We start from the raw sequence: 128,125 nt of genomic DNA, 5'->3' as shown, positions 1-128,125 counted from the left end.
AGGTCCCCAGTTTAAACATTGAAAGTGATGCTGTTTCAGGCTGGGAGATAATCCACCCCAAAACAGCATCACTTTCAATGTTGTTTTAACTGGGGACCCCAGATTCTCCCTTTAAGGTGGATTTAAAAAGAGAATTTGGGCTCTCTAGTTTAAACACCATTGAAAGTTGTGCTGTTTGGAGGTGGATTCCAGCATCACAGCAGCCACCCATTGGGGGAGCACAAAACTCAGATTTTACACCAGGCTCCATTTTCCCTAGCTACGCCTGTCCAGAGGGGAAGGCAGAAGGGGGTGCCAGCTGCCAGCTGGGAGCCCAGCTGGTGGGGGGCGGGGGAGGGCAGGGCAGGGGAGTCTGCTGTCCCCAGCCTCGGGGAGCTGCTTTTACAAGCACTGGGGTGGGGGTGGGGCTTGGGGAGGCATGGCCATGCCCCGGGATGGGTGGGGGCATGGCCCTGCCTCTGAACCCCCCCATAAAAAATCTATACCTACATCCCTTGGCTGGGCATCTGCTTGGCGTGCAGAATGTCCCGAATTCAACCCTTGGCATCTTCAGTTAAAGGATTTGGTAGCAGGTAATGGGAAACCCCTAAGCCCAAGACCCTGGGGAGCTGCTACCAGTCTGAGTAGACAATGCCAGCCTTGATGGACAGATGAGTTAATTCAGTATAAGGCAGTTTCAGGTGTTCATTTATAACCCACCCAATTGTCCCTCCAAGGCTTCTGTAGCAGTGTTCAGAAGTTTGCTGTCTGCACGGAACTATGCTGCAGCAAGAACGCCTCCTTCTGGACTGCTGCCTAACCTGCCTTGCACCAATATGGTGCCTCTGTGACCATGTGGCTTAGAGGGAACGATGATCCCAACCTTCCTCCAAGTAGCTCAAGTCAGTGACATCATGATACTTTCCTTCTCACAACAACCCTGTGGAATAGGTTACATTGAGTTGGTTCCTAGCTATGCAGTGAGTATGTGCAGATTTGCCTCTCCTAGGCATCGTTCTAATCGCTATGATGCACTGCCATTCTTGTTTGGTGGCTGAAATGAGATTCAAGGCAAGGCTCACCTATATGATGGCCCATTCTGTTGCTGCTCTTGTGGGTCAGCCCATTCATACCCCACTGAGATGGTGCTCCTTCCAAGTGCCAAGTCACATGTTCCTAAGTCCTGATGTTCTTCCAATAGATTGTGTTGATCCAACGTTCTTTGGGAGGTTCGTACTCAGCACCACATAAGGGCCCAAGTTGGATTTGGGGAGAGGGAACTTAAGCCTTCCCCGTGTACTGTTTTCTCCACTAGAAATGATCCAGGGAGCCACTATTTGGCTGTCTGGGGACACTTGGATATCTTTCATCATCAAAAGTTTGATGTTAGGTAGATAGTGCAGAGCTGAAGCCCTCCCCGCTTGACTACTGTGAATGTAATCTGAATTGGTCCCCCTCCCAAAAAATGTTGGATCGACACAATCTATTGGAAGAACATCAGGACTTAGGAACATGTGACTTGGCACTTGGAAGGAGCACCATCTCAGTGGGGTATGAATGGGCTGACCCACAAGAGCAGCAACAGAATGGGCCATCATATAGGTGAGCCTTGCCTTGAATCTCATTTCAGCCACCAAACAAGAATGGCAGTGCATCATAGCGGTTAGAACGATGCCTAGGAGAGGCAAATCTGCACATACTCACTGCATAGCTAGGAACCAACTCAATGTAACCTATTCCACAGGGTTGTTGTGAGAAGGAAAGTATCATGATGTCACTGACTTGAGCTACTTGGAGGAAGGTTGGGATCATCGTTCTCTCTAAGCCACATGGTCACAGAGGCACCATATTGGTGCAAGGCAGGTTAGGCAGCAGTCCAGAAGGAGGCGTTCTTGCTGCAGCATAGTTCCGTGCAGACAGCAAACTTCTGAACACTGCTACAGAAGCCTTGGAGGGACAATTGGGTGGGTCCCCTGCACATTTTGGAATTAAGTTCAGAGTATGGATACAACTCCTTTGACCTGGATGGCTTGAACTAGTCCAGGGGTCTGCAACCTGCAGCTCTCCAGATGTTCATGGACTACAATTCCCATCAGCCCCTGCCAGCAGAGAATTGTAGTCCATGAACATCTGGAGAGCCACAGGTTGCAGACCCCTGCTTTAGAGCATTTGCAGACATTCATGGACTACAAATCCCATCAGCTGCTGCCAGCATGGTCAATTGGCCATGCTGGCAGGGGCTGATGGGATTTGTAGTCCATGAAACATCTGGAAAGCCGCAGATTGCAGATCCTTGAACTAGCCCAATCTCATCAGATCTCAGAACTTGGTTAGTATTTGTAGGGGAGACCACCAAGGAAGTCCAGGGTTGCTTCAAGGGGGCCAGCCATAGCAAAGCACATCTGTTAGTCTTTCCCCTTGAAAACCCTACAGGGTCACCATCAGTCAGCAGTCACTTGATGGCAAAATATTAATAACAACTCCCTGAAATATTAATAACAACTCCTTGAGTATTAGGATTACTTTGTAATGTGTGACTTGGGTCTGCTTATCTAATTTTAGAAAGTTAAGCTTCGCTTCCAAGGAGAAGAGAAAACATCTGATTTTCATTTCTTTTCCTGCTAGGTTTGGAATGTCTCATTTCAGATTCTTTTCATATTTCTCCCATTCTTTTGCCACGACCTCAGTTACCCTCTTGTGTTAAAGTGTGTCCAACTGAATCTTTTTCCCCCCTTGATATCTTTCAAGGGAAAGTGACAAGATGACCTTCCCCTGGTCGGTCTTTCTTTTCAAATTGAAAATGCACGAGTACCACCAGCAAGAGACGCCGTTAAGAAACCCAGTTTCATGGTGCAGGGATCAGACTCCTCAACATGTCAGCTGGTCTTACAAAGCAGGGGGCTGATAGGCCAGGCCGGTGGAGCTGAGCAAGGGAGCCCATGACCTCTTCCTCCTCAGTATTATTTCCTAGTTCCGTCATTGCTGCTGTAAGCCCTGCTAGGAAAAATAATCATTGTCTGCTGTCACAACTGTCACATGATGGCAAAAGGGAGCAGAGGTGGTTTGCCATTGCTTTCCTCTGCATAGCAGCCCCTTTCCTCCTTGATGGTCTCCCACCAAGTGCTAACCAGGGTTGAGGGCTGATCCTGCTTAGCTGCTTCCAAGATCCAATGAGCCCAGGTTAATTTGGGCTACAAGGGCAGCTAGTGATCACAATCCAGGGCCATCAAGTGGCAACCAATTTATGACATTGCCACAAGGGATTTTCAAGGCAAGAGATGAGCAGAACTGTTTTGTAGTTGCATGCCTCTGCATTATCATCCCTGCTGATCGTAGCCAACTGTGCTTGGCTTCCATGCTATGGAACAATCAGGGTGCGCTGGATTGGACTATTGGGCTGCTGTTGCTATGGGTGCAGGGGTGGGGGATGGGATGACATACAGTGGAACCTCGGTATATGTTGCCCTCGGTGTTCGCCAGTTTCGGTCTTCGCCGGTTGCCCCCGGCCATTTCCTTACCTCAGTGATCATTGGTCGCCTCGGCTTCCGTCGGCCTCCGAGGTGACTTTTTCAAAAATCCGATGCACCGTTTGCGTTGCGCATGCGCAAACAGCGTTGTGCATGCGCAAATGGCGTACCTACGCCAATTTTGGTGTTCACCATGCATTGCCGTTCACATTACCGGTGGACACCAAGGTTCCACTGTACTATTGATTTCTTGTCTTTTTTCCCCTACCAAGGCTTAAAGCAGTTGTGTGTATGTGGGGGTGTGTGTGTTTAATGCTGGTCCCAGTCTGGCAGCTCTGAAGCTGTTCAGCATCAGGAGCCGAATTATGCAGCAGGAATTTCAGTAAATGACACTCCAGAACAACTTGAAGAAGAGTTTGGATTTATGCCCTGCTTTTCTCTCCTGTAAGGAGACTCAAGGTGGCTTACAAACTCCTTTCCCTTCCTCTCCCCACAACAGACACTTTGTGAGGTAGGTGAGGCTGAGAGAGTTCAGAGAGAACTTTGACTAGCCCAAAGTTAGCTGGCTTCATTTCGAGGAGCGGGTAAACAAACCTAGTTCAACAGGTAAGATCCCGCTGCCTATTTGGAGGAGTGGGGAATCAAACCCAGTCCTCCAGATAAGAGTCCACTGCCCATGTGAAGGAGTAGGGAACCAAACCTGGTTCTCCAGATTAGCATCTGGTTCCAGAGACTGAGCTAAAGACTGACTGACTCACCTCTCAGCAGCCCCAGGACAGAGAAAAAAGAGATAAGCCCTGTTAAGCCCCACCTCTCAGTAGCTTTACCCTAACCCCTGCTAACCCCTGTTAAAATACACTGTTTAAAAATATGTGGCTTTGAGAAAAGCCTTCCAAAATGAAAACCAGAGCTCACTCTGCTCTTCCTAGCCCAGTCCTCGTCTCCACTGCTACTCCTCTCTGCTGGTTCCAGAGACTTATGTTCTTATGTTCATCTACCAGTCTTAACTGCTAGACCACGCTGGCTCTCCAGTATTCGACTCTTCAGTTTGAATTGAAATTAAGAAGACAAGTAGCTAGCTCTCCCTGGACATGTTGGAAGCATGAGTGGGAAGAGCCTCACAAATGACACTTTTGCTTACACGCTCCTCCATGTTGCACACAGAACCTGTAATGAGAACCAGAAGCTTGTCGCCAAAGAATTGTCTGGTTTCCTTACCCCTAACTAACTATGTGACATTCACACCATCCTGTCGTGGCGAAATTAACCCCTTTTTTGCAGGTATCTTTCTCTTCCACCCGCCCGTCTGTTGAGTTGCCATTTACCAGTCTGTTCCTTGCCCTGCCCTTTTGCTTTACCCGCCAACGGGGGCAGCTGCCTTGAGCTTGCCCTCCCCCCTCCCCAGCTGCCTCCAGCTCTGCCCAGTCAAAGAAGAAGGGAAAGAAGAGCAAACCCCCATGGCTGACTCCACCTCCCCATCTGGAGCTTCCAACAGTAGCTGTGGCTGCCGCTCATCTTGCACAGGTGGGAGACACTTTTACTTGGCCCTGTTGGGGGGATCAACGGGAAAGGGATGACGGGGCTCCATCCTAGACTTTACCCCGAGCCCTAAACTCACTCAGACTGCCCCACATAGTAGCCATCCTACTTTGTGGTTTCCTTGCTCCTCAGGCTCCCTGCCCCCTTGCCTGTGCTCCGCCCTTTTCTTAGGATTTGTGCAGATCACAATAATCTCACCTCCGTTTGGTGGAACTGGACAACCACCATTGCAACGGCTTTGTTCCCAGTGCGTGAACTCAAGTCGACTGGGGCCAGAGGCTTCAGTTCCACAAGCACAGTGCAGAACAGATTGGGGCCTGCACTCACAGTCTCTGCTCTGTTAAAATTATATCAAAGCAGCATGCGCTGCTGCAGCCGTTGCGCTGTTGCTTGGGACAGCAGAGCTGCTCTGAGTTCATGCTGGACCCAACCCATGCTGGTTGTGCCATGCTGGGGCCATGCTGGATGCTGGATCCAACCCATGGTGTATTGTGATGCCTGCCAGATCAGACCCATCTAGTTTGGTGTCTGGTCTCCATTGTGGCGGGCCAGGTGTTTCCAGGAAGCCCAGCCAGGCACAAAGGCAGTCAAGGCCTGCCTTCCCAGAATTGGCACCTAGAAGCCTACTAGGAGTCTTTTCCTGCATCCAGAAATAGTTACAAGTATTCTTTTTCTTAATTGCAATATGAGCAACAAGCTCCCAAGGGTGAATCCGGACATTAGCTGCGTGCATCAGAGTCTGCAGCGTTTGGATCATCTGATGTCAAGGGGGCCTGAAACCACCGCAGCGGATGCACCGAGCAAGTACCTTTCCATCCTGCCAGGACCCAAACCTTACCGAAAACCACTCTCCAAGCAGCAGTTTGCGCTATATTTTCGTTGGCAATTGTGCTGAATTTTATGTCCCATCTGCCACTTTGGGAGCTGTTTCTTAGGCTGAAAAGTGGGATACAATTATGCTCAGGAAGACCAAGAGGATTGGAAGCAAATGCACCAGAGACCGTCCACGCATGCGCCTGAATGTGTAGAAAGGAATCATGTGCACCAAAAAGTAAAGTCTGGCGCAGAGACTAGGAAGATAAAAGAACTTGCCTGCTGAGCTAGCAGCTGGGAGTTGGAAATATGTGCCAGGTGGTCATTATTTACAAAATATGATGCCTGGTGGTGAAACAGTACTTAGAAGGCGTCGTCTTGGTCTGAAAAAAATTAAATCCTTTATCATAGTTGGATCCCTGCTCAGCTACACAGCTGCTTATCAGAATTGCTGGGATTTCTTCCCGTACAGTCAAGTTCATTAAAAGATGATCATGCATTCAGTAATAGGCCTGGAGGCCAACGAAGCTGTGCTCCTATGGCCATGGTGTTTCTAACTGCCTTTGTTCTGTACCCAACACTACTATGTTTAGAGTGTCTGAAAAGGAGCTGGGACAGCCAGTTTCTAATGCCCCAAGCTGCTTTTAACTTAAGTAGGGGGAAAAAGACAGGTCATTGTCTTGTGCAGGTCTTTTTACCTTGCTGGTTATGAAAGATGCTGGGGTGGCTGTAGTTTTCATTGGGGAACTGGCATGATTGGGGAAACAGTGTCCCAATGCACGGTATACCTGCCCAGAAACTGCTATATCAGGGTCTCATGGCACATTTGAAGAACTGCTGTATCACATGTAATTTTGGTCCTCTCAAGTGAGTGAATTCCAAAGGCGTGGTGCTACAGCAGAGAAGGCCCTTCCAACCTAGAAGTGGGAGCACGCCTGGATCTCTGGAAGATCTTAACTGATGAGAAGGTACTATGGGAGCAGGCCATATTGTGTTTGAAAAGTGAATCCACACCACATTAACTGGAGCTCAGAATTGGTCATTGTGAGAATTGCCAGCACAATTTGTTTCTATGTGGTTCTTTGGACGTTTGGCACATGAACACATGAACTTGCCCTATAGCAAACCAGAACCTTGGTCCTTCAAGATCTGAATTGCCCACTCTCACTGACAGCTGTCCGCCAGAATCTCAGGCAGAAGATATCACCTGCTGCCTGGTCCTTTTTAACTGGAGATGCCAGGGATTGAACCTGGGGCCTTCTGCATGCTGCATAGATGCTCTATCACTGAGCCACAATTACACACTCCTTCCAATAATGAAGTATGGCAATTATCCTTAATCCAGCCTCTACCATCCTTACAGCAAGGGTACCCCTCCCATCCATAAATGTGAAGATGAACCACCACACCAGCTATACATGATCAAGGCAGTGCAACAGTTGTGCATAGGAAAATCTATTCTAAAAACATCCCCATGAGCACTCAAGAATTGAAAATCCTGCATGTTCAGTAGCCGGGAAAGCAAATTGGGCCGGTTGCCCATTGACACAAAGGCTCTGCACAATTTGGGATCAATCGGGAAATCAAATTTTACAGCGTGCAGTCAAAACAGAAGAGTCTCGTTGGCCAACATCCTAGACTATAAACCATTCTAGGTCAGCTTTACTGTTCCTTTGCAGGAAACACCGAAAGATATGGAAAGTCCATGGGGAGGCCGGCTTAGTCCGTGCTCTAGTTGTCCATCATGAATGTCAAGATGTGGAGGGAGGTGAGCAAGAGGTCCTCTGAGCACCCCCACCCCGCCAGCTAAGCAAGTTGACCGCCTGTGCATGTACACCTAAGCAAGTACACCTGTGCATGTACACCCATGACATCCTGGAGGCAGAAACAAGCATGCATCTTTCAAGCTCCTTTAAGGCCCATCAGTCCCACCAAGGCTAAAACTAACTGAAATGAGTCATAGTCTTCCTCCCAGCAAGAGATAAGAACTAACTCCCTGCAACATGGTTGCAATGTCTGGTTAACTGTGCATTTCCTCACTCCTCCGCATGAAGCCTGCTGGGTGCCCTTGGGCTAGTCACAGTTCTCTCAGAAAATTCTCAGCCCCACCTACCTCACAAGGTGCCTGTGAATGGGGGGCGGGGGGAGAAGCAATTGTAAGCTGCTTTGAGACTCCTTACAGGAGATAAAAGCAATGTTTAAAAACCAACCCTTCTTTTTCTTAGCTGCAGCTTCTCTTGTAACCCCAGTGCCGTAACCCCTGTACTGATCCGTTTCCTCCCTCTTCTGTGCCATTCTTTTCAAGGTCTGGCTTTGCGTTGCATCCTTTATATCAACTATTGGGGATCAATGAAGCCTCTTGCTATTTTTGTAAACTTTCCTTTCCATGCAATGCAACCTTTCCCGTGATCTTAAAGCACCAGAGAGAGAGAGAGAGAGAGAGAGAGATGTATGTGTGTGCGTGTTCTCTCCTTTCCTTTTCTCCGTGCTTGGCTGCAGGCCAAGGATAAGCCGTTCACTGTAGTTAGAGAACTTCTGCTCTCCAGCAGAGGCACACAAAGGGAATGGCGTTGGCAAAGAGCCTTGGTTTTGTTCACTCATCAAAGCGTTAGAATCAGTTTTGGAAGAGATCCAGGCCTGCTCTGGTTCAGCCCTTCTCCAAAATTGCAGAACAATTACATAACTTTTTCTTAGGTAGCCTGTAGTACAGTGTAGTGGCTAGAGTTTTGGACTGGGATCGGTGAGGCCCTGCTTAGAATCCCCACTCTGCCATGGAAGCATACTGGGCTACCATGGGGCAGTCACACACTCTCGCCCTAACCTAACTCACTGTAGTAGGTTAGAGAAGAAGAGTTTGGATTTACACTCTGCTTTTCTCTCCTGTAAGGAGACTCCAGGTAGCTTACAAACTCCTTTCCCTTCCTCTCCCCACGACAGACATCTTGTGAGGTAGGTGGGGCTGAGTGAGTTCTGTGAGAACTGTGACTAACCTAAGGTTGCCCTGAAGGTGTGTTGGAGTGGGGAAACAAATCTGGTTCTCTAGCTTAGAGTCTGCTGCCCATGTGGAGGAGTGGGGAATCAAATCCGGTTCTCCAGATTACTGTCCCACCTGCTTTTAACCACTGCACCACACTGGATCTTTTGTGTAAGCTGCTTTGGGCCCCCATTGGGAAGAAAGATGGGATGTAAAATAAATTAATTGCTAACTGGATCTTTTATTTAGGGAGCTGAGTATATAAGATGAGCCTCCTGAGCCATCCAATCCAGTACCTGTCCTCCATGAATATATCTAGTTCCTTCTTAAAGCCATCCAAGATAGTGACCCTCCCTACATCCTGTGGCAGTGTGTTCCACAAGCTATTTCTACACCATGTGAAGATATGGTTCTTTTGCCACAGAACCTGGGACTGTTCAAAGTTCACTGTACTCTTTCACTCAAATTTATCTGCCTGGGTAGCAGAAGGGCAAGAAGCAGGGCACCAAATGGGAGATGGAGTGGGTGGAAAGCAGCTAAGGCAAAGAGGCTAAAGAGAAAAGGGTGTGTGGTGGCTGGGATGGTCCAATTCTGTATACTCAACAAGCTTACCAATGAGCCTAGGCCAGCCATTTTCAGAATGCATGCAGGACAGTGATGGTGCCACTACTAAGCAGGCGGCTCTTGTGCGCCCATCTGCCAGATTTCAGAAAGGAAGGGAATGTGCAGAAGGGCCTCAAATGTTGACGTGAGCATTGGGATCAGTAGGAACAACGGGATTCTCTCCGGATAAACTGCCCAAGCCATTTCCCAGTTGGTCAGTATGCATCTCTGAGGCCCCTTCCACACATGCAGACTAAATCACTTTCAATCCACTTTGCAGCTGTGCGGCATAGCAAAATCCACTGGCAAACAATTGCGAAAGTGGACTGAAAGTCAGTCGCGTAGATATAATGGGGACATCCAGGGACAAACGCCCCAGGCGCCCCCTGATGAGCAACGTGTGGGGGTGGAAAATTGTCCCCCACACTTCTGACTCACCCACCACACACACACCTCTGGCTAGCCAATCTAGCACTTAATTAGGGTACGTTGGGAGTGGGTCGCTGATCTGCTGGTTTTGTTTCCAGATGTCTGACATGGGATCTTGAATCTCCTTCTTTTTTATTCCTGGAGCCATTAATGCTGAATTGGAGCTAGGTTTTTGTTGTGGGGGAGGAAGGGAAATGAGATGGTAAGCCCCCTTGAGTCTCCTTACAGGAGAGAAAGGGGAGGGGTATGAATCCAAACTCTTCTATAAATCCATCCATCCATCAATTCTACAACAACATATTAAAAATGAATCCATGCATGACAGCAGGGAGCTGAGGAAGCAGTCTGGAGAGCCAGTGTGGTGTAATGGTTAAGAATGGTATATTCTAATCTAATTAAGTAATTAGATTCTAATCTTGAAAACTGGGTTTGATTCCCCACTCCTTCACATGAGCAGTGGACTTTTATTTGGTGAACCAGGTTTATTTCCCCACTCTTACACATGAATCCTGCTGGGTGATCTTGGGCCCGTCCCGGTTTTCTGTGAACTCTCTCAGCCCCACCTACCTCCCAAGGTGCCTGTTGTAGGTGCCTCTTGTAGGAAAGCCACTTTGAGACTCCTTAAAAGGTAGAGGAAAAGGGGCATAAAAAAACCCAACTCTTTATTTTACAGGGCTCCAAAAAGATGCCCAATTGAAATGTATCTTCAGTTTTAATTCAAAAGAAATGCATTATTTGTCTGGGAGTTGGATCCAGACAGCTGTATGAAATATCTGCTGCTTCTCTCTTGGGCTTGGATTTCCCAGCCGCACAACTAGAAGTTCTGATTTACCTAATGAAGCCATTATGAAAATGAAGCATAATGGAAAATGTACCGAGGGAGGGAACAGGGTCTGAACATTCTGCAAAGCATTGCCTGCAAGTCGCAAAGAACATGAATGATACAACTTTTGAAGCGTCTCTCGTTCCAAGCATTTCAAATTAAGTTCTGTCAAAGGCACTTGCCGGAGTCACAGTTGGGCCCCCTAAATGGCCAGACCTCTCAAACACTCGAAGGGGAATGATCTACCTAAGTTACCATTTTCAAACAAAAGAATCAGATTGCTCCCTCTCTTGCTGCTTCCTCTGAAATTGTCACAACTTTTCCATTCCATTTTAACACAGAATGCAGATGATGGCCTCACACTCCAGTGTCTGCTTTTGTGCAGGTTTTGTGACTTTTCCCACCCACCCCGAATTTCAGCTCCTGGCACCAAGCACAGACACGCAAAGAGCCACTGAAGTATCTCGAGAGCATCAGTTCCTTGATATTTTCCACTTCTGGTTCTCTTTCCAGGCTAATTAGTTACTTCCTCCTCTCTGGAAGACAAACTAACTATCAAATTGTGAAACTTGTGAAAGACCCAGTCTTAAAGTCAAGAGACCTAGCTCAGGCCAAGGGGAGGAGCCACTGCTGGTTATATAGCATCAAGAACACTCTGCCCAAGTCACAGAACCAGCCGTGATTGGTAGGAAGGAAGGGCAGAACTACCATTACCATTCTCTTCTGTTTCAATTTGATGACTGGAAAGCTTCATTGTCAGTTCTTCTGATGTGTAATGAACTGAATGTGAGATGGACAAGTTCCCATTGCTAACTAGGTATATACAAATTTTAGTGACAAATCCATTCTGATGTTGAATCTTTCCAGTTCCTTGGTACAAAAGCCTTTCTCAAATGAAAATAGCCCAGCAAACTTCTGCTGGGAAACAGAGTTCTTGATGCTGGCCTTACTTATCGGTCTGTTCGTCTATTTCCCAGAGTTCCCTAAGGGACAGAACCCACCTTTTGACATGTTCACGGTTAAATAAACTCAAGCCACCATCAATCAGGCTAAATGCTTTAGTTTGTGCAGAGTGGAAACAAAACTAAAAATATCCAGCTTTGGAATCGTACCTCTTTCTGAGTTCAGACTTTCCCCACCCAGCCAAGCAACATATGCGATTTGGCAGGGGCAAACGTACTTTTCTCCCCGGAGAAGCTGATTAATTTGTTTTGCTTTCGTAAGCACTTCATTCTGGGGGCCAAGCTTGAGTTTGGTGCCACAAGAAATGAGAAGGTGACTGATGCACAGTCTGACATTGGCTTGCAGGGGTAGCCAAGCCTGGTCTGCGATGGACTCCTGTCGAAGGCCAAAGGAGGAGGCTGCATTCACACAAGTCCTTTCTGCCTTCTTTGGTGCCGCTCGAAAGTAAAAAAGCGGTAGTGGCAGAAAGTGCTATCAAATCACAGCTGACTTACAGTGGCCCTACGGGAATTTCAAGGTAAGAGGCAAACAAAGGTGGTTTGCTATGCTGGACTTCTATGATGGTCTCCCAAGTACTAACCATGGTCAACCCTGCTTAGTGTATTGTCGAAGGCTTTCACGGCCGAATTCAACTGGTTCCAGTGGGTTTTCCAGGCTGTGTGGCCGTGGTCTGGTGGACCTTTTCCTAACATTTCGCCTGCATCTGTGGCTGGCATCTTCAGAGGTGTATCATAGAGGGAAGTCTGTTACACACTGTGTCCCTCTGTGATACACCTCTGAAGATGCCAGCCACAGATGCAGGTGAAACGTTAGGAACAAGATCCACCAGACCATGGCCACACAGCCCGGAAAACCCACCAAAACCAACCCTGCTTAGCTTCCACAATCTGACAAGGTTGGACTAGCCTAAGCTACCCAAATCAGAGCAAGAGATGAACAGAAGTGGTTTGCTGTTGCCTGCCTCGGTGTACCAACCTTGAATTTCCTTGGTGACCTCCCACCGAAGTACTAACCAGAGCCAACCCTGCTTAGCTTCCAAAACAGGCTAGGCTGGGCCATCTAGCTCAGAAAGGAAAGTAGCCTCCATTTTAAAGGCAAAGACTCTGTGCCTTTCACAACTGCTTGATTGGCAAAAATCAATGGGATCAGAGAGGGTTTCTTTTTTTTTACTCTGCCTCGCCATGTTTGTTAAAGCTCCTGAAAGGTCCCACATTCAACTGAGTCTGAAGAGACCCAGGAAAATTGACCACCTTTGCAATTTTCAAAGGGTGGGAGAGAGAGTTGCTCATAACAAAGATGAGAAGGGAAGTTTGTCACCTTGGCATTAATGAAGGGGGCTTCGAAGTCCTAAAAAGCCCACCGAGAACATTATTTCCATACATAAACTCGTTCTATGAATAGGATGTGTGAGTCTTTCGTAGTCTTCTGAAGCATTGCTACCAGAGATCCTTTCCCGTTTTAACTGGAAGTACCAGGGATCAAATTTGAAACTTCATGCATGCAAAAATCATACTGTTTATCTCATGCTCACACAATAGCTACACAAGGACTCTCTGATGACAGAAAACTTCCTCTACAACTATGGCAAACCCTTTTTGGGTGTGAACTGATAGTTATCTGTGATGGAGAAATGGTTGAGGGCTGATCAGCTCTTTCATTTTTGCTTGTCTCTCCCGGCCCAGCCACTCTTAGCGGTCACCTGCCACCCTTGAGACAGCAGCAAAAATTACACAGTTGCTTTACTCCGCTTTCTCCAGAGTGGAGAAGCTCGGACCATCGTGGTTATTTTCAAAGGGCAGATCACTGTGGCATAGCTGGATTGTCCTGCATCTCTGCGTTCAGAGAGCAGTTGAAAAAACTACATAATAGTGCCTCTCAGATCTGAAAAGACATCACAGTATCTGTTTAGCAGATCCTGAACAAATTTTGCAACGAGCTCCCTCCACTGGTTTTGTAGGGAAAAACACTAAATTTGTAGAGTTCTTCGTCTAATACAGAAACAGGGATGCTGTACGCCTGTTCTGTGGCAAAGCAGACATGGGCAGTTCTGAGTATCAGAGTGGCCGCAACCTGATCAAGGGGAAAGGAGGTTAGAGTTGGAACCTCCAATGCAGGGGTGGCTCACGGGACTAGGATCCGTTGCTTTCAGGCAGAGATGCATATCAGGTAATGGATATGACAGTCTGACATGACTGTCTCATTTGCAGAGCTATCCCACAGTTAATCTTCTAGGCCACAGAAAAGGGGTGGTGTAGCGATAATCCCAAATCTTCTTAAATACTAGCAGTAGAGGCCATTTTATGAGCAAATAAAATGGGCCCTAGGCATGGGGGGGAGGGCAGGGCCGCCGGTTTTCCTGGCTGCCTGCCTTATCCCACCCCACCCCCCACTGGTTCTCCTGGCCACCCCAACTTGCTCTCTAATCTATCCTGACTCTGCTTCTTTCCTCCTTTTTCATCCCCCTCCCACTCCTGTCTTGCTGTCCCTCCCTCCTCCCAAAGTTGTCTCCTCCTGACAACCCTCCACCTGACCTGGGACCAGTGTGAAACCCAACTGGAACTGGGACTGCTTGCTCCTTTCTTTCCCCTGGTGGCCTGGTTGGTGCCACCAGCTTGCTGGCACCGGGCTTGGAGTGTGGGCTTTGATCAGAGGGCACTGCGGCCACAGAGTCACCCTCACCCACTACAGGCCTGTTTGGCTGCGCCTCCTTGCTCCATGGAGTCAGGCCTGCTGCACTGGCCTGCTACAGCTCACCTTCTTTACCTGCCTATGGTTTACGCTCAATTCTTTAAGCATCCTTAGACATAATTGTGAGGTGGACCTGGGACTCTGGTAAATGGAAGTGGGTTCGGGGGCATGCTTTGTCTTTGGTGGGGAGAGGACAAGGGGAGAACAGGAGACTTCTGGTGGGCCCAGCAGGGAGGGCAGCTTGGTGCCTTTGCCCTGGCAGGCTGAATGGGGGGTGGGGGAATGAGGATGGCTGGGGTGGGCTGGTGGGGCAGTGGGTGCAACCTGCTGCTGCCTCACTTGCTACTTGGAGGGTGGGAGACAGGGAAGGCTTGCCAGTGGGGCAGCAGCAAGCCCCCACTGCCCTGCTAGTTGTTAGGAATGTCAGGATAATGAACTTCACACCAATGGTGCACAGAATTCACTTTGGGAGTCCTATGTGCCAATTGGTGGGAGATTTGTCATCGTGACAGTCCAATTATGTCTAAAGATGCTTAAAGGATTGGGTGTAAACCATAGGCTGGCATTCTACCTCCCCTCCAAACCTTCCCTTTCATGCTAATTCCCCACACTGAATTTAATCATGGTTAGTTGGTGACTTCACTAAGCCAGTTGTTTCAGTGATTCCTCGCATACATGTATGTGGTTGCTCCCCCCCATTAACCCCCCCCCCCTTGTATTTGTCTGGTAATGGAATTTCCAAATCTCTTATACCCATGTAAAGAAACCAGTGGAGTGCACCCTCACTAGCCCTGTGGTTAAGATGGCTACAGATGTAACTAGCCATGGCCAATGCCAGCAGGAGGAGGATGGGATAATTTAACATGGAAAAGGAGGTGAGAGCAAGCAATCTCACAATCCAAGGGCCCACTTCAAACCATGCCCTGGACCACAGCCTTGACTACAGGCAAAAAGGAGAAACTGTAGATCGATACAGGGGTTTGTACCTACTCAACAGTGTGGAATGCTAATATTGTTGCCAAGAAACATCCCTTAACATAACATACAGACTTCTCAGAGGGTGCCCTGAGAAGCAGGTTCTGAGTGTATGCACATGCAGAGAACGTCTATGTGCAGTGACTTCTTTTTGGCTGCAAGAGGTAATAAAGCTGTCAAAATAGGCAATCTCGAGCCCCAACCTATGTGCAGTTTTGTAGAGCACTTTTAAAGCCAAATGCTGAAATTGTCACCATTTCACAACAATGTCGCAGGGAAGGTTGCTTTCCCTGCCATTTTATAGGGGCTTGTTGATACTTGCATCAGATATAACCCAAGCAACAAGGCTTTTGACCAAGCCAAGTTCATGGCTGAACAGAGAACTGAAACTGGGATCCTAAAATCATTCGACCCAGTAGTGAGGTTTACTTCAACTTCCAAAAATTATTAATCTTTTCCATGGGTGTTATCAACAAACCACTCTTTGAGCCCCCCTTTGTGCTTGCTTTCTTTGAGCCCCATTCGTTCTTGCTCAGCAGCTTCGAATGCACCGGCTGTGCTGGGAAAAAAAAGGAAAGTTCATAGACAAGCTGGATATGCTGTTTTTCTATTTGAAAATTTATTGAAAAAATGCAATACAAGTAGCAAGGTTGAACACTTATTTCTAAATGCTACATCCACTTTTCTTTTGACTACAAAAATCCAAAATAACAGCTACTTCAACTATAAAGATTATCTATTTGTTTTAACTCTGTTGCAATATTTCCTATTTTTAAAAGAAAGATGTAACTCCCTATTCTATACAATTCACCATTCCCTTAAAAAATTTACAAAGCTCCTTCATATGTGCAGTGAAAGTTTGTGATTGATTGTGCTAAAAAACAAAAAAACAAAAACAAACCCAATGTTCAGAACAGCAAGGGTTAATTTTCCTTTGTATGAAAATGGCAAACCACTATTAATGGGGGGGGGGGGGAACCCCCCAAATGACTAATAGTATTTTAATGGTTGGCCTCATGCTGGTGTCTGGCATGTGAAGATGTATTTTCTTTCTCCCAGTTTGATTAGTACAAGTCACTGTGCTCTTGGCTTCCGACTGTACAAACATTCACATAAATAGTTTCCATTTGCTATACAGTCAGGACAGCTTCCAGATGACCTTAAATGAGGCATTAACTGGGAGACATCGCTTATTAATAAATAAATAAATCACATTTCATTGACCCCTGCCAACAACAGAGGCGCTGGTCCCCAGCAGTTCTGAGGGGCACCAGAAGTCAAATTTATTCTGTGGACTTCAGCATCACGGTGGCATTTCTGAGGATGCAAGCAGCCTGCTCAGTTGCTGGCTTTGCACGCAATGGCAGTACTGCATGTTTGTTAGTGGGTAGACAGGAAGATGGTTTGCTTTCCTGCCGTCTTAACTGTGAGCTGTTTTCATAGCGCCTGATGTGAAAAGCTAAGCCAGCCTGGCAAATAAAGCCCAAAAGAAACCATGAAGCCTGCAACGTTTCCCCCACCCTCACCAGCCTGCTTACTCACATACCTATGTGAAATCACTTGTGGCACATCGACAGCCTGAAAGACCCCCACCAACTCCTGCTCAGTTAAGTAATGCTGCCCTCCAGCCTGGTTGCCAGGAAATAACCTTTACCTGTCCACAGGCAACTTGGCCAGGTGACTGTTTTTCAAGCTCCACAAACAGGCCAGCAGTTGAGCAAAGACACAGCACACGATTTCAGACAAGCATTTTTATAGCTGAGCCCTGGCGGCAATTCTGCACAAGGGCAGAAGAGCTTCAGAACTCTGCCCCAACCACAGATTCTAGCTTCTGCAGAAACTAAGCTTTCTTCTTTCATATATTTTTAAAAGCAAGTTTCCAGCCGAGCGTGCAGCTCTGCCTGGAGAATCTAGAACAGGGGCCTGCAACCTGCGGCTCTCCAGATGTTCATGGACTACAATTCCCATCAGACCCTGCTGACAGGGGCTGATGGGAATTGTAGTCCATGAACATCTGGAGAGCCGCAGGTTGCAGACCCCTGATCTAGAAGCCAGTGGGGCTGAATGAGATCTTTTCTGGATGGAGAGGCTTCTGCACCTTCTAAAGCTCTTTGGCTCTCTCTTAGGATTAGCAAAACAAAGTAACGTTAAATTGTTTCACTTGTATTAACTGCACACAGCAGAATTTTGTATTTGCCCCCCACAGAAACGGTGGCGCGGATGTAGCCCTTGAATGTCTCCAAGCATCCAATGCACAGGGAGTGGGGGAATCTTCTAGAAGAGATGAACATCTCACACTCAAAAGCAAGCCCCGTTTTTATTGCCTGGAACTTTTTCAGCTCTCCAAGAGTAACTTTTGCCCAAGTACAGCTGTGACAAACAAATCTAGTTATAAATCCACAAGAAACTAACTAATGAGCTGCACACTGGTAACTTTCTGTGAGCTGTTCCATGTCAAATGTCCCTTTGCTGTTTCACCTGTAGGGCTTTACCTCTCTCAAGACCTACCCATCCCAACCTGTATTTCTCTCTGCTTTGCTCTATACTTTCTTGTCTCAGTGCTGCTCTTCATAAGTTTCTCACAGCAATGTAACCCCTTTCCCTTGAGATCTGGAACTTTTAATGAGATTAGTTTAAATTTTTTAAAATATAGAACTGGGGGAAAGTCCTACGTGCACATGTGTAATCGAAGCTACAAACAGGGGGAAAGGCTTTTCAGGAGAAGAGAGTGCCTGCAGTTGTACCTGGTTAAACCCTACCACTATTATCAAAGGTGTGTGACTTTATGGCCTTTGCTGTATGGGAGGGACCTGGGATCTAAAAAGGAATGGAGAACTCTGAAAAAGAAACAGGAGGTTCAATGGCTAGGGAATCTCTCTTTACAGAAGGGCAAGTCCATGGCAAACAAAACCCCTGGAGGTAAGTAAGGGTGATCCTCAGAAGTTATTTGAGGCATACTGAAATAACAGCAGAAGAAAGGACAAGCCATACTCATAAAGAACAGATTGAACAGCAGCAGTGGAGGGGAGGGGGCGTGGCTCATCTGCTTGGCCTGCGGAAGGTTTCAGGTTCAACCGCTGGTATGTCCAGCTAAAACAACCAGGCAGTGGGTGATGTAGAAGATCTCTACCTGAGACCCAGGGAGTTGCTGCCAGTCTGACTAAACGATACTGACCTTGATTGACTGATGGTCTGATTCAGTACAAGGAAGCTTCATCTGTGTCCAAATGACAAATTGCTGAATTACCCCAGTAAGATTCTATGTTGTATCCTAGCAGATTTTTTTCCCCAACTGGTGACAGAGGAAGGGCCTCATTTTGACCACCGACAAACTAAGCCAGGGATCTGGGTATCGCATAGACAACAGCTACATTGAGTGGGGGCTGCAGTGAGGAAAGGAAATCAGATGAGTTTGAGCGGGGAAACTGGAAGGATTTGATCCTCTTTCCTTGAGGGAGAAGAGATTTTTGCAAGTCTGCTGCATTAAGCGTTGGAGATTGGAGGTGAAAAATCGACAAGAAGCACGAAGAGCCAGAAGGAGAGAAAGTGCAACACTCAAGATCTTCATCTTCCTCAATAATATAGTAAGTGCTATTACCGGATTTTAAAAAGTCAATCTAAAATTCTAGAAAATTCATGAACTGGAGTGGGGAAGATTAAAGAGAAGGACAGATAGAAACCCTCTAAGCAGCCTTACAGCCCAGCCCTAGGCATGTTGAATTGCCACTGTCATCTGTGGGGCTTCCTCGCAGGTAAGGATGCACAGGATCACAGACTCTGAGGGGCAATGGCCAGCTTTGGAAGCTGACTGAGGCTGCCAGTTGTCCACCACACATCAGAGCAAGGGTACTGAATTCCTCCCAACCAATCCTCTCAGATCCAATAAAGGCCTTGACTACTTCAATTAAATGAACTCAAAGTCAGGGGAGAACAAACTCAATTCAATATGACACTGTAGCCAGCAAAGTTACAGTCAGAAAGTATACCGGAGTTTTCAGTTCACTGAATTCAAATTCTTTTAACAATGTGCCTGGGTTTTTTAAAATAGATGGAACAGCAGAGAGCTTTTTGCTTCCACTTCTCGTAGCCTAGAATTAAGCTTACAAGCAGAGCCTGCCTCACCATGGCCTCTGCTATGTAGCACACTCAGTACAATTTCAACGTTACACTTCTCTCAGAAAATAATATTGCGCACAACTCTTACGGCATATAACTTATAGTTTCCAAATACTGCTATTAGGAAGAGTTGAGCATGCAATTTTAGTTTTGTCATGGGGGGGGAGGGGGGATGATGCCCAGCTCAGGAAAACAGAGCCAAATCAGAAAGGAGCGTGGCATCTCCCAATTCTGATTCCTCTCATTCATCACGCAAGTGACAGCGATACACACAGGAGCCGAACCTCGTGTCTAATTAGAATATTCATGTTTACTTTTTTTAAAATGTGATTCGTTTAGAAATACGTTAAAAGCTTCAATCGGAAGCAGAATGAATACAGAAGAATCTCCCGCCTCCTCCTTCTATTGCTGGTCTTGCTTTGATTCTGCATTGCTAGGAAAACAGATCCCCCCAGCAAATCCTGGACTCTGTTGTTTCATTACAGCATGATAGGGAAGGGGCCTGAGGGAGAAATCCACTGAGCCCTGCTGGTCTGCACCTTCTATTCATTTCAGCAAAGTTTATGTAAGGCTTTCCATGCAACCCCATTAAAATGAAGGAAGATCGCCCAACAGCAGCACGCTCCGCCGGCTGCGGCCCAAAAGAACTTCCAGATCACCTTGCAAAAGAACATTAAAATGACAGAATTACATATGCTTAACTGCTCTCCAAGTAGCCCGGGTTAAACATCAATTTGTGGAAATAACCTATCGTTTTTGATATCACACCTGTTTTGAGAATACAACCTTAGGAATACTGTCTCTCTGAGAGATGACCTGAACTGCAGCTAAAGATCACACACTCCTTGCACGGACGGCTGGCCGATGTGCTAAGTTTAAATAGTGCTTCTGAAGCCCAACAAAATTTTAAGCTTATCCTACCAAAAAATAAAACAAAACATAAATGACAAATGAGGGATCCCCAAAAACTACCACTGGAGGTACAGCTCTACTTCTTAGCATTCAGAGTCCATACTTCTTATAAACTCATTTTCTAACAGGCTTGATTTAATGGGGGAAACTGATAGATAAGATTAATGCCGTCTTCCAAAAAGTCCAAAATAATACAAGGGAGAAATGGGGGTGGGGTGGAGGTGTTGAAGGCAAAGGTTATTTGTCATCGTTCACTGAACAGCTCTAAAATTCACAGTATAAAAGGTGAAACAAATTCCATTCTCTCTTAACACGGACATCCTACTGAGATACTGGTGAATGTATTACGCCACAGCTTCCTGCTATATTGAAGCATCTAGAGGCTCACAAGTCCACAACGCAAGGGAAATCCAGAGGCAAAAGAGGGTAGACACACTTGTGCGTGTCTTATATAAATGTGTAAGCATCTGTATTAAAACTTCAGGACAAGTCATGAGAGGAGAGCAAAAATGCTGCACAAACCGGGCTCTGATTTGTTGACTTTCCTAGCAACAAGAGCCGCTTCTAGGTTATTGGCATTCCCACACCATAAGAAGAACGAGTGAGAATTCACTAAGTGAGAATGCAAAGGGGCAGGAGGATAACAACGCTGAGCGGAAAACGCAGCTACAGGGAAACCCTTTCAGCAAGCCTTAGGTTTCTGCCTGGCGGGTCTTCCATTTTCATGATGCAGGTTAAAAAAATAAGGTGTTGGGAAAAGGAATGCCAAAAAAAATGAAAACCTGTAAAAAAAACACTTCGGTACAGTGAAAAATATGTCATACTGTCGGTCACAATATATAAAAATGATAATCAAAAAAAAGGATCCACTGTATTGAGGAGAATCCCAAGTAAACATCAAAAAGCCCAACTCCAAGTAGTAAGTGATAGAATGTCTGATAAAATAACTCTGGCAAGTTTGAGGTCATGGTGCTCCAAGGTAGTTTCCTTGTAGTTTTGCTGGTATATTTCAGGTGGCCTTTCTCAGACTGAAATAGATATCGCCTGGGGAAGACACAAAATGTTATGGCATCAGTCGGCTGGGATATTCTGCAAGACCTGCTAAGCAACTGCCAGCGTGACCCTGTAAATGGGGCCCTGACATATATATGCAAATATATGCACATGTTCAATACAAGCACATGCACAGACACACCTATCCTCATGTTCTTGAGTGATTATGAAGTTAGTAAACTGGGCAAAGGGGGTCCAGAATATAAACACTTGAAAAGATATGGCTCTAATTTAACTACAAAAAAGTAGTAATGGACCAAACACTCTTAAGTTCTTTGTACATATAACATTTTGTGCAACGTAGAATGAGCCGTTAGTTTAAAACTTGATGTCTGATTGAAGGCAGCCTCCAGCACTGGTACCAAACCATCTAAGGATACTTCAGCTTCTGCCATCTAGAGTAAAACACTGGTTCAAAAATGGCAGATGCAGCCATGATTCTGTGTTTGCTTCCTTGGAAGTCAGTCCCACAGTGAGCACTAATCTAAATACAACTAATTTAGAGAGCGGGAGCGATGTGCTATAAATAATATCTCAGATTAGGTTCCTAGGCAGTGAGCCATTGCTTCCAGATCACAATATCAGCATAACACAGCACTACAAGAGCATAGATTTTGGAAGTTAAAATTCCTTCTGGCTTTATCCTGTGTAAGTTATCTGAATTCTGTAATAGGGTGTTCTTAAAAGAAGCGAGCATCTATGGCAGGAAGGTGCAACTCATACAATGTTGAGGATCACTTTATTACCATTAATAATTAATGCAGACTACACATTACTTGCAGCCCACGTTAACTATTAATGATAATAAAATGCAAGCTACATGCAGCGTCTTTAAAAGATTTACAGCAGGACATGTAAGCCCCAGGGATTCTTTAGCACAATTTCCTGCTCTCCCTAGCAGCCACTGGAGATTCGGGGATAGACTTCTCAGATATGAACTCCTCAAGGGTTCAGTGGAATACTTCATTTGGCTATTTTGTAGCTAGTGGGTCAGTATATCTACTAGGGATGGTGGGGATCATAGGCCAACTGTAAGAACTGAAAAAATTATTGTACCCTCACACTGTGCATTGTGCAAAGGGTAGATCCTTGAAATAAGTTTTCAAGGATCTATACTCTGCCTCGGAGTCTTTAAAATAGTAGAGGAAATGGAGTTTTCAGGCTGGCTTGAAAAGTCATGAGATCATCTGTTCTTCTTGAGGAAAGTTGCAATATAAAAGAAATGAATGAGATCTTAGAACCACCAAAATGGTCAAGCCATTACACCACAGCTCATTCTCCATCAAACTTGGGCTAGAAGGCCACAAGTGGCCCTTGTTCCACCATCTGCCCATCTGTGCTCTGCACAGTTTTTGCTATAACAGATTCACAATATTGTGATACTGAGAGGTGGTGTCACTGGAGATATGGGGACAGACTTCTCAGATATGAACTCAAGTGTTCAGTGGAATACTCCTTCCTGGTGAAACTCTTAGAAATAAATGGATTCAGGAAACTACTGAGCTTCAGAATGCATCACATCACAAAAAAAAGAACATTACCTTGATATACATATATATATAGTTATATATATAGCTGGTCTTGTTATTCTGCAATCTCTGTTTCCTGATGAACCACCACCTTTGTCACAGACATGTCTGGGTGTTGCTCCTTCGCTTCTTTGATGGCCTGAACCAGAACCTAAAGAATGATGTCATAAACAAACCAATCTGAATTGTTTTCAGGGGAATCTGCAGTCTTAATATCAATTGCATTTCTATCCTACTCAGCCTTCAAGGAATATATGGCAGCTTCTCCATTTTATCCTCACAACTCTCTGAAGGGAGGTTAGGCTGTCAGAGAGCAACTAACCTAATATTACCTTGCGTGACTCATGGCTGAATAGAAATCTGAACTCATGTCCAACCTACAGACACAGGCTCTGGACCATTACTCAATTCCAGCACCTATGTTCCACGTAACAATGCCAACAGCTTAAGTGTTCTAGATAAACAGGAGTATTATTCTGTGTAGCATCTCCAGTCAATAATATATTACCACCCCCAAAATAATACAAGATACCGTTGCAAAATTTTAATTTTGGTCATAAAATTCTCAAAATGAAACAAATGGAAACCCCTTCTTCACCTTCTGTCTGGCAAGGTATTCCTTCTGTCATTTAAGGGATTTTAATCACTTTTCTGAATCACTTGTGTGGCAACAAGGACTTTTATGGTTTTAAAATGAGTTCTAAATCTTGCTTTTAAAGTTCGGTCTTACTGCAGAGGAGCTCCAAATTGTTTCTGAGACTGAAAGGGCACGCAATATATCTTAGTTGATTCTCCAGCTGCTCCACTGATAAAGATTCCTGAAACAGTTTGCAAATATTCAAAACAGTCACTAAAATAACAATTTCTTACCTGATCGTGATCAATGTCTGCATCCCCGGTGATGACAATTCTTTTCTCAATTCGTGTTTCTGAAATTCCACCTTTCACGGTCTGTTATGAGAAAGTGAACATTAACCATGAAGATTACAACTGTGAAGACACAAGCTCAAGACCCTTAAAAGACAACCAGTCTTTCAAACATAGGGAGGGGGCATTAAAAATGTTGCTAGAGCATTAGAGGAGAGCATAACAGGAGATCTTTTGCAGTCCTGTTCCCCTATTTCTATTGCTGTTAGAATGAGTTTTGAATCTGGTTACTGTACTCAACAGAAACAAAAAGTCAAGAGTACAAAATCGTGTACAGAAGCTCTGGTATTTGTCCTATACTCTTGACTTCTTTTGAGAATAAATGCTCACATCTACAAAAAGGGCAGGTTGGAACTGGTTCTAAAAAGCAAGCATGGGAAAAGAAAACACTGGAAGCAGTCCTTGCTGTGGTTTGATTTTCTACCAAACTTGACACTAGCAGATATTTATATATTTATTTAGGAGATTTTTATTCCAGTTGCTGACAAATCTCTTAAATGTATTTTAATTTAATCTCTTACAGATGAGTGCACTCCTCATATGCCAAGAGATTTGTAGCTAATCCTCTTTATCCAAAATAAGACACAGGAAGAGATATATAAGCAGCTGGTAACTTATTTTACCGACATAAAAAAAATGGTTAACTGCACTAATATACTTCTATTTTTGCAGACTCCGGGGAGAGGGAGGGAATGGGGCAAAGAGGAACTGGTAGGGGAAAAGTACCAGCTTTAATGCACAAAACCACAGAAGTGTTGGTGCTACATGAGGATGGAACCAGCATCGAGCAACCTACCTGCTGCTCAATAAACCCATTCCCCTAGCCTGCATGCTAGAGAGGAAACTGTGCAGTTGCAAACCCCTGGGATCCCAAATGGATAACAGTCACTGCATAGTTCCCTGGCTACCTGGTGATGAGAGCCAGTTGAAAGCCTCTGCCTGGCATGCTGCTGAATGGCTCCACCCCCCCAAGGCGTGAGTCCCCAAAACAGGGAAAACAAGCTCATAGGCATAGCCTCCTCCCATCAGGATCTGTCCTGATGCCCAAACAACATGTCCTGGCTGTGACAGAAACATAAAAATAATGAAATGTAAAGCTGGAAAGTACCTCAAAGGTAATCTAGTCCAACCCCCTGCACCTGGCAAGACAACATTTACAACTACATTCACCCTACCGCGCCCCCCCCCCCCCAGTGACCCCTGTTCTAAGTCCAAAGGAAAGCAAAAAAACCAAAACCCTCCAGGATCCCTGGTCAATCTGATCTGAAGAAAAAATCCTTCCTGATCCCCAGCTGGTGGTCAGGTTTACCCCTGGTCAGATAAAAGAAGCAATAAACCAGAACACAACCCTCAATAAGCAAGACTCATTGGTAGGTGGGACAGCAGGAGCCAAGTGAAAGGAAGGATCCAGCTAAGTAACAAAGTGTACAGACCTATCTGGAAAGAACATGCACAGGTCCACCCGGGCTCCCATCTCCCTCCCAGGCCACCTGCTACCAGTGGGCTTAGGAGTCCCCTCCCTTACAGAATGCGCACCGCTGCTGCTGAGACTGCAGAAGCAGCTTCCATCCCTCAGTGCTCCCAGCTCAGGTTGCAAACATGGCCTCAGGTGAGTCAGGGCCATTACTACTGGAAAGACTAGCAAGACTAAGAGCATGTTACTCTCCTTCTGCAACAGAATATCCAGAACATAGGAAGCAATAAAATACTGGCAGTTCTACCAGCACAGCACATGGAAAGTGGTTTCTTGCTAATGTAGCCCCATTCCTTTACATCATACACTAGCATTTTGTGATTTGCAAAACGATAAGGGGAAATGTGATTTAGAAAAGCTTTACACTAGATGATTTTTGAATATAGATCTTAATTAAATCTCTTTAAAATATTCTTTTGTTTTCTGAAGTCCCCAGGTTTGGATCCTGCCTAGATTTCCATAGGAGAAAAAAGGGGTGTGTGGTTCCTCTCTCCAATGGCAGCAACAGAAAACACATAACAAAATGTTGCAAGGGGGGGAGAGAGAGGGAGTCCCCTCAATAAGCTTCAGAGAAATTAAAAGTGCTGGGGGCAGGGGGGGGGGTGGACTGGCAAAAAATCTCCCCCACCTTGCACCCACAGAAATCTAGGCAGAATCTAAGCTCATTTTCCAATACTATTACAGAGCAACTACTTGGACCAGTTGAAGCTTCTTGGAAACACTGAGTATTTGAGCTCTCTCACACACACATATATACCCGCAAATGTTTCAAGAATTGAAAATTACAGAAAATAAAATCACTGTGAACATTTACCATCTAGTCCATGCTCTCTTATTATATACAGAATTATTGGCCTCCAAACATGATTCATATTTCATAATATAACATAATTCTTCTTTCTGGAGGCTGTTAATTTTACCTTGGCTGCAGCCCACTATACTGAAGGCAGTAGGATATTTCAACAAAATATCTGCAGCTTTTATATACACCACAGAAAAACAAAGAAAAAATGCACAGGGGAAACCTTATTTTCATATGAGACGGGGGACACAAGGTGGACTTCCAGCTTCAGGACCCCCCAAATTAGATAAACAATCTGCTAAAGAAGTAAAGATATATTTTTTCTGAAGAAAGCAGATGGCAAAAATTATGGCAGAGAAAACAGACATAAGATTATGTGGCAGGAACTTGAGCGAGAGGAGATACAGAGAATGACTCTACTTATATTCATGCATTATATGTTTTCAGATGGTCAGATCCTATAAAAGAACTGTGTTCGTTTGGTTATTCCTGATACTTTCCTTCACATATCTAAGAGCAAATCTGAAGTTCAAACTGTTAATATCAACCACCAAGACACAGATCCTGATATTCTAGCAAAAACAACTAAGGGCTTTGGTGGACTAACAGATTCATTAAATTAAGTCAGACTGTTGCCATTTTCATCTTGGCTCCCAAATCCCAAGAATCTGAAGGCAATAAAAGGCAAAAAACTGAAGTGAATCACAGATGATGACTTCACATATTAAAGTTATCAAATGATAAATGTAGTTATTATAGGATGGGCAAAATTGGATCAAAGGGCAAAGGATTAAAGGTATCCAGTTACTAAACCCACTTACAAGTTGAGCCACAAGGACACAAAGAAAGCTGAGATCCCTAGATTGAGTCTCTTTATGGCAGTGGATTTGAGCAAAGACAATAGACCCCTTTCCCCAGACACTTTAAGTGGCAAAACTGAAGACTATGCTGTTATGAAGAATGACAACTCTTATTTCAGCCCCCATGTCAATCAAGCCTGCAAAGTGGAGGGATTCTACGAGCAGCTATAACATATGAAAGCATTTGTCAGTGTTCAGCTCAATTGCATGGAGATTATCTAACACAATGCAGTGAACCAGATTTGAAAGCCATCTTGTGGAGAACTGCCATACAGAAACAATTCTCAGTGGTTTCTGCATGGGGACCATAATGTCCGAACTGGCTCAGCACAGTGGATGTTTGTGCTCTGGAGTGACTTGGTACAAAAGATGGATTCTGTTCCACACTGCATACAGACTGATTGTAGTCCAACTCCAGATTGCGCTTTTTAACTATTTACTGCAGCCACACTAATTTTTGAAATACCTTTAGAAAGGTATTAAGCCCTTACAAAAAGGACTAAACGCATGCAGACACCATAGCTTTGGCAGTCATGTTGAAGAGAACCTACTATACTTGAGAGAACCTACTATACTAAGGTAAGAAGAAGGGAAGAAGAGTTTGGATTTATTACTCCTTTCCCTCCAATTACTCCAATCTCCTTTCCCTCCCCTCCACAACAAACACCCTATGAGATGGGTGGGGCTGATAGAGCTCTGAAGAGCTGTGACTAGCCCAAGGTCACCCAGCTGGCATATGTTGGAGTGCACAGGCTAATCTAGTTCCCCAGATAAGCCTCCACAGCTCAAGTGGCAGAGCAGGGAATCAGGCCTGGTTCTCCAGATTAGAGTGCACCTGCTCTTAACCACTACACAACTGTGGGTACCTGTTTTTGTAAAGTTTTAAATGAGACAGACAAGATTTTGTGAATTATCTGCCACACTGGAAAACATCTCTTCTGAAAGCTGCAAGAAAAATCTCACTTGCCAATATTTTGGGTGTTAGTTCAATCTGAACCCCACCGCCCATCAACCCCAGTGTCCTATCCAGAAAAAGGCAAACAAGCCCTCTGACAAATCACACTCAGTCAGGGCCAACGGAGGCCTGTTCATGTAATTAGTTCAATTAAAGGGGCCACCCAAACACAGACAGCAGCAGGACACAATTCATTCCTTGATATGGCAGATAGTTTATCAGTGAGGTCACACTTATTAGCAATGTCTTTTACCTTTGTGATCTGGGTAGTGGTAGTGCTGGTGGTGGTCTCTGAAGTGATGGTCTGAGCAGTTAGCAGAATTCCAGGGTCTAAATCCCCACTGCCATCATCAGTCTATGGCAGAGATACACAACAAGTATAAATCAAATCCTTGCTCACCTATGGCGAGTAGGCTGTTCAGCAAAGGAGGCCATACTGATAAGGTGAAACAAGCTACAGAATGCTGCTAATCTGCACATATTGTTTTTAAAAAATTAATAACATCTGCAATAATGTGGTGGATACCACTTCCGGAAAAGGCTCACATCTACGGCCTAAAGCGCAGGGCTATTCAGCCCCAGATTCTCTCCTTACACAAAAACAAATAATGTGCAGACTTCATACATTTTAAATACAGACTGGTTAGTATTATAAATAGAGCTTTGAGAACCACTGTGGTGTAGTGTTTAGATGTCAGACTACGATCTGGAGATCCAGGTTAGAATCTCCACTCTCAGAGGATCACAGAACGCATTGCACTCTGGCTGCCACACCAATTTAATATGTGAATACGTGCAAGTATTAAATGCTATAAACAATACATATACCCATCACCAAATGAATAATATGCACATACAATGTCAAGATCAAAGCACTACATAAATCAAACCCCGATAGCTCCGAGCTTGGCAGGCTGCCTGTCTCGTTAAGAGTCCTGTAACACAGTAATCATGGAGAAAATCCACATAACAAATCCAGGCAGTCTCAACACTGCAGCTACAAATACACAGTTCCAACCTTTCAGCATTGGATAGCAGTAGTAAGTGTAAATGCCAGACCGTTTTAGATACCTTAACGTACTGCGGTGATGTTAGATTCTATGTTCCATGTAGAATTACAATGTATTTCTTAAAGGGGAAATGCCTGATAGTAACATCGGAGGTCATATAAAGTCTTATAGGGTTTACAAAAGTGCTGAGTGCATATATGCAATATTTTGCAGTCCAGAATTATTTCAAGTGACCTGACTTCAGGTCTACATGACATATAGCCTTACTAGATGGAGTAATAGTCGGCTTACCCCAGAATACAAGAGCTTATTAGATGATGGGGCCACAAGCCATGCTTCGTAGAAACTCCGATATAAATTCCAGAATGCAGCACGAGCATGATTTGCGTTTTCGAAGAAAGTTCTTCATCAGTACATAATTTCATATAGCCGATGCATATTCAGGGGTTATATTTCTAAGTTAATGGTGACATTCCCTATAACGGCTAAAGGTGGTCTGCAACCTAATCTCCACTCTGCCATGAAACGTTGCTGGGTGACCTTGATCCAGTCACTGGTTATTATGAGAATAAAAAGGAGAAGGTAAGAATGCTGGAAGCCATTTTGGATCCCCACTGGGGAGAAAAGTGGGCTATAAGGGAAGTAAAATAAAATTTATTCAGACGACCAATATATGCAGACGCCAGATTTCAAAATTCAGGATTCCTACATTTTTCTTCTCAGCAGCTGGTTTTCAGATCCAGAGTTAGCTTGGTAACAGATCAATTTTATCATTACAATTAAGACAAATCCATGTGGGAAATTATATTCTCACATGAGAAGCTCTGTAAACAATTTTTTTTGAAAAATAAAACAGAAATGCAGTGGGACTTTAAAGAGTAATTTCAGCATGAGTTTTCATGAGTCACAACTTACTTCATCAGATGTATGGAATGTACATCCACATGAGGTAGTTACAAGCGACAGAAAGGTGGAAATGGGCTAGCAACAATAAAAAGTGTTTTGGAGGCTTGGTTTTGAAAAAAAAAACCCTACCATTCTGTTTTGCTGAATATCAGCATATTTTTGAAGTCAAGAATAGATGAGAAGAATACACAATGAGGATTGAAGGACAAACACAGCCAACTTCTGCACCGTCCAAATGGGATCCCAGGCTCAGACTATACAAATGTATAGGAAAAAACCAAATGATAGCCCCCTTTTTAAACTAATCTCTGCAACTAGGAAGACTAGAGAACTAGAATGTGCAGACGTAGCACAGGGCAGCATTTCAATCTTATTTTGACACAAAGAAACCATATGGTCAGCAAAATGCTCTAAAGCTTTCATGCTCCCATAGTTCAAAGGGCTTAAACATCACTCAAAGAATGATGTCACTGTATAGGGAAAGAATCACAAAGACATGCCTAAGTATACCTTAACCCAACATCTGGGCTTAACACACACTAAAACTGGAATACTTTGCTTCATCAGAATGAGATTAGAACATCAATGTGTGTTTGATAAATGAGTTTTGCAAGGCTGTGTACAGATGTAATGTTTCCTCTGGACAACAGTGGCTGAAGCCCAATCCCCCTTCAGACTGTCAACCATAATGAAGAAGAAGGAAAAGACTTGCTACCATAGGAGGAGAAAGGCTGGTTCTTAAAAAAAATGTTTTAAAAAACAAGAAGAAGCTGTAATGCTGGAGAACCGTAATGAATTAAGTTTCATCAAAACAAACTGAACTATAATTAGCACTGTTTATGTTCTTTAACTATCAGTTATTTATTGGCTTACAATTTCATATTGCCAGATAAATGCCAACTTTTCTAAAATTTAACACACATCTGTTACCCAACTTGCCTTGAACTGTTTGCTTGTGTGCCAGTTCATTATGAGATGAATGGATGATTTGTCTTGAAAGGGAAACTAAAAAGGAGGTATGAAAAACTGTGTGAGGTGCCAAATGTGATTCCTACAACGTAGCCACTAGGTGGTAGCAGCTTCCTTGGAAGTCAAAGTATTTCAAAGCTTTCCAAACGTTTAAAAGTGTAATTGTGGGTTCCCAGTCTAATAAGCCTGGAACGAGACAGAAATCTGGCCAGCAGGGCTTTACTGAACAGTGCTTAAACAGTGCTGGGGCAGTAACTGGTTACCCAACAGCAATTTGTTCAAGTTAATCTTTACAAAACTTCTCTGTCACTCAGTAAATCGCTAAGCAAGAGGTCACCAAGTCACACCCTGGAATTTTTAATATGTGAATCTACTTTAAATATACATACAAAGTGACAATAAAAACATTCAAATATACATTGCTGTAGACAGCGATGCTTTAATATGCTCTCTGCATCAGCCTGTGCATAACTCTGGACATGTGCCAGCTAAAACATGTGTACACCTCTTCCCAGCAGTCCCCCACCTCCAGCCATCCATGCATTATTGGTACCGGAGGCATTTATCATCTCTGGTCTCTATTAAAAGATATTTGAAACACTGTACAGTAGAAAAAAACTACTTGTCATGTCTGAGAATACTGATAATAAAAATGCTGCTCCATTAAAACAAAAACTGGCTAAAAATAGATGACTTTAAAAGGAGATTACACAAATTCAGAGGACAGCTCTACCAATGGTTATTAGCTGCAACAGCTGGATGGAACTGCTATGTTCAGAAATGACGTGCCGTCAAATACTAGCTACCAGAGGTTCGGGGGAAGCAACCATCAGAAGAACTATTAACTTCTTGCCCTGCTTGTGTGTTTTTCAGAAGCACTGTGGTGTAGTAGTTAAACTGTCAAACTGGGATCTGGGAGACCCAGGTTCGAATTCCCAATCTGCCATGAATATCTGATTGGTGACCTTAGACCAGTGGTTCTCAACCTGGGGGTCGGGACCCCTTTGGGGGTCGAACGACCCTTTCACAGGGGTCGCCTAAGACTCTCTGCATCAGTGTTCTCCATCTGTAAAATAGATAAATGTTAGGGTTAGGGGTCACCACAACATGAGGAACTGTATTAAGGGGTTGCAGCATTAGGAAGGTTGAGAACCACTGCCTTAGGCACTTATCTCATTGCATGGTTGTGGTTGTGAGAAGAAAACAGAGGAGGACAAAATTGTGTGACACTTTGGGTGCCCACTGGGGAGAAAGGTATGATCTAAATCAGGGGTCTGCAACCTGTGGCTCTCCAGATGTTCATGGACTACGAATCCCATCAGCCCCTGCCAGCATGGCCCCTGATCTAAATGAAATAATTACAAGGCAGACCTTTGGTCTGATCCACCATGGCTGTTATGGTTACTTTTAAAGCTATTTCTCTGTTAACGTATTTTTCACCTGCTGACAGAAAAGCATTAAAGAAACCAGGTATATCTCCCCCAAGTATTTGCATTTCATAGAGTGAGTTATTACTACTAAGAAAGCCTTGTCAACTTCAACTAAGGCCAGGATAGAATGCAGAGCAGGAAATCTCCTACTGATCTCAGGAACAAGGAAAGCAACAGCAAATTCTCCCTAAGGATTGCTTTAAAAGATCTGAACTGGGGACTGGACAGCAATTAGTTGAAGTGGACACTTGTTCAATTGTCCATGTCCTATCCTTCCACATCACATTTGGAAAGGCTTACAATGCAGAGCAAAAAGATTACTAGTATAAGAAACAATTCAACAGAAAAGCTCATAAAGCTCTTTGACAGGTCCCTGCAGTCAAGTCAGAAACATTATTTTTAAAAATGAATCTGGGAAAGCCCTGTAAAATAAGGAAGTTTTGCAAGTATTTCTAAAAACTGCCAAGCCCCACAGTGTGCCATTACAGAGGCTGGGGAAGCAGAGGGCTGCAAGTTCAAAGTAAGCTTGGAAAGCCCAAATGGGATTGGAACAGTGGCAAAGTGACAAGGATATGTGGAAGCTCTCTTCACTCCCCTCCAAGACATTTTATCATTCTAAAACACCTCCCTGAAAGTGTTATTTGTCACACAACACAGGTATAGCAGGTTGCAGCCGGGATAAAGTAACCTGCTCTCCTGTTTTTGCATATGCATACATCTCTGCAGGCAGCGACCAGAGCCTGCGGAAACAATGCGGGTTGCTGTCGTGTCTTCATACAGAGGCGCGTCTTTTTAAAAAAATTACCTTCCTCCCCTAAATAGCTACACGGGCAGGCACGAATGAACCCCCACAATCAGGCTGATGTCTCGCAATTCCACGAGATGTCACTGTGACCCTGCGTGGCTATGCAGCTGCGAGGCAGGAAATACTTTTTTAAAAAAGAAAGCATCGCCTCTGCCCAGCTGTTCACTCACAAGCGGCTGCAACCCAGGTTTTTTAAAAAGAATCACAGATAGTGCGATTCTCAAAAAACCCAGTTCAGGGGATTTAACACAGGACAGCCTCCCTTTAAGAGCAGGATCTGTGCAAAGTCCCCCCGCCCCATGGGTTTTTTTTACTGTCCGTAGCCCCGTTTATCAGCATACCCATCCAAAACACTGTTTTCAATACTAGTTGCCCACAGCTGTTCTGAAATTGTTTTTTAAAAGTTTGTAATACAGGAGATTTACTTCATGGACCTCTTATAAGTCTCACCTAGCTTGGCTCTAAGAAATAAGAGTGAAGCAGAGAATAACTGCTAAAGACAAACTTCCTTTACTTTTGATACGTTAGCTGGGGACAGATGAGACACTATGTGCCTCTACTGACCCTCCAAATGCAAGGCCTTTTATTAAGGGGACAGTCTTACTCTGGTTGGAGTTTATATTTTCAGGGAACATTTTGATTTAAACAAACTGCACTGATACAGCACCATCATATTAAAATCTTCTTACCTGTGCAGCTTCATAAGTTATAGTCTTGGTCTCTGTGTGAACAATAGGAACTTCTTTAGTTGGAATTTCACTTTTCACAGTACTTGACACGTCAGAGATAGTAACAGTCTGAGTCTTCACAAGGGGTGGCTACAAAAAAAAGATTTTACAAACAAAATGCAATTAGCATTATTATATACGACGACTGTTATTGAGAAGCATTCTGATGCTGATCTAACAAAAGCACAATAGACTCACTTGCCAAATCTCAACGTTAATCTCAGTTGCACTCAAATTACACATCAAAAGTGGTCAGTTGTTCCAATTGTTAAGATAAAAGCTGAGTGACAAAATGCAAATGTTACTGCATTTTTTTCTCTCACTTCCTAGCCAGACATAACCACTTCAGCACACTAAGCCCAGGAAAATTGATTCAGGGTTAAAGAATAAGCCAAACAAAATATGTAGGGTATGAACATCTGTCAACTGGGAAAGCTCAACTTGGCCTACATGCCAACATATTAATTTTCTCAGAAGACAAACAGATTTAAGTTACACAGAAGAGAAAATACTTGAGTGCAAAAAGACCTCCATTGTGGAAAATGTGAAGCCCACTAGGCTTTTCTTAAATCAGTGTCAGATCATAATTCATGATATAAATATCTCAGGAGTAACAGAAAAAGGAAGATCAGTTGTGCCACCACCTGATAATTAGCCAAAAAGAGAATGTAATGTTAGCAAGAATACCACAAGCCTTCACCCATTCAGTCAAGTCCCATTCACCTTTTCAAAATCTAAGGTAACCTTGATGATTAGTAAGTTCAGGTATCTTAATGGATGGTATTAATGGTCAGAACACTGAAGCAGGCAAGATATTCATCATGAATGGACAGGAACTATGTCTATGTGTGTGTGTGAGAAGACTTGCACATCCAATGACCAGATGAATAAGACCAGATTCATAAGACCAGAGATTCTAGTTAGTTTTGCTTTCTACATTTTCTGCAATGTATTCACAACACACAGAAGGCACATAAGACATAGTCGATACTTTTAGATTTCCCTGCCTCTGCAATACATGATGCTTCAACCAAGAGAAGGCATTTTAATGTTTTTTTAAGAAGCTATTTTAGTATAAGGGTGAAAAAGAGGGGACTCATTTCGCACAGACCGTACGAGATTAAGCACCCGATTAGAGTGGGGAATCATTTCAGGTCATCTAAAACATAAGCCTTCTTCGTGGACTTGCAACATATGCTTGCTGCAGTGTTTGGGGCTCGATTCCAGAAAGTGATACAGAGGAAACTGTAAAGAGAGATGATCTCAGTGGACATCTACTACCTGGAAACAGCAAATGAGGGCAGGAAACTCATTATCAATATTTAAGCTGTGACAGTTTTCACTTAGTTTTCTAAGCAGTTCTCTTGAATTTTGCTCTTTTTCCACATCACATGCCTCCTGTTGCTCATGGGTCTGCAGTGGAGGTGAAGCAGGGATTATAGAGCTTTCCACCTCTGTCTGATTGTCCACATCTGAATAAAATCCCTTTTCACTCCTCAGATCTTCCTCACTCTCAGCCTGAGCAGTAGCACCCTCCTCCTCCTCGCTGCTTACAGAAGCAGTAGTGTCAAATTCATGAGTCTGTGCAGGATCCTGAGCAGCGGACATTTGGCTCTCACTAATGCCTACTGAGTGCTTTGAGTCCTCCCATTCAAAGCCGGAGGCAATATTTTGCCCCTCTGCCATTGCGTCCGCATCCTCTTTGAAGGGAAAGTCACTCACACTCTAAAAAAGAAACAAATAGGTAAAAAGAAGGGGGGGGGCAGAAAGAATTAGGAACAAGGTATACTGGATCTGGAAAAAGAAAAAAAAATAACACTGGGTCTCTGCTCTTCAAACATCTTCAGACTAACTACTTGATGACCAGCCAGGGGTCTGCAACCTGCGGCTCTCCAGATGTTCATAGACTACAATTCCCATCAGCCCCTGCCAGCATGGCCAATTGTAGTCCATGAACATCTGGAGAGCCGCAGGTTGCAGACCCCTGATAAACATACTGGACGTACCAGCTCTGTGTAACCCGAGATAAGGTCTTCTGCAGGCAAAGTAGAACAGTTGACATAAAGTTCTCCTTTTGCTAGAGTGGCCATCCTGGGTTCAAGTGCCATTAAAATGAACATTCTCTCTAGAGTAGTAACTTCAACATCCCAATGGAATTTATGCCTTCTGACAAATAAGGAACTGGGTAAGGGATGCTAATGGACCCTTTTCTGTGCCAGAAGGGAATAATGCCAGAACTGGGGCTATCTGGTCTTGAATCCACTCCTCTGGGATCACCACAAGTATCAGCAACACAAAAAACATGGCAGCAACATATGCCAGTTGGTACTCTATACTTCATCAGTTTCTGAATCTAACTTTTCTTATGTAGAGAGTTGTTAGTTAAAGATCTGCTCCCCTGAAATAAGTCCAGGGGTGGGGGACAATTTTCCCATGGCTAAAATTCTAATAAAAAATTATTCCCATTGTTGGAACAAAACTATGAGCCACCTTAGCTGTTGAAGCTTCTATAATAGAAGAACAGACAGGGCTTTAAAGGAGACAGCCCCCCAAGAGACATAAGCTTTGATTTGATACCAAGAGAATCTCAAATGAAAAGACACCACATTTAAAAAAACGCTGTAGCCGCAGGAGGTTTGAAGCACACTTTACACTAGACACCAGTTCTTGTTCCCACAATAACTATTCACAATGGCTTTGTTTGTCTGAACTTTGGGTACCATATCTGCCTACAGAAATGTTATAGTTTTAAGCTTATAGTATAAAAACCTCTGCAACACCAACTCTTTTTCTTTATAGTAAAGTCAGTGGGCAGTCCAAAAAACGGTGCATAACAAAAAGATATCCAGTCTTCCTAAAAGAAAGAAAGCGTGTCCATAGCACCTGAGATACTGTGGAAGACTGTGCCAAGCCAGAGGATTTAACCAAGGCTATTCTGTCTTCCATCGTGCGCCTGATAGAAAGTTCTCAACTAGGTCTTCATACATCTCTGCGAGCCCGCTAGTCAGAACTTGAAGGAAAGCAACAGTGATAGAAGAAAAGACAAGAGTTAAAACATCCACAAGACCAGAAGATGTGCACAAAATTAGTCATTCCCCAACTGCCCAACGGATTTTAAAAGAATTAATGGGGTTGGATTGAGGGGAGCTCCCACAAGCCACATTTTCAGAGGGCTGACTACAATTTTAAAGGGGGACATTTTCTGCACTACATTTTCTACCCAGAAGTGCAAGAGTTGTAGGTGAAGGCTATCAATGGCATTTGCAATTAAGAGATCACAATGGCTAATAGCTATGACTAGTAGCTCAAACATTATTCCAGCATTTTGCTTTATTCAATAAAAAGAAAGAAATTCAATAAGAACCATGCATTTCCTCTACGGCAATAAATGGAGAAAAGCGAGACCATTTGTTCATTGGTACCATCAAGTTCACATATCCAGCCCAAGCTCCTGCCAAATGTTTGATGAGTGTGTTTTGTTTACATTCTAATTATTGCATGGGGGTGGGGGCTATTGTTCACTGCAAGCAGAAGAACTACTTAGAACAAGCAGAAGAACTACACTGCTAGCAGAAGAACCCTTCTGTACACACTTACTTGGAAGAAGCACTATTGAACTCAGCAAGATTCACTGAAGGGTGACACATAAGATCTAAGATCTCAATGAGAATATATAAAGCCTGAACTTATCAATCACTGGGCAGAAAATAATTTTGTGAGTTACCCATTTTACATGGGAAACCCTGGTAACCTCGGATTCTGATCTTAGCAGTTGGATACTGCTCAATGCTTTAGTTTTTGTGATACATATCTCTGCTCGCAGTGTACTAGTTAAAGCAAGCTCCTGTTCCAGATACAACAGAAGCACACAGATTTATTCCTATGACCTCTAAGATCTTTCTATAACCTTCACTACATTATGCAAAACATCTGATGATTCTAGAAAGGGGGCTGTTCTCAAAGAAGTTGCAAACACACACATTAAATACATAGATGATCCTGCTCTCAACTTCATTCCTTCCAAGCATATTGAGGGGCATTTCTGTACTGCCTAGTTAGTAGCTTTCCCCAGTTCAACTGTACCAGTGACTGCTGTCAATAGCTCCTAAGGGCAAGGATGACTCTCAGAGGGCAAAGTGTTTTCTAGCTTCAGAACTGCGAACTCTACCCTTAATCTGTTCCAACTTACTACCAAAATAAGCCCGCTGGGAAAACTTTTTTCCAGTTGACTGACTGGTATTTAAAACACACCAGAAAGTGACGTGCAACTCTGTAGTGGAAACTTTGAACAAACTGAGCTCAATGTAACGGGCAGAAACTCAGATGGATTAAAAGGAACTGGCCAAATGCCTTGAGCTCAGGGAATATTTTGCAAACACATGCAACTTTGACTGGGAGTGACTGCAGAAATACTCATGTGGTATTTGCAATATGAAAGGTTTCAGTAAAAGGATATCTGCAAATGGTCAGCCACATGCAAATCTGCACAAGGGAAAAAGCCTGGTAAGATCAGCTGGCAGACAGAATTTATTCCTGATCACTGATTCCAGGAGCCTAGTGTCAGGTCCATTGAGAAGAGAGCCACGCCAGCAAATACAAAATTAGATATTATATTCTGGACAGCAAGACTTTTAAGCATGGGTGGCCAGCAACATTAGGCACCCAACTGCCTGGGGCTGATCTGGGCACCCTGCAAGGAAATATTACTATAGCCCGTAAGTAGGCTTGGATGTTTTGCTTTCAAGAGTATAATTTAGGGTAGTTAGATGTCAGCCACTCTGGTGTGGGAAACAAGCTTTCTGATACATCCAAAAGGGACCATACAGAACCAGCAGGTTCTCGGGAACCTCCAGGGCCCAGGTATGATCCACAAGCCAACCAACTGGTCTTTTCTTTCCTATATGAACACATGAACACATCTGTATTATTTGTTGAACAATACTGATGCATGAACTTAAAATATCTGATCTTACCAAGCTTCCAACCACAAAAAAACTGCAAAGATGTCGGTATGTTTTCTAAAAACCAAAATGGCCAAATGTAGGTGCTGAAGATTCCGTTTACACTAATTAGCCAGTCATAGGTTTTCAACAAACATCGGGATAGAATCCCACGGCAGTTTTGCTACAGTCACACAAATAGTTGCTTCGGGGGGGAAAGGAGCCAAGATGCAGCATTCTCTAACTAGCTTTGCAAGCTGGCATCTGTGGGCAGCTGAATACCAGCAGTGATAATTATTGGCCATGGACTCCTTGGGCACAGTTCTGATGTGCACATGGAGATGCTCTGTAAGAGCTGGCTATCACTGCTACTGTTGTTGGCTGCCCCTTGACATCACAGTGCATGGAAAAGGCTATCCTTGATGGGCGTCTGACCTGCAATTGTATTATCAAGTAGCACTAGAATTTTTTTTTTAATGCAGGGGATAAACTAATAGGCAGGAACAATCCCTACAATGTTCGTTGCACTTTCCTTATTAATAGACTACAACGAAAGAATCTGCGCTCAACACAGAATTTTAATTTATGCAGAAATGAGAGAATGCCTAAAATAAGCGGCACTCTTCAGAAATAAATTACTAGTTGATTAAATTCTTGCAGTCAAACATTCCAATTTGTAGAATCTCCATGGATAAATTTTGTTTAGAAACCTTAACCAGCTGATGTCTCATGGGATAGAACATTCATATTAGGTTATCCCCGAAACTGTGCAGAAGCAGACATACTGAAAAAGTGCCTGAAAAGTACACAATCAGCAACTGAGGAGGAGTTACTCTTATAATTCACCAAACTCACCAGTGAAAATTCCAGAGACCAACTGATGAACAACCTCCAATCATAATATGGCAGCTAAAGTACTTAAGCAAGAAGAATTATCGAGCAGAAAATAAAGAACCCCCTCTAATTTAATGCAATTTTCATTCTTCCATTTTTTAACAGGAAAAAAGGGTAAGTTCTTTATATCAAGAGCTGCCATTAATTTATATATGCAATTTGTAGATTTGCATGGTTTGGACAGATTTTTAATTTACAAGCAGGGGTAGGTTAATCTCTGAGGATCAGGCAGCCAGCAAAAATGGCTAATTTGACCAACAGTGAACTGAGTTTCAGCTACTGTCAGTCGCAACTATTAGTCACCTTCATTCTTAGAGATGGTGACTGACAACTGCAGTGCCATCCCAAACTGAACGACACCCTTCTAAACCCACTGAATTTGGCAGACTTAAATGGGTATAACTCTGGGTACTTTTGCACATGCAGAATAATCCACTTTCCATGCACTTTAACAATTGTTTGCAAGTGGATTTTGCTATTTCGCACAGTAAAATCCAGCTGCAAAGTGCATTGAAAGTGCATTATTCTGGATGTGCAAAAGTGTCTTTCGTTAAGGACTGCACTTTAAAACACATTCCCTTGGGAGTTACAAGCATTTCACACTTTGATCAGTAAGACACCATTACAAGGCAATTGGTTTTTGCACAATGACCAGGGACCTCAATTTTAACTAGTTACCAAAGTTATCAGATCTTCACTTTCCAAGGAGTTAAACAATTCAGCTAGATAATATTAATAACGGGGTTTTTAAAAGCAGCTTATGCACAGGATGAAAAAACTCCAGTTTTGTTTTTGATCCAGTGATAACTCCTTTCCTGCATTACCCTTTGCAGAGGATCAGGTCTTTATGAAAATAAATCACTGATTGAGCATTACCTTGAAGATATGACCTCGGCACCAAGCTGGGCCAACAGGAGCACACACAGTGGCTCGACAGCTTCCTCAGAACTTTGGAATTTGCTTTTCTGTAGACATCCAACAAACTACAAAACAGCTTCAGAAATAGTGCAAGGTCTTTTTATATATGCCATGATTTTGGCAGCTTAAAGTGTTACACACATACACTAAAAAAGTTTGACTCCATCTCTATTATTCATTTCAAACTGACTGTTCCAACATAGGCGTTTGTTGCACAAGGGAGAAATCATGAAGACTTGCAAGGGATAGGAAATCCTATTCTTCCACTCCCCCATCCCTACCGCCACCTTCTTTGGCATGTCCTGCGCCTGTGCCGCTCCTGGCTATCCTTTTCCCCACCCTCATTACCACTACCAATGGCTCTTTTCTGCACCCACAATGACTGCAGTTTGCCTCCCCAGTTCATCTATTTCTGCTTGCAGAAGCCAATGTTTGCATGCCATTTTGGATTGCTAGGGCTTTTTTGTGTCACCACAGAGGCCACTATTACCCTGGGGGAGGGTAAGTCCCCAATCAGGGAGGTTTCTGAGATAATTTTCTACAACTATACATGTACATATTTCATTGTTGGGTTGCAACTTATGTCAACTCCATAGGATTTTCAAGGCAACAGATATTCCAGAGGTGGTTTGCCATTGCCTGCCTTTGCATCATGATCCTGGTATTCCTTGATGTATTCGAAATACTAGCTAAAGCAAACCATGCTTAGAATCCAAGATCTGGCTAGCTGGACTTTCTAGGTCAGGGCACTGGGGGTCTTTAATCAGTTGATAGATAATTAACCATTCCAAATACTTGGGATTGGAATGGAATTTACACACACACGGATATATAAACAAACACAAAACTGAAATAATTTAAACATGTATAAGCTTCATCAAGCCTGCAATCACAATTTCTTCATGAAATATTCAACTGCAGAGTACCACAAGAATGGTCCTTCACTTCCTTGAACACATTTCAACCACAGATCAGAGCCAAGCCTTTTTGTTAAAGTAAATGTGGGTATTCCCTGCACACTCATGATCAGCACTAAAATAAAAACAGCTAGCTAATAAATAAATGGATGGTTATTCCCCACCCCCTTTAATGTAAAACACACAGGGCCAGAACAGCAAGATTTTTAAAAAACTTTTGATAACTGTTTTTTCATCTCTCTATTCACAGCTATCTTCAGCATCTAGTTTCATGACAGCAGTTACGTTCAGAAATGACATTATTTGTGACCAGTCTATTTGTACAGTCAGTCTCTTTGATGCCTCCCTCTTCCATTCCTTTTAAACAAGACTAGTGCGCTGTAGAGGCAAGAAAAGGCAACTTGCACCTTAGTTGGTGTTTTTTAAATACTATTCCTATCAAAGAAAAAATAATGAAAAAGCTTAAGTTTGAAGCATTACGTCCTCACATATTATTAAGTGTGCCAGTTAAGATCTGCCTCTGAAGTCCTGCTCTCTGTGCCTCCACTTTCAGAGGTTTTGAGGGTGGCAACTGGAGCCACGGCATTTTCTGCGGTGGTATCTTGCCTCTGGAACACACTTTCCTTTCAGGCTGGTCTGACACTTTAGTTCCTTTTAGATGCAAGTCAAAACACAGTCTTTTTACCCAGATTTTGCATTACAGGTTTTAATCTTCTCAGTTTTTAATAGTCTGCTTTTGTTGTATGGACAGTTTTTCTGCTGTTTATATGTCCTGGCTTGCTTTTAATGGCTTGTTTTTGACTGTAAGCTGCCTTGAGTAGGACTCTCGGGAAGAGGCGAAGAAATACCCTAAATGAGGTGATGCACAATGAGGTCAAGGAACATTTCTACTTTTCTGCATTTCTCCCCAGCCTATGCAACCTCATTTCTCCCTATTTTTCACCAAGCTACCCGAGGTATCATGAGAGATTTGTCGTTCCTGTCCCATTGGGTTGTATTCCTCTGATGCATCCTGTTCCTGCCCGCTTCAGATGTTCTGAATTCTCTCTCTAAGAAAGAATCTGCTAGTGTTGGTGACAGCTTTATTTGGGCAAGGGGGGAGGGGCTCACAAGCTTAATTTCCTAAGACAGAGCAAAGCCATTCTATGCTATGCCACACTATTATAGGATACGTCTAGTTCAGGGGTAGGGAACCTGCGGCTCTCCAGATGTTCAGGAACTACAATTCCCATCAGCCTCTGTCAGCATGGCCAATTGGCCATGCTAGTAGGGGCTGATGGGAATTGTAGTTCCTGAACATCTGGAGAGCCGCAGGTTCCCTACCCCTGGTCTAGTTCTTTTTTAAAATTAGGTTTCTACCCAGGCCGGCTATCAACCACCACAGAACCACGATTTATACATCGCAAATTTGTACATTTGAACAACTCAGCAGAAAGTTTCACAGGCTGAGGGCCAAAAAAGACCTGGCCCTGGTCAAAGATGGATATTTCTCAGGCCAGAGACCACCAGCAGGTTATCAACTGAACATGCCATTTAGGGATGGAGCTGTAGAGGCAGTCCAATAGGATGATGGTCCCAGACTCTTCAGAGCTTTAAAGGGCAGTACCAAAACCCTGAGCCTGATTTTACTCAATCTGCACTAGTAATAAGGGCATTGTATGTACAAAACTTTGAGATTAGCAAGAGATGCTCATGGTCGATATAAAGATTTTCAGTGCTGATACTGCTTTCAGTCAAAGTAGTTTGTCACTGACAAAGGGTTCAAAGGGGCATAATAGTTATGTTAAGTGTTAAAAGCAAAATTAACGAGCATTATTATGAGAAAGTTCCCCCAGTATAGTTACATGACAAACCAGTCTACAACTTCATACTGTTGCAAATTAGAAAAGACATGTACACAATTCCCTGTGCAGTCAGTTCACATGGTGGCATTCTCTTCAAGACAGTGCGTCACACTTTACAAGTTCATCTAAAAATATTCATAAAATGAAACCAGCAGAACTACTTCTGGCAAATTCTCAACATTATTTCTCTTCCAGTAGCTTGCTCAGAACGTCAAACCACCACTACACTCACAATACACCCCTTCTTTCTGGCATTAGTTAGCTAAATATTACATTGTTGCTCTCAAATAACACATGAAATTTTCAACATATGCTACTTACGCAAGTTCCCCCCTCCATCCAGTTCAACACAGTACATCAGTGACCAGGTAAAGCATGGACTTTATAGTTATGTTTTTAAATTATATAAAGAATGTTAATATCAGATAGCTACCTAGAAGGTTACATTTGGGTGATGCAAAAGTCACATGACCAACGCAATAAGTAGTTAGATGCTGTCAGAAGTTCAATCTGAACATACTCTATAGTACAATGTTTGAAGAAACTCAACCGCAACATGGGGGGGGGGGGGGAATGTGGGGAAAAAACCAGGATTCACACATCATAACATATTCATGTCACTTCCATACACATAAAACAGTTACAGTGAAACAGATCAAGCAAGAAAGACACAGAAAAGAGATACAACATAAAAGCACAGAAAGGACTCAACTTGGGGTAAGAGAGCAATTTCAGTTTATAATTATTAAACATTGCTTCCAACCCAGATTACTGAGTTTTCCACCATTCCAATTTCATGGTAACCTCCCCCACCCCTAGAGAGATATTACCACTTTTTTACTCACAGGAGATTAATACAGATAAGAAAAATACATAGATGAATACTGGTGTAGTATTTTATACAGAAGGCAAACAGGCACAGATTAAACCCAACCAGTACTGGGTTGGGAATGCAAATCCCACTTTACTTCCTTTCTAGGCTGTTCCCATTATCCTTCTCCATCTCCATGAAGTCATATTGATAAGCAGGTCATAATTTCAAACACTGCCTTCGGGATGAACACAGGAAATATCTTTAGAATTGATCTTCAATTTATTCTAAGGGAATTAATCTTAATTATCCAGGCTGTACCACATGTACAAAAACATACTTGGCTGAATTATTCCTGACAGCCACTGCTGTAAAACTGTTTAATTATAGCTGGCAATTATGTACTTATTCGGCTTTCTCAGAACAGGCAGTGTTATATATCAACTTTGCAATGAACAATTAGACATGTTTTGCAATCGATTTTTACTTTTTCAGTTCCCAAAAAGAATGTATTATGTTAAGGAGATCAGGCATGGGGAATCTCTCACCAAGCTGCTGTGTTACCTTTCGAAAGACTACTTATAAAAACCAAAATAATTACTGACTACGTGCAGAGATTTTAGAAAGCGCCTAAGCACCACATGCCCAACACAGTGTTATTTTGCTTAGGGGCTGTAGAACTCCAGACTTGGTTACAGTGAAGCTTTCCTTGTAATCAGCTGTGCCTCTTTCAAGTATCCCAAACTAGTTGTCGCGAAGCAAGAGTGCATACTTTTTTTTAAAAAAAGAAGTGTTTCAAGAGATTCACTAGATGGCTGAACTAGAGAGAATGAAAATTAATATACAAGGAGGTACAGCAGTTTCAGCCAGGAGTTAAACAGCTTCAGTTTTTAATTCTGAAGTTTCACATTAACAAGGCCCCCCTCTCAGGTTCCAAAATCACAGAAAAACTAGCCACCACACAGTCAGTGCAAGGACCACTACGAAAGACATCATAAAACGAATGTGTGGAGAATGTAAAGCACCAGAGTACAAGCGGCATGTTTTGAGTGATTTCTGCTCCTCGGGAATTGGAATAAAAACATTTGCTTGGATTTCTTCGTTTGCTTGCTGGAGCAAAGTTCCCACTTGAGCTGTTTCTTGCTTTTTAATACTGTCTTCATCCTGCACTAACAGAGGACGCTCCTGTGTCTGCTTTCATGGCAGAAGATCAAGAAAGACAGAGAGATGAACAAAATGACAGATGGAAAATGCTCAAATGGCACTTGGTGATGTGCAAGGACAAAATCACGGAAAAAAATGCCACAAAGTGGTCATAGCATAACACTTTGCTTCTTTTAGTCTTGCATTGGGGTGGGGGGGGGGGGGGGGAGAGATCAGGTTCCGTGGAGAAACAAGCTGCTTTCTGACTGTGTGAACTGGTCCAAAGCAACTAAGTAATCTCTTCGCAGAACTCATTTCATACATTCTGCTTGTGTGCTAAAATATACCTTGAAGAGTTAAACTGCAAGTATGAGAAGGATTCATTTTACATTACAAAAAAGAGAAACAATCCCATAAAAGTTGTTTGCCATAACTTCCTATGATACACTGATCTTAGCTCTCCATTAGAATTTATACATGAACAGTAGTACAAAATATAGTTGTTTGAGTTTTGCTAGATATTGCCATGGAAGTTTGTATCAAAATTTCTCCTTCCAAGAAATCCCTCAAAAACAAAAAAATATGCAATATCTCTGCTTTTAATACTGAAATAAAAAAGAATGGGATTTTCTTTCACACTTCCTTCATCTGTGTCAGTGTTTAAGGAATGTATAATTATATACTTGCAGTACTGTAGGGGGGGGGAAACAGAGGCTAGACTGGGAAGGAAGAGACCCTTGTGGGAAAATTTGCCTGAATCCAGTCACCAGCTGTTCTCTTTCTCTTTTTGAATAAGAGAGAAACTAAAGAGATATCTATGAAAGGAAAAATTTAGCTCTAAGCTCCCTCAGCTGAGTCAGTTGTCTTTGATCAACGTGATATTTGGGGACAGAGTCTTTGCACACCCCCAAGTGATGGGTATCAGGGAGAAAGTAGCTAGGGGACTGGGCAGCAAAAAGAAATGATATAGAATGCAAGAGTAATATGAGAGTTAAAACAAAAAACAGAAAAAAGGAAGGAAGACAACATAAAAAACAGGGTATAGTTAAACTTTCGTAATTGCTCTCTTTCTCTCCAAATACACGGCAACATCTTCATGCAGATTGGTTGACCCAGCCATGCGCTGTAAAAAAAAGCAACTGAAAGCTGCAAATGCTTGCATCAATGCAAATCCTTTCACAGTGTTAGATCAGGAGGCTGTGAGAGATGACACTACTTTAAAATGCAGCCAAAAAAGAAAATGCCAGTCAGCAGATGTCATATAGGGTTTTGAGGGGAGGTTTTGCTCAGTGCCATTACAATAGCAAAAAAAAGTTTGCTTCCAAAGCACATATCAAAACAGCAGCTTTACCTCTAGCCCACCAACCTGCCGCTCAAAGGACTGAAATGTGGGTTTCTTGACCTGGACCTACACAAAGCATGTGAAATTTAGTGGTCTTGTGTTGCAGAATACAAAACTAGAAAGCATCCATTCTCCCCCCCTCCCAACCCGATCTTACAAATGATCATTGATAAAAAGTGAAATACAAGATTCAAATCTAACATCAGCAAATTACAGTACATTCTGTCTTCTATATAAGATGACATGTTAGTAGGTAAGATACAAATGTTGTAGAAGACTCTTATTATGACTGTCAAATTTCTTTTGCTGAAAAATCACCTGAATACATTAGGGAACCTGACATGCATCACTGGAAATGGCGAGATCGCTGGGAATGGTGTTTGAGAAGCGGAGATCACTGATAAGAAGGTAGAAGATAAGTATAATGATAGCCATGGGAGAGAACATGTAAACCAGGAGTGTCAAACATGCAATCTCTCCCTTGGCTCACAGGCCAGATCGGTAATGAGGGGGGGGGGGTTGCTTCAGCTGGCTCACAGCCCTGATAAGCCTTGTCAAGGCAGTCACCCCACCCCACAGTGGGCTTGCCAATTCAGGCATTACCCTAGTACCATTCTGGTGGCAAGTCAAGCAATCTCTCTTGCGCTCTCTCTCTTGCGCTCTCTCTCTTGCGCTCTCTCTCTCTCACACACACACACACGCAAGCCCCACCTCCCCGGGCTTTGCCAAGTCACATTTATGTCATATCCTGCACTGGTAATAAATAAATTTGATGCCCCTGATCCAAACTATTCTTCTTGCTCAAGAAATAAAACACTTGCTGTGATGGAATACTTGCAATAACTAAACAGAATTAAGCAGGAAGGTTGCTTTGATCAAAGGCAATTATGAAGAGTCTTCTATGCAGCTTCACATCACCAAAAACATACTAGTTCACATTCTATCATTAAGTCAGAACTGCAGATTAACCAGTTGAAATAAAACTTCTCTCATCTCCCTATTATCCAGTAGGGTCATGGTAATTCCAGAATATTCTGTGATGATTCAAAAGAACAAACTTCATTGCCTTGAAGGCTAAATCATAATCAACTACCACTAAGCATTTAATTTAAGAATGAGTTGTTTGATATAGCATCCAATTACTGCAATTACAAGTTCAGTGTGAGGTCTGATAATGATGGCAAATTATATATACTGACTTTTTTAGGAATACAAGCAAAATACCACTGGAGGAACCTAGGATAATAAAGAGCAACCCAAGGGACATACATGTATACGTATAAAGGCTGTGAGGGAGTCTAACTCACTAGAATTATTTGCCACAATGTTCAGCTTCCTACAGCAGATATTTGTTTTAGAGTCAATGGCTTTGAAAACAGTGGCAAAAATTGTCATAAAAGAACTGGAAACATATACCCATTCACAAGGCAGATAATGAATCAGCAATGAAGCAGTCAATACTTTCGTCTAAATTGAGCTGTCTCGTTTCCTGCAACAAAGTCAGAGAAATTATGAGTCCCCATTACATAAGGTACTCACTCCTTCAATTCCTGTCGGGATTTGCCCGTTGATGTTCAGGGTTCGGAAGGGAGAATGAGTAGACAAGCGTTTGTCCCATTCACTTGGGCGAGGATCAGGAACTGATTCCATAAAGTTTTTCTTCAGCTCACTGATGTTGGCATGGTGTTTCTTTATTTCCTCTTGAGTTTTATCTAGATCCTATCATTTTTTTTTAAAAAAAAAATCCAAAACAGAAAACAAAGACTTTGTTAAAAGTTCCTTGTGCCATCAAATTTGCTGTACTTGCTATCTGAACAAGCATATGCATTGGGAACATACTTTCTTCTCCGCTCACACTAAGAGAGACACAAATTACTAATGAGCAACAAATGAGTTAAATGGCTTTCATTTCAAAAGTTGCCACTTATATTATTAATTAACAAAACCTCAGTTATTAATTCAACACGCATTTTGTTGTTATTGTTGTGCAGTCAATTTTTGATTGATTAAAAAAATAAAAATAAATCCCCAATGCACCACAAATACTGCTGGCATTTTTTAAGAGAATGGCCACAGTATCTGATTCTAAACTGTATGATACTAGGGCACACTAAAAAGCAGCTTATCCACAAACACCTTCTTTTTTTTTGGTAAAGTATTAGTATAAATTAGGTGTCAGATACACTGACAATATTTTCTAGATTGCTAAAAGAGAAAATTTTAGTGTTACAAGGGTGGGGATCAGCAAAGGGGTTGCTGTCAAATTTAACTTGTGAAAATTGTTTAACGCCTTGCATGCCACATGGAATGCAATTAGATTTGTTGGTGAGATACATATTTTGAAAAATACAGTTATAGAATAATCCTTTGGGAGTTATTCAGAACGCAGGCAGGAGGCTACATGTCTGAAGGCTCTCCTAAGACGAAAAACGCACAGAATGGAAAACTAAAAGTGTGAGGAAGAAATCCCTTGCATGCTAGTAAGTATTCCACGTGCTGGAAAGTTTTTATGTATGGAAAGATTTCCCCATGTTATCTCCAACCTGCAGTCTGTTACTGGAGGCAACAGAAGCAGGCCAGTAGCAAACAAAAGGCCCAATCTGCAGGGCCAACTCTGAAGTAGTAGAGATATTGTTCTGAAAAAACACAGAACTGAACTTAGCCCTAGACTGGTGCAGGCCAGATGTCTGCTTTGGCTCTGCCCATCAGCTGAGGAGAGTAACATAAAGGGATAGTGATCTGGCTTAGAGCCTTACATTAGAATGCTACTACAGAGGTTTTGCCCTCTGTCATTTCAAATGAAGGCATTTTGTAAGAACATGACCTTGGATTGCTGAAGGGAGCATACGCTGTACAACAGAAAATTCCACATCATCTATCACTGGAACAAAGCCCAGCAAAACACTGTTGTCTTTTGGGAAATCCATGAATCCTTGGACTATATCTGAACTTCTTGGGAAACTGCAGGAGCTCTGCCAGCATTCAAAGTCTGGGTTACATCAACAGTGAGGTGAGACTGTTCAAGGTATATTTTCTGGCACATAGATGTTATGTAAGAGGTGTGAGTGTGCCAAGTGCTGTCATGACACAGACAACTTTTAGCAACACTAGCAAGGGCCTTTCAAGGCATATGAGAAGCAGAGATGCAGAGTCTTCCTTGCTTGTCTCCTTTCCAAATACCAACCCGGTGCTGCTTTCCCTCTCTTAGGTAGTACAGTAGATGACATGTTTCTGCTTAATGGCAAAACTTATATTTGTGCCTGAAATCTAGGATATAAGACCTAAGTCACCACCTTTGCAGAAGCCAGAGCTTATAACACAATCAGCAAGTGGCAAGGAAAATATCATATGTATCACCTTGAGAGGACCCCTGAGCATATGGGGCCATATTGATTGATATACTAAAAGAAACATCACATTTGGATGCTGACAATGCTAATAAGTTGCTGGTCCAGGGAATGTGAGGTGATGGTTACCAACACATTTAAAGCAGAGTTACTAACTGCAGATTGAAGAAAGGTGGTTGTAGTTCTAATCTCAATTCCAGATTATTATTCCAAAATACTGTCTGTACAGAAGAAAAAAAACATACTACTCAAAAACAGCTGTCTTCAGTCTTAGCTGAACCAGTTTGGTACCCCCTTAAAAATTCTGGACACTCGTTTCAAATGGCCACAAAAATAAATGTGCTCTGGTCTTCCAAGCAAGATAATGCACAAAATAAGTCTTAAAAGGGGGCAGGAGGAGAATCAGCATAGAATATACGGGGGGGGGGGGGGGAACCTTCAGCAATTGTGTAATTTCTCTGAAGACTAGTTTAAATTTTGGGCCACTCACACATTCTCAGCCTAACATACCTCACAGTGTTGTTGTGAGGATAAATGGAAAAGAGGAGAATGGTGTAAGGAGCTTTGGGTTTCCACTGAGGAGAAAGCTGTGTTATAAATCAAGGAAAAATAGCTGTCCTTCTCCTTTCCTGTTGGTTGTGCATTCCTGATTCTAAAGAGCTTTCTTTAAGAGACTGTAAGGATGCAGAAAGGGTTTAAAAACAAACTATTGTATAGCGTCTTGTTTTCAGCGTTCTTTTGTGTTGTCATCAGTTGCCATTTAAGAACAGTAGTAATATACAACACAAGGTGGATTTTAGATTGTTGTGCTTATCATACTGAATCTGAGCAGCTTCACATTTTCCCCTCCTAAACATAATCAGATAGAATAGAACCCATCTTATTTACCCAACAAACAGCAAAAAAAGAAAGTCAAACAATCATTCCAAAATCTGATTAGCCAAGCTTTTGTTGATGACCTCTGAACACCTGTAACAAAATATTTAAAGAGCATATTTTTAAAAAAGGGGTTAGTTACAGGCACTGGACCACAAGAGATATGTGATACAAGAAAACAGGAAGTTAACAATACTGAAAATAGACAGGTGTGTCAAGTTAAAAACACTATTGGGAGGAGTAAGTGGATTAAACCATCTGTTTTAGGGACAGATTTTTTAAAAATTGGGTAGACTCTTCATTGCTTCTTGCCCAATAGTCTCCTGCTGACTGGATTACAGACAATTTTACTGATGTCCGAAAGCTCTGCATTGTAGCAACCAAACCAAAAGCTGAAAAGCACTACATTAAAAATTTCAAAAATGTAGTTAGTTCATAGAAAGAGAAACACTGCAAGAAACTCCTACTAGCTGCTGATTCTGTAATTGTGGGTAAAAACAACATAACACACAGGAACAGTGTCAGTAGAAGAAGCCACACATTTTCCCAAAATAAATATATGATTGGCATGTTCGGCACTTCAAGTAGGTGTGAGAGCCAATTAAAATCAAGAACTGCAGTGTAGAAAAGATATGTTCAGGTAGCCATAATGACAGAAACAAATTAATGTCCTTATAATTCCAAGAAGTGAGGTGAATGGCTCTCCGCCAAGGCAGGAGAGTGGGTGGGGAGAAGAGATACAGCTTAACATATCTGGCCTGTTCAATGAAGCAGCTGTGCGCATTTCTTTAAAAAGAGTTATTCAGAGAAAATTTTGTTGTGATCACATTCTGTTTCTTGAATTCCATTCTCAAGGAAGAAACTGTACTAATATCAATGTTTTAAAAGCAGCTGAACAACCTGAGATAACACCTCTAAATATGGGAATCAGCTACATTAAGTTTAGCCAAGGAGAAGCTCAACAAATTATTATTTTGATCTCTCCTCATCCCACTGAAAGATTTACATCTACTCTGGGCTTTTCCAATTTCATGGGCTTAGCTGAGGAGACAGCCCAACATACTACATATACATGGGACTCAGTCGGGGTGACATTCCAAAAGTTAGGGCCTTGAAGTATGCTTTCAAGGGTTGAGGTGACCCTGTTCTCCTATATCACCAAGCCATTTAAGCAAAACCCTGCTCCTTTTTAGAAAGGAGTGGCTACAAACCCTGTACAAACATAGAGGACACAACTCCAGTGCCAGATGGATTGTGATAATTACCACCCCAGTATGTTATAGCCAAGATAGAGCTATTAACAGTACCGTCCTAAATGGAATTGCATTCTCTTATTCACTAGAGACATTATGCCCCCCTAAGCTGATTGAGTTTAATACGCTGTGGAAGTAAAGCTTTTCTAGCAACAGTTCACCCACCTTAAGTGAAAATACACCGGGGGGGGGGGGGGGGACACAGAGCAGGTTTGTTGCACTGAATGATGCCCAAGCTTAAACATTCATTCTCAGAATGGCACAGGGCCACAGGAATTGAATAACATCTTCACTATTACTATTGGTGAAAGTCAATCTCATGGGTCCTGACTTGGGGTCTGCTGATCCTAATCAAGTCCTTGGGTGTTTGCTGGAAGTGCAGAACTATCCCAATCACATATTTTTCAAGTAAATACAGCAGAGAAAAAAGTCTAAAACAGATAGGAAAAATGGCTGCATAGTGTCATGTTTATTGTTGGCGTGCAAAAGCATATTTAACACTTTCATGCAACAGCATGCAAAACAGCAAACAAACAAAAAACCCAACAAATGCAGCAGTAGAGGAGGAAAAAGAGTTTAGCAAAGAATGCAGAAGGTCCACGCAAATGCTACTGAAAGAAGCTTCAAATTCATACAAACCTCCAACATTAAATTGCTATGCCTTATATAAATGTTTTCACCATCTAGTCTCTTTGATCTTTTCTGTGAAAGTGAAAGAAGGGGTAGGGGAAGAACAAAAAAAGCACAAAAAAAATTAAAAGGTTTTTCTTGCAGGAATTGCAAATAGGAAAGCGAAAAAAGGTTAACTAAACAAATCGGAGAGCAGTGGAATGCCAATGGGGCATGGAAGATGGAGCACAAGAACACGTGAAGGATCTGAGGAAACGGAAGGTCTTGCTCATGAATAATGGGATCATGAAATGGTTCCTTTTAAAAAGACAGCCCCAGGGCTTCACGGGCTTATTTCATTACCAGCTGACGCTCAACAAAAAATTAAGAACATTTTCGGCACAGCTGTGCGGTTTCTCAATGTTACAGCAACATATTTCTTGCCAAATAACTTTCACAGTCAAGCACTGTGCATTTCCTGAAGTGCTATCTGGAATCATTGGTTTATATATTTAAAATAATTAGGAAATGCGAGATAGAAACAATATTTCTGATGGGAAGTGTTTTTAATTCGCCGGTTTAATTTGGAAAATGAGTAGTGCCTACTCATTAAAGTAAAAGTTCGTGTACAAACTGGAACTCTGTCTTTTTAAATACATCACACATGCATGAGTGATATGGGAATTTTATTTCATGGCACTAAAAAAACCTGCTAACCTTCCTCATTCTTATCGGGTCTTCCTCTTTTTCGGCACGCTGCTGTTTTGTGACAATTTTTAAAAAAGACAAAAAAGCAGGTTCATTTAATTATTTTATACCAAATTGTATTTCAAGTCTTTTAAAAAACAAAAGGAAAAAATACATAAAAGTAACCTAACCAGACAAACCTGAATTTGGTCACCATTTCTGGTGGGTAGTGACACTTTGACACGCACTTTCCCTACCCACAATAAGAAATAAAGTGGTAAAAACATTTTTTGTGTGCGTTAGTAGGGTTTTGGAAACAACGCAGTTTCAAAAACATAGCTATCTGTTTTTGAAACACTGGGTAAACATGCACCGATTAACATGCAGTCTCTGAAGAGGTACATAAATAAGTGACACAACATCTTACAGTGACAATTTATTAGTTCAACGTAAGAAAAGTCATTTTGAACTCAACATTCTAAAAGGTTCCAAATGTTTCCTATACAAAGTTTTTATTGTAACAATTCCTCTTAGCAAGTAAGTATTAATGCATTTTAAAAACCTATACACTTGAAAATGTCTTTACAAACTTTTTGGCAATGGTTGCATCAAATACACAAAACTCAAGAGTGTTATGAGAAAGCAAAATGGCTGTCAAAATATTCAGCAGCTTCTGATACCCTCTTAGCAAGTAAGCATCAATGCATTTTAAAAACCTATACACTTGAAAATGTCTTTATAAAGTTTTTGGCAATGGTTGCATCAAATACACAAAACTCAAGAGTGTTATGAGAAAGCAAAATGGTTGTCAAAATATTCAGCCGCTTCTGATACCTATGAATTAAGATTGTTTCTGAGAGGCTTTTGTAAATGCTACCGGTATACAGTTGAGGTGACTAAATTCTTCTTTGATGTTGTCTTTAATTTTAAAATGTTTTTCTTGGTGTTTAGCTTTATAGGCTGTTAGACCTGATTACAGTGAAAGGGAAAGTTATATTGTCCTGTTCTTGGGGCAGTGAAAGCTCTAGTACTAGACAGGTGAAGTTGAATGGGATGATTTGGAATGTTCAACTGCTCAAGAAACAAAGCAGTTTGCAGTCCAGCTTCCGTGAGGGAAGGGAAAATTGTCAGGTCAGCTGCCATTTAAACGCTGATCAAGGGAACGCTGGGAAGAGCTACTAGTGTATTTGAACAAGGAACTCAGAAGCAAAGAGGCTAGAGGAAAGCTGCAAAGGAGAGAACATATTACAAAAAGAGGAGAATCTGAAAGAAGTGTTAAGAAGCCTTAAGGAAAGAAAGATAAGGAACTGAGGCAAAAGGGAGATAACAAGAAAAAGTTTATATGTGCTTCAGAAACACTAATATGTGTAGCAGAGAAAGTGCACAGGAAACAATGGCTAAAAGAAATGGTTCAAAGCAGGCAGTGGCCTGAAAAACAGATATGTGAGGAAGACGTGACGAGTGAAAACATACTTTTGGATCCAAAGAGCTTGAAGCAGAAAGGAAATATTATCTGTTCTATTCTGTAAAACCTTCATATAAGCACTAGTGAACAATGCTGCCTAGTTTTATACAGAGCAGCAGCGAGGGGGAACTGTGCCTGGGGCACATGTGTGCCCTGTGCCCCGCCCCAGAACGCCCCCCCCCCCCGCCCCAGGCACTACACCACTGGTTTTATAGTAGTTTTAGAATAGTGCCCATGATTGTGCAAGAACTTGTTCAACATCATTTGATTTATTCCAATTAATCTTATACAGCACTCTGCCACATGGTGTAAGACAACCCTTCCATGTGTGAAGCACTTCTCCACGGGGAAAGAAACATCTCTGGATCCAGCTTGTAGGAAAGAAGAGCAAAGGAAAACCCAGCTCGGTGGCAAAACTACACCCAGGGCCTACAGACAGAACAATATTTGGAGGAAGGCAGGGAGGAGAGGGTTGGAGACTACCAGGGAGCCAAGACTGCCAGGTATAGACACTGACTTCTGCCAGCTACAAAGCACTATGGCACAGCAATCCTTAAGGGGCAAGGGGGGTGAAACGCACAACCCTGCTCACCCAAAAAGTGGAAGAGATTGATTTTACACGTTGGTTTGAACCAGTCAGACAATTTGAGGGCTGCAGGCTCCTTGTATTTAAGAAAGCCATTTCTAAAAAGTAGAGGACTTTAGAAAAGCAGTTTTTAACACAGATCACAAGAGTATGCTGTAAGTACCACTTTATAGTAAGCAAATATTAAAGAATAAGTTTCTACAAGTTCTAAAGTCAGCTCTTCTATCTAGTTTCTGAACATTTTTTTAAAAAAATCTTGTATTAAAGACTTTCTTAAAAAGATCAGAATCCAAGCATGTATGTCCAAGCACACATCCAATAGAATTTTCCCTTCATAGAGCAGATTCCCATGTAGTATCACAAAATACTAATCAAATTCCTCAATTAAATTTCCAATTAAATTTCAGAAGCATTCAAAACTGGTAAGAACAGATTGACTCACAAAACCAAGGGGGAAAACACATCAACAGGATAATTTTCTAAACATACAACAATAGCATCAAACTATTTGTAGACTTTTGTAGATCAAATCTTACATTAAGTCGATATTTCTCTAACCACTGATACCATGTACCTTTTTATCATTTATAGTTATCATAAATAACTAAAGGGGTGGTTTACCCTTTCATTTTTGTTGAAAATGCCTATACAAATAAGAGAATTTTAAGCTGGGAATTGTGTATTCATGGAGACCCTAGTTCATATCATACCCTCCACATAAAGACATTTGGGGAACATTGTATGGAGACAAAATGGACCATGAGAACAGATCTACTGCTGGGTCATCTATCTATATACATAAAAATGGAATCATGCGTTTGTTGCTTTGAGAATAACCATGCACCTGTTGGCCCAAACGCTCTGAAAATTTCACAGACCCTTACACATTCCCCTGACTGTGTTCTTACGTACCTCCCGCTGTCAGACAACACACCTGAGCCAGGTAAAACATCTTTTTCCTGGCGCACCAGGCCATGAAGCTGCCTGTGTGTAACTGTCACCCTTAGAATGTTCATGCCCTTAGAATGTTCGCTCAGATGGCCAGATATGAGCAGTGAAAACAGTACATAGGCAATAACTCAAGTGGAAGTGACACACATACCCACGTTACCGTGTGAGACGTCAGGTGGGGTTCCCCCCTCACACGCATGTACCTTTCATTCTCTGTGCCTCACCCATTGCTACTACACAACACACCTACTCTCATACACATTCAGCGGAGGGAGAGGGAAGGGACGGAGGGGGAGGCATGCAAGGGAAGAGAAGTGAGGGAGGGGACAGAGAGTGAGGGGTGGCATGCAACGGAGGGGAGGGAGGGGGCCCAGCATCTGGATATGACCCACCCACTCTAGCAAAGGGAAAGGGGAGGGAAGTTGGGGGAGGGGTGCCATGCAAGGGAACAGAAGTGAGGGAGGGGAGAGAGTGAGGGGTGGCCTGCAAGGGAGGGAAGGGAGGGCCCAGCCAGCCTACATTCCCTGAATACTGAGGTTACAGTTCAGAAAACCAGGTTGCCTCCGAGGCACGCATTACTCAGGAGTAAGCTTGGTAAAGCAACCATGACATACTTTGAATGGCTGAGTCACGCCCCTCAGAGGGTTTACTCAGAAGCGACACCCATTGCCACCACCCCAACTTACTCCCAGGTAAAGGATTGTGACCAGCCAGCCTTGGTGTGTGGGAGGGGTGCCTTTCCATCCCCCCCCCCCCAGGAATGCGGTCACACACATCAATGACATCGCACAGTATCAGCCTGCGCGTTTCCATGAGCACGTACCGCTGGCCTCTGCAATTGATTTGCCGCTACTGTTCCTTTCCCATTTCACCATAATAAGCCACAGCAACGTGTGGCCGGGCCCCGCTAGTATCATCATAAAAACTGTATTAAGCGAAGATCCACTTAGCCAAGCAAACAACATGATCTAGAAAACTTGTCAGACATGAAATACAGTAATGTCATCTCCTGTTGCGAGGGTCCCCAGCTAACATCACAATGGGTGGCAACAAATGCTAACAATGCATAGAACAGTATTTCATGCATATGTGTGTGTGTGGGTATCCCCATGACCTGAACCTAATGGCGATTATTTGGGGCCACGAAAAGTGATCATTAAGGATAGACTTTCGTGGCTAGGATTCAATGATATATAGACATCATTAAATAAATAAAGAGCTCAGTATTGAATACAGATAGAACAAGTACCTTATTGAGGACATGGTGTGTACTGGAGTATTGGAGTTCCCTTTTCTTGCGCTATTCCAAGCTACTTAAAAGACCTAACAATCCCTCGTGATAGAAGAGAATTTATGCTTGCTCAGTAAAATTCTTTTTCCTTGGCCATACTGGAAGGCTGATTCACATGCATAGCATATTTGAACAGAGTTTTAAATGTGGATCCAATCAGCTTAAGTCTTCAGAATGTATTTCATTGGGAGTGTGAAATCTGGTCTGATTTGAGAGAAAGGTATTTGTCTCCCCTCTTAATAGGTTATATGAATTTATCATCTCAAAAAATTATCCAGTTTTTCTTTATAGATGAGGATCAGAAAAACTACCTTGGAAATCAAGGTAGGGTGAATATGAGGACTGAATCTGTTCCAGACCTTCTAATCTGAAGAACAGTAAGGTAAGAAGGACTAACCTTTTACTTGAAAGCTCTACACAACTGGGATCTTGGATTTCTTGCCTCCTATGAAGAACAGCAACCTGAACACTGAAGCCAATGTTTTAATGCTTCTTGCCAATTAAAGAAAGTCATTAACTGGACTCAGGGCAAGCCAATATATTGACAGTTTGTAAATGCCCCATAAGTTGACTCAAGGATAGCCCTGAACTGACACTGACAAGAATTAGCTGGACTGCACAGGTGACTGAATCATGCCCTATAGAACAGAGTGACTGGTTTTACTTTAAAAAAAAGAGAAAAGAAAAGGATTGTAAACAGCCATACTGGCCAAATTCAGAACAAGAAATAAAATGCACCTAAGTTCTTTTTATTAGGTCAAACCAAAACAGGACAAAACATTTTGCAAGCTTTTGTGCCATTTAACACTCACATATCCTTCTTCAGGTATCCAGCACAAGACAGAGAACTTGAGGGTGGGTAAAAATCTCTCTCATACTGAATTGGACTTATTTATTTACTTCAGTTATAGCCTCCCTTTCACAACCAAAGTCAAGACTTTGAAATAGGCAGAAACAATCTCCTGTGCTACTTCTGCCGGCTCCAACGTATAGCAACATGGGATGGGAAGCCTCTCCTTCTCTTCCCCACCTGCTGGGGGGTGGGGGTAGTGTCCTGGTAACATACTGGCCACCATAGCTTTTTGCCCACCTAGAGTTCAGCAGCAGAAGCAGCATGGGGGAGAAGGGAAGCAGAATTTTTCATAATGGGCTGGGCTGTAGAGTCTCCTGTCTCCTTTAAAACTCAGCAGCAGACAAGAGAAGGAAGTCTTCAGAGGTTTAGGGAAGTTGGTTAATGGAGGCCTGGCCCAGATATGATTTAAATAAAGAAATGTCACAGGAAAATAGTAAGAAGGGTGGCAAGTATATAGGATTTTAAATATTTCAAAGTTTAAAAAGAAAATCAGAATTTGAATGGGGAAAAAATCTCTTCTCAACTCAATTCAGGTTAGTTTCTTCATGAATGCAGCGAGAGCATAAAAGCATACTTAAGTTTAGCCAAACATCAGTGGGAGCTACACATTTCATTCTCTTATTTTATGTAAAACGTTTGGGTGTTACTTTTCTACCTGAAACGAGTCTCCAAGGCAGTGAACATCAAAACATCAAACCACTGAAGGCATTAAACCATTTAAAATATATAAAATACTTTGACAAAAATATATAAACACATATCACATAACCAAGGAGGAGAACCACAACTGTTATTTGGGACACATCAAAGACGACAAAAAAGTCTTCACCCATTGGTGGAAGACAACAACAGTGTGAGACAAATCTCCCTGAAGACTAAGATCCAAAGCTTTGGTGCCATAACCAAGAATGTCCCTTCTTGGGCTGCCAGCTGACTAAACTCAGCCAGAAGGGGCATCCAAAGAGTGTTTGGATAAGTTCAGAACCAACACACTGAATTGGGCCCAGAAACAAATTGGAAACCAGTGAAAATGGGCTAAGAGCGGAGCTATATGGTCCCTGTGATCCTTTTCAGTCAACGTTCTACCCACAGCAGAATGCATAGAATTCTATGCTGTATCTATCTATTTGTCTGTCTGTCTATATGCTATAGATTTCAGAGAGTCTTCAAGGGCACCTGACAAAAAGCAGTAATCTAATCTTGAAGCTACTAAGGCATGCACCACAGTAGCAAGATCTTTCCCACACCCCACCTCTGGAAGCCAGTGTGGTATAGTGGTTAAGAGCAGGTGGACTCTAATTTGGACAACTGGCTTTGATTCCCATTCCTCCGCATGAGCAGCAGACTTTGATCTGGTGAACTAGATTAGTTTCCCCCCTCCTCCACATGAAGTCTGCGCTAGTCACAATTCTCTCAAAACTTTCTCAGACCCACATAACTCATATAAGTCATATAACTCTGTTGTGTGGAAAGGAAACAAAGGAGTTTGTAAACTGTTTTGAGACTCCTTATGGTTGAGAAAAGTGGGGTATAAATCCACACTCTTTTTTTCTTCTAATAAGTGAGTTTAGAAATGCCATCAAAACATTTGGAACATGCATTTTCCGTAGTTACAAACACATTTTATGGATGTCCAGTTAACTGAAACCAGCAGACACCTACCCACATGTACGCCAGATTGTTGGATGGTAACCTTGTGTAGCATAAAGTATGACTCCCTGCTGGGTTTCAAAGGCAAAGTAAGAAACCCTGGACCACATGGGAAGTCCAGAACATAGTTGCTTTCTCTCTTCAGTGCTTTCACCGATTTAAATGGGAGTTGAAACAAGTTTGAACTGTCTCATGATTGTGACCGACTGCTTCATCTTTAAATGCCACATTGGGAGTAAGACATGTCTGACTACACAAGCAACCCAAATAACTGTATTAGGGCACCTATCATGTTCCAGGGTTCCACACAATACTGAAGGAGAGCCTAGTACACAACTCTGATTGAGCACTGGCACTAGGAATCTGAGCAATGGAAATTCATCTGGGAGATTACGCAGCTGTCAAAGAACAGCCAAGAAAGTGGGGCAGCTCTCTCCAAAAGAAGGTGAAGCTAAACGGAGCAAGAAAAGGCAACACCGAGTAACTTGGCAAAGATGGGAGAAGAGAAAGGAATACCAGATGATATAATGTACAAGTTGCGTAGACCTGTTTAGGATACATAAGGAAAGGGAAAAGGGCTAGTGAGAATTTGGAACAACAGTGATCAATAATGGTGGGATAATATCTGGTCCTGGAGAACAAACTTGAAAGAAGTTGGGTCCAAGCCTCCTCCTTTGCCAGAAGGGGCCAACAGTGGTACTGCACGAGTATCCTAAACCCGTCCAGTCAATTCTGCTCTGAGAAGTGAGGACAGTCTCCCTCTCAGCCAACTTCGGAAATACTTTCAAAACCTGCTCTTTACAGCACAATGATTTGATTCCAGCAAGGGCTGGCCACATTCTATACAAATGGTACTATGACATTACACCTCTTTTTCTCAAACCAATGTTATTAAGTGTACATTATATAATATAATATGGTTATGTAATAAACAGTTAATGATTGTAGCCTGACGTACCTGGAGGGCTTCAGCCGGTTCAGTTTTGGACTTCTCTGGTAACATTTCGTCATGTTTTAATTCTTTTTTCTGCGCCTCCTTCTCTGTTTTAGTAGCTGCTGGTTCCTTGTTTTCAGATGCAGTTGGTGGAGTAGGTTCAACCATGTGGCTCTGAGCAATAGCTGGTGCAGATGTAGGTCGGGTGCTTCTGTCAGGTGTAACCACTGCTACTGCTGAGTAAAAATAATTTTATTTTTTTAAAATGCACCCGAGTTTTTTAAAAAATAGTTTCAAGATTCCAATCCGCCCTCGCCCACCAAAAAGAATTTTCAAATCACAGCACTGCAACAATAACCAAAACAAAAGATGTGCAAAGCAGTGGTAGATATAGAGCAGGAAGCTGGAGTTTGTTTTCTTTTGAACAAATACTGAGCAAAAATTAAGGAAGCAATATTAGAAATTGCAGAAGAGTCACACAGGAAATGCAAATCAAGGGCACACTGCATAAAAAGGTTCTCCCCTTCAAGTGTCACAGATACAAACTCTGAATTATTCTGTCAATATCAGATTAAGTTACATACTTTAACTGATTACTGCTATTAATAACCACATCACAGTACGCCTAAGCCAGGAAATTTAACAGTGCAATCCTATGCATGTTTACGCAGAAAGATGTTCCACTAAGTTCAGAGGGATTTGCCCTTTAACAACTGAGTTTAGAATTGCTGGTTGAGTCTCTGAGGGATGTGTTTGCACTACCTAGAAGCATATTTTAAGGATGTCCAACTGATTGAAAACCAGCAGGCATACGCCTCTGTAAGTGGGCAACGTGTTACCAATACCGAGGGCCTTCAAAGCTGCCTTCATGCAGTGGAAGCTGTGTTTCAAAAGCAAAGAAACCCCAGATTATGTGGGAAGTCCTTAGTTTCTGTACCCTCTCAGATACTAGGGCACACTACTGTGGGAAGACGCTATGCTGTGAATTCCTTCAGCCCAGGAAGAAGCCACATGCAACTGCTCCAATTCACCAATAACTCCAGAGGCTAATAATAATTTAAAAAATAAAACACATCGTAGGTGAAGCATTCCTGCTGCTTCAACAACTAATAGCAATTTACTAAAGGATACCTAGGACACAGATGACACGGAAGTTCTGAGCAATCCATAATGCTGATGTCCTATTTCCTCAGAAAACTGATATTCAGAATTGCAGCATGTATGCAGCATGATTATATATACTTGACTGACAGCATCCTAAACTACTTAAGCTGAAGTGTGACTGCAGGTATTAACTATTTCTGCACTCTAGACGTCATGCCTCCACTTGCAGCTCCAGAGATGGGCAATAGCTGTAAAGAGAGATGGGCCTGCCCCAATAGTTTAGTCTTAGGAAAATGGCACAGAGGGGAGGCAGGAGCCCCTCCTTTCCGATTGTCCCAAACCCAATCAAGCTCCAGGGGACTTTAAAAATGACTTTTCTTGCTGCAGCTGTGTGAGTGCAGGAAAAATGTGTTGGTACTCGGAACCTGACCCAATTCATCAAGCAACTAACACGCAGTTTGGCTCTTAGTTCTAAGTTAGAGGCACCAAGACAAGTTAAAAGACTGTTAAGAGCCCACTGGATCAAATTTTCTTCTCCACTTATGTCTGTCATCTCCCAAATCCCTGTTATCTCCCACATCTCAGGCTTACTTGATGCCAACACTGCAAGTTCAAAACATGTCAATCCACACTGGTCATGCATTTGCTCTACACTACAATGTGAACAGCCAGGGAACCGGGCCTCAGAGCATGCACAGTGCCCAGGTTAGAAATGCATCCAATCCATATCTGAGCCCCTGAAAAGCCAAAGCTTCTGGATGTTCCCTAACTTTCACAGTGTCATAAAGTGTCACCAAGAAGACACCATGTCAGTTCATGCAAAAATCAATAATAGCATTAAGCTTTTAGAGATGCCTGGACATTCTGTGTATGATTGGTGAGTGCCAAGCCAAGGGCAGGGCAGCTCACTGAAATGAGCATCAGTGAATTCTGATATAGTGAGTGGGAAAATGCACACATAGCCAGGCTTAGTATAGATTAGCCACAAAAAGGACCAGAAGCCATTACTGCTATACCTGACTCCTCCTGAATTGGTTCAAGTAATTGTGGCTTTTGCTCTAGATCCTGCACCACAAGAGTTTTTTCTTCTTTCTTCTCTTCTTTTATGGGGCTTATATCAAACTTTTCAAGAACATGTACAGCTAAAAAAGTTATGCATGCATTTAAATTTTCAGAGAGTCAAGGGAGGGGGTAGAATTACTAGCAGTAACGTTTTTAAAACAGGATTTTAGTACAGTCCTACATATAACATTGAATATATCACACGCTACGCAAAGCCAGGAACAACGTAACTAAAAATTGTTAATGTTATGATGAAAGCCTAACTATATCCGCATAAACGTTGCATACTTTATGTTTGGTAAGATGTTCAGCCATCTATTAGTCTTAAGAAAGTCTTAAGAAAGAGTTAACATGCATTCACACACTGGTTTTAAGAAACATATATGTTCAAGCAAAGGTAAGTGATAGCAATTGGGGAAAAAACCATACCTGCTACAAGCAAGTTATTCATTAACTACATCCTCGTGGAACAGCCTCCCTCCATCTGTCCGGACCCTGCGGGACCTTGGTGAGTTCCGCGGGGCCTGTAAGACTGAGCTGTTCCGCCAGGCTTTCGGGGGGGGGGGGGGCGCTGCTGAGGGTGCCCCCTGCCTCCTACCCCTTGTTTTTTAATTACGTGGCCCATTCTAGTGAGGGGCCTTTTTAGGTTTCCTAGGAGGGTTTAGTTTTAGTTCTCGGATGCTGGGTTTGTATATTGTAATGTTGTACTGTTGTTTTAATGGTTTTCATAGTATTACAGAGCTTATATTATATTTGTATTAGTTTTAACTTCTGCTCTGTCTGCTTATATTCCTTTTGTACACTGCCCTGAGCCCTTCGGGGGAGGGCGGTATATAAAACAAACAAACGAACGAACGAATAAATGAATAAATAAATAAATAAATATTTGCTGATCCTTGGGGAAGTGGTTTGAACACAGAATCTTAAATGCTATGACCTTGGACCTGTTTAGATGTTATTCCTGACCTACTGCAATACATACAGTGAAATACAGCAGCACTCAGATGCAAATGCCTCCTTGCCTTCCTCTCTGTACAGAGTAGACAGTAATGCTCAACTAGGTAGATTCTACAGTTGTCTGAACAAAGGATTTTTCTCACACTGCATACCGAAACTGGTGAAGAACAGAGTTTCAATGCTCTGGTCTAAGGAGGTTCTGCATTTAGACAACTGCAGGAAGTCTTTAATTCACAGTCTGGGACTGGGGAAGTGGGGATGAAGAGAGATGAGGAAGCGAATGAACTTCTCCCCAATTTTCTACATGGAAAGATGGCAAATCAGTAGCTTTCAAACATGCCTCCACATAGAAAAAGCTGGCAGTTTTAAACGTATTCCATGCTGTTGAAGGGACTTCACTATGATTCAGCTTGAAAATCAGAGATGGTCTGGTAATTATTTCTGTGATGAATTCCAGTAGGATATTCATGTTAGACTTTTGCCATTAAAAGGATTCTGGCATAAGCACACTTTGTAAAGACACAGCTGACAATGTAGACACTGACTCACGAAAAACGTATCATGCAATAAATTAATATTCGTCTTCTGTAGTTTGCTGATCTTGCTGTCACCTTTCACTGTTTTCTTCTCGGTACACGCTGATCTTATTTGAAAGCACACAGACTCTATGGCCTGACTACATGTAACGAAGAAACATTTGCAACAGCTCAAAACAAGAACAGGATGTTTTCCTACCTAAAAGATTCCACGTTGTCTCTGTGCAAGACAAATAGCTATTCTACATGCAGATATCCTGTTTTGGCACAAAACAGATATCTGGACCCCAGCTATCTCAATTTCTTAAAAAGTTTCTGCTACTCCTAGCAATGGGTATTGTTGATAGCTACACATAATGAATCAAGAGCTTACTTCACTTTTGAACTGGTTAGAAATGCCTCCTCTGATTTAATGAAGTTTACTGAAAAATAGGAAACACTAGATTATGTTTCTAAAACCTCTCATATAATGCTGCTAATACACAAGAGATAGAGTAAAGAAGCAGCAGCTATGTTACAGTGGAAGGTCATCATACTTGTACCTGGATGTATTTTTATTTGTTCCACTAATTTTGTTTCTGCAACAGGAATTTCCAAGATGAACTCCTCTTGGGTCACTATTTGTTTCTTTTCAATATTCTCAAGACCAGCTCTTGCTGAAAGAATTGCATGGTTAAGGGTATCAGTACAGCTGCAAGAAAAACTGTTTCTACAATGTCTAAGAAGAACACTTATGAGTGCCTGATTTCAGACAATGCCTTTGACTGACATTCAGGGCAGTTATAGTAAAATCTTTCCTGATCTTCATTTCTGCCCATGTGCCTCTAACCCGGTAGAAGACTTCGCCCATTAATTTTTCTATTGGTCCACTGTATGTCAGTATTCAGTCTAGACTGAGCCAACTTATTCCACAGTCTCTGGAGTCAGGCGAGGATTGCATCTGTTTTCTTTTGGCGGATGTAAACCCAACTGTTACACATAGGGTTGCCTCTTTTATGTACTTTTCAATTACACTTAGGAAAAGATTTGTGATTGCCAACCCTCAAAAACAGATGTCAGTCCGGTTTTTGTCTATGGAATTGATTATTGTGTTTTATCTTATTGTACATTTTTAGTTTACTGCATCTCTTTAATTGATATGGTTTAATGTTATATTGTTAAGACCTGTGTAAATATTTACGTTTACATAATGTTAGGTGAAACATAATCGATGCTATGACTGCAGGACTGCAATTTAATCCTTTGTAAAGCACCAAGCACTACAATCTGGAAGGCCCGGGTTCAAATCCCTACTCTGCCACAGAAGCTTGCTGAGTGACCTTGGTTGGGCCTGTCGCACATTCTCTGTGTAACGTGCCTCACTGAGTTGCCGTGAGAATAAAAACCAAGATGACAGATGTACACCACTCTCCCTTGGGAGGAAAGGAATGGTATAAATAAAATCAGTAAGCGATGGGCAAACATTAAAAGTTGGCCTTAATTTTCTAATAAGAGATGCATACATCTGTAATTTTCTGTAATTTTCTTCTCTGAGCCGCTTGTGAACTTAAATACAGATAATTCACTATTTGTGCACTGAAGCACTACAAAGCGAAGAACTTGATTCTATGAAGGGCTGGGGTGCTCAGATATCTTTGATAAACCTTATATTGCGCAATATTAACACACCAGGAAATTACTTTCCAGTGCTCACATGGAAGACTTTGAAGGAAATCTGGATTTATGCAAAGTGGAGCACACAGTGACTACCACACTTCATTTAACTATGACAAAAGATGAGCTACCTTAAAAATAAGTAGATTTAACAGCCTAGAAGAATTATGGCGTAAAAATAGTTAAAATCAGGAAACAAGATTGATGGTAATTCAAGATTCCTTATGGGGACAACAGATGCATTCTGAAATGTGTATCACAAAGAACACTGTGCAGCTTGTAATCATCACTTATTTCTGAAACAAAGTATTAAGAAAGTCATGCTTTTAGATACAGGTTTAAGCCTTGGCAAGAACATTCAGAGGACACCATGAACAAATATCGCTTAAAAAGAAAGAAATATGGCTATAAATTTAGAGAAGATAATGTGTGCTTTTCTGTGCAGTAGTTACAAAGCATTCAAAATTAGAGAACACTGCTGGAAGAAACTTACAGGAAGTTCATCCTAATAAAACCTAATCATGTCTCTACTGCAGCCATCTAACAGCTAGTCTAAAGGTACAAAGCATTGGTCTGAGCCTCAAAAATCTGGACTGCTACTGGTGGTTCATATACCTTGGAGACCCCATTTGAGCCAGCCTGTCAGTCCTGCCTGCAAGAGAGCCTGCTTACCTGTCAGCGGAACAAGACCTGGTGAGGTGGCCTGATCCATGCAATGATCACCTCTAGGCTGGACTACTGTAACTCACTCTACACTGGTCTTCCCTTGTCCCTGATTCAGCATTTAAAACTGGTTCAGCACATGGCGACACAGCTCCTGTTTGGTATTTCGCTGCGGGAGCTTATTACCCCAGTGCTGCGTGAGTTATACTGGCTGCCAGTGGAGTTCCAAATCAGGTTCAAGTTGTTGGTTTTAACCCTTAAGGCCATTAGTGGGCTGGGACCCTCTTATTTTAGGGATCAGCTCTTCCCCTATTGCCCCACATGTATCCTCCAATCAGCAGAGGCAAATCTACTGGCGATTCCTGGCCCTGACTAGGACCAGGGCTTTTACGGCTCTGGCTTCAGCCTGGTGGAACGCTCTGCCTACTTTCATCAGAGCCCTGCGGGACTTCCATCAGGGCCCTGCAGGGCCTGTAAAATAGAGCTGTTCCACCAGGCATTTGGTTGAGGCCGTCGCATCAATTGGCCTCCTACATAACATAAGCCATATTTAATATATTTTATTGCAATGTACTTAACATATTTTATTGTAATGTATTTATTTTACTCTGTATTTGAATGTATTGTATGAATGTATTTTATTTTAATCTATTGAATGTAAGCCACTCTGAACCCTATGGGGGAGAGCGGCATATAAGTTTGATGACAACAATAATAAAAACAACAACAACGTATAAAAGCAGCCATCTGTACACTGTCATATTTAGGACTCCGTTTCTTCCTTTGCAAAAGTTAATAAATGTGCCAGAATATATGAAGTATTTCAGAATCAAATAAGATGCCTCAGCTCATGAAAAGGACAGAGAAGGCACTGCAGAGAGAGATGGAGAGCGAGAGCAAGGAACAGAGAGAATCAGAGCTACCCACAGCAATACCTGGCTTCTCTCGAAACTGTTCCACAGGTTGTGAGTCTGGAACCCCAACACACACCACATCCTCCTGCTTCTCTTCCTCTACCGGTATGAACTCAATTTTTTGAGAGGTACGTTTAGCTGAAGAAATTGTGCACATGTTACAGGATATAAAGAATATAGGGTACAGAAAGAGAAGGCTGCAGGTTTCAGTGCAGACAAAAAGATTTTTTTTGCCATCTTTGCTGTTTATTTTCCAAGTCAGATTTGCAGTTAAGAAAGCCAAACTTTGCCTTAAAGAAAATGGCTGATCTTCTTCCCCAGGGTTGGAATTGGTAGCCCCACTGGAACTGGACCCAGAAAGTAGCCATTCTTACTGTTTCTATTTGAACTTACTGTATCCATTTAAAAAATCAACTTACACTTGCATTTTTTCCATACTATATTGATTTAAGAAATGAAAGCTACACTCATGTTTCAGTTATTGGCTGTAAATTACCCTGAGTGCCTCATAGTACGAAAATGGGATATAATGTTAGATATAAATAAAATCAATTTTAAAAACTGAAGAATGATGTATGGTCTTTTTTCACATGCTCTTTTCAGAATGCTTTATTACTGGGGCCTGCAGAGCCACTCCATTCAAGGCTATCAGGTAACGTAAAACCCTCCAGAAGCTGCCCAGACCGTGTGATTTACCACAAAGCCTGGGCCTTCTCACATGACCCAGCAAGGCAGGAAGTAGCACTGCCATGTGTTCCATGCTGCTAAGAAGGTAAGTGGAAACATTTATTTAGATACTCTCCTCTCCTGTGCCACACACAATGGCTTCATGAAACTAAACTACTATTTCAATCATCATTTGTTGTTCCAAAACAAGTATTGTGTGTGAGAGAGTCCTAGAACAGAGCAGGGAAAGATTAGATACTCACCTCCATCAAGGCTTCTAGAGGCCCGTTTACTTGCTGTCCGTTCAAACTGTGGTGCGGGTCTGTCAATCAAGGCGCTAGCCTGCCTTGTCTGGGCCTGAGTCCGACCGCTATAGCGGAATTTAGAGCCCAGTGCCAGGAACCTGCTCTTGGGAATTGCTTCAGTGGATGTTAGCCTAGATGGCACACATGTTATTTGTTAGTAAAACTATAGTAACCAACACACCAACAACACAAAGCAAAATAAGATCCAATAATCAGTTGTGATTACAGCTATTTGAATAATAAGAGACAACTTCTTGCTTATTGAAGTTCAGGCACAACAATGTTCCTCCTACACTACTGGCATTAACTTGCAAGTGGAAAAGAATTAAATTACTGCACTTTGCAGCAATGTTGGTGGAAATCCTCTGCAGTTTTACAGGCAGTAAGTTGGTAAGTAAGAAGGATGACAAAAACCTATTACATAAAATAAATTAACAAAACTTTAATACATAATTAAAACTAAATACTTTTGGCCAAAAGGCCTTTCTCAGCACTACAAATTGTTAAAATACACACTATAAAGTAAAACGATTTAAAATTCAAAATACTGCATTTCTGACCAAATTCTAAAACATACACAAGAAGTAGGGCCAATTCATTAACTAGTTAATCCCCCTTCATTATTGGAATAAGTCAGGGCCTTCAAAATCATTTTCAAGATTGTTGTTATATCTGGTCCAAATATCTCAGTGAGAAGGTCAGAGTGAAATCGTAGCTCTATGGGGTACATATCCACATTCAGAAAGCAAGATGCAATGTGCTTGATGTAAGTCAACCAGGCAGTGGAGGAAAAAGACACATACCTGAAAAATGTATGATGTTCAACACAAACTTTCCATAGTTTCTTGGCAGCACGATAACTGGGAAGTTTGAATCCAATTGTACTTTCATATTGCTCCTGCTACACAGAACAACAAGACAGAATAAGATTGTCTGGTTGAGTTGATACATAGATAACAGGAAAAAAACCTCATTAGCATTCAACAGGTATCACAGTCTTATTGAACAGATACCCAATTAATTAAAAAGGCAGTGTTTCTATCAACTGTTCAAAATATTATGCATTTGATGAATACATTAGGACCAAAACAAAGCCTCATCTCTCTTCAGCATTTTGACATTAAAATTCAGAATAGCTACCAATTTAGCTGAAAAGTTAATTTGGCAAGAATCTGTTAATCTAACTACAGGTAATGTTTAAGTCACAAAATACCTCAGTTTATTTCACCTGAAACTGAAGTCTCCAAAGCTATAACCAGTCCCTCCAGAATACCTGAATGTTGGGGGCTAGTCACCTGTAAATGGAGATTCCACAAAGCTGGCTCCATGTCAGAAAAGGTCCTGCTTCTTATGGTCATTAGTTTTGCTTTTGATCGTAAAGGAATATGAAGCAGAGCCCCTCTGGATGAACACAGACTGAGGCTGACAAAGGAAAAGGCATTTAGGGCTTCGGAGGCAAGAACTAATGCCACAAACTAATTGTGTTTCCTTAATAAGGTATAATGTGCTCCCTGAAGCTCTTTCCATCTGCTAGCTGGGCAGCCACATTTTGACCCAGATACTAGATGAAATTAGGTTCAACTACAATCTTATATAAAATACCATACAGGAATCAGGCTAGTAAGTTACCAAGATATTCAAGACAGTGAATAGATCTCTCAGTATAAAGTAAGAATTGTACTTCTGCTTATTGATAGGCTTATCTGCTTAGCCCAGGGGCCCCCCATGTGGTGTCTGTGGGCACCATGGCACCAACTGACATCTTTTCTGGTGCCTGAAAAGTCTTTTCAGAAAGTCTTTTCCTTTTGCCTAGCAAGGCTTCCGAGTAGTAAGGGTCTGCAGCCTACATGCTCTTGAGATGTTCATGTCCCCCCCCCACCCCCCCCCCCCCCCACCCCCCCCCCCCCCCACCCCCCCCCCCCCCCACCCCCCCCCCCCCCCACCCCCCCCCCCCCCCACCCCCCCCCCCCCCCACCCCCCCCCCCCCCCACCCCCCCCCCCCCCCACCCCCCCCCCCCCCCACCCCCCCCCCCCCCCACCCCCCCCCCCCCCCACCCCCCCCCCCCCCCACCCCCCCCCCCCCCCACCCCCCCCCCCCCCCACCCCCCCCCCCCCCCACCCCCCCCCCCCCCCACCCCCCCCCCCCCCCACCCCCCCCCCCCCCCACCCCCCCCCCCCCCCACCCCCCCCCCCCCCCACCCCCCCCCCCCCCCACCCCCCCCCCCCCCCACCCCCCCCCCCCCCCACCCCCCCCCCCCCCCACCCCCCCCCCCCCCCACCCCCCCCCCCCCCCACCCCCCCCCCCCCCCACCCCCCCCCCCCCCCACCCCCCCCCCCCCCCACCCCCCCCCCCCCCCACCCCCCCCCCCCCCCACCCCCCCCCCCCCCCACCCCCCCCCCCCCCCACCCCCCCCCCCCCCCACCCCCCCCCCCCCCCACCCCCCCCCCCCCCCACCCCCCCCCCCCCCCACCCCCCCCCCCCCCCACCCCCCCCCCCCCCCACCCCCCCCCCCCCCCACCCCCCCCCCCCCCCACCCCCCCCCCCCCCCACCCCCCCCCCCCCCCACCCCCCCCCCCCCCCACCCCCCCCCCCCCCCACCCCCCCCCCCCCCCACCCCCCCCCCCCCCCACCCCCCCCCCCCCCCACCCCCCCCCCCCCCCACCCCCCCCCCCCCCCACCCCCCCCCCCCCCCACCCCCCCCCCCCCCCACCCCCCCCCCCCCCCACCCCCCCCCCCCCCCACCCCCCCCCCCCCCCACCCCCCCCCCCCCCCACCCCCCCCCCCCCCCACCCCCCCCCCCCCCCACCCCCCCCCCCCCCCACCCCCCCCCCCCCCCACCCCCCCCCCCCCCCACCCCCCCCCCCCCCCACCCCCCCCCCCCCCCACCCCCCCCCCCCCCCACCCCCCCCCCCCCCCACCCCCCCCCCCCCCCACCCCCCCCCCCCCCCACCCCCCCCCCCCCCCACCCCCCCCCCCCCCCACCCCCCCCCCCCCCCACCCCCCCCCCCCCCCACCCCCCCCCCCCCCCACCCCCCCCCCCCCCCACCCCCCCCCCCCCCCACCCCCCCCCCCCCCCACCCCCCCCCCCCCCCACCCCCCCCCCCCCCCACCCCCCCCCCCCCCCACCCCCCCCCCCCCCCACCCCCCCCCCCCCCCACCCCCCCCCCCCCCCACCCCCCCCCCCCCCCACCCCCCCCCCCCCCCACCCCCCCCCCCCCCCACCCCCCCCCCCCCCCACCCCCCCCCCCCCCCACCCCCCCCCCCCCCCACCCCCCCCCCCCCCCACCCCCCCCCCCCCCCACCCCCCCCCCCCCCCACCCCCCCCCCCCCCCACCCCCCCCCCCCCCCACCCCCCCCCCCCCCCACCCCCCCCCCCCCCCACCCCCCCCCCCCCCCACCCCCCCCCCCCCCCACCCCCCCCCCCCCCCACCCCCCCCCCCCCCCACCCCCCCCCCCCCCCACCCCCCCCCCCCCCCACCCCCCCCCCCCCCCACCCCCCCCCCCCCCCACCCCCCCCCCCCCCCACCCCCCCCCCCCCCCACCCCCCCCCCCCCCCACCCCCCCCCCCCCCCACCCCCCCCCCCCCCCACCCCCCCCCCCCCCCACCCCCCCCCCCCCCCACCCCCCCCCCCCCCCACCCCCCCCCCCCCCCACCCCCCCCCCCCCCCACCCCCCCCCCCCCCCACCCCCCCCCCCCCCCACCCCCCCCCCCCCCCACCCCCCCCCCCCCCCACCCCCCCCCCCCCCCACCCCCCCCCCCCCCCACCCCCCCCCCCCCCCACCCCCCCCCCCCCCCACCCCCCCCCCCCCCCACCCCCCCCCCCCCCCACCCCCCCCCCCCCCCACCCCCCCCCCCCCCCACCCCCCCCCCCCCCCACCCCCCCCCCCCCCCACCCCCCCCCCCCCCCACCCCCCCCCCCCCCCACCCCCCCCCCCCCCCACCCCCCCCCCCCCCCACCCCCCCCCCCCCCCACCCCCCCCCCCCCCCACCCCCCCCCCCCCCCACCCCCCCCCCCCCCCACCCCCCCCCCCCCCCACCCCCCCCCCCCCCCACCCCCCCCCCCCCCCACCCCCCCCCCCCCCCACCCCCCCCCCCCCCCACCCCCCCCCCCCCCCACCCCCCCCCCCCCCCACCCCCCCCCCCCCCCACCCCCCCCCCCCCCCACCCCCCCCCCCCCCCACCCCCCCCCCCCCCCACCCCCCCCCCCCCCCACCCCCCCCCCCCCCCACCCCCCCCCCCCCCCACCCCCCCCCCCCCCCACCCCCCCCCCCCCCCACCCCCCCCCCCCCCCACCCCCCCCCCCCCCCACCCCCCCCCCCCCCCACCCCCCCCCCCCCCCACCCCCCCCCCCCCCCACCCCCCCCCCCCCCCACCCCCCCCCCCCCCCACCCCCCCCCCCCCCCACCCCCCCCCCCCCCCACCCCCCCCCCCCCCCACCCCCCCCCCCCCCCACCCCCCCCCCCCCCCACCCCCCCCCCCCCCCACCCCCCCCCCCCCCCACCCCCCCCCCCCCCCACCCCCCCCCCCCCCCACCCCCCCCCCCCCCCACCCCCCCCCCCCCCCACCCCCCCCCCCCCCCACCCCCCCCCCCCCCCACCCCCCCCCCCCCCCACCCCCCCCCCCCCCCACCCCCCCCCCCCCCCACCCCCCCCCCCCCCCACCCCCCCCCCCCCCCACCCCCCCCCCCCCCCACCCCCCCCCCCCCCCACCCCCCCCCCCCCCCACCCCCCCCCCCCCCCACCCCCCCCCCCCCCCACCCCCCCCCCCCCCCACCCCCCCCCCCCCCCACCCCCCCCCCCCCCCACCCCCCCCCCCCCCCACCCCCCCCCCCCCCCACCCCCCCCCCCCCCCACCCCCCCCCCCCCCCACCCCCCCCCCCCCCCACCCCCCCCCCCCCCCACCCCCCCCCCCCCCCACCCCCCCCCCCCCCCACCCCCCCCCCCCCCCACCCCCCCCCCCCCCCACCCCCCCCCCCCCCCACCCCCCCCCCCCCCCACCCCCCCCCCCCCCCACCCCCCCCCCCCCCCACCCCCCCCCCCCCCCACCCCCCCCCCCCCCCACCCCCCCCCCCCCCCACCCCCCCCCCCCCCCACCCCCCCCCCCCCCCACCCCCCCCCCCCCCCACCCCCCCCCCCCCCCACCCCCCCCCCCCCCCACCCCCCCCCCCCCCCACCCCCCCCCCCCCCCACCCCCCCCCCCCCCCACCCCCCCCCCCCCCCACCCCCCCCCCCCCCCACCCCCCCCCCCCCCCACCCCCCCCCCCCCCCACCCCCCCCCCCCCCCACCCCCCCCCCCCCCCACCCCCCCCCCCCCCCACCCCCCCCCCCCCCCACCCCCCCCCCCCCCCACCCCCCCCCCCCCCCACCCCCCCCCCCCCCCACCCCCCCCCCCCCCCACCCCCCCCCCCCCCCACCCCCCCCCCCCCCCACCCCCCCCCCCCCCCACCCCCCCCCCCCCCCACCCCCCCCCCCCCCCACCCCCCCCCCCCCCCACCCCCCCCCCCCCCCACCCCCCCCCCCCCCCACCCCCCCCCCCCCCCACCCCCCCCCCCCCCCACCCCCCCCCCCCCCCACCCCCCCCCCCCCCCACCCCCCCCCCCCCCCACCCCCCCCCCCCCCCACCCCCCCCCCCCCCCACCCCCCCCCCCCCCCACCCCCCCCCCCCCCCACCCCCCCCCCCCCCCACCCCCCCCCCCCCCCACCCCCCCCCCCCCCCACCCCCCCCCCCCCCCACCCCCCCCCCCCCCCACCCCCCCCCCCCCCCACCCCCCCCCCCCCCCACCCCCCCCCCCCCCCACCCCCCCCCCCCCCCACCCCCCCCCCCCCCCACCCCCCCCCCCCCCCACCCCCCCCCCCCCCCACCCCCCCCCCCCCCCACCCCCCCCCCCCCCCACCCCCCCCCCCCCCCACCCCCCCCCCCCCCCACCCCCCCCCCCCCCCACCCCCCCCCCCCCCCACCCCCCCCCCCCCCCACCCCCCCCCCCCCCCACCCCCCCCCCCCCCCACCCCCCCCCCCCCCCACCCCCCCCCCCCCCCACCCCCCCCCCCCCCCACCCCCCCCCCCCCCCACCCCCCCCCCCCCCCACCCCCCCCCCCCCCCACCCCCCCCCCCCCCCACCCCCCCCCCCCCCCACCCCCCCCCCCCCCCACCCCCCCCCCCCCCCACCCCCCCCCCCCCCCACCCCCCCCCCCCCCCACCCCCCCCCCCCCCCACCCCCCCCCCCCCCCACCCCCCCCCCCCCCCACCCCCCCCCCCCCCCACCCCCCCCCCCCCCCACCCCCCCCCCCCCCCACCCCCCCCCCCCCCCACCCCCCCCCCCCCCCACCCCCCCCCCCCCCCACCCCCCCCCCCCCCCACCCCCCCCCCCCCCCACCCCCCCCCCCCCCCACCCCCCCCCCCCCCCACCCCCCCCCCCCCCCACCCCCCCCCCCCCCCACCCCCCCCCCCCCCCACCCCCCCCCCCCCCCACCCCCCCCCCCCCCCACCCCCCCCCCCCCCCACCCCCCCCCCCCCCCACCCCCCCCCCCCCCCACCCCCCCCCCCCCCCACCCCCCCCCCCCCCCACCCCCCCCCCCCCCCACCCCCCCCCCCCCCCACCCCCCCCCCCCCCCACCCCCCCCCCCCCCCACCCCCCCCCCCCCCCACCCCCCCCCCCCCCCACCCCCCCCCCCCCCCACCCCCCCCCCCCCCCACCCCCCCCCCCCCCCACCCCCCCCCCCCCCCACCCCCCCCCCCCCCCACCCCCCCCCCCCCCCACCCCCCCCCCCCCCCACCCCCCCCCCCCCCCACCCCCCCCCCCCCCCACCCCCCCCCCCCCCCACCCCCCCCCCCCCCCACCCCCCCCCCCCCCCACCCCCCCCCCCCCCCACCCCCCCCCCCCCCCACCCCCCCCCCCCCCCACCCCCCCCCCCCCCCACCCCCCCCCCCCCCCACCCCCCCCCCCCCCCACCCCCCCCCCCCCCCACCCCCCCCCCCCCCCACCCCCCCCCCCCCCCACCCCCCCCCCCCCCCACCCCCCCCCCCCCCCACCCCCCCCCCCCCCCACCCCCCCCCCCCCCCACCCCCCCCCCCCCCCACCCCCCCCCCCCCCCACCCCCCCCCCCCCCCACCCCCCCCCCCCCCCACCCCCCCCCCCCCCCACCCCCCCCCCCCCCCACCCCCCCCCCCCCCCACCCCCCCCCCCCCCCACCCCCCCCCCCCCCCACCCCCCCCCCCCCCCACCCCCCCCCCCCCCCACCCCCCCCCCCCCCCACCCCCCCCCCCCCCCACCCCCCCCCCCCCCCACCCCCCCCCCCCCCCACCCCCCCCCCCCCCCACCCCCCCCCCCCCCCACCCCCCCCCCCCCCCACCCCCCCCCCCCCCCACCCCCCCCCCCCCCCACCCCCCCCCCCCCCCACCCCCCCCCCCCCCCACCCCCCCCCCCCCCCACCCCCCCCCCCCCCCACCCCCCCCCCCCCCCACCCCCCCCCCCCCCCACCCCCCCCCCCCCCCACCCCCCCCCCCCCCCACCCCCCCCCCCCCCCACCCCCCCCCCCCCCCACCCCCCCCCCCCCCCACCCCCCCCCCCCCCCACCCCCCCCCCCCCCCACCCCCCCCCCCCCCCACCCCCCCCCCCCCCCACCCCCCCCCCCCCCCACCCCCCCCCCCCCCCACCCCCCCCCCCCCCCACCCCCCCCCCCCCCCACCCCCCCCCCCCCCCACCCCCCCCCCCCCCCACCCCCCCCCCCCCCCACCCCCCCCCCCCCCCACCCCCCCCCCCCCCCACCCCCCCCCCCCCCCACCCCCCCCCCCCCCCACCCCCCCCCCCCCCCACCCCCCCCCCCCCCCACCCCCCCCCCCCCCCACCCCCCCCCCCCCCCACCCCCCCCCCCCCCCACCCCCCCCCCCCCCCACCCCCCCCCCCCCCCACCCCCCCCCCCCCCCACCCCCCCCCCCCCCCACCCCCCCCCCCCCCCACCCCCCCCCCCCCCCACCCCCCCCCCCCCCCACCCCCCCCCCCCCCCACCCCCCCCCCCCCCCACCCCCCCCCCCCCCCACCCCCCCCCCCCCCCACCCCCCCCCCCCCCCACCCCCCCCCCCCCCCACCCCCCCCCCCCCCCACCCCCCCCCCCCCCCACCCCCCCCCCCCCCCACCCCCCCCCCCCCCCACCCCCCCCCCCCCCCACCCCCCCCCCCCCCCACCCCCCCCCCCCCCCACCCCCCCCCCCCCCCACCCCCCCCCCCCCCCACCCCCCCCCCCCCCCACCCCCCCCCCCCCCCACCCCCCCCCCCCCCCACCCCCCCCCCCCCCCACCCCCCCCCCCCCCCACCCCCCCCCCCCCCCACCCCCCCCCCCCCCCACCCCCCCCCCCCCCCACCCCCCCCCCCCCCCACCCCCCCCCCCCCCCACCCCCCCCCCCCCCCACCCCCCCCCCCCCCCACCCCCCCCCCCCCCCACCCCCCCCCCCCCCCACCCCCCCCCCCCCCCACCCCCCCCCCCCCCCACCCCCCCCCCCCCCCACCCCCCCCCCCCCCCACCCCCCCCCCCCCCCACCCCCCCCCCCCCCCACCCCCCCCCCCCCCCACCCCCCCCCCCCCCCACCCCCCCCCCCCCCCACCCCCCCCCCCCCCCACCCCCCCCCCCCCCCACCCCCCCCCCCCCCCACCCCCCCCCCCCCCCACCCCCCCCCCCCCCCACCCCCCCCCCCCCCCACCCCCCCCCCCCCCCACCCCCCCCCCCCCCCACCCCCCCCCCCCCCCACCCCCCCCCCCCCCCACCCCCCCCCCCCCCCACCCCCCCCCCCCCCCACCCCCCCCCCCCCCCACCCCCCCCCCCCCCCACCCCCCCCCCCCCCCACCCCCCCCCCCCCCCACCCCCCCCCCCCCCCACCCCCCCCCCCCCCCACCCCCCCCCCCCCCCACCCCCCCCCCCCCCCACCCCCCCCCCCCCCCACCCCCCCCCCCCCCCACCCCCCCCCCCCCCCACCCCCCCCCCCCCCCACCCCCCCCCCCCCCCACCCCCCCCCCCCCCCACCCCCCCCCCCCCCCACCCCCCCCCCCCCCCACCCCCCCCCCCCCCCACCCCCCCCCCCCCCCACCCCCCCCCCCCCCCACCCCCCCCCCCCCCCACCCCCCCCCCCCCCCACCCCCCCCCCCCCCCACCCCCCCCCCCCCCCACCCCCCCCCCCCCCCACCCCCCCCCCCCCCCACCCCCCCCCCCCCCCACCCCCCCCCCCCCCCACCCCCCCCCCCCCCCACCCCCCCCCCCCCCCACCCCCCCCCCCCCCCACCCCCCCCCCCCCCCACCCCCCCCCCCCCCCACCCCCCCCCCCCCCCACCCCCCCCCCCCCCCACCCCCCCCCCCCCCCACCCCCCCCCCCCCCCACCCCCCCCCCCCCCCACCCCCCCCCCCCCCCACCCCCCCCCCCCCCCACCCCCCCCCCCCCCCACCCCCCCCCCCCCCCACCCCCCCCCCCCCCCACCCCCCCCCCCCCCCACCCCCCCCCCCCCCCACCCCCCCCCCCCCCCACCCCCCCCCCCCCCCACCCCCCCCCCCCCCCACCCCCCCCCCCCCCCACCCCCCCCCCCCCCCACCCCCCCCCCCCCCCACCCCCCCCCCCCCCCACCCCCCCCCCCCCCCACCCCCCCCCCCCCCCACCCCCCCCCCCCCCCACCCCCCCCCCCCCCCACCCCCCCCCCCCCCCACCCCCCCCCCCCCCCACCCCCCCCCCCCCCCACCCCCCCCCCCCCCCACCCCCCCCCCCCCCCACCCCCCCCCCCCCCCACCCCCCCCCCCCCCCACCCCCCCCCCCCCCCACCCCCCCCCCCCCCCACCCCCCCCCCCCCCCACCCCCCCCCCCCCCCACCCCCCCCCCCCCCCACCCCCCCCCCCCCCCACCCCCCCCCCCCCCCACCCCCCCCCCCCCCCACCCCCCCCCCCCCCCACCCCCCCCCCCCCCCACCCCCCCCCCCCCCCACCCCCCCCCCCCCCCACCCCCCCCCCCCCCCACCCCCCCCCCCCCCCACCCCCCCCCCCCCCCACCCCCCCCCCCCCCCACCCCCCCCCCCCCCCACCCCCCCCCCCCCCCACCCCCCCCCCCCCCCACCCCCCCCCCCCCCCACCCCCCCCCCCCCCCACCCCCCCCCCCCCCCACCCCCCCCCCCCCCCACCCCCCCCCCCCCCCACCCCCCCCCCCCCCCACCCCCCCCCCCCCCCACCCCCCCCCCCCCCCACCCCCCCCCCCCCCCACCCCCCCCCCCCCCCACCCCCCCCCCCCCCCACCCCCCCCCCCCCCCACCCCCCCCCCCCCCCACCCCCCCCCCCCCCCACCCCCCCCCCCCCCCACCCCCCCCCCCCCCCACCCCCCCCCCCCCCCACCCCCCCCCCCCCCCACCCCCCCCCCCCCCCACCCCCCCCCCCCCCCACCCCCCCCCCCCCCCACCCCCCCCCCCCCCCACCCCCCCCCCCCCCCACCCCCCCCCCCCCCCACCCCCCCCCCCCCCCACCCCCCCCCCCCCCCACCCCCCCCCCCCCCCACCCCCCCCCCCCCCCACCCCCCCCCCCCCCCACCCCCCCCCCCCCCCACCCCCCCCCCCCCCCACCCCCCCCCCCCCCCACCCCCCCCCCCCCCCACCCCCCCCCCCCCCCACCCCCCCCCCCCCCCACCCCCCCCCCCCCCCACCCCCCCCCCCCCCCACCCCCCCCCCCCCCCACCCCCCCCCCCCCCCACCCCCCCCCCCCCCCACCCCCCCCCCCCCCCACCCCCCCCCCCCCCCACCCCCCCCCCCCCCCACCCCCCCCCCCCCCCACCCCCCCCCCCCCCCACCCCCCCCCCCCCCCACCCCCCCCCCCCCCCACCCCCCCCCCCCCCCACCCCCCCCCCCCCCCACCCCCCCCCCCCCCCACCCCCCCCCCCCCCCACCCCCCCCCCCCCCCACCCCCCCCCCCCCCCACCCCCCCCCCCCCCCACCCCCCCCCCCCCCCACCCCCCCCCCCCCCCACCCCCCCCCCCCCCCACCCCCCCCCCCCCCCACCCCCCCCCCCCCCCACCCCCCCCCCCCCCCACCCCCCCCCCCCCCCACCCCCCCCCCCCCCCACCCCCCCCCCCCCCCACCCCCCCCCCCCCCCACCCCCCCCCCCCCCCACCCCCCCCCCCCCCCACCCCCCCCCCCCCCCACCCCCCCCCCCCCCCACCCCCCCCCCCCCCCACCCCCCCCCCCCCCCACCCCCCCCCCCCCCCACCCCCCCCCCCCCCCACCCCCCCCCCCCCCCACCCCCCCCCCCCCCCACCCCCCCCCCCCCCCACCCCCCCCCCCCCCCACCCCCCCCCCCCCCCACCCCCCCCCCCCCCCACCCCCCCCCCCCCCCACCCCCCCCCCCCCCCACCCCCCCCCCCCCCCACCCCCCCCCCCCCCCACCCCCCCCCCCCCCCACCCCCCCCCCCCCCCACCCCCCCCCCCCCCCACCCCCCCCCCCCCCCACCCCCCCCCCCCCCCACCCCCCCCCCCCCCCACCCCCCCCCCCCCCCACCCCCCCCCCCCCCCACCCCCCCCCCCCCCCACCCCCCCCCCCCCCCACCCCCCCCCCCCCCCACCCCCCCCCCCCCCCACCCCCCCCCCCCCCCACCCCCCCCCCCCCCCACCCCCCCCCCCCCCCACCCCCCCCCCCCCCCACCCCCCCCCCCCCCCACCCCCCCCCCCCCCCACCCCCCCCCCCCCCCACCCCCCCCCCCCCCCACCCCCCCCCCCCCCCACCCCCCCCCCCCCCCACCCCCCCCCCCCCCCACCCCCCCCCCCCCCCACCCCCCCCCCCCCCCACCCCCCCCCCCCCCCACCCCCCCCCCCCCCCACCCCCCCCCCCCCCCACCCCCCCCCCCCCCCACCCCCCCCCCCCCCCACCCCCCCCCCCCCCCACCCCCCCCCCCCCCCACCCCCCCCCCCCCCCACCCCCCCCCCCCCCCACCCCCCCCCCCCCCCACCCCCCCCCCCCCCCACCCCCCCCCCCCCCCACCCCCCCCCCCCCCCACCCCCCCCCCCCCCCACCCCCCCCCCCCCCCACCCCCCCCCCCCCCCACCCCCCCCCCCCCCCACCCCCCCCCCCCCCCACCCCCCCCCCCCCCCACCCCCCCCCCCCCCCACCCCCCCCCCCCCCCACCCCCCCCCCCCCCCACCCCCCCCCCCCCCCACCCCCCCCCCCCCCCACCCCCCCCCCCCCCCACCCCCCCCCCCCCCCACCCCCCCCCCCCCCCACCCCCCCCCCCCCCCACCCCCCCCCCCCCCCACCCCCCCCCCCCCCCACCCCCCCCCCCCCCCACCCCCCCCCCCCCCCACCCCCCCCCCCCCCCACCCCCCCCCCCCCCCACCCCCCCCCCCCCCCACCCCCCCCCCCCCCCACCCCCCCCCCCCCCCACCCCCCCCCCCCCCCACCCCCCCCCCCCCCCACCCCCCCCCCCCCCCACCCCCCCCCCCCCCCACCCCCCCCCCCCCCCACCCCCCCCCCCCCCCACCCCCCCCCCCCCCCACCCCCCCCCCCCCCCACCCCCCCCCCCCCCCACCCCCCCCCCCCCCCACCCCCCCCCCCCCCCACCCCCCCCCCCCCCCACCCCCCCCCCCCCCCACCCCCCCCCCCCCCCACCCCCCCCCCCCCCCACCCCCCCCCCCCCCCACCCCCCCCCCCCCCCACCCCCCCCCCCCCCCACCCCCCCCCCCCCCCACCCCCCCCCCCCCCCACCCCCCCCCCCCCCCACCCCCCCCCCCCCCCACCCCCCCCCCCCCCCACCCCCCCCCCCCCCCACCCCCCCCCCCCCCCACCCCCCCCCCCCCCCACCCCCCCCCCCCCCCACCCCCCCCCCCCCCCACCCCCCCCCCCCCCCACCCCCCCCCCCCCCCACCCCCCCCCCCCCCCACCCCCCCCCCCCCCCACCCCCCCCCCCCCCCACCCCCCCCCCCCCCCACCCCCCCCCCCCCCCACCCCCCCCCCCCCCCACCCCCCCCCCCCCCCACCCCCCCCCCCCCCCACCCCCCCCCCCCCCCACCCCCCCCCCCCCCCACCCCCCCCCCCCCCCACCCCCCCCCCCCCCCACCCCCCCCCCCCCCCACCCCCCCCCCCCCCCACCCCCCCCCCCCCCCACCCCCCCCCCCCCCCACCCCCCCCCCCCCCCACCCCCCCCCCCCCCCACCCCCCCCCCCCCCCACCCCCCCCCCCCCCCACCCCCCCCCCCCCCCACCCCCCCCCCCCCCCACCCCCCCCCCCCCCCACCCCCCCCCCCCCCCACCCCCCCCCCCCCCCACCCCCCCCCCCCCCCACCCCCCCCCCCCCCCACCCCCCCCCCCCCCCACCCCCCCCCCCCCCCACCCCCCCCCCCCCCCACCCCCCCCCCCCCCCACCCCCCCCCCCCCCCACCCCCCCCCCCCCCCACCCCCCCCCCCCCCCACCCCCCCCCCCCCCCACCCCCCCCCCCCCCCACCCCCCCCCCCCCCCACCCCCCCCCCCCCCCACCCCCCCCCCCCCCCACCCCCCCCCCCCCCCACCCCCCCCCCCCCCCACCCCCCCCCCCCCCCACCCCCCCCCCCCCCCACCCCCCCCCCCCCCCACCCCCCCCCCCCCCCACCCCCCCCCCCCCCCACCCCCCCCCCCCCCCACCCCCCCCCCCCCCCACCCCCCCCCCCCCCCACCCCCCCCCCCCCCCACCCCCCCCCCCCCCCACCCCCCCCCCCCCCCACCCCCCCCCCCCCCCACCCCCCCCCCCCCCCACCCCCCCCCCCCCCCACCCCCCCCCCCCCCCACCCCCCCCCCCCCCCACCCCCCCCCCCCCCCACCCCCCCCCCCCCCCACCCCCCCCCCCCCCCACCCCCCCCCCCCCCCACCCCCCCCCCCCCCCACCCCCCCCCCCCCCCACCCCCCCCCCCCCCCACCCCCCCCCCCCCCCACCCCCCCCCCCCCCCACCCCCCCCCCCCCCCACCCCCCCCCCCCCCCACCCCCCCCCCCCCCCACCCCCCCCCCCCCCCACCCCCCCCCCCCCCCACCCCCCCCCCCCCCCACCCCCCCCCCCCCCCACCCCCCCCCCCCCCCACCCCCCCCCCCCCCCACCCCCCCCCCCCCCCACCCCCCCCCCCCCCCACCCCCCCCCCCCCCCACCCCCCCCCCCCCCCACCCCCCCCCCCCCCCACCCCCCCCCCCCCCCACCCCCCCCCCCCCCCACCCCCCCCCCCCCCCACCCCCCCCCCCCCCCACCCCCCCCCCCCCCCACCCCCCCCCCCCCCCACCCCCCCCCCCCCCCACCCCCCCCCCCCCCCACCCCCCCCCCCCCCCACCCCCCCCCCCCCCCACCCCCCCCCCCCCCCACCCCCCCCCCCCCCCACCCCCCCCCCCCCCCACCCCCCCCCCCCCCCACCCCCCCCCCCCCCCACCCCCCCCCCCCCCCACCCCCCCCCCCCCCCACCCCCCCCCCCCCCCACCCCCCCCCCCCCCCACCCCCCCCCCCCCCCACCCCCCCCCCCCCCCACCCCCCCCCCCCCCCACCCCCCCCCCCCCCCACCCCCCCCCCCCCCCACCCCCCCCCCCCCCCACCCCCCCCCCCCCCCACCCCCCCCCCCCCCCACCCCCCCCCCCCCCCACCCCCCCCCCCCCCCACCCCCCCCCCCCCCCACCCCCCCCCCCCCCCACCCCCCCCCCCCCCCACCCCCCCCCCCCCCCACCCCCCCCCCCCCCCACCCCCCCCCCCCCCCACCCCCCCCCCCCCCCACCCCCCCCCCCCCCCACCCCCCCCCCCCCCCACCCCCCCCCCCCCCCACCCCCCCCCCCCCCCACCCCCCCCCCCCCCCACCCCCCCCCCCCCCCACCCCCCCCCCCCCCCACCCCCCCCCCCCCCCACCCCCCCCCCCCCCCACCCCCCCCCCCCCCCACCCCCCCCCCCCCCCACCCCCCCCCCCCCCCACCCCCCCCCCCCCCCACCCCCCCCCCCCCCCACCCCCCCCCCCCCCCACCCCCCCCCCCCCCCACCCCCCCCCCCCCCCACCCCCCCCCCCCCCCACCCCCCCCCCCCCCCACCCCCCCCCCCCCCCACCCCCCCCCCCCCCCACCCCCCCCCCCCCCCACCCCCCCCCCCCCCCACCCCCCCCCCCCCCCACCCCCCCCCCCCCCCACCCCCCCCCCCCCCCACCCCCCCCCCCCCCCACCCCCCCCCCCCCCCACCCCCCCCCCCCCCCACCCCCCCCCCCCCCCACCCCCCCCCCCCCCCACCCCCCCCCCCCCCCACCCCCCCCCCCCCCCACCCCCCCCCCCCCCCACCCCCCCCCCCCCCCACCCCCCCCCCCCCCCACCCCCCCCCCCCCCCACCCCCCCCCCCCCCCACCCCCCCCCCCCCCCACCCCCCCCCCCCCCCACCCCCCCCCCCCCCCACCCCCCCCCCCCCCCACCCCCCCCCCCCCCCACCCCCCCCCCCCCCCACCCCCCCCCCCCCCCACCCCCCCCCCCCCCCACCCCCCCCCCCCCCCACCCCCCCCCCCCCCCACCCCCCCCCCCCCCCACCCCCCCCCCCCCCCACCCCCCCCCCCCCCCACCCCCCCCCCCCCCCACCCCCCCCCCCCCCCACCCCCCCCCCCCCCCACCCCCCCCCCCCCCCACCCCCCCCCCCCCCCACCCCCCCCCCCCCCCACCCCCCCCCCCCCCCACCCCCCCCCCCCCCCACCCCCCCCCCCCCCCACCCCCCCCCCCCCCCACCCCCCCCCCCCCCCACCCCCCCCCCCCCCCACCCCCCCCCCCCCCCACCCCCCCCCCCCCCCACCCCCCCCCCCCCCCACCCCCCCCCCCCCCCACCCCCCCCCCCCCCCACCCCCCCCCCCCCCCACCCCCCCCCCCCCCCACCCCCCCCCCCCCCCACCCCCCCCCCCCCCCACCCCCCCCCCCCCCCACCCCCCCCCCCCCCCACCCCCCCCCCCCCCCACCCCCCCCCCCCCCCACCCCCCCCCCCCCCCACCCCCCCCCCCCCCCACCCCCCCCCCCCCCCACCCCCCCCCCCCCCCACCCCCCCCCCCCCCCACCCCCCCCCCCCCCCACCCCCCCCCCCCCCCACCCCCCCCCCCCCCCACCCCCCCCCCCCCCCACCCCCCCCCCCCCCCACCCCCCCCCCCCCCCACCCCCCCCCCCCCCCACCCCCCCCCCCCCCCACCCCCCCCCCCCCCCACCCCCCCCCCCCCCCACCCCCCCCCCCCCCCACCCCCCCCCCCCCCCACCCCCCCCCCCCCCCACCCCCCCCCCCCCCCACCCCCCCCCCCCCCCACCCCCCCCCCCCCCCACCCCCCCCCCCCCCCACCCCCCCCCCCCCCCACCCCCCCCCCCCCCCACCCCCCCCCCCCCCCACCCCCCCCCCCCCCCACCCCCCCCCCCCCCCACCCCCCCCCCCCCCCACCCCCCCCCCCCCCCACCCCCCCCCCCCCCCACCCCCCCCCCCCCCCACCCCCCCCCCCCCCCACCCCCCCCCCCCCCCACCCCCCCCCCCCCCCACCCCCCCCCCCCCCCACCCCCCCCCCCCCCCACCCCCCCCCCCCCCCACCCCCCCCCCCCCCCACCCCCCCCCCCCCCCACCCCCCCCCCCCCCCACCCCCCCCCCCCCCCACCCCCCCCCCCCCCCACCCCCCCCCCCCCCCACCCCCCCCCCCCCCCACCCCCCCCCCCCCCCACCCCCCCCCCCCCCCACCCCCCCCCCCCCCCACCCCCCCCCCCCCCCACCCCCCCCCCCCCCCACCCCCCCCCCCCCCCACCCCCCCCCCCCCCCACCCCCCCCCCCCCCCACCCCCCCCCCCCCCCACCCCCCCCCCCCCCCACCCCCCCCCCCCCCCACCCCCCCCCCCCCCCACCCCCCCCCCCCCCCACCCCCCCCCCCCCCCACCCCCCCCCCCCCCCACCCCCCCCCCCCCCCACCCCCCCCCCCCCCCACCCCCCCCCCCCCCCACCCCCCCCCCCCCCCACCCCCCCCCCCCCCCACCCCCCCCCCCCCCCACCCCCCCCCCCCCCCACCCCCCCCCCCCCCCACCCCCCCCCCCCCCCACCCCCCCCCCCCCCCACCCCCCCCCCCCCCCACCCCCCCCCCCCCCCACCCCCCCCCCCCCCCACCCCCCCCCCCCCCCACCCCCCCCCCCCCCCACCCCCCCCCCCCCCCACCCCCCCCCCCCCCCACCCCCCCCCCCCCCCACCCCCCCCCCCCCCCACCCCCCCCCCCCCCCACCCCCCCCCCCCCCCACCCCCCCCCCCCCCCACCCCCCCCCCCCCCCACCCCCCCCCCCCCCCACCCCCCCCCCCCCCCACCCCCCCCCCCCCCCACCCCCCCCCCCCCCCACCCCCCCCCCCCCCCACCCCCCCCCCCCCCCACCCCCCCCCCCCCCCACCCCCCCCCCCCCCCACCCCCCCCCCCCCCCACCCCCCCCCCCCCCCACCCCCCCCCCCCCCCACCCCCCCCCCCCCCCACCCCCCCCCCCCCCCACCCCCCCCCCCCCCCACCCCCCCCCCCCCCCACCCCCCCCCCCCCCCACCCCCCCCCCCCCCCACCCCCCCCCCCCCCCACCCCCCCCCCCCCCCACCCCCCCCCCCCCCCACCCCCCCCCCCCCCCACCCCCCCCCCCCCCCACCCCCCCCCCCCCCCACCCCCCCCCCCCCCCACCCCCCCCCCCCCCCACCCCCCCCCCCCCCCACCCCCCCCCCCCCCCACCCCCCCCCCCCCCCACCCCCCCCCCCCCCCACCCCCCCCCCCCCCCACCCCCCCCCCCCCCCACCCCCCCCCCCCCCCACCCCCCCCCCCCCCCACCCCCCCCCCCCCCCACCCCCCCCCCCCCCCACCCCCCCCCCCCCCCACCCCCCCCCCCCCCCACCCCCCCCCCCCCCCACCCCCCCCCCCCCCCACCCCCCCCCCCCCCCACCCCCCCCCCCCCCCACCCCCCCCCCCCCCCACCCCCCCCCCCCCCCACCCCCCCCCCCCCCCACCCCCCCCCCCCCCCACCCCCCCCCCCCCCCACCCCCCCCCCCCCCCACCCCCCCCCCCCCCCACCCCCCCCCCCCCCCACCCCCCCCCCCCCCCACCCCCCCCCCCCCCCACCCCCCCCCCCCCCCACCCCCCCCCCCCCCCACCCCCCCCCCCCCCCACCCCCCCCCCCCCCCACCCCCCCCCCCCCCCACCCCCCCCCCCCCCCACCCCCCCCCCCCCCCACCCCCCCCCCCCCCCACCCCCCCCCCCCCCCACCCCCCCCCCCCCCCACCCCCCCCCCCCCCCACCCCCCCCCCCCCCCACCCCCCCCCCCCCCCACCCCCCCCCCCCCCCACCCCCCCCCCCCCCCACCCCCCCCCCCCCCCACCCCCCCCCCCCCCCACCCCCCCCCCCCCCCACCCCCCCCCCCCCCCACCCCCCCCCCCCCCCACCCCCCCCCCCCCCCACCCCCCCCCCCCCCCACCCCCCCCCCCCCCCACCCCCCCCCCCCCCCACCCCCCCCCCCCCCCACCCCCCCCCCCCCCCACCCCCCCCCCCCCCCACCCCCCCCCCCCCCCACCCCCCCCCCCCCCCACCCCCCCCCCCCCCCACCCCCCCCCCCCCCCACCCCCCCCCCCCCCCACCCCCCCCCCCCCCCACCCCCCCCCCCCCCCACCCCCCCCCCCCCCCACCCCCCCCCCCCCCCACCCCCCCCCCCCCCCACCCCCCCCCCCCCCCACCCCCCCCCCCCCCCACCCCCCCCCCCCCCCACCCCCCCCCCCCCCCACCCCCCCCCCCCCCCACCCCCCCCCCCCCCCACCCCCCCCCCCCCCCACCCCCCCCCCCCCCCACCCCCCCCCCCCCCCACCCCCCCCCCCCCCCACCCCCCCCCCCCCCCACCCCCCCCCCCCCCCACCCCCCCCCCCCCCCACCCCCCCCCCCCCCCACCCCCCCCCCCCCCCACCCCCCCCCCCCCCCACCCCCCCCCCCCCCCACCCCCCCCCCCCCCCACCCCCCCCCCCCCCCACCCCCCCCCCCCCCCACCCCCCCCCCCCCCCACCCCCCCCCCCCCCCACCCCCCCCCCCCCCCACCCCCCCCCCCCCCCACCCCCCCCCCCCCCCACCCCCCCCCCCCCCCACCCCCCCCCCCCCCCACCCCCCCCCCCCCCCACCCCCCCCCCCCCCCACCCCCCCCCCCCCCCACCCCCCCCCCCCCCCACCCCCCCCCCCCCCCACCCCCCCCCCCCCCCACCCCCCCCCCCCCCCACCCCCCCCCCCCCCCACCCCCCCCCCCCCCCACCCCCCCCCCCCCCCACCCCCCCCCCCCCCCACCCCCCCCCCCCCCCACCCCCCCCCCCCCCCACCCCCCCCCCCCCCCACCCCCCCCCCCCCCCACCCCCCCCCCCCCCCACCCCCCCCCCCCCCCACCCCCCCCCCCCCCCACCCCCCCCCCCCCCCACCCCCCCCCCCCCCCACCCCCCCCCCCCCCCACCCCCCCCCCCCCCCACCCCCCCCCCCCCCCACCCCCCCCCCCCCCCACCCCCCCCCCCCCCCACCCCCCCCCCCCCCCACCCCCCCCCCCCCCCACCCCCCCCCCCCCCCACCCCCCCCCCCCCCCACCCCCCCCCCCCCCCACCCCCCCCCCCCCCCACCCCCCCCCCCCCCCACCCCCCCCCCCCCCCACCCCCCCCCCCCCCCACCCCCCCCCCCCCCCACCCCCCCCCCCCCCCACCCCCCCCCCCCCCCACCCCCCCCCCCCCCCACCCCCCCCCCCCCCCACCCCCCCCCCCCCCCACCCCCCCCCCCCCCCACCCCCCCCCCCCCCCACCCCCCCCCCCCCCCACCCCCCCCCCCCCCCACCCCCCCCCCCCCCCACCCCCCCCCCCCCCCACCCCCCCCCCCCCCCACCCCCCCCCCCCCCCACCCCCCCCCCCCCCCACCCCCCCCCCCCCCCACCCCCCCCCCCCCCCACCCCCCCCCCCCCCCACCCCCCCCCCCCCCCACCCCCCCCCCCCCCCACCCCCCCCCCCCCCCACCCCCCCCCCCCCCCACCCCCCCCCCCCCCCACCCCCCCCCCCCCCCACCCCCCCCCCCCCCCACCCCCCCCCCCCCCCACCCCCCCCCCCCCCCACCCCCCCCCCCCCCCACCCCCCCCCCCCCCCACCCCCCCCCCCCCCCACCCCCCCCCCCCCCCACCCCCCCCCCCCCCCACCCCCCCCCCCCCCCACCCCCCCCCCCCCCCACCCCCCCCCCCCCCCACCCCCCCCCCCCCCCACCCCCCCCCCCCCCCACCCCCCCCCCCCCCCACCCCCCCCCCCCCCCACCCCCCCCCCCCCCCACCCCCCCCCCCCCCCACCCCCCCCCCCCCCCACCCCCCCCCCCCCCCACCCCCCCCCCCCCCCACCCCCCCCCCCCCCCACCCCCCCCCCCCCCCACCCCCCCCCCCCCCCACCCCCCCCCCCCCCCACCCCCCCCCCCCCCCACCCCCCCCCCCCCCCACCCCCCCCCCCCCCCACCCCCCCCCCCCCCCACCCCCCCCCCCCCCCACCCCCCCCCCCCCCCACCCCCCCCCCCCCCCACCCCCCCCCCCCCCCACCCCCCCCCCCCCCCACCCCCCCCCCCCCCCACCCCCCCCCCCCCCCACCCCCCCCCCCCCCCACCCCCCCCCCCCCCCACCCCCCCCCCCCCCCACCCCCCCCCCCCCCCACCCCCCCCCCCCCCCACCCCCCCCCCCCCCCACCCCCCCCCCCCCCCACCCCCCCCCCCCCCCACCCCCCCCCCCCCCCACCCCCCCCCCCCCCCACCCCCCCCCCCCCCCACCCCCCCCCCCCCCCACCCCCCCCCCCCCCCACCCCCCCCCCCCCCCACCCCCCCCCCCCCCCACCCCCCCCCCCCCCCACCCCCCCCCCCCCCCACCCCCCCCCCCCCCCACCCCCCCCCCCCCCCACCCCCCCCCCCCCCCACCCCCCCCCCCCCCCACCCCCCCCCCCCCCCACCCCCCCCCCCCCCCACCCCCCCCCCCCCCCACCCCCCCCCCCCCCCACCCCCCCCCCCCCCCACCCCCCCCCCCCCCCACCCCCCCCCCCCCCCACCCCCCCCCCCCCCCACCCCCCCCCCCCCCCACCCCCCCCCCCCCCCACCCCCCCCCCCCCCCACCCCCCCCCCCCCCCACCCCCCCCCCCCCCCACCCCCCCCCCCCCCCACCCCCCCCCCCCCCCACCCCCCCCCCCCCCCACCCCCCCCCCCCCCCACCCCCCCCCCCCCCCACCCCCCCCCCCCCCCACCCCCCCCCCCCCCCACCCCCCCCCCCCCCCACCCCCCCCCCCCCCCACCCCCCCCCCCCCCCACCCCCCCCCCCCCCCACCCCCCCCCCCCCCCACCCCCCCCCCCCCCCACCCCCCCCCCCCCCCACCCCCCCCCCCCCCCACCCCCCCCCCCCCCCACCCCCCCCCCCCCCCACCCCCCCCCCCCCCCACCCCCCCCCCCCCCCACCCCCCCCCCCCCCCACCCCCCCCCCCCCCCACCCCCCCCCCCCCCCACCCCCCCCCCCCCCCACCCCCCCCCCCCCCCACCCCCCCCCCCCCCCACCCCCCCCCCCCCCCACCCCCCCCCCCCCCCCCCCCCCCCCCCCCCCCCCCCCCCCCCCCCCCACCACCCCCCAACCCCCAACCCCCCCCCCCCCCACACCCCCCCCCCCCCACCCCCCCGACCCCCAACCCCCCCCCCCCCAAACCCCCCCCCCCCCACCCACCCCCGCCCCCACCCCCCCCCCCCCCCCCACCCCCCCCCCCCCCCACCCCCCCCCCCCCCCCCCCCCCCCCCCCCCCACCCCAACCCCCCCCCACCCCCCAAGCGCCCCCCCCCACAACCCCCCCCCCCCCCCCCCCCACCCCCCAACTCCCCCCCCCCCCCCCCCCCACCCCCCCCCCCCACCCCCAGTTTTAGCAGCGCCGCCTATGCGAATGGCTCCCTGGGGACGGCGTTTTTGCCGTCCCCAGGGCACCATAAATGGCCCGTGCGGAAAGGGCCTTAGTTTAGTATTGGGTGGTCAGCCAGTTCATCATTTTATCTAGATTTGTTGAGGTTTGAATATGAAGCCTTTACATGAAAATTGTGTGTCTCCCCTTATTTCAGTCTATGCCAAGGCAGACCAAATTCTGTGTTTGCACAAATAACATAAATACAGTTTCCTGCCCATTTCGTTTCCCAACAAAAGTTCAGATATACAAACTATACTGTCGGGGAAAAGGCTTCATTTATTAATGCAGGATGCGTGTGAGAATTGTCAGCTTTGAGGGAAACATTCTGAACAAATATCGATCTGGAACTTTTTGGGCAAACTATTGAAATGCTTGAGTTTTTAGAGGATATAAGGCAAATGACTGATCTTTTAAAATTAAAAATTAATAGGTTGCTAGGCATTTCAGACACTCAGAACACAGAGGTACGAAGTAAACTGTGAAGATTCTGCAGTTTCAAGTGGCACAATCATACCTGTTTTTATATTAGAACAGACATGGGCACAAACATGAAAAAAGACTCAGGAATGTGTGATAGGACAGTGTATGAGTGCAAATGAGATGGAGAGGATCAAGGATAGTTGAAGAAAACAAGCTTTATGAAGTGTAAATAGAAAGACTCACAGCTGTATATTTGCATGCCATTTATATTTACATGATGTTTATGAAAACTACGGAGGACATCTGAAACATGACTTTGTGGGCATCTGAATTTTTTTGAATGGAAAAATGCCCTTTCAAGATTGAGAGACTCAAAGGAAAGTTTCTATGAATCTCAGAAAAAAAATACTTGAAGGGGCTAAGGATATCTGTGTTCACAATGTTTGTGGGTTCTCAGCACTTTGAGTTGGAACTCTGGGAATCCACAATTCAGATACCCAAGTTGCAGCTCTCTCTGCTATTCCAGATCAGAATACTTAACTGAGGTACTGAACCAGTGATGGCATTTCGGAATATGGCAGTTATTTTAAGTACTTCCTGTTTTATTCTCATTCTTTGCTGTTATTCTCAGAAAAAATGTCTGGAAGCATTCTAAGGAAACAAGACCAATTTTGCACAGCCCCTTTGTGATAGCGACCAAGGATATTCCAGCTGCTGTATCCCAAATGTCATTTGATTGCTTGATTATTTGAAGCTTTCCTCTAGTGCAGGGGTAGGGAACCTGCGGCTCTCCAGATGTTCAGGAACTACAATTCCCATCAGCCTCTGTCAGCATGGCCAATTGGCCATGCTGGTAGGGGCTGATGGGAATTGTAGTTCCTGAACATCTGGAGAGCCGCAGGTTCCCTACCCCTGATATAGATAGTACATTTTGTCTGCCTCAGACATATGCTAGAGGAGTGCAAGGGCAAGCACTGATAATCTTCATATTTAAATTTTGAAATTACATTTCATCCTAAGTCTTCATGGCAAGTTGCAAAATGAAGTTTAACTAACAGGAGATGCAAAAAGACTTGCGTGGGGCATCTCACGTTATGCACCCCCATTATTTCCTCTTTCACTTTCCTGAAAGTCCTCCTAACCTCTCCTGTTTCCTGCATCCTTCTCTCCTTCATATCCAAGAACTAACTGACCATTATCTGCCTTCTTGTCTTCAGCTTTCCCTTCTTTCTTTTCCTGGAACCTCTCCTGGGGGAAAAAATTGTTCTCTGTTAATGCAGGGCAACAACACAAAGGATAATCAAAAGATATCATAGGTAAAAGGACTGCTAGTACGTGCTCAGCTCTACATCCTCAGCTTTTTGTGATAAGCTTATTTAGCTGAAGCCACTAGGACATCCTTGTACAAAGCGGAGTTGTGACGTAGTTCCTTAGGAGACAGAGGAAAGAGATGGAGACATTCATCTCTAACAAACCCCACCTAAAACTTGGTTGCAAAGCTGCATTCTTGTAAACACACCAGGCTCTATAAACAGGCAGCTCTGCAAAAACCGCTTTGTTATCCTGATTTTAAAATGGGAAATCTCCCACCCTCTTCCTGGGAGTGTCTTATTTACCTAGCTAAAGTAAGCACGGGGCTCTAGTTGTTCATAAACCCATTCCACATTATCAACTTCAGTGGTTTGAAGTGGTTTGTAAAACATGATTCTTTTATTTATATTTTCCCATGTGCTCAGTGTAAAGCAGGCTTAGTAGTACTTCTGGCTGAATGCCCAAAAACAAAATAATGATTCCCCATCTATCCCCCTCCTGTAGTGCTGAATGCCAGTTCTGCACTTTAATTAGTTAACTCAAAGCATGGCACTATAATGCAACCATGTTTCTGTAAACAAGAGTTGCTTTTTTGGCAGCATAGAATTAATGATTTTTTGGGGGGTTAGCTCTCACTATAGGGTTTGTTTATTGGCTAAGCTATAATTATCAAAAAGTAATAGTTTTTAATGTTTGATAAACCAGAGTGACTGCTAATCTAGTCAGGGATCTAAAGATGCTTTGCTTGTTTAGAGAACTGATTGTGAACTTGCATTTTGATTGAATAGTGGTTTTTAATGTAAGATGAAATATGGCAGGTAATACTTTTGCTGTTCCAGGAAATAGGTACTGAAATTCCATTTCTCATTTTTAATTTAGAGGGAAACAGCAATGCTAAACCTTTGTACAAGTTCCATTAGAAATTATTTTGAATAGTAAAATTTAAAAAAATTCAAATTAGTGATTCTAGTATCTGTGATATGAGGTGGAAAATTATCCACAGAATATTTTCCTTTGGAAATTTTCTGCTCCAAATTTGTAAAAGTAGTTGCCAGATCTGTTGTTCAGTGGATCAGTCATATTTGATGTGGCTATGAAGCTTGAACAAATCTCAGGCCTTATACGTATGTAGTGTGTTTGCCAAACTTTGCTAACGTTATTTAAATATTCAAATTATATATTTAAATTTGCATAGGACATTTTTTCCAGCAAATTTTCTGATTTCCAGTTTTTTAGAAAACCCACATTGTCAATTATAGGATTTAAACTATAGAGGAATGAAATTATATGTTAGCTGTGTAGTATTTTGACCAGGTGTAGGTAGTAGTAAGTTATTTACGTGTGTGTACATGAATCAACTGAATAATTTATACCATACCTTTCTACAATGCAAGCTTCCTATATGGCATGCAAAAGTTTACATCTGTATATTTTTGCAGCCCTCATTGTGTAATGTAGTTGCTCCTAAAGATACAAATTGTGATTCAGGAAGTTCCTGGTTCAAGTAAACCAGTGTTTTCTAGCCCTCATCAAGCACCTGTTTTCCAGTCCTCAATCTGCAATGTGAGGATAATATTACTGGCCTGTGTTAAAGGGCTGTTGTAGTGATTGCATATGTTTAGAGAGCAATCTTAAACAGGCCTACTCATGATCCTACTCAAGTCTGTTCAGTGCAGCTTTTTCCCAGACAACTGTTTTTAGAATTGCATTGTCATTCATCAAAGTCTCAGAAGCCAGAAACACACTATATAAATATTATTACTTAGCTTGCCCTGGATAGCAAATGAGCTTTTTGAACTGTATAGTACCTGATCAGGATTGTTCGGGCTAGCCTGGTTGCATCAGATCTCAGAAGCTAAGCAGGATCGACCCTGACAAGTATTTGGATGGGAGACTTCCAAGAACTACCAGGGCCATGATGTACAGACAAACAATGGCAAGCTATAAACACCTCTTGCATTGAAAATCCCACCAAAAGTTGTTATAAGTCAGATGTGACTTGATGGTTAAAATTAAAGGTACCCTCTCACTGTCTGAACTTTGTGACTGTCTGGCTTGCAACAGTTTTGTGTTTATACAGAACTAGCAGGCCTGGCCACGCGTTGCTGTGGCTCAGTCTGTTGAAGTGGAAAAGAAAGAAAAGGGGAAGCGAACGGTTCGAACATGTGTCATTGCACACCAAGGGGCCCCTCCCTCCCCTCCCTCCCGTTCCCTTGCATGGCACCCCGCCCTGTCCCTCCCTAACATTCCCCTTCCTCTGCTAGGGTGGGTGGGCCATGTCCAGGTGGCGGACCCTGTCTTTTTCACTCCCTTCCCTTGCAGGCCAATTACGTAGCTTAAAACACGCTGGGAGGCATGAGCAATGTTGTGTTCAAATTTCAGAGCACTTGGTCCAGCAAACCCCTGGACCCTCCCTCACCTTCCCCTTCCTCTGCTAGGGTGGGTGGGCCATGTCCAGATGGCGGGCCACATCTTTTTCACTCCAGATGGCAGTGGTTTTCAAGGAAGGCATGGCTGTTTCCCTTGTATCAGAGGGTGTTGCTTTGACGGCCAGCAGATGGTGCTGTTGCGGAACAGAACTGTGGTTCCAACTGTCACAGGTGTGGCATGTACACAATAACTGGCACAGTTGTAACATGTACACAACAGGAGGTGTGGAAACAGTATGGAAACCTGGCCGCACGCAAATGCGACATTGTGTGAAAATTTCAAAGCAATCGGTCCAGTAGTTTGGGAGATTACCTGTCAGCAGAAAATCCACTAATAGATTTATATATATATAGATTTCTTTGGTTATATTTTTATAAACAGATACAACATGACAACTGAAAAGAGTTTAGTGGCAGAGGCTGAGACGCCAAAACAGCAGCCGCCAAAAGAGGAGGAGGTAGCTGCTGAAACGGGAAAACAAGAAGCCTCCTCAGAGAAAACATCTCAGCAAGCACCTGAGGGGGATAATCAATCCAAGAAGAAACTGAAAACATCCAATGGTGATACGCCCACACGGGAGGACCAGAGCAAGAACAAAGAGCGCAGTTCCGAAAGTCGGGGTCTGTCACGCCTGTTTTCATCCTTCCTTAAGAGGCCCAAATCTCAGGTCTCTGAAGAAGAAGGCAACGAAGCAGAAACAAAAGAAAGTGGTGAAGGCCAGAAAGACACAGAAATAGGAAATGATCCCAATGAAGAGATTCTGCTGAAAGCTCCCATAGCAGCTCCTGAACCTGAGCTCAGAACTGACCCATCTTTAGACCTCCATTCACTCAGCAGTGCAGAAACACAGGTAAAAAAAGTTAATTTCTTGTCTTGCTAAGTGCTGGTTAATAGATCAGACAGCCAAGAAGATTCTTAATCTGTAACTGCTAAAGAATCCAAAAATCTAGGTAAGCACTCTTGGTAAATTTTACATAGGAGGCATATACTACCTGTGAACTGTGCCTCTAGGCACTATGTGCATCAAGAGTTTTAAAAAAGAATTCTGAAGCCTTATAAAACCATTGCTACATATGATGTTACAAAGAAAATGCAGCCTTGTAAAGATGAATGTTTGCAGTTGCTATGTAAGTATGTTTTAGGGTTAAGTATGTTAATATGTTTTTGCAAATTTTATTTTCACCATTTTAACTCAGGCCAGAGTACCATAGGAGTGTCTATGGTATTAAGGTTAGATAACTGATGCTCATGAGAAATGCGTTCAGCCTTGACAGTCACTTAAAACTTGATATGTGTCTGTACTCTCTGACTCTATTCAGCTTTTGAAAACCAGTCCTCTAAATCTTGTTTTTGAGGCTTGGAAATGTACTATTAGATCACATGGCATTCCTTTCTTTGCTTCTTGGTTTTTGCAAATGGAATATCTGAATTGGTAAACTATGTTTGGTACTTCTCCAAACCAGGGTTAGTAAATACGTTTCAAACTGTGGTTTCTGGCGACCTCTTGGAGGCAAGGTACTAAACATAATCCATGGACAGATGTAACAGCAAAATCATCAAGAGAAAACCATGGAAAGAAAGTGGGAACCACCGCCCCACATAATGTAGAAAGTGTACATGAGTTTGAAGTAGCTCAGCTCAAATAACCCTTGGAATTATGGTAGATTGCATTCATATATGGGTCAGCATTTTTCGTTAGGGTCAAATGAGTGCCGTGGTGTGCAGCCCATTTATTATTTATTTTATTTATATATAGACCCCCCCTTTCTCACTGATACTCAGAATAGATTACATAGTATAAAACAATGCGATCATATCTTTAGAGTTCTAATAAGCAATGGCATAGGACTAGGATTACACCAGGTAGAAGCAGTGCAAAAAAGCATTAAGCCTGTATGTCAAGCAGTGCAGAAAATGGAACTGCAAAAATAGAAAGCAGTGCAGTGAGAGTAGGATATGTACAGCAGACAGATAATACATAGCATAAATAGTGGCACTGAATATAGTCCTGTTCTCCCTATAAATGTGCCTTCCTGAACCATTTCATTATACTATAGTTGTCCTAAACAACTATTTTACATAGTGTCCAGCAGCCTGTTTGACCCCCTCCTTGTCACAAATGCCCTCCCAGGAACCCTGGAGCATCCCACAACTGGCAACCCCATCCCTGAACTTACCAAAAGGAGCAGGGGCCTTTAGGAAACCAGAAGCTGGGAGGAACTGCAGAGATATGGTGGGATGATCTAAGCAACAATGGCAGGCTTCTACAATTCTAGGTAGGGTAGAGGCAGCACAGCCCTAACCAAGCTGCAATCAGCAGTTCCCTGCAGCTATAGAGTGTGGGGTGCGGCCAACACAGTCTCAGCCAGGCTGCAATCAAGTAAGAGGGCCAGGAAATCTGAAGAACCAGTCCCAGGTCATCAGGGCTCAACAGAAAGCTTGCCAGCCACTAGCAGGCTGGAGCAGGGAACCTCCTGAGAGGGATAAAAGGGAGGCAGGGCAAAAGGGAGAAGGTTGATGTGGTGCATGGGCTCAGGATTGCAACAGTGCAGTTAACTGCCTGATGGAAGTCATCGGTGTATCTTGTTTGTTTCGGAAGGGTAGCTGAGTCCTAATGAGGCCAAGGTGGCCTACCTTGTATGGGTGGCTGGCAGAGGGGTGCTCACACATAGTTTGTGAAATAACAAAAGCATTGCAGACTTTCTGACATGTTGTTAACATCACCTTGAAGAAAAGGCTTTCAGCCCAACCCACAGCCCAAGGCAGCTAAGGATGGCACCGTTGCCATGCTACCCTGCCACCTCCAGAGGGCTTACTGCCAGTGCATGGCAGAATTTTTTTTTAAACATCCACTGACAGAAAGCCCTTTATAGGGCTAAACAGACTTACGCTACAAAAGGGTGGCATGACTCAAGCCCTGGGCTGTGGCAGAACTGCCTACAAAGCTGGGGTTGAAGCCGACTAATGTTGGGTCCATCCCTGATAATGCCTGTGTTGGCATCCAGCTGGATTCCAGCGTAGCTCTGTGTCAGCAGCTGACTCCCAGCGCCTTTGCCCTTTCTGCCAACAGGGGTGCAGAAGGGGCAAACGTGCCAGCACAGCCCCACACTGGCTCCACAACTCTATTCAGCTCCTCCCCGTCCATAGTATTGTCCTGTAGGGATTAAACAAGTGTGCTTATCACTTTATGTGCTAATTTTAATAAAATATATTAAAACCGCTACGAATACTATCATGCATCATAAAAGTAAAAAAATCAGCATGGTTGTGCATAAAATTTGTTGAAGTAATATCCATATTAATGTTATTTGTGAGTGATTTCTCATAGCCAAGTAACAGTAGATTGTTTTTCCTGACATGGGACACTGACAGACCTCTGTGGCAGGAGAATGCTGACTAACAAGTAGCAGTGGAAGCACCAAAATTACAGCAGCTACAAGGACTTTGTATACATTTTTATAGGAGAACAGCACAGCAAGAACATTATGGATGCTGTGCCCTTCTTTCAGGTGTGGATTTGGTAATGTAAAAATATTCCTTTTTAAGCAATCAGCTTCTTGTGAGCTTTGGGCTGAACAACTAGCAGTAAAAATACTTCTCCATAGACTATTTAAAGCATTGATTATGTAGAACAAAGAAATAATCTTGTGCTAATTACCAAACCCTGAATTAGTTAATAATTGTGAAACAATGGCATTAAATTCTAAATTGTTCTTGTCTATTATTTGTAGCTGGCAATTTAATGCAAATGAAAACATGACTACACTTGTTTTTGGCTTTCATCCTGGAAATACAGGGATAGCCTAAACACTTGCAAGTTTTGTGTAAACAAAACAGTCAGTTTTTAAATGTGATTATAATTTTAGTGCAGGGTAGATGTCAGATGCCAAATTAAATTTCTGTGTGTCCTGCAGAGTTGGTGATCATGGAGTCTTACTCCTGTTTTTACTATCAGATGATACCCTAATGGTAGTTGAGTCAGTTGGTAACATTGACCAATGAGTTGACTTTGACCTCAGCAAACTCAAAAAGTCAGTTATACTGGAAAAAATGCCACCAAATACAATCCAAACTATAATGGGCTACACCAGGGGTGTCTAACTCTGGCCCTCCAGATGTTCATGGATTACCATTCCCATCAGCCCTGCCAGCATGCCAGTGACCATGCTCGGAGGAGCTGATGGAAACTGAAGTCCATGAACATCTGGAGGGCTAGAGTTGGACACCCTGAACTGCATGGTAAATTAATAATCTGTATACCTATGAACACAGTAGTTTTAATAAAAACAACATAGTCAAGATTCACACCAGTGAGTTCAACATTACAAATTATATGCGAGTAGACATTCACACAAGGATCCAAACAAAGTCCACACTGTTATATAAATAACAGATATGAATTGTAGTAGTGCACTGCCGACCCAGCAGTACCGTAGTAGAACGTTACTGGGGCCAAGCCTACTTATTACCGGTATGCTTGTCGCGCCCCACTCCTGTCCCCACCATGGAGTCGCACTAGTCATGTGAACTGTCTGGCTCAATCACACTTAGGGACAATGGTCTTGCCCCAGGTGAGGATTAGGCTCAGAGCAATGCATCTTCTCTCGCCGCAGTAGCCAGATGAGATCATGCATCACACTTGATGATCTCCGACCTCCAGCTCGGAGACTCCCCAGTCCTCCCTCCTGCGCCCCGATAGAGTAGCAATAAAAGGTGCCCAAGGAACCGGCGAGGCCCAGGAGACTTCGCTAGGAACCACGGACCTCCGGTCTCCCGCTGCTAGCGATCTCCACCAGATGTTATCTCCAGCGTCTCGTCTCGTTCTTACGCTGACCCAGCGTGGAGTGCGACCCTAAGCTGAATTGCGAAGCCAGGGAGATCCTCGAACCTCCACCCTGCTCACCGTGCGCCTGGGGAAGGGCAGCGATACGAAGTCAGCTGGATCCGGTATCATCCAGGAGACCACCCGTTCGGTATCGCCTGTCCTCTGGATGAGCGCATCCAGAACCGCAGCGTCCCCTAGGACACTCTCGTCCAGCCGGAACACCCGGTGAGTATAGAGCTTGCAAAAGCAGGGCTTATGACAAACGTTGGCGAACTGAAAGCGTTGCCGAGAATGCGGCAGGGAGTCCCATTAAGAAGAGAGGCTGCGCAAATTAGTTGAGGAGATTGAAGCTCGGTGTCCATGGTATCAGAGGGGGGGACGTAGAATCTTAAGGACTGGAGAAACGCCGGGCGCACTCTTACGCTGCAGAACCTACGTAGCGCCCGATAGTAGCTGCTAGCTGGCGATGGAGGCAATGTTTTGCTTCGCCCATCAGCCTGCAGACCAGACCTCTGGCTCCCGCATGTAGGAAGCGCCCTACTTCAGTCTTTCACCTTCAATTTCCAACGGAGATTTTCTCTGTATCTACTAAATTGGGCATGTGCTCCTTCTACCCCCCCGCAAAACCCTTCACCCGACCAAACTCTCCCAGCGGCTCAATGGCCGCCCCTCCCCTGCTCCGCCTTCATTTTCCGAAGCCACTGCACCTCCGTCGAAGCGCGCCCGCGTAATGGCTGGGTTTCAAAAAACTCTTTCGCCAGAGCGGTAGCCCGCGATCTGCAGAAGAAAGAAACCCTGAGCGGGAAGGCGATCTCGATATATTCTTGCGGTGTGCCCCATCCACTTCACAGATACTGGGAGGATGGCATGGTTAGGGTTGTCGGTACAAAGCCCCTGGCTATAATATCCTCACGGCTCCATAAAGCATCTTGGGGCGTAGGAGTCACTAGCCCCTCACGTGAGAGGCATGCTGGGAAGCCATGTAAAGGAACCACCTAATGGTTCCAGATGACTGAAAACCACCTTCGCATGCTCCTGAGCCCTGCGCCCAGTTTGTAGTCTGGGAAAGTGAGTTCGCCAGCAATGCTTCAACAGAGCAGCAGCCACCTCTGAAACAGCCTACCGCCCGCTCAACTGCGGTTTACGATGCTTCGCCAATCCCAGCGATCAGATTGTCCTTGCTGAAGGGCCACCCTTCTGATGCGCCTCTGAGTCGCCTATAAAGGCATTTATCCGTGATCCCCAATGCCCGACCAGCCAACCCAGAGTTTCTCCTTTCCATCCATGCAAAAGCCCAAAGAGCCACAATGCTGGATTTGTAAACAGGCTCCAGAGGCGGCTCAGAGGCGGGTAGATGGCGAGGAGGCCCAAAGCGAGGCTCATAAATGTACCAGCGAGCGCTTCCATGGAGTGCGCGGGACAATCCGGGCCTAGGCAAAATCCTGAACCCCAGCGACATGCTTAAGGCTTGCCAGGACATTGGGTCCTCATCACCAAGCTAACCTCTCGCCCGAAGCCTCTCCACGGCGGGGAGACAGTCTCAGGATGACTGCTTTAACTTTCGCGAGACCGGACACTTCGAAGGGAGTGTAGGCAGCCGGTGGGGGCCACCACAACCCGATGGAGGGTCCTCCCCAGAGGAAGGCCGCACAAAACCGGTGCCCGCGTTGCCAGAAGGGCTTCCATTGGAGAGGCGACTGCCGATGAGAGCTCCGCCCGAGGAAGTCTCCCCAACCAAGGACCAAGGAGAGTACTAGAGGCAGACCCAAAGCGCCCGGGCCCTGCCGACCGCCCCCCCTCTCGTGGCATCTGGCTGCATGCGCCTGGCCATCTCCTTTAAGTTCCCCGCGAGGGTTCTTGTAAGCCCCAACTCAGTATAGCTGAGGCCATCCCTACGGGACAATTGGGCTGAAAGTGCTGCCAAAAGAGCCTCTGCGGCGAACAGGGATTGTTCATCGTCCCGGAGTGATCGACTCCGCGCTTAAGGACCATCCACCTCCGGGTCTGGACCGATATCACAGGGCTGCCGGGCCAGCTGCGCTCAGCTGGTCTCTTGCATAAACACCCGCTGCCGACCCAATGAGCTACGAGCCCCAGCAGCCAACATGTAAAGCAGCCCACCACCGTCGCGAAGCGGTGGAGGCGCCCTATCGGAGCTCCCGTCCATATCTGGGCGCTTCGCCATGGCAGAAGGATGTAGTTCAAGGAGCCTGAGTGGACACGGCTGATGTCACCGTCATCAAGAGCGGCGAGTGTGGCCCGACCAGTGGCGACGGGCTTTACCCGCATCACAGGGGTGGGGAGACAGAGCGAGGCGGACATCCGCCAGCTCACGGTCCATGGCCAGGATTTCGAAGCGGCAGCTCACAGTCGCCCATCGTTCTAGACATCCATGTCAATCTCTCTGGGAAGAGACCTCGCCAGGTCAGGTTAAAAGCGGCTCTGGTCTGGGATGGGTAAAGCCATCCCGCGGATCATTGATTCAATCAAGTACGCTAAAACTGCCTCTTAACTCCCACAGGAAAACTGTTTCCCTCTCCCCTCCTCTTCTCCTTCTATTTTTTACCCCGACCAGTGAAGCGGGGAGGCCAATTGGCCTGACTGGCCTCCCTGGATTAAAATCTGGAGCCCGTCCACGATACGCAGCACTGTCGGACGGGCCTAAGCTAGAAGTGCTGCGGCACCGATTCACCCATAAACCGGTTTGAGCACCTTTAACAAGGTTGCTCTCGAGTTTTCTGACTTATTCAGGCCTTTGGCGAGGCCGCTATAGGGCCCGGTCTCGGCGGTAACGAATTCCCCAGATAATTCGATCCACAAAATCTAGCACCATCCAGCTTCCAGCATTAGCCACCAAGGTCGCGATAAGTGCAGCTCCCTTGCAAAGCCCCCTTCGCTGCTCCTTTGTGTATGCTTGAGAATTTGCACTCTGATAAGCCTGATTGCTTCATTCCCCGGATGCACCCATCCCCAAAAGGTGTAAAGCCCCCTTTGTGTTGCTGATTAAGCATGCATACCCACAATCCCCAGGACTGCACAGGCCGCTTCCCCTCGAGGCTCGGACCCTTGGCCGCTGATGGCGGCTCGGCCGAATTCCGCCAGGGGTCGCCTACCTCCTGCCCTCCCTGTCAAACAACTAAAGAAGAGGGTGGCGGCCCCAGGAAGAGTTACATTAAAGCAACCTTCACGGGCTGCAAAACAAGCCTTCTTCCTTGCAATGCAAGCCTTCTTCCTTCCATATTAAATCTAAACACTAACTTTCGATCCAATCTCCCACGCCATCCATCTAGAACTGAGCCTGGGCGAGACCCGGCCCGTAACCTGGGAAAGGGGGGGTGTGTTTCCTCAGTCCCTCTTCCTACAGGCTCCGTGGATCTCCGATTCACCATGACAGGCCAACCATGGAATGAAACAGGAGGAAACCAACCCCATCCCGGAGATGGGCATCTCTCTCTGAAGGATCGTAGCGATCCCAAGCGAGACGCCCGTCATAGCGCTTAAGGCCAGATGATGACCTGGGGAGGCGTCCGAAGGCGACCCACCAGCCCAGGCTTCGCTGCTGTGGCAAGACCACCCGAGGCGCCCGAGAACCTCTGTGCAGCTCTCTTTGCGATCATCACCACCAACTCAGCGACCACCATCCTTTGCCTGCTCTGCTGCCTCCACTGCGGCGGCGTCGGCCACCCACAGCAAGCTTTCACCAGACCAACATCTGGGAGCAGTTTGCTTTTGCCGCTGCAGCGTCTCATCTTTCTGCCTGGGCAGTACCCACAGAATTCGGGGAGCCTGTTAAGCTCCTGCTCCCGTCTGCAAAGCACCGGAGACTTCCTAAGCGGAGTCTGGGCTGAACCCTTCATGATGCCTCATCCATCAGATATTCTATGGCCGACTGGGGACCGTCGTCCAAACCCTCCGGCTGGCTCTTTCCCTTGTCACCAAAATTCGCTAACCAGTCCAACACCTCGCCGCATCACCGCGCCAGCCGGCGGAAGGAACGACCCGGGCCCGATGTCGACTCTGCGGCCGGTTGGAACTTCTGCACACACATGGAGGACATTCCCCGTGTTGAACATCCTGCTCCCCAGGGGCTGGTTCTGGACCTGGGGAGAGCGTTTAATACATTCCAGCCCGACTCCTGCGAACTCTTTGCTGCCTCAGTCGCCTCACCGGTATCCTACCCAGGCTCCACCGGGAGCCGGACGCCCCGCCGCCCGCCCATCCAGCCCTGCCTTTCGACCCCTCCTGTAGGGCGGTAAAAGCCTCGAAGCGAATTGCGTCTCCTAAGCTACTTCCCTGGTGGGGAGTCGGACCGGCTTCACACCACAATCACTAAGACTATTGGCGGCTGGCCTGTGCCCTTCTTGAAGTCCATCAATTCTACCTCCGCATCTGGATGCCTGGCCTCCAGGCAGGAACCGTCAAAAAAGCGACCCTAGACAATGCGTGCGCTATTGATTATTTGTTGTTGTTACATCACCAAGGTTGTGAGAATGTACATAATATGTGTTGTTTAATCTTTCTGATAATTCCCAGTTGATCCCACATGAAGGTCGTGAGTTGCAAGAAGTTGTATCTAATCTGAAGTGTGATGTTTTGCCCCATTGGTGGTCAGCCCTCTGGAGCTGGCTGCCGGGAGGATGGTTGAGTGCTATTGTACAGCTCTGCATTGGTTTGATTATTGTGCCTTGTTATCGGATCTTGTTTCATTCAATGCGTGTCTAATATTGCCTGTAAGGCTTCATTTCCCTTACCCGCAGCAAATTCTAATGTTGCACAAGCAGCTTGTAGCTTGACCAAGCGGCGGAGGACAAAGCGTCCCTTTAAATCGCCCGCGCCAGCGTTTGGCCCCGTTTTCTAAAATGTAAAGAGGAGGAGATGTAAGTAGTGCGCCGACCCAGCAGTACCCGTAGTAAAACGTTGGGGCGTAATAGCGGACCCTCGCGACCTTGCCCGATCATCGCGCACCCCCACTCCTCATCCCCATGAGATCCGCGGGTGCGTGGACTGTCTGGCTCTCAATCACGGTAGGGACAATGAAGTGCTTGCCCCAGGTGAGGATTAGGCTCCAGGCAGCGTCACGGCTCCCTCGCCGCGTAGCCAGATGAGATCATACATCACATGATGATCTCGACCTCAGCTCTCCCGGAACTCCCCCCAGCCCTCCCTCCTACACGCCCCCGGTAGAGTAACAATAAAAGGTGCCAGGAACCGGCAGGCGGGAGACTCGCTAGGAACACGGACCTCCGGTCTCCCGCTGCTGGCGATCTCCACCAGATGTTATCTCCGCGTCTCGTCTCGTTCTTACGCTGACCGCGTGGGTCGACTACAATGAATAACCAAGATATGTGTAACAAATATACATAAGGCTGGTTTTGAAGGGACTCTAAACTTCTGAGCCTGTTTCGTGGTTCATTCAGTCTTCCAGGCAGTGGTGGGATCAAAAAATTTTAATAACAGGTTCCGATGGTGGTGGGATTAAAACAGTGGCGGCGCCGCACACACGCACCTCCAGTCCCTATTGGGCAGGGAGGTTGCTTTAGTAACCCCTTCTCGGCACTCAGAAAAAATTAGTAACCAATTCTAGAGAAGTGGTGAAAACTGGTTGGATCCCACCTCTACTTCCAGGTCTTCAGAGTACCATTTGAGTCCTGCTTGCGAGTGCATGTAATTTTAGTTCCAAAATGTATATGAAATATTCTTTTTTCATTCCAATTCTCTCATCAGTATGGGAAGACACACAGTCAGATGTGAAGCTGAGATTGTTGCTTTGTGTCTGACTGCATGCGTTCCCATACTGACAAGAGAATTGGGATGAAAAAAATGGAGACAATTGCATACAGTATATTTACACAGGTGCTCTAAACATTGTGTATCAGTTATCTGTTGTGATGCTAGGTTTCTGATCTTTGGTTTCAGCCTGCTCAGGAAGATAGAAGAGAAGACCAGGATCAAGATCAAGATCAGGATCCCGATCAAGATCCAGAGAACAGAGAATTGGAGATTAAGGAAGGAGAAGAGCAAGCAGAGTGCTGTAATACAGAAGAGAAAAAAGAGAACAAGGCAAAATCAGACAAAGAAATAAAAGGTGCTCAGAAGACAGCAAGGAGACCCAGAAACAGCATGCACTGCAAGGTTTCTTTGCTGGATGACACCATTTTTGAGTGTTCTGTGGATGTAAGTGTATTTCTGTATTTGGAAGCACAAAATATTAAAGTTATGTTTGCTAGGATTAGTACTTCTGTTGAAGTGGGGCCATGCTGTGGTGCACCTGTCATGAAGGAGTGGAGGAAAAGTTTTGAATGTTCTTGCCTCTTAACAAGCATTGTAGAGTGTGATCAGCCTGTGGCCAGAACATCATGGGGGGACCACTTTTCTCTCCCACCCCCCGCCCGTATCAGAAATGAGGAGGCCCTTTGAGAAAGACTTAGTGTGATTGGACACCTACCTGCTCACTGTTGAATATATGGAAGTCAGTCTCTCCTCCCTCCCCCCCCCCCCCCCCCCAAAGAAACTTTTGGACCAAAGTGCTGTGGATCAAAGTCAGCATCTTCATAGGACCAGAATTCTTATTTTATTTTTATTCCAGATTGCATGATTACCGGTATATCTTTTAGGGGTTTTTTTTGTTGCTTTCACTTCATGTGTCAAGCCATCTGCCTGGGCTCCAAGCAGTCTACTTCAGCTAATAGAAGAAGCAGAATTGGTTTACCTAACCTGCTTTTCTCTGCTATAAGGAATCTCAAAGTGGCTTACAGTTTACTCCCCCCTCCCCCACAACAGGCGACTTGTGAGGGTGGTGAGGCTAAGAGGTCAAAGGGAACAGTGTCTAGGTCAGGGGTAGGGAACCTGCGGCTCTCCAGATGTTCAGGAACTACAATTCCCATCAGCCTCTGTCAGCATGGCCAATTGGCCATGCTGGTAGGGGCTGATGGGAATTGTAGTTCCTGAACATCTGGAGAGCCGCAGGTTCCCTACCCCTGATCTATATAAAGCAGTGGTTCTCAACCTTCCTAATGCCGTGACCCTTTAAAACAGTTCCTCATGTTGTGGTGACCCCCAACCTTAACATTTATCCATTTTACAGATGGAGAACACTGATGCAGAGAGTCTTAGGCGACCACTGTGAAAGGGTCGTTCAATCCCCAAAGAGGTCCCGACCCACAGGTTGAGAACCACTGATATAAAGCTTTAACCTAGAGCAGATAATCATTTTCATGTGTAAAAGTAATGGAAGAGATATGGTTGGTTATTTCATACCATAGGAATTGCTTTGCATGGCTTGATTTGACATGAGTACTTTATTTATTTTTCCATATTTCATATTTTATTTATTTTTCATATTTTTATCCCATCCTATCCCATCCTTCATACTTTCATGAATACTTCAGCTTTATGACCAACTTATAACCATGTTTTAAACACTGTTATCTGAAAGAGTTAAATTATTTACCCAAAACTGTTTTTAGACTCATATTTAATTTGAAAATGTTAACATTGGAAAACCGTGTTTCCTGCCCATCTAGATTCATAAATGCCAGCATAATGAGCACTCTCCATTTGTAAAAAAATCCATACTTCAACCAAACCTTTCCCTAAATAATAAATTCCTGAGTGTCATTTTATCTTGAATTTTTATTGTAAAATGATAATAGCTATTGATGTAATCTTTACAGATAGCTTGTATTGGACTTTATCTCAGTTCATTAGTAAGGATTTTAATAATGGATTTATGTAGTCTGTTCTTACATTTGTACCATATAGTAATTTAAAAGAACATCCAAAAGAACCAAAATGTAATTAATTTGTTACAATCAGCTAACATGAAGTCTCAGATGTAACTTTACAAAGTAACACAGAGAATCAGTAGAAAAATACTGAGCAAGAGAAGAAAACACGCCCCCTTATGATAAAAAGTTCAAACAGATCAAATTTCACCAGGCACCTTAAAGGTGACAGAGAAGTGAACCTTTCTTGAGAGAAAGCATTATTACCACACAAGGGCATGACCAGACACTGAGGCCACCAGCCAAGGGATTCCCCCAGAGCAAGAAAGCTGATCAAAATGTTTCACTTAATAAATTACGAAGCCGTAAACTTAAATGTCACCCTGACCTGGATAGCCCAATTTTATCAGATTTCAGAAGCTAAGCAGGGTCAGCCCTAATTAGTAGTTAGTACTTGGATGAATGGGAGACCAGCAATGAAGTCCATGATTGCTACACAGAGGCAGGCACTGGAAAATCATCTCCAAAGTCTCTTGCCTCAAAAACCCTACAAGATCGCTGGCTGCAACTTGATGGACCTTTCCACAACCACCACCAAACTTAAATGTTAGTGCTCATTTCAGCCCTATGCTCTTGCTTATTAAACTAAAAAATTTCCTTAAAATCATTCATACCCTACAAAATGAATAACTTGCTTCACCAAGTAATGTCCTGTCTATCCTCCCCACTAGGTATTCAAATCCACTAACAGAGGCAGTGAAAAGAACATTATTGTCTTTATTATTTGGGGTGGGGGAAGGGAGCACGAAATGTAACACACACATGTGCTCATTTACACTTCAAACACTATTCAAATATCCACTGTATAGTGTTTGTGTTTTGAATTATTAAAGGACTGACAAAAATTCCTTGATCCAGCCTTTGAAACTACTGAGCATTTACACATACCACTTTGTATCTTTATATGTTTATCCCCCCTTTTTACACAATAATTTCCAACCGTTTCGGGTGGGGGGGAGGAAATCTGATTTGTTAGTCACACTGGTCTTGATTGCAGGGCCTAATGGATCTTTCAGTCAGCCATTCCCATGTGAAACATACTGCTGTGTAATTTTTACAAAAATTACCTGGCAGAAAGATGAAAAATAATCACAGCAAATCTGCACCGTTCAGTTGTTGGATCCTATTATAATTTTTCAACCAACCTGTCTGAGACGTGTGAAAGCAACTGTCCTTCAATGAACAAAATTTAACTGTACAATCATGTTTATAGGTCCTCAAGATTACACTTGATCATGCTTGTGTTCCGTGTTCCCTTGTAGGTAATCATTTTACATGGACATTCTTTTTAAGATTAAAGAATATAGAAAACAAATCACAAGAAGAGAAGAAATAGATTGCACTGTAAAACAGCCTGATTAGCCATCTCCTAACATTTGTGCATTTCTGCTCAGGGGGAAAAATGACCCCTGTGTTTCAATTATTCAGCCATTAGGAATCCCACTGATGCTCTCTGGTACAGTGCATACTCAACAAGCACAATAATTATGTTGGCCCCTTCTGCCTGTCCACATCAAAGCCATACAATTGTTGGAAGGAGTGCTTATTTTCACATGTGCCGTAAACTAGAATATTGAACTCTTGATCCAGTGCAGTCATACATCATTCTGCCAATGAAGCTGAGCATCAGTAGAACATCTATTTCCTTTGTAACAAGGACAGGCAACTAAAATGATTACAGATATTCTACCGCAGATGTACATGACTGTGTCATTAGTATGAACAAGCAAGGAAAAACACAACACTGTAGGTTGCTTTTACATGTGATAAAAATCCTAGGCTTATGTCACAAGTAGAAATTCAGACCTGAAGTAAGCAAATGCAAACAAGTCTTGCTGCGGCTTTATACCTGATCTTCTCGCCTTTTTTAAAAAACAGCTTGCACTCTGGCTCATCTGCTGCAGTATACTGGATAAAATATTACAGCCAATCACATTCAAGTTCTCTTGTTTTGGATGATATTTAGTCATTCTAAAAAGCTGTTCACTATTTGACACACTATAAAAGCACACCATCCAAGTATAGCAATACTGAGGATCAAACTCACAAGCTCAACAACTGGCTGACAAAACTGCTTCCAATAGTAAAAAACAAAACGAACAGAAACAGTTTACCATTCATTAGACAAGGGTGAATGGCATCCATATAAGGTACATCGGATGGTTTAAAAAGGAACTCAGACGCAGAATCAAATCTTATTCCCACACTAAACTCTCCACATCAATCTGTTGTGTCAACTCAGACTACTTCATGTTAAACTAAATCTAATTTACGCATCTCTGCATTTGAATTACTACTATAGTTCAGTTCTCTTTCATTAGCCATTCATCACTCCCCACCCTACCTTGTGTTTGTTTTTCTCTTTGTTCTTACCATTAACTCTGCATTTCCCTCCCCCTTTAGGACCTCCCTCCCAGTTCAGACACAGCTGATGAAGATTTCCCCAAAGAATTGCTGCCCTCCCCCCCTCCAGCTGCCCTATTAGGCTTCTGATCCATTTTGTATTAAAAACACTCAACTGGGAAATGCTTGCTATTCTTGACTTTATTTAAAAGAACCTCCAATGCAGATGTTGACAGGCAGATAAATGGAGGGGGGGCATATGCTATGAAAATCTGAGGAAATTTTTTCACTCACCCTTGTCTTTCCAAATATAGCACATGTCCTGACAACATCTGCAGTTTTCATTTAAAAAAAATATAAATGGTTTCCAAGATACTAACCCAAACAGGAAGCATTAACCAAGACACACAAGCAAGCCACCACAGTTTATATAAGAGTAGTTAAAGGCAAAAACAAAACAGGAAGAGAAAAGGGGAGGGGAAACTGCAACCAGTGAAAACACAGCATAAAATACCTTTTTTCTTTTTAAAAGAAGAACATGGGATTACAGAAGACAGACTGCAGATTCATTGAATCTTCAGATATTTAAAATACTACCTATTCCATATTTAAAATACTACCTATTCCATGTAGAGGTTTATGTTGATATTAAAGTGTGTATGTATGTGTTAAGTACCATCAAGCTGCTTCTGTGGTGGCCCCATAAAGTAAATAATCTCAAATTGTTAACAGATTCGCTCAGGTTTTGCAAACTGAAGGCATGACTTCCTTTTCTGAGTCAATAATGCAACATCTAAAAGGTATTTTAAAAAATCAGTACTACTAGGGAAGATTTACATTGTCACCCTAAATTCAGCAAAAATATCTAGATGCCAAATGCCAGAAAAGTTTATGCCAGCACTTTGACATTTCTATCTACCAGAAACTTGGGCCTCCAAGCTATCATTACCTTCAACTTGAACAGATGTTTTAAATAGCTCCCAACAGGTTGCAACCCAATCCCAAATCACTTTGATTATTAGAAGCATAATGCCAAAACAAAGTTTCAGTTTGTAGTGGACAAAAGAACCAAAAAGACAATTTTGTAAAAAGACACATTCATAAAACATAAAAGAATAAAAAAGCACAGGAATCCTTTTTTCTGCAAGCATGGTCGATATTACTGTTAAGAGCTAAAACCACAGTCAGGAAACCCCTTAAAATGAACCTGGGCAAAAACCCAGCAAGGGCCCAAAAAACTGGCTGTGATCATTCGCCTTTTCAATCAGACAAATTACTCGTGTAGTTTTCTGACTATGCAATGAAAATGTTCTTAAAATCCAACCCTCCCAGACTTTCTCAAATTCAATCTGAAACAATTTTTATTGGTAAGCTCTTATAAGAATTAAAAAACTAAAAAATTCAAGAGCACTTCCACAGAATAACTATTAGAAAGTGTGGGAAGACAAGAAGGTGACTGACAATAAATAGTGTGGGGGTGGGGGGAGATCTCATTTTCCTTTCTTCCACTGTTTCATTCCACTGAAAGCTTCCATAGCCTTTTTCCTGGTTCCTTTTGTCCTTCCCACATATCAACCTTTATCTTTCCCAGTTCTCAGCTATCCTTCCTTTCCTCCTCCTTGTAGCTTCCACCTAGAAAAATTATGTCCCAGTTGTGCAGTGGTGGCTGCCAGGCCCAACTGAGAGATGCGGGACCCACAAGGACTTATGATGGCACCTTTGGCAATACTGTTGCAGTTTCCTAGCACTGACTTAAAGCTTCAGGGACTGCATCTATTATTGGGGATGGGGTGTTAATCCACCAGTGTGTGTTTGTTTTTTCCAGATTTCAGGTGTTCCTGCACATCTAGGACTTTCGTCAGGGTTGTAGAAAAATTTGTCTTACATGTTCATGGGCCCCATCTTTGGATTTAAGCATCCAGGGATCTGGCCAGTCCCCATGCTGAAAGTTATATATTGATGAATAATAAATAGCATCTGATCAGAAACACATTTTAATCTATATATATATATATAAATGGAACCATGTGTTTGTTGCTTCGAGAATAACCATGCACCTGCTGGCCCAAATGCACTGAAAATTTCACAGACCCTTACTCATTCCCCCAACTGTGTTCTTACATACCTCCCGCTGTCAGACAACACACCTGAGCCAGGTAAAACATCTTTTTCCTGGTGCACCAGGCCATGAAGCTGCCTGTGTGTAACTGTCACCCTTAGAATGCTCTTGCCCTGAGAATGTTTGCTCAGATGGCCAGATATGATCAGTGAAAACAGTACATAGGCAATAACTCGAGTGGACGTGAAACACATACACATGTTGCCATGTGAGACGTCAGGTGGGGTTCCCCCCCCCCCCACACAGGTACCTTTCACTCTCTGTGCCTCACCCACTGCTACCACACAACCTACTCTCATACACATTCAGCAGAGGGAGAGGGAAGGGACGGAGGGGGAGGCATGCAAGGGAAGAGAAGTGAGGGAGAGACAGAGAGTGAGGGGTGGCATGCAAGGGAGGGGAGGGAGCAGGCCCAGCATTTGGATATGACCTACCCACCCTAGCAGAGGGAGACAGAAGGGAGGGAGGGGAAGGGGTGGCATGCAAGGGAAGAGAGGATGGGAGAGGGAAGGGACGGAGGGGGAGGCATGCAAGGGAAGAGAAGTTCGGGAAGGGAGAGAGTGAGGGGTGGCATGCAAGGGAGGGGAGGGAGGGGGCCCAGCATCTGGATATGACCCACCCACTCTAGCAAAGGGAAAGGGGAGGGAGGTAGGGGGAGGGGTGCCATGCAAGGGAACAGAAGTGAGGGAGGGGAGAGAGTGAGGGGTGGCCTGCAAGGGAGGGAAGGGAGGGCCCAGCCAGCCTACATTCCCTGAATACTGAGGGAAATTCAGAAAACCAGGTTGCCTCCGAGGCACGCATTACTCAGGAGTAAGCTCGGTAAAGCAACTGTGATATACTTTGAATGGCTGAGTCGCACCCCTCAGAGGGTTTACTCATAAGCGACACCCATGGCCACCACCCCAACTTACTCCCAGGTAAAGGATCGTGACCAGCCAGCCTAGATTTGTGGGAGGGGTGCCTTTCCATTCCGCCCCCCAAGGAATGCGGTCACACACATCAGTGACATTGCACAGTATCAGCCTGCGCGTTTCCATGAGCACCTACTGCTGGCCTCTGCAATTGATTTGCTGCTACTGTTCCTTTCCCATTTCACCACAATAAGCCACAGCAACGCATGGCCGGGCCCCGCTAGTGAATAATATATTGATATTCTAAGATAGGGCTTCACAAATCCCAGGGGCCAGACCACCATGATAGCTAGAAAATTCAGAGTGGCACCTAGTATTTATCATAATGACTTTATTGCAGTGTCTTTCAATTAAGAGTATAAAGTATATTTATCATTTCATACACAATGTTCTTGTCATTGCTTGTTTATATGTTTATTTACTCCATTCCGTGGTGGTGGATGAACTCATTTCTTAACCAGTTAGGAAAGTTTTATGCTCTTTATAATCTCTCCAATACTCAGTTAAATTGGGTTTTTAAAGCAATAATGAAATTATCAGAAGTAGGGGAGAAGTTACATTAGCTTTTTGTTGTAGCGATGGTAACCAGGTCATATCTATATTTATTCACATACAGTGCTTTTGTTATAAAATAAAATTACAAGAAATCAAAGTATTAGGTTATGTGATAGTAATATTTAACAAATGTAGTAATTAATGTACAAAACTCTGAAGACTGAATAATGAGTCTGGTTCCTAGGGCTAACAAAAATTGTTAAGGTCTGTTCTCCAGCTGTAAGAATATAGCATGGTCGACTAAAAGTCTATCAACTATTCATCTGACATACAATAAACAGAGTATTGTTCCTATCATCCTATATTGTTTTATAGCAGGAATTCCCAAAGTGGGCGGTACTGCTCCCCTAAGGGCAGTGGACACAGCAAAGGGGGTGGTGAGGAATTCTGGGGCAATATGACAGCGGCACGGGTATGCCTGGGCCAGCTGGTGGGAAAAATGTCTTGTTATTCCATCTGGTGACTGGTGAATTTTGAAGGAAAAGCAGGAGAATCTCCTCACTGTGTAGCCCGGGGGGGGGGGGGTGTCAAGGCATCTTTATTACTCAATTTCTGTGCCCCGTTTACATGGTTTCTGAAAAATACCTTTCTGACTGCTACCCTACACTGTAGGACAAAGTCAAGATGTACTTTATTGCCTTCCCAACATCATAATTTAGTAGAGTAGGGCTTCAGTGCAGTCACCCAGCTTCTTTCCAAGCAGAGAAACAGACTGAAAATTGCTAAATATGGCGATCCAAGGCCTTTTCTTAGTGCCTTGTAGCCTAACGTTGCATCAAGTACATCCATCCCATTTAAACTGTGAAGACATAATGGGTGAGATGCAAACATATCCTTTCACATTGCTAAAACTCCTCAACTCCTCAATAAATAGGGTTATTTTTACTACGTCATGTTTTATTTGTGAAATACATATGTGTGTTTACAGTGTTAGAAGTTGTTATGAATTTGTAGACCTTATACCAAGAAAGAGGTGTGTGTTATATGTGTGGGGGAGGGGGGACTACAGATGTGGCATGGGAGCCAGGGGGCAAAAGCCCAAAAAAGTTTGGGAACTACTGTTTTACAGCTTTAATTTCAGTGAGGAGCTGTCCAACAGCTGAATAAGCAAGGTTGAAATCCTTTCTGAACTCAATCTCAGGATATAACCCCATTAAAACCAGCAGAACATAAACACAGCTCAGGTTGTAATAAAATGTCCTGTCTTCTAAAAGTTCCACTGTGAAGTTAGAGAGAGTAAGCCAAGGTTCAAGGCAGAATAACAGGGGTAAAGAAGAAAAGTTTGGAAAATTGCTACACAGCCCAACTTTTGCCCTAAAGAATACTATGTACTGTTAGAAGCTTGAGTGGACTGTTTTTCTTTCCCCCTATTGTTCTCATTACTTTCACACCACTTTTTAATCTGAATCTGAATATACAGCTCTGAATATTCTATGCCACCTGGAACTCAGTGAAAATGACTAAGGAGTCTGCTGTCCTTCACTTCTCTCAACATTTCAAGAACATGATTACTCAGGTCCTCAGGTTGTGTCCAGATTCACCATGAGCACATGTATACTGCAAGTTCCCTACTGGGAACTCAGTCCCCAGGTGCAGTTCAGAGTGGGGCCACAGCATGTGGAGAGCAGGAGTTATACCTCCCTCAACATTGTCTTCCCAACCTGAAACCCATGCATACCGTATTAGTACACAAGAAGCCCCTAAATAGCAAACAACATCTCCAGATCCCTTTCAGGCTAGGGAAATGGTGTGTGTGTGTGGGGGGGGGGGGGAGGAGAATCATTTTCTGTATGCCTGAGTCACCAGAGCGTTACCTTCCTTGTCTGTGGATAGCCAACATTTTCTGCTTTTGAGATTGACATGATGCATCTACAGAAGAAGAGTGTGGATTTATACCCTGCCTTTCTCTTCTGAAAGGTGTTTCACAGAAGCTTACAAACTCCTTCCCTTTCTCTCCCCACAACAGACACATTGTGAAGTGGGTGGGGCCGAGACAGTTCTGTAACTAGCTGTAACTAGCCCAAAGTAACCCAATAGGCTTCATGTGTAGGAACGGGGAAACAAAACCGGTTCTCCAAATTCTAGTCCACAACTCTTAACCACTATACCAAACTGGCTCCAAGTAAGACATAGTCTGCTTACAGTTGCTGGTCAGGAACGCATGAAGCAGCTATCATGTGAGAAGGATCAGGAAATAAGCTCTCAGGTTTGTAAAATATCCTGGGTTCAAGAACCTAAAGCAAGGCCTCTCCATTCCCTCAGTAAGAATTTGGTGAAGTATCACCAAATTATTTTCAGTCAACTTATTTCACGCAGCTAGCCAGACACCCACAATGGCAAATAATTGCTCACGTGATTGGTGGGAAACCGGTGAGGAATCACAAATAAAACAGTAAAGATTATCATCCTTCCCACTCCACATCCCTTCACGGAGTGCAAGGAAGCAAAACTGGCCATGGAAGAGGAGGCTTTTCACCCACCACAATAAAAAGCTCTATAGGAAAATGCCACAGACCAGGTCTTGACAAATTTTATTGTGGAGGTAGGTTAGGAGCCAGACTAATTTTTAGCCTGAATTCTACTACCACAACGCCCAGTTCCTAAGCCTTTGTGATTTTATTAGGGCTATGACAAAAACATTGCATATAAATAAACATGGGGTAACTCTGGTTGTCATTAACACATCAATAATTTAACCTCTAACCCTAACATAATTCTTCCCAATTTCTCATAATTCCACTATTATTTTTAAATAGCTCCATTTAATAAACTATGGTAGCCAATACAGAAAGAACCTAAGAAATGAGTTCACTCACACCAGTATAAAGCTAAGTTTAAATATAAACAAGCAGAGATACGAACTCTATGCACATTTCTAACTCACAAAATAAAACATTTTGATGTGGAACATGCTTCCACTGAGAACTGCTGAGACATGCTACAGTAAACTCATTGCAGAAAATACTACCATGACAATAAAATTTCTAGGCACCATGGTGACCTGGCACACTGGTGTTTTTTTTCAGAGGCCTCTCCACAGATTTCAATGTGGAAAGAGAAATAAGTCAGGAACAAGCCACTTCCCCATCCTCACACAACCAAAATACAATATTGTGCAGAAATGTCACCATAAAGCATCATAATGGGCTTGACTGCAAATTCTGCTTCTAACATTTCATCTGCCTAATCCCCTTTTCCCCAGAACAACACCTGAGGCAAATTTTCCCATAGGATTGGGGACTGGAGACTTCAAAACTTGCAATGCTATGTAGAAACTAAGGTTGGATAGAGATGGTAAGAACTTACCTTAGCTCTTCATCATGCCCTTTACAATGATACCAGAGCAAATTTCACAATAGTGTTGCAAAGTGGGAGTTTAAAATATTAAAAGAAAAAAATGGTAGCATGAACCCCCTTAGCACAAACTTATTTAAACAAGGGTTGAAAAGTTGTTGATTATAAAGCTTCTGTTTGCAGCTATGTTGTTTTGGCTAGGGACTGGAGGAAATCCTTGATTCCAACCCCCACTCAGGAGACTCTGTAACATTTTGGACTTGGCAAAAATGGACAAGCTTATGGACAAAGTGCATTCTGAACTGGGTAGGAACTGCTTGGTGCCATGTGTACAAAACTGGGTTCCCTTAAACAGCTACTGGAATGTTTATCCAGCATTTGTAAATACTGGAAGGGCGGGGGGTGTGTCTTCCTAAAACATTAGAATTGAAAAAGATTATTTTTCTTTTGATTATATTGATGTTTCACTACTGTTTGTGTTCACAGTAAAAGAACATTTAAAACAAAACCTGAAAAAATTATTGTGATGTTTTATTAACAATTTGTTTAGAATCATTTAATGTTTTGTAGTACAGCAGCTTTCAAACAAGTGAAATTAATTACATTTTTCTATTATTACTATTATTTCTATTATTACTATTAATTACATTTTTCTAACATTAACACTTTCCAACCTATCAACATGAAGATTTTATCTCTATAGATATTTTTTAAGAAATCAACATCCCCCCAAGACCTAAGATTCCACCTGTATCCATTTTCCAAACATTATTCCACCAAATACTATAACACAAAAGTACGATATATTTTCCACAAGTACTATTGTGTTACAGAACTGCATTTTCTAGTAGAGAGAGCAGGATGCATTTGACACTCCATGTCTAAAGGATATTTCCCTCACTCTTCTGTAGATAGCAATGGGTGAGTCCTTGCTGACTCATGCTAACTCCATGACACATTACAACTGATCACCCAGAAAAACAATCTCTGGCTTTCAAAACCATCAAAAGTACAAAATCAATTCAATACGCTTTTCAAAGCAGGTGTGATATCAGAAACATCACTGGTTTCAGTCTTTGAAATTTGACCACTATATTTAAAAGCCTATGATGAAAGCCCATAATTAAATTCCAATATGGAATAATGAAGCAAGAGAACAAATATGCTTTATCTTTGCAATACAACACTGTCACAACCTCACACCCATTCCTGATAAGGCAGCAAAAATGGTAAAGATGTTTCACATTCGCTGCTTTTATGGGGTAGTAGACCAAACTGCTCTAGCTGCACTGGACTTAAAGAAGTTCTCACTCCACTGTGATCATTTTGGATTATTAGTGTTAAAATCAACCTCCAATATGTCAGAAATAGCCAAATTATAGATCCCATCCTGTTTACGTGCAAGAACTGCCTACAACCACAGGGTTGTCTACAGGAGCAGAGAATCTTGATCCCAACTCTACGAAAGCAAAAAATTTAAAGGGAGGGCAGCACCATACGCACACATTTGAACAGAATCTGCTGCAAAGCTTCATCCTGATCACAAGTGTTTAAATAGAGGGGACAATTCCACAGAAAGGCTGTAAAAGAACAACTGTTACAATTGTGTCAATGTAGAACAGATTAAGCAGGGAAAGGAAATTTCAGTGAGCCTTTTACTATTTTTCCACTATTGCCACAGGAACACTTTACAAACATTCCTATGTAACTCCCATCTACTCAGAATTGACAAAATTCCTGCATAAAGGAACCATGCTATAATCCTGCATATCGTATAAATGTATCACACATGATATAGAATTATACACACGTGCAACATCTTTGTAGGTAACTATCTTGAAGTGAGGCTTTTGAAATTTCCTGTCAAGCAATTATTTCTATGAGGGATTTAGTGAGGTGAAACAAGCTCCTGAGGAAAGGGGCTTTTTGTCATTTATTCCTTGAAAGGATGAAAAACAAGTATCTCTGTCCAGAGTCACTAAACTCCTGCAAATGGGACACAAGAACATTTATAGTCTTCCTTTTTTGCTGAAACTCAATACAAAAAAAATTATTTTCTGCCTCTACAAAAAGTTTAGGTTGTCAAATAAAAGGTGATCTGAGTTATACTGGCATTTGTAATACATTGTATGGGTCACCAAGACAACCAAGAATAAAAGAAACTTTATCCACAGTCATTTCCCATAAACTGAAAAAGCATTATTATTTATCAGACTTCAGCAAAATAAGTCACATTAATTGCAGTAGCATTTGAAAGGATGAATTACTCATTCAAAAATATTTGACTAATTCTCTTAAAACAAAAGGGAAGCCAAGAACTGCAGTCAAAGCATATTCAAGTTCTCACAGAGAGTAGGCAATTTGAAAATCCAATATAAGAGTAACATTAAATAAATCAAAACACCTCCTTTGAAAATTACTTTGAGAACAAACCTAAGAAATACCAGTTACCCTACAGTTTCCAAATCATCAGTCCCAGTTTAGAGTAATCTATTATAAGCCTACTTGTATGGGTGTTGCTTAATATTATGCTCTATCATCTCCTAGATCAATATAAGCAGCTGGCATTTTGTGGCTTGCATTTAACACGATCACATTTCCACCAAGGTTCCACGCCTTCCAAAGTGACATGAACAAACCTTTTGGATGGTGCACTAATTCCTGAAAACACCCAGCAGTTAACTGTAAAATACTATCCTTCCTTCTTACAAGAATCTTCCATTACTGTAGTGCATCAGAATGCTTCCCAAAAAAGCCAGTAGAAAAATCAAACAGTTTAGATTCCATTTCAAAATTGGAGAAGGACTGACAAACTTAGGAGATGCTTACATACAAGTGCATTGTGGAGGAAACACAAAAAGAAAAGAAAAGACACCTTTTTTTCTGCAAGCAGTGAGGACCAAAAGCTTAACTGAAGACACTGGACTTCATATCACAGCTTCCTTCAGTTTCTTTATAAGCCTAGCCATTTCTGGGCTTCCTTCATTACCTTTTGCTTTGGACAAAGCAGAAAACCTTGCTAGGAGCTGGGAACCATTTCCCAAAAACCTGATGTGTCTCTATTTTTAAAGCAATTAGTTTGTACAGACTACTTTAAAATACCCACACATAAGCTATTCAAACTATTTGGGACAAAACAGCAGCTCACACTGTGCATGCATAAATGTCCCAGGTTCAACTCCTTGTATCTTCAGTTAAAAATGATCCTCAAACAGCGCAAGGAAAGCCTTCCCCTGAGACCTTGGAAAGTCATTGCCACTGAGATTATATAGTACCGAGCTACATAGACCAGTGGTCTGAATTAATAAATGACTTCTTTAAACTCCCAACGACATCACCATAGTTCCATTGCTTAAGTTGGTGAACCAATGCAAGATAATGGCTTGTTACACTGCACTGGGCAAAAACCTTTGCATTTAATCCTATCCATCTTTTTCTTTTTGTGTAACAGACCTTAGTAGCAGACTGTTCAGTACATTAAACAGTGTTTACTTAGAAACAGATTCCACTCAAGCAGTGGCACATTTTCAAGTATGTTTAGGCTAAGAATGCCAGATGCCAGAATACGGCTCTGGCCATACTTGGCACAATCACAGAGAACAAAATAGTACAAGAGAGAATTATCTACCATGTGTATAAAGTAAAAAGTTACTAAACAAAACGTTTAAGCATCAGAAATAGTTTCCTTTAGATCATACTTTAAAGTTTACTCTACTATAGCTGTAGTAAAGAATTTCTGTATTTTATGAGCAGCTAACTCTGCACTACAAAGCATAAGGTTGAGTCCAGATTAAATTTTCCACTAATGAAGGTGCTTCAGCCAGGTAAAAAAAACTTTCCTGTCTCCCACTACTATCCACTGATCTCCCTTAAAATGCTGCTCTTGGGGAACAGCGCAAATCATGAGTCTAAAACAGTAAAGTAAAACTGGTGGAAATTATACTTCCCCTTACTTTAAATGGAAATTTAGTCTGGATCTAACCCAATAAGTTTAGAATACTTCTGGAAGTTTAACATTTAAACACTGATTTCTAAAGACCAGGAAAAATATCTGTTTTCCAACCAATGCTGCAAGATGGAATAGTAATTTTAAAGTATGGGTGTGTTAAGTGCTGTGAAGTTGCTTCCAACTCATGGTGACCCTATGAATCAATGTCTTCCAAAACATCCCATCATTAATAGCCTTGCTCAGGTCTCACAAACTGAGGGCCCTGGCTTCCAATGCAGAGTCAATCCATCTCATGTTGGGTCTTCTTTTCCGGCAGTTTTCAACCTTTCCTAGCATGGTTGTATTTTCCAGTGATTTATGTCTTCTCATTATGTGACCAAAGTACAACCACCTCAAGTTAGCCATTTAAGTTTCTAGGAACAATTCAGGCTTGATTTAATTTGGAACCCACTTATTTGGGGAGCTTTTGGGGGGGCAGTCCATGCTATCTGTAACGCCACCACATTTCAAAGGAATCTTTCTTCATTATCCAACTTTCACAGCCATACATAGGAATAGAGGATACTTTGTCATGAATTTATTTGACCTTGGTTGCCAGTAACAGATCCTTACACTTAATAATCTGTCTAGCTACTTCATGGCTGCCGTACTTAGTCTCAGTCTCCTGATTTCCTGGTTGCAGTCTCCCTTTTGATTAATGATGGGGCCAAGAAATAGAAAGTGTCTGACAATTTTAATTTCCTCATTGTCCACTCTACAGCTGAGTAATTCTCCATAGTCATTAGTTTTGTCTTCTTGATGTTCAACTGTAGTCCTGAATTGGTACTTTCTTCTTCAAATTTATTTTCCTGCCAGTAATGTAACATTCAAAGCTATTTTCTGCCAGTAATGTAATATTATTAGCATTTTTCAAATTGTTAATGTTCTTACTGAATTGTTCACTCCACTATGTAAATTTAATGCAGCTTTTTTATTATATGTTCTGCATTCAGATAGAAGATAGGGAGATAAAATCCTTGTCTAACTCCTTTACCAACTAAAAAGCATTCTGTTTTTCCATATTTTGTCCTAACAGTCCAGAGTACAGGTTGTGCATCAAAACAATTAGATGACATGGAACACCCATTTCCTTTAAAAGTAGTCATAGCTTTTCATGATCCATACAGTCAAAACCCTTTGCTGTAACCCATGAAAAACAAGCTGATTTTCTTCTGCAATTCTCTTACATGCTCCAGTAACCAATGCAAATTTGCAATATGATCTCTAGTGCCTCTTTCTTTTCTGAATCCAGCATGAACTTCAGGAATTTCTAGTTCCATATATGGTAACAGTCTTTGTTGTAAGATTTTGAGCATCACTTTACTCTCATGAGAAACTAATGCAATGGTATGGTATGATGGTTGCTGCAATCTTTGATGTCTTCTTTTTTGGGGAACTGGAACATAAATTGCCCATTTCTAGTCCGTAGGGGCATTGTTTTGTTTTCCATATTTGTTGGCATATTCTTGTCAAGATTTTGACAGACTTCATTTCTGTGGCTTGGAATAGCTCTATTGATATTCCATCTGGTCCTGGTGATTTGTTTCTCCCAATTGCTCTCAGTACACTTAGTACACTTTCTAAAACTGTAGTTTATTCTTCTAAAGATTCTTCTTGGAAGAAATCTGTCATCCTTTCATCTCTTCTAGAGTTCTTCATTGTAATTGAAAGTATACATGCCATCTTTTGAGCCTTTTGAGCCTAACCTTGTGTTGATTCACAAAGCTAATGTACTAAGAGTGGGGGGAAAACAACCACAGAACAATTATCACCACTTGGAAGAAAACAGCTAAAATAGTACTGAACCAGAGGCCTGCACAAAAACCTTTGATTTGTTATGTAAATCAGCACGTGAGTTTCAGTTTTCCTTATTTTGCACATCTTGGCTCTGCGCATCTCTTCTTAACCCTAACGTGCATCACTCTCTGGTCTACTCCCCCTCATTCTATATACAAAATGCATAGTTTGCTTGTACATATTCTACTCAGTGGTAACAGGACTGGCTGCCAGTTTGCTCTCACATTCAATTTTCTTTTCAACAAGTTTTTCATTAGCTTTGGACAGTTAGAGAACAATACTAAGTAGACTCCAGAGTCTACTGATGTGTATTCAATGAAGCTTGTTTGGAAGATTTTTTAGGATTGCACTGCTAGCTAAGCTTTTTTGATTACGGTTTTATCCCAAATATAATTTTCTGATATTATTTCAATTCTTTAATTTTATTTGCTGTGTTTTAAACTATATTGAAAAATGTGGAAATGTGATAAAGAAAATCAAACTTTCCTGAACATTTTCTTTACCCTCCCTTGCAAGGCTTATAAGGATTCTTGCACCCTCCTTTTCTAGACCCTCCTGCCTTGTCTACACAGTCCACACACTTCAGCTAACACTAACCAGAGATATTTCTGAACACACCCAGCTTTCATTCCAGGAAAGTGGGCAATTTCTTTAGAAACTAGAATAATGTCATCATTACTATGGGCCCAAGGGGGAGGGGAAGGCAGCATGGTACAATCCGATCTCATCAGATCTTGGAAGCTAAGCAGGAATGGTACTTAGATGGGAAACCATCCATTAAGACCCTGCAAAGAAGGCACTGGCAAACCAACTGTGCTTTTAACTTACCTTGAAAGCCTGTTGCTGGGTCACTACAAGTTGGTTGTGACTTGACAGCAGGTACATACATAGATATGGGCCCAAGGAAAGACCCAACATGGAGCAGCAGTGGCGTAGTGGTTAAGAGCAGGTGTACTCTAATCTGGAAGAACCGGGTTTGATTCCCCGCTCTGCCACCTGAGCTGTGGAGGCTTATCTGGGGAATTCAGATTAGCCTGTGTACTCCCAACACATGACAGCTAGGTGACCTTGGGCTAGTCACAGTTCTTTTGAGCTCTCAGCCCCACCCACCACACAGGGTGTTTGTTGTGAGGAGGGAAGGGAAAGGAGTTTGCACTCCCCTTTCAGTCTCCTATAGGAGAGAAAGGGGGGATATAAATCCAACTCTTCTTCTCTTCTTCAATGCTCAAAGCATATTAGGTAATCCTCACTGGAATGCCTATTTCAGTCAGAAAGGTGACAGTTTTAAATCAGATCCAACAGCAGAATCCTTTTACTGATACACCTGGACTTTCAAAGACAGAGTTTTAAGTTTTCCACAACAGAAAAACAATGCACAATAGACAACAGTGCATTTCCTTCCACATTGGGTTGCATAGGTATTGTCTTGTATCCATAAAAGTCAGCATTATCATAAATTCTATGAAGCTCTTTCAAGGCACTTCAGCAATATCACCAAGTACTGATTTCCCAACAACTGATGGGAGAAGTTATCACATATTTATCCTTCCTCCAGGGAGTTCAGGGAAGTACACATGCTTTCACTAATGATATAAAAAGGAATATATACATAATATAAGATAATGTCCATTTTTTGGCAGATCAGGCTTTTTAAAGTAGCATATCAAACTAACCCAATGGCTTTGGTTTGGGAATGTAAATTGATCTACTAAGTTAAATTATAGCATATTTATGGATTTGTGGATCGATGAAGAAATGTAAATAACTCTCCTGAGTTCTTCAAGTAAAAATCCTAACTCAGAAAAAAGCACAATCCCAGCACAAGGTGGTTTAATATAAGCTAGACTTGCTTCAGTTAATATCTGAAAGTTTATTCTTGTGAACATTAGTGCCACATTAAAAAGGGTGAAGTATTAACAATCAATATTATTGTCCGGAATCTGGATTAACTACAAGTCATAACAAAGTCAAATCCTATCTGCACTACAAACATTCATACTGAAACTTTTAAATTGTCTTCCTGCTTCTTATCACACCACGTGAAAGTGTGTTTCAGAGGATGGAAGACATTCACTTTGCTTGCTCATGGCAAGAGCTGTTGAGCTGACTATGAGACCTACAATATATCCAAGACACTTCTACAACTCCACAGCAAAAAAAGAAAACCAGAAGTGGAAAGTTTATGTCGTTACTGGTCCTCTTCTTGAAGAACCCATGGTCAGAGAATACAGTCTGAAAACCACTACATGTGCAAGAAAAATGACCAATGTATACATAATGTGCATGTGATATATAAACCAATTCGCAAAACAAATAGAAGGAAATCTACTTACTATTCTAGATTCCACAAATCATACTATATTTGGGCAGATACACAGGAATGGATGTTCGAGCCTATCTTCGTTGCTGTTATAACTTTAAGCTACAGAAATCACATTTCAGATACTAAATGCAATTTTTTTTTTAAACATAAAAATCACCACAGCATAGTTCACAAAAGGATCAGCACGTCTCTAATACAGTTTGAGAATACTTCCACAAACCATTAATGTTGGTTGCTTCAGCAGACAATAACTGTATGATTGATAAAATGCCAACCTCAAAATACCACTAGTTTCTTGAAAATATTGAGTATGATCATAATCAGTAGCAAGAACTGTAGCATCATGATCATCAAATCATCACCAAATCCTAAATAAAAGCACATACAACTGTGAATGAATAAGTGTTTTTATCAGTGGTTCTAAACTTCAGAAGTCCTATATCATCCTAAAAGTGCCATGATTATACAAGCTCTAATCACCTAACCAGCACAATCTTTTAAAATATTCCTGGCATTCAATAAAGACGCAATACAATGTGTAAGTGCAACTGGCCTATAGACTCTACAAAGAGGTAGCCACTTGAGTATGCTCCAGCAAAATGAACAAACCTGGTGCATTCAAAACAACATTTATTTCAATTTAAGTTTCATGAGTCACAGCCCACTTTGCCAGACTGATATACGACTCTGGCCATGGGTGGCAAGACCAGCCTTTATCCTCTAGGTGTAACTTGTTGTTTGCTCAGAAAAGCCTTACTACTGTTGCTACCTTTGAGTACATTACTACACAGACACATAGACGTTGGCTGTTACTGAGCAACACACACTTCCCACATGCAGTTCTTTCAATCCAGAAAATGGTTTTGCTGGGTTTGAATGAGGTTGCAGGAACCCCAAATAAGGATACGACAGGTCAACAGTTGGCCAGATTTCAATGCCTTCCCTGACTGCCCAGGCCAGGCCAGTCTTGGAAGCGAAGAAAGGTTGGCCCTGGTTAATACTTGGATGGGAGACCCCCAAGAAAGTCTAGGGTTCCTACTCACGGGCAGGCAATGGCAAACTACTTCTGAAGGACTTTTGTCTTGAAAACCCTATAGGGTTGCTGACATACACTCTGTATAGTCTCAGCTTCTAATCAATGTTTTGTCCTGAAGTACAGACAGAGCCGAAGACCATTGGTACTTAAGGAAGAAACACCTAAAAGTGCATCCCATGGCAGCCAAAAGAACTAACTAATGATTTGCTGCCTTTTATTGGTTACCACCCATTTCAAGCAGCAGAAGTGGCGTAGGAGGTTAAGAGCTTGTGTATCTAATCTGGAGGAACCGGGTTTGATTCCCAGCTCTGCCACCTGAGCTGTGGAGGTTTATCTGGGGAATTCAGATTAGCCTGTACACTCCCACACATGCCAGCTGGGTGACCTTGGGCTAGTCACAGCTTCTTGGAGCTCTCTCAACCCCACCTACCTCACAGGGTGTTTGTTGTGAGGGGGGAAGGGCAAGGAGATTGTAAGCCCCTTTGAGTCTCATGCAGGAGAGAAAGGGGGGATATAAATCCAAACTCTTCTTCTTCTTCTTCTTCTTCTTCTTCTTCAACACACTCTCAGGAATGAACAGAGCAATAAAATATAATTTGATATAATAAACAGATTGACGTGAAGGTTCCCTATAGAATGCCCACAGACTGATAGGCTTTTATATATTTCTATATATCTTGCAACTCTTCAAAAGTGATAAAATTGATGTATGTGAAGAATACATAAGAAGTTCCCGATCTCACAAATAGATAGTGCTTACAAAAGGCTATTCCCAGTCTATATGCAACACACTGCTTCAACACATGCAGCAGCTGGAATTCTCTTATTAATTTAGGATTACATCATTAAACAAAACTCTGACAGCCAGCACAACTGATAAAGCTGCCAGTGGAGTTAAGATAAAGAGGATATTTGCTAAAGCCATGAATAGTAGATTGCTAGGGGGAGAATTATTTCTGTAAACCCTTCTCTCTCGAGCCTATCTTTTATGATTTGGGAAGATGCAGTATTTCATCAAGGCAGAAATATGTTACTCATGATATATTGCTTAAGGTGCTCAATATATCAGCAATTCTGCAAATACAGAAAATTCATTGTTCCAAACCATTTGCATGCCATTTCTTACTAACAGGGACAAGAACAAGTATTTGCTCAGTATTTGCTTAAATGCAACCTTTTTTTTTTCAAAGTGTGCCATGAAATTAAAGAGGGGATCATCATACATTCACATACAAGTTACAGTTATATCTGGTAATACAATTTTGTGTGTTAAACATTGTTTGGGGAGGGGGGCATCATCTTCCTTTTGAGTAAATATGGCATGTCTGAAGTATAACTGGAATATCTTTTATAACAACATCTAGGTTTGTTGTTTATACTATCTACCATATGGATGTAGTCAGATTGCTGCATCAAAGTGCATCTCAGCATATTCATAACTGAATGATACATTGGAATGAGAAGTGTTCTTTTTTAAGCGAGAGTTTGCAGCCTTAGAAATCAAAACTAAAGCACAATGGAGCACAAGTAAATGGAAATCTAATTTAAGAAAAGGGCAAGATAAATATTTGGCTATTTGTAGCCTCATGTATCACATCAAATTCTAAGTTTTCTATACACACCACAAACTAAGCTAAAGAAAGATCCACCCATCACTCTTCCTGTTGATGTTAAAACAGGAACTGTGTATTGAAACTCACATGAAACAATCAGCAATCCTCTGTTGTTGTCTTCTTTATTTAAAAGTCACACACAGCAACATCACTTTGCAATTAATTTCAAGAATGATGTCTTCCAACTACACAGTCGTTCAGCAAAAATTAAACCATGAAGTATTCCTGGACTGCATATAGGAAGATTTATATAAGCAGGGCATGCTGGGAAGAAACCAATCTAAGCCTGACCCGATTAACATTAACATGGACCGGGGAAATTTATAAATAACTCCATGTGTGTAAATCTGTATTATTTCAAGTAAGCAACAACAACACAGGCAGCAGGCTAGCAGAAGGGGGGGGGGGGAGGCTTTGATCACAACAACAGCAGTGCTTCCATCTCAAGAGCCCGCGACTCATTCCTTTTACCTGAGCAGTTCTGTCCTCGCCCCCACCTCTCTCCCCTCAACGCTTACACAACTGCTGAGCCCCCCCTCCCCACCGTGACCATTCAA

At 50.5% G+C, this 128,125-nt stretch overlaps 2 protein-coding genes across 16 annotated transcripts; one reads left to right on the top strand and one right to left on the bottom strand.

Annotated features, from left to right (window-relative positions):
• Positions 1–15,850: 15,850 nt before the first annotated feature.
• LOC125435957 (protein 4.1-like) lies at positions 15,851–69,812 on the bottom strand. Of its 15 annotated transcripts, XM_048502502.1 has the most exons (15): positions 68,859–69,027; positions 67,951–68,067; positions 65,242–65,355; positions 63,161–63,286; positions 61,065–61,276; positions 53,341–53,382; positions 52,654–52,716; positions 48,078–48,257; positions 46,548–46,604; positions 35,011–35,454; positions 33,691–33,819; positions 28,135–28,236; positions 23,734–23,814; positions 22,876–23,014; positions 15,851–21,325 (listed from the first exon to the last, which is right to left on the bottom strand). In XM_048502502.1, exons 5-14 carry the CDS (start codon positions 61,206–61,208, stop codon positions 22,919–22,921), a joined length of 1,338 nt encoding a protein of 445 aa, XP_048358459.1. In that variant the 5' UTR covers positions 61,209–61,276; positions 63,161–63,286; positions 65,242–65,355; positions 67,951–68,067; positions 68,859–69,027; the 3' UTR covers positions 15,851–21,325; positions 22,876–22,918. The 15 variants fall into 15 exon arrangements, with proteins under 15 accessions (XP_048358459.1, XP_048358457.1, XP_048358456.1 ...); XM_048502500.1 differs by lacking the exons at positions 63,161–63,286; positions 67,951–68,067 and adding an exon at positions 69,704–69,812 and having other exon boundaries at positions 68,859–69,031; XM_048502499.1 differs by lacking the exons at positions 63,161–63,286; positions 67,951–68,067 and adding an exon at positions 69,704–69,812 and having other exon boundaries at positions 61,065–61,273; positions 68,859–69,031.
• A 25,553-nt stretch (positions 69,813–95,365) lies between these two features.
• LOC125435429 (protein 4.1-like) lies at positions 95,366–110,082 on the top strand. Its single transcript, XM_048501629.1, has 3 exons — positions 95,366–95,830; positions 105,722–106,018; positions 109,993–110,082. The coding sequence occupies exons 1-3, from the start codon at positions 95,369–95,371 to the stop codon at positions 110,080–110,082; spliced, it is 849 nt and encodes a 282-aa protein (XP_048357586.1). The 5' UTR covers positions 95,366–95,368.
• The last annotated feature ends 18,043 nt before the right edge of the window (positions 110,083–128,125 follow it).

Source organism: Sphaerodactylus townsendi, linkage group LG06 (assembly GCF_021028975.2).
Source record: "Sphaerodactylus townsendi isolate TG3544 linkage group LG06, MPM_Stown_v2.3, whole genome shotgun sequence".
Lineage (NCBI taxonomy): Eukaryota > Metazoa > Chordata > Lepidosauria > Squamata > Sphaerodactylidae > Sphaerodactylus > Sphaerodactylus townsendi.
This window is presented reverse-complemented; position numbering and strand designations above follow the sequence as displayed.

Coding starts and splice junctions, on each gene's coding strand:
- LOC125435957 (XM_048502500.1), bottom strand. CDS start 61,208: ATGGTTGAACCTACTCCACCAACTGCATCTGAAAACAAGGAACCAGCA. Junction 35,455..46,547: donor GGCAGGTTGGTGGGCTAGAG/GTAAAGCTGCTG, acceptor TTTCTTTTTTAG/AGTGTGAGTGACTTTCCCTT. Junction 23,815..28,134: donor CCACTACCCAGATCACAAAG/GTAAAAGACATT, acceptor TTCTCATAACAG/ACCGTGAAAGGTGGAATTTC.
- LOC125435429 (XM_048501629.1), top strand. CDS start 95,369: ATGACAACTGAAAAGAGTTTAGTGGCAGAGGCTGAGACGCCAAAACAG. Junction 95,831..105,721: donor TCAGCAGTGCAGAAACACAG/GTAAAAAAAGTT, acceptor CTTTGGTTTCAG/CCTGCTCAGGAAGATAGAAG. Junction 106,019..109,992: donor TGGAAGCACAAAATATTAAA/GTTATGTTTGCT, acceptor CTCCCCCTTTAG/GACCTCCCTCCCAGTTCAGA.